Below are 144,179 nucleotides of genomic sequence, written 5' to 3'. Positions count from 1 at the left end.
GTGATCCCTGTGCTTTAAACACAAAAACAGGCATGAACTGCTTAATTTCTTGTACTTCGCCATTTGTTCTTAATGACTGTAGACAAGTAACAATATGTAGATCTAATAAAGTGTCAGTAGGAGTCCCAAGGTCAGATGTATTTCTGCCTTCATCCAGCCTCTGACGCCATAACGTCTCAGACAATACTTACCTCCTTTGAGATCAGTAGATGTTAAAAGGAGGGAATCATCATTACCCCCATTTTACAGATGAGAAAATGGAGGCACAGAAAGATGAAGTGACTTGCCAGAGTCCACTCTGCAAGCCACTGGCAGAACTGGGAATAGAATCCAAGTCTCCAGAGACCCAGTCCAGTGCTCTAGCTAGGCCACACTGCAATCCAGCTCTGTGGATTATATTTGTAAACTAGACTAATTCCATTTTAAGATGTTTGATAAAGTTGTAATTGCGGTAGTTTAAAAAATGCAGGACTATTAGAAGCAGGCTTAGCAGGGTTGTGTGGTAACATTTAAACTCCTACCCACACTACGCACTACAGGCTAAACTGTAATGCTTTGCCTACATCCATCTTGGACAACTCCCACATAGAGCCAACCATACTGTAGCTATGTCAGTCGTTTAACTAACTGAATGGCCCCATAGTAAGAAAATAGCTAGGCTTGGGTTTTTTTGGTATTAAATGTGAGCTTGGAATCAAATTGCCTTCATTTTTGGGAGTAATTCCATGTACAGCAAGAATCGGATCTGGCTCTTTCAAATTAGACACATAAGGATCGTCATTGTGGAAAGTACGACACACTAATTTCCTATTATGATGCTCTCCTGTTGTGTTAAGGGAGGAAACAGATGACCAAATAGCTCAGTTTTTCTTGCAGAGCTGAAGCCCTGCACCTAACATTGATAGGCAAGTCCAGAACAAAGACAACACCAAGCCATACTAAAAATCATTTCAAAACCTTCTGATGAGGGTAGAATCATCACTGGAGTATGGGTTGTTTGCCTACTCCATTCCTCTGGGATTATTCTGGTTTTTAGGATTGTGACACAGAACCTTAGGTATGAAAGTGGTTGACTGAGGCAAGCGTCCTAGCCTCTGGAAGAGTTAATCTCTGAAGGAAAAGAAGGGAACATTTCAGATTTAGAGCCATTGGGACTACACGGCGTTATACATAAGAAAGTCTTCTGTAGAAGGAGGGACAAGTCTGAGATATCTACTGAAATTATCTTGTGCTCCTGTTGAGTGTTTCCTTCTGCATTCCAGAGGCTGGAGAGAGAGTGTGGTGGCCTGATTAGCTGGACAGATTTTGTGTAGCAAAGGAATTGTAACTTCCAGCACACATCTTCTATACCTGAACCATTGATGTGGCCCATTAAAAAGAGTTCAGGATGCAGAGAAGCAGTAACTAAACTCAGTTCCTCCATGTACTCTAGGAAGTTGGCTAGGAAGGACATGTAAGTCAGTATAGGATACAGCAATAGAGATCAAGGATGGGGAGAAAGTGCTCAGTGGACATGATCCTAAAGGCATCCTTAGTTTTAACTCTGCCCTGTAATAATGCCATGCAGAAACCAAACAATTCTGATTGCAACATCTGTGCTTGTAGTCATAGATTCAACTGATTTTTCATTTCTCTTTGCTCTTTCCACATTCCCTCTTGGTGTCATTACAGGGGAGAGTTGTTTAAGTGCCTTAACCGTACATTTTGCTACCTTAACATGTTTAGATTTCTTAAATTTAACCTAACCCCTTAGCATTCAGAATAACTAAACATACTTCAGAAATTCCTGGTTTTTACAGTGCTTGTGTTAGAGATAATTAAGCTCTACCTGTAATGTTTTTTTATTTCAGATATGTACACAAATTTAATTCCTAGACAACAACTGAGTTAAATTAGAGTTATGTCAGAGGTATTATGATGTCAGCAGTAAGCATATTCAGTTTGGCCCTAAAAGTCAAACCTGTCTTGTGTCCATAAAAGCAACTGTGCATCTACACTAAATTTTCAGCACAATTCAAGAGTAAAGCTTGAATTTTCTTTAGTTTAAAAAAAAAAAAAAAAAAGTTTAGTTTCCAAGTTCTAGTCAGTTAAAACTTAACAAAAATTAAATCTCTGCATCATGATGTTATTCTGTAGTTTGGCTGCTCTCATTTGAGGTAAGTTAATTTGAATGTGAAGACAGCCTTTAATACATTCAGCTGACTCAGTCGCACTTCTCTCCTTCCTTCAGAGGGAAAGGAGTTTGAGAATCCCATAAGACACACTGAGATATGAAGACTGGTGTTGGAGAGACTATACAGGACACAGACAGGAGGAAGACTTGGAGGGGAGGAGTTAAATCGAGCTTTGAAGGCATAGAAGAAACTGACACAGAAGGTGAGAGGAAGCCAGTGGGATATAATGTTTTCAGAGTGGTCTGCAAAGAGTTTAGCAGCATCTTCAAATGGGGCAGAACTCGGTGAAATTATTTTGACTAATAGAATTTTTGCCAAAAAAAAACAACAAAAAACCCCACCCCACCTTGGGGGGAGTGGGAGGGGAGGAGAAGAAAGTGTGCTCTGAAGCTATTCTCAAATTTGGGAAATAGTTTAGGCTGAAAAACATTAAAAAATTTTAAGCGTCCACATTTTTTTCAAAATGTCACTTTGAGTTGACATTTGAAAGGTTTTCAAGCTTTTGTTTAGTTGAGGGGAAAAAATGAAAATTCCATTTTGGTTTAAAATGAACCATTTTTTACTCCCAAACACTGAAATAATAATTTTTAAAAAAATCAATTATTTGCTCAGTTCTGTGACAGGGACATGAAAAATGTTATGATTTAGGCTATATATTATCAATATGTGGACAAAAGTTCTAAAATTGTCATCAGCGCTGAGCTGGAGATCAAATCCAGATGTAAATCCAATGCCATTCTGATCCAAATATGCCTGTTACAAACTGACTTATTAGCACATAGTATTCCCTCCCTGCCCCAGGCACAATATAATACTTACTACTTAGTAAGTTGTCTAAGACATTCACATCCAGGTCTGTACATTTTCTTTGCTGTTGTGCTACCAACTGGCAGAAGTTCTGAGCAGCTCTCACTATGTCTGCCTTTCCATCTTCTGGGGACAGCACCTTCAGTGTAGATTGGCAATTTAAAACTGCAAGTACAAAGCACAAAGTTGTTTTAAAAGCAAGTGATCTTTTGCAAGAAAGGGTATTTGTTTACAGTTCTAGGAGGTTGATGAAAACTAGTCAGAGAACAGGGACAGGAATGCAAGTTCCTGTATCAGTAACAAAGCTTGCACATCTTGAAATCTCACATTTTAAGAAGCAATGCACTAAGCATTTCTACACAGTGTATAAACATGTATATCACAACTACATCTTTTTAAAAGTTTATGGTGTTGATAGCCTCCAGGTTTGTTACCTTAACTTTGTATTTCCTACAGTTTGACCTTAGGACATCTTACAGGGATCTTGGAAGTGCCTAAAAGCCTACCACTCATAATTTAACGGTGTCATTAGTCTCAGGCCAGTTTCCAACCTGTGACGCTGGAGGCCAAGGCCACTCCAGAAGGCTGCATTGGCTCTTGCTGCACATGACTGCTGGAAGCACTCTGCCAGAAGGCTAGGACACTGGGGAGTGGGGTAGGGGAGAAAATGGAGGGATCACCTGGGCTCCAAATGGAGTGGCAAACAAGAGTGAAAAAATGGAACGCATAACAATAAAAAACAGAAGGATAAGACAAATGAAAGAAAGAACAGACAAAAACAAGGAAGCAGCACAAAGAACAAAATAGGAGGCAGGATGTGACCATTCCAGACACAGCATAATGAGATATGGGTGAAAGGCACAGACGGGATCTTTAAGAAACTCATAATACATTTATGATTTTGAAGTATTTGGCTGCAAGTAACTGCTTTACAAGAGTCTTTGAAAAGGCTATAAACAGAGAAATTAAGAAACAGACAACAAGGATTATGAGGCTACTAGGGAAGACAGCCACTAGTTTTTAAGTCTATATCACCAGAATAAGTAAATGGAAGAAATCAAGGCAGGGTACCCACAAGCTTCTTGCTAGTTGATGTACTTGTGGCCCATTTTTGAAAGAAGATGCACATTCCACATTTCTTGTCCGAGGGTGAAGATAGATATTCAGTCACAAGTTCATCCATGAGGGGCAAACTTTGTAGTGGGCCTCAACTGGCTACCTGCATCCAGTGCATTTACCTAAAGAACCAGGAATACAGCTCGGAATCATTAAATATGCTTCGTATGGTGTGTAACAGACCATGTTTATTATTTAGGTTCTCAGACTCAGCCACGGACTACAGAGCACTTGCTGGTAGTCCATGAAGAGTTATGTGGTCAGATAGCTCTGGCTCTCTTGGTTTTCAGCTGCTTTCAAGGATGGCCAGGTTCTTCTGTGAAAAGGAGAGCCTGGAGGCTTGCAGAAGCACCCGGAAACAAGATGGGACCAGCACAGCTATCCCAATACGGGCTGCTGCAGAATATACACATTTGAACCTTAAGAGAAACAGGATTACAAACATCGCTTGGCTGGACTTGTACTCTTTAGCACAAGGCAGATTTCAATTCCCCTCACTCTCACAACCACATCTCTTGAAACATATACAGATGGTCCAAGACCATCACTGGTGCCCCAGTACCCCTTGTCCAACATCTGATTTCAATTTCTTCGTAAGAAGAAAGAGGTCCCCATAATTAAGGGGACGACACCCAGAGAATGTTTAGCAGAATGAGAGGTGTACACTCCCAAGGACCTCAAGATAGCCCTGGAATCCTTGAAAGAGCGCACGGTGTCATCTGTCTTGTAGGAGAATAAGACTCACCCATCAAAGGGCAAGTTCTCAATAGCTTGCTGGATGTCCAGAGCAATCCCAGAGTTTTGCAACCAGGGATCCCTCCACATAGTTTCCACCGAGGCCATGACTCTGGACAAGGTAAAATCAAAAGTGGACTGCAGGGAAGTTTTGGCCACCAAACAGGCTATTGCAACAAATGCCTGGAACTCCTCACATGACGCCTCGGGCAACTAGTCCTCAAATTTAGCCATGGCTGACAATTGAAAAAATCATACTTGGCCAGCAAAGCTTGTTAATTAGCGATCCTCATCTATGCAGACAATGGGGTATAGATCTTCCTGCTCAGCAGATCCAACTGCCTGGAGTCTGTCCTTGGGTGGCAGACTTGAACGTACCCTGCCAGGCCCTGTCATTTACTGGCATTATGACCAGGAAATTTGGGGCCCGATAGGAACAGAACCCTTCAAATACCTGCATGGCAACAAAGTAGTGCTCTTCCATGCATTTCACCATCAACAGTCCCAAGGCCGGTGTTCTCCACAGGGCTGTCACTGTCTCAAGGAGTGTATCGTTGACTGGGAGGGCCATTCTTCCAGGGACAGCAGGGTGTAAAATGGCTAGTTTATGCATGTTCTCTTGGAGGAACTCTGCCTGGATGCCAAGGGATATGGCTATGCAGAGTAAAAGGTCCTGGTACATCTTCAAGTTCTCCAGGATAGAAGGGGAGGACAAACCAAGCAGCACAGCATTGTCCAGCAATGAGGACAAAGGGCAAAATAAGCTTTTGCTCCTGGAAAGATATACCCAGGACGGAGGACTCCAGCAATTCCGCAGGGAGGAAGACCGCCAATGCCTGGGCCTGCGACTGATTCAAAGCCACCACTGTCAACCTGGCATGACTTTGGCTTCAATCAGGACGAAGAGCAGGATCTCTGTGAACAACAAGCATCCTACTGAGTCCAAGGACACGGATATGGGTAGGGCACTGGTGGCCAGTAGGGGCCAGGCCAGGGAACATGATCCCTGCCACAGGTCACACGCCAACCCTGGGAGTCAAACTGATCCATTGGCAGTCCCTTGAGTTCCTCAGGTGATGTGAAGTGGAAAGATAACTCCAAATTGGAATCGGAGCCCTAGAATCTCAGCAACATGGGTAGAGCGACGCACAAGGGAGCCAACAGGTGGTCCGATTCATCCGTCAGAGAACGAGGAGGGAATCTGTGATGAAGACAGTACCATCTCTACTGAGCATGCTGGTGTCATAAGCAGTGTCAGTCCTGGTGCAAACATCAGTACGGAGAGCCCAAATGTGTCAATGCCGAGGGTGGCAAGAGCCATCATGGGAGCACTTGCAGCACCAAATGTGGTGGGGCTGAAAAGGGTCCCCAGTGCTGAGGTCCTGTTTCCCAATTCCAGTATAGGTGCCATTCCAACCACAGGAAGGGGAAGGTCTGGATGCAGTGGCAACAGACATGGAGGTTCAGCAGCTTGCTTAATTGGAGGGACCATAGGTGGTGCAGCCCTGGACCAACGGTTAGATTCAGAATGAAAGGCAAGAGAAGTCTGTAGCTGACTGATAGAGACAATATGGACACAGTCGATACTGGCATCTCCCTCAGCAGTACTGGACTCCAGGGGTGCCCAGAGGCCGGAGTCAACAGTACAGGGCTTCTGCCCTTCCCGCTCAGTATTGGGGAAGGGTCAGAGGTACCTGTGCCATCCTGCACACCAGAACCAGCCCCATGCCAGTCTGTGCTTTTCCTGTGGGAGGCAGAGCAGTCACCCCATGACTTGGAGTGGTCCCATTTGGTCTTATGAGACCTCTTCCTTGGCGCCAATAATGGAGAACTTCTAGCTCTATCTCTTTGATGAGGTGTCTACACTGGAACGAGAGGCAGCAGCGCTCTCCAAGCCTGAGGGTGAGCTTTGGCCTGAGAAAGGCCTTGGTATGGGATCAGACCGCATGGCCAGTTCAAAAACTGCCTCAGGCAGCACCTAAGGTATAATGTCACCCGAGTCTCCTTTTTAGAAAGGATTTACAGATCAAAACAGTGCTCTTTTAAGGTGGGCCTCTCAAACAAAGCAAGCACTGACACCTCTTATAGCTGGGGAAGGGCCACAGCCACAAGCGCGGCCCTTCTATGAATAATGATAGGGAAAAGTCTCTAGCTCTGGCGTGCAGGGCATGCGCACACCTAAGTGAAATAGATATCTGCATCTACTTGAAGAAGAATTAGCTGATCTCTAAAGATACAACACTGACTTGGACCCATATATTTTTAAAAACAGATGCCTAAGTTAGGCTCTTAAGTAAGTGTACGCTTAGACACAAATCAGTGGCCTCATTTTCTGAAGTGCTGAACACTCAGCAGCTCCCCCGACGTCACAATTACTATTGTTTGAGAGGACAAAGGGACTGGCAGCTGGCCTAACTGAGGCTGACCTACCTTGGCCTAAAAGAGCCAAAACTCTTACAGCTAAAAGCCTGCCCTACATGAGGAAGCCGAGACTAGAGTAGGAATTCAGCCAATGACACCTACAGCAAGTCTACACTACAAAATTAAGTCTACCCTAGTTACGTTGACTTATAGCCATTGCAGTAATTAAACTGCTTTCGCATGTCCACATTGAGCTGTGTGTGTCAGCAGTGCATATCCTCACCAGGAGCGCTTGCACCAATTTAACTACCAGTGGGGGGCACTGTGGGATGGATTCTGAAAGGCAGCAACAGTTGATGTAAGCAATACAATGTCTGCACTGACTCTGTATTGACCAAACTACATCAACCTCTCGCAGAGGTGAAGTTATTATCTCAGCGTAGTGGGCGCTGAATTTTAGTGTAGACATTTAGAGTTAGGTTAACATAGGGCAGCCAAATCAACCTAACTCTGTAGTGTAGCTCAGGGCTTAGATAACATGTCTATATGTTGCCTAGTACAGCGGGGTCTCTGAATGTTACTTAATACAAATATTGCATTGAAAAGAGAGGAAACTGATGCTGTAGTCTGAAACCAAAATCCCCAGCAAGGCTTTGACATGCTATCTACCAAGAGAAGGATAGCTAAGGGAGCAGGTGGAGAAGCAGCAGCAGCATCTAGATGCATGGGGACAAGAGGAACATGACACTCATAGTTAGCATGTCTTCACTACTGGAAGAGATGGGCAACAAGACAGTCTGACACACTGAAAATCCAAGGAACCCCTGCTGAATGTACACCTTATTAATGTTGTATGGCACATAAGACATAGAAATTCATCCCAGAACTCTTGCAGTTGAGGAAATGGAAAACTTTAAAATGTCTCTTTCAGAAGAACTGCCAATAAATAGAAACTTCTGCAGCAGATGCCAGCTGGCACATTAAAAAGGAATATATCCCTTCTCTCAAGAAATCTTCTAAAGGCGTACTGCAAATCTAGTGAGAGAACCTTGTGAGTGTAGAGAACTGAATGACTCAAGCAGTAAAAGACTAATTTTAAAATTATTGAGTCTCTCACATTCACAATAATAAAACTTGATGACACTACTTTTAAAATAACAATCTCTGTCTGGCAAGGAGCATTGCTTGTAAGTACAGTATTTGTCTTTACAAATGCACTCCTTGAGTAACACAATAGCATGGTTAGTCTGGCACTATACTGGTAGAATACCAATGTTTGCAGCAGTTTACCCAGTGCCCTAAGAACACCTGCAGAAAAGTTTATACACTGAGGCCTTCAGTTACAGGCTGTCCCTCTTTCACATGGAGGTTGCTATCTTATCAAGAAAGCAAATATGTTCAGGCATGTCAGCTAGTTAGCAGAGTCAGAAGAACTGATTCCTAGTGTCTTCCTGTTAACTGTGGAACAGGAAACATTCACTAGATTTGTTTGCGTATGCTAAATTGCAAAAGTAACCTTATTGTAGACATTCCTGCCCTTCCTGCCTGGGTCCCCACACGCTTCAGGAGGAAGCTACTGCTGCAGGCAGCAGTGTAAAAGCTTCTGTTCACTCTTCCCTTCTCCCCCCCTAGGGGTACTGTGCACACTACTACTATCATGGCAATACCTCCTCCGACATCCCTCTCCTACCCAGAACTAGTTAATTTCACATAAAGAGAAGAGGCTGGCCAGCATGCAAACAAACAAAAAAACCCTCAACTACCCTCCCCACTCAAGCAAGAGTGAATATGCAGCTGCCTATGAAATAAGCTTATTCTGCATCTTCTATTGGGAAGTGTCCCCCTCATTTCTATAGCTAACTGTGAAGTGTTAGCACAATGATGGACATTTAAATTTAAGAGTATTTTCTTCCACTAATAATTCTCACACAGATTATGAGGACAATATGTCCCTTAGACCAGTGTTTCTCAACCAGAGATACGTGTATCACTGGGAGTACGCAGAGGTCTTCCAGGGGGTACATCAACTCATCTAGACTTTTGCCTAGTTTTATAACAGGTATATAAAAAGCACTAGCAAAGGCTGTATAAACTAAAATTTCATACAATGACTTGTTTATACTGTTCTATATATTATACACTGAAATGTAAGTACAATATTTATATTCCAATAGATCTATTCTATAATTATATGGTAAAAATGAGAAAGTATGCAATGGTTCAGTAATAGTATGCTGTGACACTTGACTTTTTATGTCTGATTTTGTAAGCAAGTAGTTTTTAAGTAAGGTGAAACTTGGGGGTACACAAGACAGACTACTGAAAGGGGTACAGTAGTCTGGAAAGGTTAAGAGTCACTGCCTTAGATAACAGGATCCTTTGAGCAACTACCACAAAAACAACATTAGCCCAGGAAGGTTATAAACATTCTTTGTCACCCATTTTAATGAGGGGCTAAGGAAGAAACAGGGGAAGAAAAGAGGTAGCAGTGAGAGGGAGGAATGTACATATAGGAGGATACATAACCCTCAATGAACAAACCACTTAGTTTTCTCAGGGACCTCATCATCACAATCCTACCTTGGTCTGTTTTGTCTTGATTTGCAAATTCCACTGTATATTTGGAGCAATCTAGACCCAAGAGTTCCTGCTGCTGTTTTAAAATTTCATCCATCAGCCTTGCGTTATTCCTCTTGAAGATTCCTTAAAAAACCCATAACAAAACATAAAAGTCACTTCACTTTCCACTTTTTCAGAGAGAACAAACAGGCAGTAAACACTAGCTTGAAACTAGACTTGACAAGATCAATCAATAACTGAAGCAGATGATACTACATAAATGCGGCTTCATGATGACCTTGGAAGAGAATAAAATTAACTACATATAACTTTAAATCTAGTGTATGCTGCTATTGTTCTTGCATAGCTGAACCAGTAAGCAGTGACATCCGATAGTTCTTTGGAAAGCAGAACACTGCCACTTCACTGCTAGAATGCTCTAATTCTATGACCAATTTACCATTTACATGTCAGATGCAAGTTAGAGATGAAGATGTACAAACAAGCAGAAGCAAGGAACTCCCATATTCTAATGCTAGCCTTGCACCAGCTCCGTCTGTGACCTAAGACGAATGAAACTTTGCATCAGGACTTCTCTAGGCAAATAGTAAGCGGCAAGCTGAGCCGTAAAGCTACAGTGCACAGCATAAACCTCTTACGTGTTTTTACCAGCTTTACAAGAATCAATGTTTGTAAAATACACTGAAGACTAAGTTATGTGAAGTGCAGCTAGGGCAGATGAACATTAGAGGCAACACGAACAATTATGACTTTTACAGTCAGATTTCATAGCCAATACTGACACTCAGGCCTGTATTTATTACAGCATATTCGGATCAACTCACTATTTGACACTTAGGAGAATAATATTGCTCATTTGTTACAAAAATTCACTGCTCAAAACTTCATTAGTACTTAAAGTTGACCACCGGTGCCTCATACACTTTACTCTATTTCTTGGTTTTCAGAGGTTTAAGAACACACCAACCTCAGCCCACTTTAACTCTGCTCCTAGGAGCTGGCAAGAGCCACAAGGGATATAATGAAAGTATGTTTCAGCCAGGGCTACTCTACAATAAGCACACATGACTAAGGAATGATGAAGTAAGCATGCCACTTTATGTAATGTAGTATGCTCTACTGAATTGTATTCTTTCCTTCATCTGCATGCACTCCAACTGCTCTTCAATGTGTTAGGGACTGCTGCACAAAGTCTACCCCAGCCCTTGTTGAGGACATCAGTTTTCATATGCACAGTGAGATTATGTTAAAAATGAAAAGAAGCTCAATGTTATTGGTGTATGTTGATAATCCCTTGACCAAATTACACTAAATTTGTGTAATCGCTTCGGGGTTTAGAGAGCATGGCCCCTTTAAATCTTTTCCCTAAGGCAGGAAGTGCCGATTGTTTCAGAAGGAGGAAGTATGATTGGGGGTGGGGGAGAGCAGAGAGAGAGAGAGAGAGGGGAAAGTGACAGGGTGTGTGTCTGGCACTCCAGACAGATGGCCAGCTGGCCCTCACAGAGTGAAGCAGCTGGTAACTTGCATGAAGCCTAGGAGGGACAGAACAGCCCATTGGGGACATCAATACAGGAGCCATGGCAGCACTGTGCCAAGGAGGAATCGCTTGAGAAGGACAAACCAGAGCTAGACCCAGTATCACTGTTGCCCAGAGCTGCGTGGGGCCATGAGCACTGGGGCTTGTGACTTTGCAGTGGGAATAAGGAAGGAGGCTGTTAGCTTGTTAAGTGGAGAGGTTGCTCTTCTGTGTGGCTTTGCAGAGAGCAGCAGAAGAGGACTCCAAAGGGGATTGTTGGGGAAACTTTGCTAACACCAAAGATGACCAGGAACATCCAAGACTCGCCCCTGGACTGGAACTTTGCCCAGGATTCCTGAACTTTATGTGTGGACACATTGCTGGGTGGGGCCTTGTGTTAAATGCAACCCTGTTTTACTGTTTCCCTCCCCCCCATCCATCCCCATTATTTTTCTCCTTTCATCCCTCTGTAAACAAATATTGCCCCTTTTCTATATTCATTGTAGTCTTCCCATGGGTGGATGTTTACTTAGGGGGTGTTAGAACAGGTGCCCCTGTTGTAGGAGGGACTTTCATTGCTGCATTCCTGCGCATGCTTTTTCTTGGCCAGAGCTGCCTGCAGAGTAGACTCCATTTAGGCCACGATGGTGCTAAAGTTACATTTGTACCACAAACTCTACTAGGGCTAGGGTGAGCAAATAGCAACTGTGGAAAAAATGGGACAGGGAGTGGGGGGTAATAGGTGCTTATATAAGAAAAAAATCCCAAAAAACACAACTGTCCCTTTAATAGGACATCTGGTAACCCTTACCATGGCCCTTTATGTGACACATCAATACACTGGCAGGTATTAGCACCAACACAAGGTTAAAGAAGGAGTTTCATTTCAAGAGGGGCGGAAGTGATTTTCTCCAACTCATCAGCTTTGCTAGAGCCACACTGTAGATCCAACTTTTACTCTTAATACTTTTTTGGTCATAAAATGGTCCAGTACCACTCTCTGAACAGGCATTCCTCTGTTGCAAAGGGATCCAATCACTGAATCCCACATGCTGCTAAGCTCACTGTTTCTGGGAAGTTACTGATCTCTGCTCCTAGCTCTGGATTGCTCAAGTGAGCTGTCAGGTGCGGATGCCAGGGTCTGACAACCTTCTCAAACAGTGGGACCATGCAGTCTGGCTGCTTCGGTCCTGAAGCCAGTTCCTGGCTCTCTGAAGACACTCTGTTGTTTTGACGTATTTCCCCCCAGAGTCTAGTTGACTGCAGGAGCTCTGGTTGTGTAGCTGTACCCTTCAAAAACAGTATGGAAGTAAGGAAATACAGGCTTAGCAAATGAATTCCTTAAACACGCACACACAGTTTATACTCAAAGGTGAGAGTGTTACAGATCTGTGGAAAACAAACTCCTGAATGCTTTCCCTTAGGGACTGTCCACATGAAAAACGCTATGGCAGCACAACTGCAGCCCTTCAGCATAGACACCATCTACACTGGCAGAAGGGGACCCTCCTTCAGAGTAGGTAATCCACCTCCCCAAGAGGCAAGGTCAATGAAAGAATTCTGATGACTTTGCACTGTCTACCACAGGTTAGGTCAGCTTAATTATGTTGGTGGGGGGAAGGTGGTAGATTTTTCACACTCCTGTGCAATGTAGCTGGGTTCATCTAACTATTTAGTGTAGACCAGGCTTTCGTCTGACCTCACTGCCTTTTGTGAAGGCTTGGGTTTGATCAACATGCTCAAGGAAGGTAAAGTCCCTATCTCCACTCTCTCTAGATTTGCAAAAAGAAAAGGAGTACTTGTGGCTACTCTGAAATCTCTCTAGATTGGTTCTCTGTTTCTGCTAATGAATTAGCTTCCTTCCCTTATGGAGCATTTTTCTTAAAATGCCTCTGGCACCTGTTGTCCATGCTCTTCCACAGAGAATTTCTATGCTTCAACATCCCACCAACTTCAGGGCACAAATGTCATTCAAAGTCAATGGCCCTGCCAGTAGCAACCTCATTGTTCCACCAGGGGAGAGTCATTCACTGTTGATGTTCTTTGATTGCTCTGCGACAGCTTCCCAGACAGTATCTGTACTCTGTGTCAAGTTCCTATTAGGGCTTTTCTACACAAAAAGCACTGCAGTGGTACTCCTGCAGTGCATCTGGTGAAGACACTCTGCCACCAGGAGAGAGCTTTCTGGCGGCATAATAAAGCCACCACTGAGAGCAGCAGAAGCTCTCCAGCTGACACAGTGCTGTGCACACTGGCGCTTATGTCGGTGTAACTTATGTCACTCGGGGTAGTTTATTCACACCTCAAGTGACATAAGATATGCAGACATAAGCTGCAGTGTAGACATGGCCTGAGAGAATGAGTTCTGAAAGTTACACCAGAGTTTACAATCAAATGATGTTCACAAAGTAAAAACGGAATAAGTTGACAATCATATCCCCCAAATCTTTCACACCCTTTAAAATATTGCTTCCTTTAAGGGGCAGCAGGTGTGGGACACTAGCTCAAAGTGGGTGATATATGTCTGAAGAGGATCAAGCCCGGTCTACAGCTAAACGTTATGTCAATCTAGTTCTTGAGGGCTGTGAGAATTTGATGGGTGTATGACACTTAAATCAACCTAACCCACACTGGAAATGCAGCTAGGTTGACTGAAGAATTGTTCCCTTGACCTAGCTACTGCCTCTCAAGGGGATGGATTTACTGTCATGATGGAAAAAAACCCTTTCATCGCTGTAGTAAATATGGTGCTGCAGCTCTAGCACTTGTAGTGTAGACATGCTCTCAGAGCCACAGTTTGACTGAGGTGCATGCAAAAAAACCCTAATTTTTATGTCATGTAATTTAGGGGTGGGGGGAGGGAAAGAGGAGGGCAGCTGTATCTTGGGAACCTCCTGTTCCAAATCTGGAGCTTGAAACAGATTCCAAATCAAGGTTGATAAAAATATTTTTTCTTTAAATGGATTTAAATACATTGCTTTGTAAAAAAACAAACAAGATTAATTTTGAAATTAAGACCTAAACATAGGTTGTCAAAATTTAATATAATCCGTTAAAGTAGTCTAAATTAAAACAAATATTCAAGTGCTACTCGGTTGCTGCTGAAGTTATAAAGAAAGTCAGATCATGGAACTGGTGAAGTCACTGGTTAAGCACCCAGAACTAGAGTTTGTTGGAATGCTAAACCAGTTTTTGACATCTACAGCTTCTTCCGCAGGTGCAGAGAAAATATTCTCTTCATTTCATTCTATTCAACTAGTTCAGTTCAATGACTAGTTCATTCAAAATTAAGAAGCCAACTGGGAAAGCAAGAAAACTTGTTTGTTTTTCCTTCTAATGTATGGGTTTAAAAATATAGGTGTGCGTATGAGAGGATGAGATCTACTAGTTCTGAAGTCTTGAGCTATTAAGCTAGAAACAGTTCAGTAGCTACAAATAGTACTCCCTTTGTTTATTAAACCAGTTTTAAATGCAAAAGAAAGACGTTATAAGAATTTGCCAAAATGTTTTGCATCCAGCACATTTAAGGTAGTTTTATTTAACTAAATTTGAAAATGTTTATGCATTTTTTAAATATTTCCCTTTGGACGTGTTAAGATACATCTAAGCAACGTATATTCCATGTATGGAATATCCTCCAGCTTCCTGTTTGCCATTTTCCAGAGTTATGAGTTTTAAATTATTCATTTAAAACTCATGACTTAGTGTCAGCACATTAGCTTTCTGTGGCAAAAGATCAGAAGAGTTTTAGCAACACAGGAAACCTTTAGTAAAAGGTGAAAGATTTATACGATCTGAAGAGAAACAGCTGTAGCAATCACAGCAGGTTTCGTGATAATATAGCTTCTATTCAATAGAGCCTATTTAGAAGTATATAAAATGCTGGTATTTTAGGCTTATTTCTTATGGGGAAAAAAGATACTTTGACACAACTGAAGGCAAATTTAGTCAACAACAAATCCTCTGGACCAACCAGGTTTAAAATCTTTCATTTGTTTTTCAGAATGGGCGTAGTTTATAAACAAGCAATAGTCACACTGTATACATTTCCTAAATAGAAAGTTATTTTGTGCAATTTTTGCTAGGGTAAGCACTTGTGTTATGGAAACAAGAATTATACTTGAGACATAACAGTGACTAGAAACTAGTATGGCAAGCAAACAGCAGCCGCAAGCTCAGTGATTTCTCTCTTCTGGCTTATTATTCCTGTCTGGGCTTTTCTTCAGGGGAAGGTTAGCCTGTTAAATATTTGATGAAAACTATCTGACCACCACACTAGATAGTCTTATTGAAGCTTTCTTGACTGAAATGTCTAAAATGAGAGGAAACATGGTACCATGCTTTCCCCAATTTGTTGAAAGTCCCCTTGCCAGAGGAATTCCCCAATATGGATAAGACTAAGTCACCATTTTCTACAATACACAAGTATTCATTTAAAAAAAAAACAAGATCCTAGCCTTCTATTTTAAATAGAAGATTACAAATGTAAACTGCATGTAAAGTCATGCAGATTTTTCTGCCTTAGTCTGCAGAAAGATTGCTGATCAATGAAGTCTAGTTAAATCATCAAAACTGATCAGTGTCACAGCTATTTGTAGCCCTACTGGTAGCAGTGAACACAAGATTCTCATAGCCTGCAACAGTGTGAAATTGACAATCAGCGGCAGCAGGCATTTGAGTTGTGCAGAGATGAAGACACCCCTCCACCCCCTCAGGCCACAATAAGGGAAACAAGGGATGGAGATAGAGATCTATTCCAAACCCCCACATGACAACCAGAACACTCTGGGATAAAGGAGACTTCTACCTTCCAGACAACTAGGAAGAGATGGAGCTTCAAGTGTATAAGACAGCTGCTTTGCTTGCTAGTCAACCAAATAGAAAGGCACTAAGCAGGGTTCAGGGTGGGTGGGTTTGTTTTTTTTATTTAGGCAATCTCTCACTAGTAGGTGACTAAGGTCTGGTCTATACTAGAAAAGTAGGTAAGCATAGCTACATTGCTCAGGGGTACAAAAAATCCACACCATTGAAAGATATAGTTAAGCCAACCTAAGTTCCTGTGTAGACCCTGCTAGTTTGATGGAAGAATTCTTCTGCTGACCAGCTCTCAGTGAGATGGATTACCTACTCTGACAGGAGGACCCCTCCCATCAGTGTAGGCAGTGTCTTCACAGAAGCACTACAGCAGTGCAGCTGCAGCAGCAGAGCTATGCCACTGTAGCTTTTTAAGTGTAAACAAGACCTAAGAAATTTGTCAAGCCCTGAAAAACTAGCTGCTTAAATAGAGGTTCTTATAAGTCTTCATCCCACACTGAAGACAGTGAACTTGGTAAACTTTGGTTGAGAAAACACTGACCGGCAGTGCTAGGCGCGTTTGTAAGTTGCTACATCTTGCCCTTTGGGAACCAGATAGTCAGAGAGGCGGGGAGAGCAGCTCCCATTGGCCATGAACATGGAACCACAGCCAATGGGAGCAGCACAGATACCCTCTGCCCCTCCCCCTCCCCCGGGAGCTGCTGCTAGACATGTCTGCCGCTTTTTGGAGCGGCATGGGGCCAGGGCAGGCAGGGAGCCTGCCTTAGCCCCACTGCACTGCTGCCAGCCAGGAGCTGCCCAAAATAAGGGACGCCCGACCAGAGCCAGCACCACAAACCCCCAGACCTCCCACATCCCCTCCTGCACCCCGGACCCAGCCCTGAGCCCACTCCTGCACTCCAACCCCCTGCCCCAGCCCCCTCCCAGAGCCTGCACCCCAAACTGCTGCCTGAGTCCCCTCCCCGAGCCAGCATCCCACACCGCCTCCTGGAGCCCAACCTCCTGCCCCAGCCCTGAGCTCCCTCCTGCACCCCAGCCTCCTGCCTCAGGGTCAGCCTGGAGCCTGGAGCCCCTCCAACACTCCAAACCCCCGGGCCACAGCCCAGAGCCTGCACCCCAACTCCCATCCCAGCCCAGTGAAAGTGAGTGAGGGTGCATTTAGCATTGGCCTGCTAAACCCAGGGCTGTAAGTTCAATCCTTGAGGGGGCCATTTAGGGATCGGGCAAAAAGTGGGGATTGGTCCTGCTTTGAGCAGGGGGTTGGACTAGATGACCTCCTAAGGTCCCTTCCAACCCTGATATTCTATGATTAATCAACCTCACGTGAATGACTGCTGCCCTGCCCTCCTGAATTAGCAGGCAGACAGTTATGGGGACTCCACTGCTGCCTGGCACTTTCTCAGGCAGCAGAACAGGGCCAAGGGGTCTCTGGTGATTTCACAGCTGCTCTTAGAGCAGGGGTGGACAAACTTTTTTGCCCGAGGGACACACCTGGGTAGGGAAATTGTATAGCGGGCCATGAATGCTCACAAAATTGGAAGTTGGGGTGTGGGCTCCAGGGTGGGGACAGAAATGAGGAGCTCAGGGAGTGGGAGGGGGCTCCGGGGTGGAGCAGGGTGTTGGGGGGGAGAGAAGAGCTCCAGCTAGGGGTGCAGGCTCTGGGGTGGAGCTGGGGATGAGGGGAGGGTGCTCTGGGCTGGGACCGAGAGGTTCGGAAGGGGATCAGGGCTGGGGCAAGGGGCTGGAGCATGGGAGGGGTACAGGCTCTGGGCAGCGCTTACCTCAAGCAGCTCCCAGAAGCAGCAACATGTCAGTTCCCCCTGCTTCCGGCTCCTACATGGAGAAGCAGCCAGGCAGCTCTACACGCTGCCCTGTCCGCAGGCACTTGGGGCAGGGGCAGCTTGCAAAGCCCCCTGGCTGCCCCTACATGTAGGAGCTGAAGGGGGAACATGCTGATGTTTCCAGGAGCCACACGGAGTGGGGTATGCCCCTAATCCCACTCCCCGGCTGGAGCACGAGGTCAGGGCAAGCCCCAGAGCCCACTCCCCAGCGAGAGCCTGAGGGGCTGATTAAGACATCAGGAGGGCCAGATGCAGCCCCCGTGCCGTAGTTTGCCCACCCCTGTCTCAGGGCCAGGCAGGCAGAGATGATGCTGGCAATCCCAGGACAGCGAAGATGAGGAGAGGGCATGGAGTTATTCACACAGGAAAAAAGCTCAGTGGTAACAGCTCCCCAGGGCATGCAGAGCCCCCCAGCCCGCAGGCGGCCCCTCTCCCCAGCCCGTGAAGGGGGGGGGGGGAGGTGCGTTTCTCCAACAGCAACTAGCCAGGGGAGCCCCCCTGACAGGACACAGCAGCCAGGGGCCGAGCCAACCGCCGCCGCGCTGTATCCGCCCCGGGCCCGTTACCGAGCACGGGAAGGTGGCACCCAAGGTCCCTCTCTCCCCGCCAAGCCCCCGCGCTCACCGTGGTGGTCGTAGACGCTGACGTAGGAGATGCCCACCGCCATGCACCACACCACCAGGCTGGCCATGTCCGCGTAGCTCGGCTCCTCCTCGGTCACCACCAGCCCCATGTGCAGCGGCAGCTTCTCCAGGGACCGCCCGTCCCAGCGCCACCGCCCGCGCCCGCCAGGCACCCGCCGCGCCGCGCCCGGCTTGTGGAAGGCGAAGGCCCCGGCGGCGGGCGCCAGGAGCGCGCAGGAGGCGGCGGCAGAGGCCGCGCGGCGCCACCAGCGCCAGAGCCACGAGCGGGGGCCGCTCCGCAGCCGCCCGCGGAGCCACGAGAGCAGCGCGCGCAGCAGGCAGAGCAGGGCGTGCAGCAGGCGCCACACCAGCTCGCACGCGCCGCTCATGGAGAGGAGGGAGCGCGAGGCCGGGGCACCAGCTGAGAAGGGCGGGGGCGCGGGATGGCTAGAGGGCGCGAGGGATCCTCAGCCACAGCGCGCGCCGCGCACCAACACCATCATCCCCACCCACCCACCCACGCCTGGCCTAGCCTGGCCTAGCCTGGCCTAGCCTGGCCACTGTTCTGCTCCTCAGTGAGACGGCTTCCCCAGCTCAGCCGCTGCCGCTAGCGCCGCCATCTTTGTACTTCGCCTACCCTTTGACCCCCACGCCGTGGAGCTCCTATTGGCTGAAATCCTAGCGATGGCGTCACTTCCTCGCGTAGGGCGAGAATGACGTGGCCCAGCAGGAAGGGCTTGTTCTTAACGGTCCGGGTGGGGTTGTTGCCCGCCGCGACCCGGTGCAGGAGACAGAGACCTGGGCACAGCGGCCCCTCGCGGGGTCCTGGGCAGCAAGCGGTAGCGCGGCCCGGTTTCGAGGAGCGGCGCTGCGTTTCGTGCCGGGGTCGCTGGGACCTGCGGGGCCAGGTACTTGAACTTTACGCAGAGCCTGCGCCAGGCTCGGCCCGCTGCGGAATAGCCGCCCCGAGCATCGCCTGTAGCGGGTCCAGCACCTCTCTGCAAAGCGCCAGACCCTTCTTCAAATCCCCCTCTCCCAGCTCCAGGCAAAGGCGGGGAGCTGAACCTGGGGCTCTCAGGCGAGTGCTCTGACCACTCGGTTAAAAGGCTGGATGCAGCATTTTTCTCCCCACGCTCTTTTGATGGGTATGGCAATGGTAGCTGCTTAATTCATTGTCATAAGAAACCGCTTAGGTGTCTCATTTTGACAGGTTTCAGAGTCGCAGCCGTGTTAGTCTGTATCCGCAAAAAGAAAAGGAGGACTTGTGGCACCTTAGAGACTAACCAATTTAGTCTCTAAGGTGCCCCAAGTCCTCCTTTTCTTTTTAGGTGTCTCAGCTGCTTGATGCCAGAAGTGGGGCTCCCAGTTGTGGGTCACTATCAGCCTTGAATCAGGCACCTAACTCAGTGAGAGGAGCAAAGCTTGAGGGACGCTCTTTCGTGGCTCCCAGTCTAGTATGTTCTCTCGTTCCAAGTGATTTTTAGGTGCCTAAAAGTTAGGTGTTGCAGTGCTGAGCATTGCAATGCATAAGCCCCTTTGTGGATCCAGGCTGAAAGATTTTGTTTCTTTGATGAAAATGTGGTCGCATCGTGTGTCAGTTTTTTGGAGAAACCATGTTACCCTCCCAACCCCCCAATTTATTGAAAGTAAGATTTGTAAAGTCAGCCTCTTCCACCCCTCTCTGCTGCTTCTGTTTTTTCTTCGTTTCATTCTTAAATAACATGCAGTGCCCTGTACCTCACTGGTTACATCAGGGATGGGTAAACTTTTTGGCCTGAGGGCCACATCTGGGTTGCAAAACTGTATGGAGGACCAGATAGGGAAGGCTGTGCCTCCCCAAACAGCCTGGCACCCACCCCCTATCCGCTCCCTCCCACTTCCCGCCCCCAACTGCCCCCCCTCAGAATCATGGACCCATCCAACCCCCCTGCTCGTTGTCCCCTGATCACCCCCTCCCGGGAGTCCCACCCCTAACCACCCCCTAGGACTCCACCCACTAGCTAACCTCCCCTGGTCCCTGTCTTCTGACTGCCCCGACCCCTGTCCACAACCCTGCCCCCTAACAGGCCCCCCAGGACTCCCACGTCTATCCAACCCCCCCCCATCCCCTGACTGCCCTGACCCCTATCCACACCCCTGCCCCCTGGGATCACACCTCCTATCCAACCACCCCTGTTCCCCATCCTCTGACCGCCCCCCCCCGAACCTCCACCCTGTCCAACCGCCCCCTGCTCCCTGATTGCCCCACGGGGCTCCCTGCCCCTTATCCAACCCCCTCCCACTGACCCCTTACCATGCCTCTCAGAGCATACCGCTCACAGTTCTGTTGCACAGCTGGAGCCTGCCCCACCACCGTGCTGCCCGGCAGGAGCCGCGGGCCAGAGCGCTGGCGGCATCGTGAGCTGAGGCTGCAGGGGAGGGGCCAGGTGCTAGCCTCCCCTGCCAGGAGCTCAAGGGCCAGGCAGGATGGTTCCGCGGGCCGGATGTGGCCCGCGGGCCATAGTTTGCCGCCTCTGGGTTACTTGCTATCTTCAACAATTCCATCAGGTTCTTAGCTAGTGTGGGCTAGAAGTAAGGACACTGGAGTGGTCCATAAGAGACCTGGGTTGTGTTCTTGCTGACCAGAGCCAGGGTAACCTCAGACAAGTCACATCCTCTTGTTGTGCCTCAGTTTCCCCATCTGTAAAATGGGGATAATGATAGTGACCTCCTTTGAAAAGCACTTTGAGAGCACAATGTAAAAACAAGGTATTACTATTTAAATATTTCAGTAGATGTGCCAACACATGTGCTTATGCAATTATCCCAACCCTCACTGAGGGTTAAAAAAAAATCACTTTTTAAAGAAAATGCATCAAAAGGGCTCCTTTTTAAAAATAGTAAAAACTTGTGGCTGCTGATTTATGTCCATCGTGCATGTTTTCCTCCTTCGAATCTTGTCCCAGGAAGCCTGTGTAGACTGAGGATTGACAGTAAAAGTGTCTCAACTCAGACAGTGGGGAAGAAGTGTATTAAAAAAACGAGTCATGGAAAAAATGATAAGCTGGGAAGAGCTTTTAAAATTATTTTAAAAAAAGTAATTTTATTACCTCTCCAGAGTGTGGTATTTTTAAATTGTAGGAAATTGAACATAGTAAAACAACTGGCCAACAAAACATTAATTAATATTCATATGTATTTCATCTTTAAAATGTGTTGCAATATTAGTAATTAATCTTATAACATCCTTGTAAATAGGTCAGTATCTCCATTTTACAGATGAGAAACTGAGGCAGAGTAACTTCCCCAAAACCATTGAGTCAGTGTTAGAGGTGGGATTATTAGAACTCAGAAGCTTCTCATTCTCAGGCTTGTGTTCGGTGAGGCCCTGATGCACAAAGGTACTTAGGTTCCTAACCCTAGATTTAGGCACCACTGCAATCCACAAAACTCCCACTTGACTACTGCCTAATCCTGTATGTGTCTAAACTTACTCTGTGTCTATATTTTCAGGGTAAAAGTTCCCTTGGTGCCTAAATTCCTGCCTCTAGGCATGTGCACTACTGCCTCACTCAGGGCACCACCTGGATGCTTCTCTCCCAAGTAATCATGTAAGAACAATCCACAAACCAAAGGAAGATAGGTGGAGGAGCATCTATCTTGCATGTGGGGCTTGATCCAGCAGGCATGCTCAGAAACTGTGTACCAGATCAGATCTGATTCAAAATTTGGTTGGTGGGGCTAGCAGCACCCACCTTATAACTTTAAGGCCAGATTCAATTTCCATCTCTTCCTGAGGGGTAGAAAAGATTTGAATAGCAGTCTCCTGAGAGGGCTTCAGTGGAACAGTTTCAACAGGAGACTATGGCTGACAGATTCCCCCTTCAAAATACGTGATAGCTCAGTTGTTAAGAATACTTGCCTGAAATGTGGGAGACTCCTATTCAAATCCTTTTTCCTCATCATGCAGACAGGAGTAAAACTGAACTTGGGTCTCCCACAGCCTAGCTTAGTGTGCTAACCACTTGGCTAACATTTATATGGTGGGCTGCTCCTCTTCCTCCTGTAGCTTTTTGAGTGAGGCAGGCATGTAACTCATTCTCACAAGAAACAACTTAGGCATCTAAGCCCCCAAGAGAGGGGTTCCTGATGGTGGATCGCTAACACAGATAAGCTCCTATGAGAGGGGGCAGGGGGCTTAGCTATCCCCCTGTTGTTGCCCTCTCCTATTGACTAGCTTAGGCAGGAAGTTGCCCTTTTGTGGATCACATTCTAAGGCACCTATCTCTCTCCCTTCATTGTATAGGGAGCTTAGGCACCTAACTCAAGCTTTATGGGTCACATTATTGTTCTTATAATTTTCTAGGCACTGAAAAGTCCGTTTGTGGATCCAGGCCAGATTCTGTACCTTTTTTTGTTGCACTCAGCAACAGCTAAGTGAAGAGTATCTCCCACCCAGAATCAGAGATCAGCCTAATTTTTCTGATCCAAAGGCAAAAGGTGCAACTGAATTCAGTACTCTGGCACTATACCCCAGTTTGTATGAATAATGACAGGTTTCAGAGTAACAGCCGTGTTAGTCTGTATTCGCAAAAAGAAAAGGAGTACTTGTGGCACCTTAGAGACTAACCAATTTATTTGAGCATGAGCTTTCGTGAGCTACAGCTCACTTCATTGGATGCATGCCATGGATGAAGTGAGCTGTAGCTCACGAAAGCTCATGCTCAAATAAATTGGTTAGTCTCTAAGGTGCCACAAGTACTCCTTTTCTTTTTGTATGAATAATGTTTGTCAAATGAAATCCCTGTCTACTAGATTCCTACAACCTGTGCTTGTAAAAATCTGTAGACTGCCTGTAATATATCTTCTGTCTCTCAAAAGAGAGAGCAAGCTCCATCAAGTTAGTTCTTTGCTGTCAGACTGATACCTTCTGATAGTAAGACAGGCTGGGTGCCCTGAGGTAACACTAGACGGGCACTTAAAATAAATTGTTAAAAGAATCTATCATTATAAACTATGGTTGAGAATTAGTGTAACATAAAAATAATTTTATTATGCAGAAAAAGTACTTTTGGACCTTTTTTTAATTAACACACAATCCAATATAAGCAGATAAAAGTCACCTAGTAACCACTAAGTTTGTTTGCATAAACATATTGCTGCCATAAACATCTCACTCTACCAAAAATATTTATTTCTCTGATATCTTGTTAAAAAAAAAGTTGAAAAACCCCAAATTCCTCATGTCACCATATTTAATCATGTGACCCATATAGCTCTAATTACAAATGCTATTGATACTTGCATAGGTGACATAACCAAATAACTGAGCTCTGACACCTGAAAAAACAGACTTTATGAATGTGAGTGATTATTCAGTAACTGAATGGCACCAGAAAACAGTGGATAATTGAGACTGTTTGCTTTGGAAAGTAATTTGCTGCTATCACTTCTCAGTTATCAGTTGAGATTTATGAACTGGCAGGAAAGCCCTCAGCTTGTTGTTTGTAATTCACTGGTTTTTAGTGTTTGTGTATTTCTGTTCTGTTTGGTTTTCAAGTACTTTGGGAACTATTCAATAAGGTCTGCACTCATGTATATGTCAGAGCTTGTGTTTATATCATAAAACCCTTTTGTCTCAAATATTCTGGGACGCTCCCACCCATGAAAGGCCTTTCACCTTAATATAACTGAAGTAGCAAAATAGATTTCTTCTTGAGGCAGGAAAAACAGCCATATTAATTCTGATATTTGTATTTTCTGTTCCCCCCCCAAATAACAGACATTTAAATAGTACACACCGTGTGAGAGAATATAACTTTTTCACCTAGGTGTTGAATTTAGCTATTAGAGGCCAAATAGATGTGTAAACTGGTCAAATTTACATATCATAGGACCTAAAGAAAATGTAACAAGGTGTAAGATAAAATGGGTAGAGGGCATCTCATCTTAGAATCTTATCAAAGTGTAACTTACATCACTTCTGAATTTAGCCTTATGTTATTTAACCCAGCACTTTCAATCTTCCTTATTTAAAAAAAAAAAGCCAATCTTTCTTTAAGAAATTTACACATTAATAACCCTGTGTTATCTTCTGTTAAATATTTTGATATTTCAGCTCTCTCCTATTACTAAGTTTAAATAATTTGTTGTCTCGTTTTCTTATTTTCCATTAGCATACTGGATCTCTTACACTGGGTGACAGGATGTTTTTGTTTGCACCTTTTATTGCTGTACCTCTACAGACAGGAATAATACATAACCCCAAATACTTACATACAGCAACTTGACCTGCATTGTGGTCAAATAGTTGTTTGTCTATCGCACACCAAAGTCTCCCAATAATTTTGTCTGTCAAACTTAGCCTAATTTCTGGTGGTGACTGTTCCTGTTCCCTAAGAAAGGGGTAAGCAGTGATCCTTTAAAGGGACACAGTTGAGTCACATTTGGTCCCAAACTTTTGGTTCATGGATACTGGCTCTAAGTTTGGTTTGTAAATAAATGTTACTGAACAATAAACAAGCTCCACTCACCTGTTCTCTTTGTTGTATTTGTTATAAAAATAGACAAGTGGATTACACCTGGAGATATGCCTCAACTAGTTCATCTTTAGATGAAGTGGTTTAAGTCAATTAAAGGGGACAAATAATTATTGAAAATTTAATTTCTCAAAGGCAATACTATGTGAACAGTACTGAACAACCACCTATATCAGTCTGAGAACACATAGAAAACCTTCCAACTTCAGGCCCCTTTTTCTGCAAATTACAACACTGCCATCTTAAATGGGTTGGGGAGTCTCAGATTCCCAGCTGTTGCATCTCGTGAGGTAGGTGTGGATTTTATTTACAGGATTTCCATGGAACTATTTGCGTGCTTGACTGAGCCCTATGCAGAGCTCGCAGACTCAGTTAATTGCCACCATTTTGTCTGAATGTGCCAAACTTTTCTAGCTGCTAGCACTGGTACTCTTATTTTCTACACACATGTAATGTTAAACACAAAGCAGTTTTTTAAAAAAAAGGCATCTTACAATTTTCAAAACACCTTACATCCCCACCTGCCCCAAATTACTAAGTCTTGTAGTATAAAATAAAAGATGAAATGTCAGTGGTAGCCTAGCAGGCTCTTTGTCTGCAAAGATCATTGAATTAAGAAAGATAGCTCTAAGGCTCATCATAGTTACATGATTAATCTATTTCATAATCATAATAATCATCATCCATGTTTACACCTTCACTGGAGAGATCATCAGTCTTCATTTTTTTTCTGACCTCTTTGCCTCGTTCAGCTGAGGAGAGGTGGTCTTCACACCGCTGCAGAATCTTTTTGGAAGACATCCAGCTTTCTCCTTGGCTTTCTGCTGGTGCTGCACACTGTCCTCCTCTGACATCTGTCCCTTTGGCCATCAGCGCTCTTCTGGTTCTCAAAAGGTCGCATGTGCAATTCCAAGGGTTTCCATCCAAATACAGGTACCTGAGACGAGGCAAATTTTCCAGGACTTTGCGATCCAAGGCAGATATCTTGTTGTTACGTAAATTTAAAACCTGGAGCTGTTTCAAGTCCTTTAGCTCTTGTTCTCCAACATCCTGTATGTCATTTCCTTTTAGATCCAACCTGGCTAGAGTATCTGGAAGTCTGAAAGAAGCAAAACAAGGTGAATATATTTATCTTACTGATTCTGCTGGTGTGATTATGCAGGGAGGGAAGCTGAAGATTAGTCAAAACACATAGATGATAGGCCATCAGCCTTTGTTATCCACCATTTAAAAATTAAGTAAATAATATGACCCACTGCGGAAGAGGTGTGGCCCTGGAACATTCTTATGCATAATTTTGGGCTTTTTGTCTGAACTTTTACTTTGGGGTGATTTGTTAATTTAAGCTGTGGAGCCACCATCTCTTTGTCTTTGAATTGTTTTCCCCAAAGTATTACAGTTCTAATGTATACTGAATGCATTTAATTAAAATAAACAGCTATTTTAGTCCTATTTGGAAAAAAGTATTTTATTCCAACTGGGCTTTCAATAAACTTAGAAGCAGATTCATGGTGTCCCATGTCATACACATGCATACGGCCAATTTATAGTAGTGCCAAACATAAAAAATCTAGAGAAGCCTAAGGACATGCTCCCCTAGCTCTTCTTTGGATGATTTTGGTTGAAAATGTGTGCAATATGTTGCATAGATTAGAAAATTGGGGTGGAGGGAAAAGGGTTTAGCATCAGCTTCAGAAATTGAGCACACCACGTAGGAAGAACCTGAAAAGAAATTGCCCATGTATATGACAATATATTTTATTTAAAAAAAAATAGAAATGCCCCTTACCTGTTTTGTTAAAAAACACTTGAGTAACTGAACGAAATCTGATGGAGACAAGTTAGGTGAGGTAATATCTTTTATTGGACCAATTTCTCTTGGTGGAGGTACATACTTTCGAGCTACACAGAGCTCTTTTCAGGTCTGGGGAAGAACACTTTGCTTGCTTCCCCAAACCTGAAGAAGAGCTCTGTGCAGCTCACAAGTTTGTATCTTCCACCAACAGAAGTTGGTCCAATAAACAATATTGCCTCATCTACCTTGTCTCTCTCATATCCTGTGACTAACATGGCTACAACAACACTGCAAACAACTATGTATGAAATATGATTTACTTTTCACCATATATGTTGCTTATTTACTTTTGTACTCAGTCACCTTGGACATGAAACTAGACTGGTCAGTTTCATTTCTTTTTTTATACATATATGATATGACTAAAGCGCTTATCATAGAATCATAGAATATCAGGGTTGGAACGGACCCCAGAAGGTCATCTAGTCCAACCCCCTGCTCAAAGCAGGACCAATTCCCAGTTAAATCATCCCAGCCAGGGCTTTGTCAAGCCTGACCTTAAAAACCTCTAAGGAAGGAGATTCTACCACCTCCCTAGGTAACGCATTCCAGTGTTTCACCACCCTCTTAGTGAAAAAGTTTTTCCTAATATCCAATCTAAACCTCCCCCACTGCAACTTGAGACCATTACTCCTCGTTCTGTCATCTGCTGCCATTGAGAACAGTCTAGAGCCATCCTCTTTGGAACCCCCTTTCAGGTAGTTGAAAGCAGCTATCAAATCCCCCCTCATTCTTCTCTTCTGCAGGTTAAACAAGCCCAGCTCCCTCAGCTTCTCCTCATAACTCATGTGTTCCAGTCCCCTAATCATTTTTGTTGCCCTTCGCTGGACTCTCTCCAATTTATCCACATCCTTCTTGAAGTGTGGGGCCCAAAACTGGACACAGTACTCCAGATGAGGCCTCACCAATGTCAAATAGAGGGGAACGATCACATCCCTCGATCTGCTCGCTATGCCCCTACTTATACATCCCAAAATGCCATTGGCCTTCTTGGCAACAAGGGCACACTGCTGACTCATATCCAGCTTCTCATCCACTGTCACCCCTAGGTCCTTTTCTGCAGAACTGCTGCCTAGCCATTCGGTCCCTAGTCTGTAGCTGTGCATTGGGTTTTTCCGTCCTAAGTGCAGGACCCTGCACTTATCCTTATTGAACCTCATCAGATTTCTTTTGGCCCAATCCTCCAATTTGTCTAGGTCCTTCTGTATCCTATCCCTCCCCTCCAGTGTATCTACCACTCCTCCCAGTTTAGTATCATCCGCAAATTTGCTGAGAGTGCAATCCACACCATCCTCCAGATCATTTATGAAGATATTGAACAAAACCGGCCCCAGGACCGACCCTTGGGGTACTCCACTTGATACCGGCTGCCAACTAGACATGGAGCCATTGATCACTACCCATTGAGCCCGACAATCTAGCCAGCTTTCTACCCACCTTGTAGTGCATTCATCCAGCCCATACTTCCTTAACTTGCTGACAAGAATACTGTGGGAGACCATGTCAAAAGCTTTGCTAAAGTCAAGAAACAATACATCCACTGCTTTCCCTTCATCCACAGAACCAGTAATCTCATCATAAAAGGCGATTAGATTAGTCAGGCATGACCTTCCCTTGGTGAATCCATGCTGGCTGTTCCTGATCACTTTCCTCTCATGCAAGTGCTTCAGGATTGATTCTTTGAGGACCTGCTCCATGATTTTTCCAGGGACTGAAGTGAGGCTGACTGGCCTGTAGTTCCCAGGATCCTCCTTCTTCCCTTTTTTAAAGATTGGCACTACATTAGCCTTTTTCCAGTCATCCGGGACTTCCCCGGTTCGCCACGAGTTTTCAAAGATAATGGCCAATGGCTCTGCAATCACAGCCGCCAATTCCTTCAGCACTCTCGGATGCAACTCGTCCGGCCCCATGGACTTGTGCACGTCCAGCTTTTCTAAATAGTCCCTAACCACCTCTATCTCCACAGAGGGCTGGCCATCTCTTCCCCATACTGTGCTGCCCAGTGCAGTAGTCTGGGAGCTGACCTTGTTAGTGAAAACAGAGGCAAAAAAAGCATTGAGTACATTAGCTTTTTCCACATCCTCTGTCACTAGGTTGCCTCCCTCATTCAGTAAGGGGCCCACACATTCCTTGGCTTTCTTCTTGTTGCCAACATACCTGAAGAAACCCTTCTTGTTACTCTTGACATCTCTGGCTAGCTGCAGCTCCAGGTGCGATTTGGCCCTCCTGATAACATTCCTACATGCCCGAGCAATATTTTTATACTCTTCCCTGGTCATATGTCCAACCTTCCACTTCTTGTAAGCTTCTTTTTTATGTTTAAGATCCGCTAGGATTTCACCATTAAGCCAAGCTGGTCGCCTGCCATATTTACTATTCTTTCGACTCATTGGGATGGTTTGTCCCTGTAACCTCAACAGGGATTCCTTGAAATACAGCCAGCTCTCCTGGACTCCTTTCCCCTTCAAGTTAGTCCCCCAGGGGATCCTGGCCATCCGTTCCCTGAGGGAGTTGAAGTCTGCTTTCCTGAAGTCCAGGGTCCGTATCCTGCTGCTTACCTTTCTTCCCTGCGTCAGGATCCTGAACTCAACCAACTCATGGTCACTGCCTCCCAGATTCCCATCCACTTTTGCTTCCCCCACTAATTCTACCCGATTTGTGAGCTTATATTTAAGAAGCTATACTATTCATTTTTTATCTTCTATTTTTATCCCACTCTGTTGGTGAAAACTTTTTAATAAGCAAGTTAATTTGGCATAGAAATTTTTTTAATTAAATCAATCCTAAATTAATCCAAAAGAAAATATACTATTCTGGTGCCCAACCTGCTGAGGTGAAGAGTGGCAATATGAGATTTAAAGGAAGTCTGTTACATATCATTTCTTTGGGAATTATAAAGAATTTTAACCGGAATTATTTATAACTGAGCAGCAACTCTCCACTAACACCAAATGTTGATGTGATAGTATATTGTACTGCAGTGATCTATCATTGAAAATAACTGAGGAGGTACCACTGGGATATTCAGATGTAGAAGTATTTATCTGTGAGAGGCTAAATATTATACCATGGGCCAAAGCTTGCTGTCATACTGATGCAAATCTCCCTTTGACATCTGTGAGAATTTTGCATGAATAAGGCTGTAAAATGTGGTCTTATGGTGCTAAAGGACCCAGATGAGAGAATAATGGATTATTCCATATGCTTTGTACTGGTAAGATTCCAATCTTACCTTTTGCTTGTGTTACCAGGATCAAAATATTTGGAAAAAAAGCATGATTTATGCTGGTAGTTGGTATGCATGTTGCTTTGACATACAATAAAGATAATGTGGAATGAAATCCAGGTCCCACTGAAACAGTTTTGCCATTGAGAATTTTGCCATTGACTTCAATGGGACTAGGATTTCACTCAAGGTCCCTACCCCAAAGAGATTACAGTGTAGGGTACTGATCCAGCAAAGATTTAAACACATGCTTAATTTAAGTCACATTGAAGTCAGGTTGAGTTTTTGTGGCCATATTGTTTGGTCTTAAGTAGTGTTTATTTTAAAAGAGTAACTGTGTTCAAGTATCTAGCTGATCCTACTGCTATCAGGAGATCCACACAGCATCAAAGGCTGACTGTGACAGCTATGCTGCAGCTGGAAGTGATATCTGGCTAGTTCTAGCATTCCCACCCCTTCCTGCAAGAGCTGATGGGGGGTGGGAGATGGGGGGGGGGTCTCATCCAGGGCTGTAGCACCAGCAGCAAGAGCCTTGGAGGTAGTTGTATATGTTATGGTACAACTGCTGCTTAGGGCAGTTTTATTCTTACTAACTTTTCCCCCCCGTCCATCTGCAGGGAGTCTAGGGAGAGTTGGGAGTGTTCCCTTCTGCCTCATGTAGTCAAAGTCATGTTTCCTCCTCACCCATCACACAGAGCAATGAACTGGTAGTATCCCTCCCCACTCTTGAGACTTGGTCAGGCAGGCGACAGAAACCCAGAGGCTTGCTCAATGAAAGTAACATTGCTGCTTTCAGGTGACCCATTTCAGAAAAGCATTTGTGCTTGGATCCACAAAGGGATGTAGGCATTGGAACACCTGGATTTTAGGTGGCTAGAAAATCACTGGAACAACATAGCAGTCCACAAAGCCTGAGTGAGGCACCTAGGCTCCCTATACAATGCATGGGGAGACATAGGCCCCTAAGAATGGGATCCACCTAAGCTAGCTAATGGGAGATGCTGATGAGAGGGGTGTCTGAAGCCCCACCTCTCTCACAGAGATAGGCACCTGGGTCTCTTCCTGCAGCCCAGACTTTATCTCTGCTTGCTATTGAGATCTGGGCACGCATCTCCTGGAGTCGGGTGGCTTAGATAAGAATGAGTTAGGTATCTGCCTCACTCCACACAACATAGCTATGGGGAAGTAAGAGAGACACAGTACCTCCCTTATGATCTTTAGCCCAGTAGTTAGGATACTCGTCTGGGATGTGGGAGACCCTGCTTGATAAGAAGGAATTTGAAAAGGATCTGCTACCTCTCGGGTAAATGCTCTAACCACTAGACTATGGAGTGAGTCTCACTCTCTGACCCAATTAATATTTAATTAAAATTGAACAGCGTCAATATGAGAGATGGAGGGAGACCCATATAAGACTATCCATCCCATGGTCAAGGGGTTAGGACACGTACCTGAGAGTTGATTGATCTGTGTTCAGATCCTTTCTCCTCAGGCAGCTGTGGGCCATGAGCTAGGGCGCTCTCACATTCCAGGTAAGTATCCTACTCACTGGGCTAAAGGCAGCTGTTTGTTTTCCCTTTCCTCTATTAGGCTATTTTGTGTGGAGTTAGCCCTTTGAGCACACCTACTTGATCAGCTCTGCATGTGAATTAAGTAGAGAATTGCCTATCTTCTGCTGGTTCCTGGATCTCAGTGTGACTTAGTTTTCAGAGTAGCAGCCGTGTTAGTCTGTATTCGCAAAAAGAAAAGGAGTACTTATGGCACCTTAGAGACTAACAAATTTATTTGCACATAAGCTTTTGTGAGCTACAGCTCACTTCATCGGATGCATTCAGTGGAAAAAAAAATGCATCTGATGAAGTGAGCTATAGCTCACGAAAGCTTATGCTCAGATAAATTTGTTAGTCTCTAGGATGCCAAAAGTACTCCTTTTCTTTTAGCATGACTTAAGTGGAATATTGGCCCATAGATGCTTAGATTGAGGCAGCTGAACATGTGCCCAGTGGTAGAAACATAGGCCCTACCAAACTTTTACTATAAAATCTTTGATGCCAAGTGAGTTCGGGTGCCTATGGAGTTATCTGCTTAAGTGCCACCTATCTTATTATGGATTGCAGTAGCACCTAAAAATGGGAGTTATGCACCTAAGAACCTCTGTGCAGCTGGGCCTTAAGCAATTGCTTAAATCTCATTCAGCACATTCTATAGTATTGAACTGGGGCTATGGCCAGCTCTCTGCATAGTCAGACTTCCAGGATGGCAGCTGCTGTCATCCTATCACTGTAGTACCATCACAGTCTTATTTTCGTTTTTTGTACATACGCTCAGGTACCAAGTGATGGGTGCACAAAATGAAACAATTAAAATATAATTCTGCTCATCCTCCACTCCTGTGTTTTTAAAGTGCTCCCTTAGAATTTATGCTCACTGCAGAGTTAAAAATAAAAATTCCCAATATATCTTTAAAAAGTTATACTGTTAAAAGATTATAGAGTGCTCTTTCCTCTCCCTAAATTGTCTCTACTATATGTTGTAAAAATTAGATGGATTAGACAATATTGAATGCAATTACATAACTAGAAAGCAATAAACATTCCTATGAAGCTAGACTGAAATCAAACAAATTAACATGCCACTAAATCACTAATTATAAAATTCCTACCAAATACCTTCCAGAAATCTGATGCTAAAGGAGCTCTGCTGCAAGCGAAGTTTCATTACATTGTTTACTTTGCCCTGTCCATAAAATATAAAATGAAATGTAGTAGTTTAGTGGTGTTAAAGAAACTGATATTACACAGTTACATTGGTATGGTTTATAACATTGTATTATACTGGTATTTAGAACATAGGAATTGCCATACTGGATCAGATCACGGTCCATCTAGGCCAATATCCTGTCTCTGACAATGGCTGGTACCAGATGCTTCAGAACAATGTGCAAAAACCCCAAAGTGGGACATTATGGAATATACTGCCCAGAAGGCAGTTCCTTCCTAATTCCTTCAATTAGAGGTTGGCTTATGCTTTGAAGCATGGGGGTTTATAAACCTTTGATGGTAATGGTCTCTTTCATTATTAACTGCTAGGTGACTCAAGATAATGACTGGACATTAAAGGCTCCCAAGCAATCTAGCTAGAACCAATAGTATGAGTCAGACAGTTCTCTTAAAATTTTAAATAAATGAAATGCTAGTGTTTTTTCATGCACATAACAACTACAGATGGCAATAGGAATTTTATGCAGACATCAGGGAAAGTAAGTTTCCATATCCTTCACTGTATCTTTTACTGTCCCTTTAACCACATTGATGTGTACTAGCAGGACTGAATTTTGCTGTAAATAAAAATAAAATCTTTGTGAAGGTACTCTGGTGCAAAAAGGGCCAGATCTACAAGGGGATTTATGTGCCTCAATCTGAGGTTTAGGCACCTAAGTCCCATTTTTTAGCACCACTGTGATCCACAAAATCAGCTGCCACTTAACACTGTAGGCACCTAACTTGGTGCCTATGTTTTCGGAATCAGAGTTCCTTAATTGCCTAAGTTTCTGCCCCTGGGCACATGCACTGCTGACTCAGGCAGGCTCTGGGACACCTAAACCGCAGCGCAATCTGCAAACCATAGGAAGATGGGCAGAGAAATCCCACTCAGGTGGGTATGTTCTGAGCATGCCTCATTCTACACAAAAAGACCAGGGTGGAGAAGGAAGCCTCCCTCGTAACCTTTAGCCTAGTGGTTACTCACTTAAAATGTGGGAGACCCCTTGTTCAAGGACCCTCCTCTGCTTGAAAAAGAGAAGGGATTTGAACAGGTGTATCCTACCACTCCGGTAAATGCCCTAACAACTAGACTATAGAGTCATTCTGATACTGTCATAATAAAAAGTGGACTGGCTTCAACACGAAAGATTGCGAGAGACCCACAGCAGACTGTCCCATAGTCCAGCGGCTAGAGCACTCACCTGAGAGGTGACAAATTCTTGTTCAAATTCCTTCTCCTCATCAGGCAGAGAGGGGAATTCAACCAGGATCTCCCACATCCAGGGTGAATACCCTGACTGCTGAACTAAAGGTTATGAGGGTCCACAGATCCCTGCCTAAATACCTACATAGGACCCAAGTAACTATTAACTTCAATTGATTGTTTGCTGCAGATCTTTTAGTTGTTAGGGAGAAGGGTTTCCTTCCCACACACACACATCTGTGGAGCAGGCAGGGGGAGAGTTTAAGTGAACATATGGATGTCCCAAAATCAATGAGAAATGCCATGGACTTCAGGGCAATTAAGGAGAGTCCTGGAGGGGGTGACTGATGAGAGAGATCACCCACTGGGTCAGCCTTAACTCCAACAAAGAAGCCCTAGTATCTTAGCAGGGGCATGATAGAGCAGCCTCGCATACTGATGGAGACCAAAAACTGAAAAATGAATGGTGGGGAGGCAGTAGAGCTGCTGCTCACCCAGCTTCCACATTTGCAGTCCCATTTCTGCCAAGTTAGGCAGCATGCAGAGAGAGAGAGATGATGACCTTCATTTACCAGCTGTCTTCAGATTCACTTACCTTAATGGAATAGAAATAAGCAGGTTTTGTTCCAATGCTAGGTTAGATAGCTGTGCACACGCATGAAGCGCTCCAGCCTCGAACGTGCTGACAGTGTTATTGTCGAGAAACAAATGCTTGAGGTCTCGTAGATCCTGAAAGCCCTGGGCTGTCACTCTCTGAATGAAGTTATTGCTACAGTCAAGTTTCTGTAGTCTGGCTGATAGTCTGAGTGGCATGGTTTGGAGGTGATTCCTGGACAGCTCTAGGGTGGTTAAGTTAGGAAGAAGCTGGGCACCATCAACTGATGAGAGCTGATTTTCAGAGAGGAAAAGCTCAGATAGGTTTTCCAGGTGTTTCATGTCTCGAAATCTTATCATTTTGAGTTGGTTTCTCTCTAGTTTTAATGAAAGCAGGGACTTAGGCAGGTTAAGAGGGACCTTGGTCAGAAGGTTGCCAGTTAATCTGAGAAATTGTAAATGTTGGAGTGGTGCAAAGAAGCTGCCTGAGAAAGAATGTAGTTTGTTATTCTCCATACTCAGATACTTCAGTTTGGGAAGCTTAAGTGGCCCTGACACAGATTCCATATTATTACCATCCAAAGTCAGACTCTGTAAACTGCAAAGGGAGGAAAGTGTGCTGAAAGAGACTGCCAAAATCAAGTTGTTTTGAATGTCAAGCACCCTTAATTCCTTTAAACCTTCAAAGTCTGACTCATGCAGAACACTAATTGAATTGTCACCAAGTTTTAATACTTCAAGGCTGGATGGGAGGGAAGTGGGTATGCGCCTTAGTTTATTCTTCCAGAGTTCCAGGATCTTCAAGGTGCTCAGAGCTTTGAAGGTGTTATCTTCTACTGATTCTGTTCCACTGCAAGACAGGATAAGCTCTTCCAGGCAAGATATTCTGTTGAAGTCAGAGATCTTAAAGAAAAAAGAAAAAAACAAAACAAATTAATGTGATAATATATTATCCAGTTTATGGAACCTCCTTACTAGCTTTTACTTTTCTATATGATCTGACTATTGCTAATGTTTATTCCTACAATATGATTAATGATGAACTGCAGAGAAAACAACAGACAATAAATACAGATAATATTGTAGCCATGTACATTTCAACTGCTGTTTGTCTGCGGTTCTGGAATGGTACTTTATTATTTAGATCCAGTTTGTGGCTGGCTCTGTGCAGATGCACATGTCTGGGGCAATGGGAGATAAATAGCATTCCTTGCACTCCTGGATAGGGTAGCCCAGTGCATGTTCATGACTAGCATCAGTATAGGCACAAGTCACTGTAATGGATGGTTTTAAGGTAACCCCTGTCCCTCTCCCCCATTTGCTGGCCAGCAGAGCTGCCTGGTGCAGATAGAAGTGCATACTCCATCCTTTCCTAGAGCAGTGATGCTGTCCAGAAGCCGGAGGAGGAGATAAGTCTCATCACACACCTCCCTACCATGAGCTTTGGCTCTGAACCACAATCTAGCCCTCAGTGTTTCAATTTTATAAAACTTACATTTTGAGATGGACCAAAGCAAAACCCCAGATCCAAGCTCTCTGAACTTGAGGGCAGTTTAGATTTGAAAATGAATGTTCCAGCTCGTGCTTATCTCTACTTCCACTGAATTTTCATAAGTCGGAAATAAACAGATGTTTATCAGTGGTAAATGAAGCTTAGATGCAGCTGTGAATTTCATAAGTAGGATAATGCTGATTATTTTATTATTTTTTCTTCTTTAGTGGAGATCTCTCATTTACAATGCTCTTTTTGTATGCTGAATTAACGAGACTTAAATTACTGTGGCAGTTCCCCTTAACATGGAGATATGAGAAGCAATTGAAAAAAATAATCCAGGAATTCTCAGAGAACACTGATTTCCTTAAGCAATGGTGCTGAGTAGCTTTAAAAGCTTGAGTAACACTACAATGCAACGTAAGGTGTTCGATTTTTAAGAATGAATTTAGTGGGATTAACCAAAAAACCCTTCAGACTAAGAACTACATCCTGCCCTAGTGTACAAGGGGGAAGTATGAGGATAGTTGTCTTTCTCCTCGCTCCACCCATGCACACAGCAGAGATCTCACTATAGTACTCAAGAGCACTAGAGAGAGGTGTCTGGCTAATTCTACACATGCACATCATTTTTCCAAATGACTCACTAGCTAGAGGCACACTTTGCTCCTACTCAGAGGAACAGCAAAACATGCTCCACAGCACATCCATCTGACCCTTCCCTGTCAAATCCTGCCTTGGCCAATAGAATTGTTTGCAGAGGATGTACTGGGTAGCATCTGTGCTCTCTCTTCCTTGAGCCTGCCAGGACAGGATACAGCCATACAGCTTCATTGTGAATCTTAAAGTAAAGCAGTTATCAGAAAAATGGCTGTAACCATGCACTGTTTTACTCAATATATCTGATCCCTGTGTGTCCTTGAGTCAGATCAGTTTACTTTACCTCCAAAACCCAAGTTTTACTTCTATTAACAACACCGAGTGACACTTTATACAGCTATGGAAGGTTGAGCCAGATTTTATATTGCCTCTGCATTCTCATCAAAATTGTCAACTAGCTTTTAACTGCTTAGGATTGATCTTCCAACTGTGTCTCTTGCAAAGTCATTCCTTGACTTTACAAATTTCATATGGAGTCATTGAAAAAGTATAAATACGGAACCTTTCCCATCAACCCCATTTTAATTTAGTGAGTATGTTACCACCACAAAATAGCCTGTTCCCTTAATCAAAAGAAGTACCATTGAAATAAATGGCATTACTTAGATGAGCAAGGACTACTTGTGTGTCATAAGGGTTTATGGAGGCCCTTCATACTGAGATCAAACTAAATCTGAACTTTCATAAATTTGACATATCTGGTCTGTTTGTCTGGTCCAAGTGAACTTTTTCCTGCTTTTGCTAAGTTGATTACTTTAAATCTCTAAGAAGCTTAATTTTCATCTTATTAAGTGAGAGAGTTAAGTAAATAAGTATTTTTTTATTTCTTTTCAATGCACAGACCTTCATTCTCTGATGAAAGATATTATGGTTCTTAATATAGATTATTATAATTTTCTTTTGCATCCATTTAGTATGCTTTGGTAGTATCATTCTCTGTAGTTCTATTCCTGACACTTACACATGTATCCTTTTTTGCAGTCACCAAACAAATGAAAGTCAATAAGCCAAGACATATTTGAAATAATATCAGTTTCCCCTGGTACATGGTGCTTCTTATTGTTTAGCTAGGCAGACTTTAATTTGAAGTGACACTGTCAACAAGTTTGAGGTCAAAAATTTAGATCTTGTGAAAACAAGGATTTACAAAGCTTTATATGAATAAAAACATTTTCATTATTACTTTTATGTCAGTGGAAACAAATTCTTCTTAAACAATTCTGGGCAGTATGGGCCAAGAACAACATCATGCTAGTAGATGCAAACAATATATTAATCTAATTAGAAATGGTCATAATTAAAATGAAAGCAACCAGTCTAGAGTCACTGTTCAAGCTGAGCAAAATGCAGAAGGTGGAACAAACAGCATAAACGATTAAATGTACATTCAATTTTTAAAAAAGTCTTTGTTTCAATAAAGTGAGAAAGATAAGGAATAAAAAAAGTTAGCTTTCTTTTAAAGCTGCCATAGAAAAAAAGCACGTTTATTTTAAATATGGGAATTCAGACCCATATCCTGTAAACACTTACATATGCGCCAAATGGGATTACGCACATATGTAACTTTACATATGTAAATTTAAGCACATGGGCATAAGTGCTTAGAGAATCAGGGCCTAAGTTTTAGTTTAAACAAAGTTTGTCACATGGAAAGAAAAGTGAAATATATACTGTATGTAGTAGCTCAGAGTAATCCTAATTAAAGAGCCTGGATAATTACAGCCTGATAGAATAAAGATATTTATACCATATTTATTGCAAACCTAATAGTAAATGTAAGGCATTCTGATTGTTCAGCTCAGGAAATTTATAAAAGGACAAAGGGCCTTATCAGATGGTTTCAGGTATAGTTTGCTGGCATTTATTTCATTACACTGCAACATAGTTGAGTGTCTTACATATTCACCGCAAACATTTAAATGTCTCATAAAAAATACCTGTGTTCTTGAAAGGCATAGTCCAAGTCTGCTTTGCTACTATTAACTGAATACTAGTCGACAGAAATGGGCAATTAAACTGATAAAGAGCCATCAATTTTTCTTACTTGTCTTGAAATGTAAATACTATTTTTCTTTCACATGTATTTTGTTATATTTCTTAATAAAGAGCAAACAGACATGTTTGCAGAAGGAATTAATTAACTGGGCTATATCGCTACAAAAGTATACAGGTAAGCTTTGACTCTTCTAGATATTGGATCTATGACAAAGGAATTTGGTGGATTAATAATGGCTGGGAAACAGCAAAAGTGAACTGTATGATATGGCTAAACTGCAATATTACTCTCAAAATAGAGTTTATTCAACAGTCTGAGCAACAGGAATCCCAGACATTGCTCCAAAGAAATTATTAGCCCAGTTTACTGAATCCTGAGAATAAAAGCAAAATATGAACCTCAATAAAAATGTATCTTTTAAACAGACAATTTCTTAGGAAGTTAGTCATACACAATTGGCACATACAGCATGTATAATGCAGATGGTTTTATTTCCCTATTTTCTATCCATGTAAGTTGGATTTATTATAGCAATATTTTTGCAGTGGGACTAAAGAGAAGCTACTCCAGAATGTGCCACAATAAAGCATCATGTGGTACTGACTTTTGTACAGAACTACAGGAAATCAGTAATGCCTAGTGAACCTCAGAATGAGCTGAGTCATACTCTTTTAACCTCTTACTGCTTATGACCACCACAATAATTAATAGGTAGCAACTTCATTTATAAATTGCTCTTGTTTAGTAAGATCATTCAGGGCCCAATTTTGCTTTTATTGACATCAAATGCAAAAGTCATGATTGACTTCAGAAGTGCAGGATCAGGCCCTGAGTCGTCAAACCCTCACTATGCCGTTTTTAATAGTAGATGTACTATTCACAGGAAAGTGCTGCCGTTATATTCATCACAGAAATTTCTCTTATTTTGTTAAGCCTCTTGACTTAGCTAAAGAAGGAATTAATTGCATTTAAGAGAATGCCATTCCTACTAAGTGAAGATATAAGGTAGCTCTTGAAGTCAATGGGAGTTTGACTGTTTAAAAACTGATTAAGATTTGGCTCTCTTTTATTGATTATAAAACGTATATATGTAAGATCAACATCATTAATCACATAAATTAGCCAAGCAATACAAATGGGGTCAGATACCATGGTTATGGAAACAACAACATAATAATTAGTAGTAGTAGTAGTAAAGAACAGGAAAAACAAATACAGACCTGGCACAATTGTACCTAACCATTAGCAGCTGGAATAAACCTCTCACTTTGAAGTCACCACCATGTAGAAGCATAATGGATCGTCTGATTTAAATTGAAAATGGAAGTTATTTAAACTGGGATTTATCCTACCTGGAGGTGTTTGATTTTGCTGTGGCTGATGTAAAGCCGCCTGGTGGTAGCAGGAATCTCTCTAGGTACCTGTAGGACCCTGTAGCATTGCACTGACTGTGTAGAGTCACAATTGCATCTTCTGGGGCAGGTGGTACTTATACCATTGTAAAGAGGAAACAAAATGAGTAAAACATAAGACAAATGCATCTTCCAAAACAGGAACTCTGAAACCATCCCTGTTAACAGCAACACAGTGTGAATTTAGGTACCAGAAGTCCTTTTATACCATGAAATCTGATAAAAGGATATTATGACTGTGTGCTTTGTCTATGGGAGAAGGCAGCAAAAACAATACCTTAATTTGCCTGGGTTAAAGTGTTAGCAAGCATTACAAAGAGTGAGAGGCTTAAACAATGATAAGGGACCTTTATATTTGTAGGCCTGTGAAATTAGTGTTATTTATTGCCTGATGTCTAATCTGCAAACATCCATATTATCTGCAGTTTCCTAGTTTTGTTAAATGTGACACCATAGAATTAGTGGAAAAAAGATAAAGAGCTGTTTTATAGTGGGCTATAAAACCTCTGTATCTTCTGTGACCCTGTATTTAAAACATTAAAAAAAAAACACTCCACCCAAAACAGATACTGAAGCCTTTTTTTCCTTCCTTCACATTACTTACATGAAAACAAGTAGCCTTTTTTTTAAAAAAAAAAACACACCAAATTAACTTCTGAACTTTTTGATGCAGTTCAGTGATGCTGGATGGTACAAGTTCTTTTAAAGTTTGATGAAAATAATATTTTTAATTACATTTTGGTTTGCATTAACTATAATGTGGAGAAAGTTGCCTCATTCTTTTGTGAAACATTTTAAAGCTTTTACCACATTTCCAGTGGTATAGGACCAAGAAAGTGTTCATAATTTAAGGCCCAGTTGTCTCATCGCAAGTGGATAGGAGCTAAAGAGGAAGACTCTGAGCTTCCTCGTATGGAGTTTTCTCACCAGTTGTTCCGTGCTCCCTGCAGAACAAGCTGTGAGGACAATTCAATAACTTTTGGCTCTGGGATCCATAAGGAGTTATGTTTTGAGTAGTATTGCATTCTTGCTTTGAGCTCTGTAGGCTGGTGCAAGTGAGGGGGAACAATCTGTAAGTCTTTCCCCCTGTTCTGAGAGCCAAGATCCATCCTTGGCCCATTCTCCCTCCACACAAAGGAGGGGAAAATCCGTCTGGGATTCCCCTCTGTTTGTGGATCTTGAGTGGGCATGATCAGGTCAGTGGCGTATTCCTTAATTTACCTACTGTAAATTCTTCTTGTCGACAGCAGAAACCTCATCCTCATCTGTAACAGGGTCTTTGTTTTTTCTCTTGCCTCAGCATTACCCACAAAAGTCTTTATAAACTATAAAATGATAATGTTTGCGAGTGGTAATCCATTAACAGCCACAGAGACAAGTCTACAGAAAAAGTAGCACTCACGCAGTGACAATGCAAATTTCCTCACCCTGCTCCAGCAAGCATGGCTCAACTCTGTTTTTGGAGGGACTGTGGGCCCAATCCTGCTCTCACTGAATTCAGTAGCAAAATTTCCTTTTACTTCAATGGAAGTAAGGTCTAGAAGTGAGAAAGTCAGTCTCAGTAGACAATTCAGTCCTTGGCTTCTCTCCTGAAGCTGCCAAACTGCTGTGTCAACTAAAAGTGTGTGAAGGGTTTAAAAATTTTGTGAAGAATTTCATTAATTTTTTATCCATTTTATTTCACCTGTTTTCAGCACTTCACAATATGGAGGCACACTTCACTCCAGACACACTGTCATATTATATTCCACATACTGACTGAGAAATTCCATTCAACTTTCTTATGCCCTTTTGCCTGGGGTCAGCAGGTCACTGAGAACTCACTCACTGACTAGGAAATTGCCCTATATATTTATGTGTGCCACATACATTACAGTGCCAATGGCATGTTGGGAGACAGTTGATTATTTTATATATAAAAAAACATTGCAAATATAAGTATATTTTTAAACCCTTACAGTTTGACTAAATCACAGTGGGTTTTCACCAGGTCCCCACAAGGCATGTGTCTTACCTAAGAACTATCTTCCTGCCAATTTTTCATGTTTGTACCACAAAGCAACGAGGCACTAGAACTTTATAAAAATGTCTACAAACAATTCTTATCATGAGAAAAGTGTATATATATTTACCCTTCACTTTGAAAAACAACTAGCCCATTTTTGTTCAAAATTACTGTTTTTTAAAAAGCATCCTCAGAAAGAGACCAGGCAGGACAATTTCAGCCCCAAAGTGAAAGTTTTTGGAAATTATACACAAATGAAACAGACCTGTTAGCCTGGAAACATTCAACCTTAATTAAGATGAAAGAAAAAGACGGCAATTATTGCCTTTTATGCCCTGAGATATCTATGTTACTTTAGCTCCTTAGCACAGGTGTGTTCCACAATGTTAAGAGTTCACTACTTATTCAGTTTCTCTTTTAATTTTGGGGAGAAGGCAGAGGATGTGATAATTCTTTCAAAATGTTAACAGTGCAATTAACGCTGAAGAGTCTCACCAAGGTGTTGGTGTGTATATGTCTGTATACTGTAGTGTTCTGGATCGTTTCAGCTTGTGCTTAGTCTGTTAGTCCTTCGGAGAAGGTAAACTGTTTATTTTTATCATACAGTGAGGACAGTGCACACCTACACCAATATAAAAGTAAGAATACTAATTAAGGTTTATAGAACATTATCCAATCTCTAGCAACAATGTCATTGTCCTATGAACCACTGAAATGTATAGTCGCATCCTGTTTATTTCCATGTTCAGAGCTTTCAGCAGTGATGGTAGAAATGCTATGTGTAGATTAGATCAAGGGAAAAATAAGGTAGCTGATTATATTCTCCTGTGGACATGTATGTATAAGTCCACACAGAGGGAATAAAAGGACATCCTTCGATGTATGTAAGTTATCCAGGAATCCTCTTGAAGATCAGGCAGGGAGATTAAACAATTCTTGATAAAACTAAAGGGCTGCAAACTTAAACCAATAGAAGGAAATATTTCTTTCTGCCATACATAGCCTGTGAAATTCACTGCCACCTGGAAGCTTTTAAAACAGATGCCATATCTGGAGTTTTTAAAAGCTATTGATATTTTGACCATTAACAATTTCTGATGCTAAGTAAGCTAAATGATAGCTAAAAGGTATTAAATCTCATGCTTCAAGGATAATCTGATCATCTGAAGGGCTTGGGGTGAACTACCTTTCCCTATTCACATGTATACTGATAGGCCTAATTTTTTTCCAGACAGAAAATGACATCAGATTGATTTGGCCGCTTATAACTGGGAATGTCCATTTGATGGAGCTGGTGTTACACTGAACACATACTGGCCTTCCATAATTGCTACTGGAGACCTGAGGATCTTCCTACTTTACATCATCTCCACTTGAGGTGCTGAGTTGAAGCCAAGCACACTACCTTTAGGGCATTCCCAGCATCTACTAAACCCAGGGTCGGGAGATGAAAAAAGCCTATTTCTAAAACAGCCTTGTAAAACAGGCATAAACATAAGCCAGTTTATGCAGAAAGTTTTGCCTGACTTTTGCAATAGTGATTGATCAAACGAACAGCATCTTATTTGTCCATTGAAAGCTCTCCTTGGGTGAGTAGAATTTGCAAAGAAGTTTTAAGGCAATCATTCTAGCATATTTTGGTGCAGATTCTTATTCCTTACTTTTCCTAAAAAGGTCAAAGAACCCTGGTAAAATAGTAAAACCTCTCTTTATAATGACATGTACTTCAAGCATTTTTAGCAGGTGATACCCTTTCACTTCTGGTGAGTTAGTTCAAATATTGACATAGGTCACCATTGACAAGGATGTTTATGATCTGATATGAGTATTTGTCAACCTCAAAATATCATCCCAGTCTGGCACATATAATTTAACAATGAATGGTTTCTGCTCAGGGATGCAGTGTTACTGGTGCTAATCAGAACTAAAGTAACTCCAATTAAGCTAGAGTTACACCACTGTAAAAACAGTGTGAAATATGAATAAGGTTCAAAGTTCTTGGCCTCTCACTTTCTTGTGCAGCAAATGTAATTCCTGCTACCCCAAATTAATAAAGGGAAACTTTAATGGTATATCATTAATTAATTTGATATTTATTGCAATGATTTAATCAAAAATAATTATTTTAGGTATTAATGTGAACTCTGCTTTCAGTAACTGGACTATTATTTAGATGTGCTACCTATCAAAGATGATCCAATGAAAGATCATTGTCATATCTGTTTTTCTCATGGAAGTCCAACATGTCTCCGCAAAAGCAAATACCTTTCTTTCTAAAAAACCTGTCACTTGATGTTTATCTCTCATCAGAATCAGGGATAGGAGTCAGGGGACTGTACTTATAAGCCAAGCAGGAAGATGTGAGTTAAGCTAGAGGGTAAATAAACAGCTCAGAAATTTCTAATGTGTAAGTAACTCCACTGGCTCAGTAAATTGTGCAATTTTGTGATATCACATTAAGAAAGTAAATCAGTAGGGGCCATTTAATGCCAACAATTTTTATGCAGAACTCGAGATTGCTTTCAGTGGGGAGTAAAACTGAAAGCATGATATTCCCCACACTGATGTTTCTGTTAAGAAGAATGACAGCACCCGTAAACTGTCATTATGTTCAGTCACAGGAAAATAGTACACAGTATGTGATTTAAATCAAAAACTAAAATTTTCAAATCAAAACCTGCTGACCACAGAAATCCAGTTCTGGCTCTTCATGTTAAATATTAAAAATAACTGTGTTTATAAAATATAATTGGGATGTGAAGGTTCATAGCCCTGTGCCAAATCAGGCATATCAGGGAGTTGAATGTGGCTTTCCATATCACTCTCCCTCCATCTGTTTTGGTTTGTTTATTTTTGTTTTTTATTTAAAAAAATTCAAAAGGTCTTGGTTTAATTCCTCATCTGACTGGAAAAAAATGTCAAAACCTCAAAATTTTTCATGAAACAGAATTCTTGTTCTCCAGCTAGCTCAGGGCTGAGGCATATTGGCATGTTGGCCTGGGGAGGTTGTGCAGCCACTGGCCAAGCTGTACCTGTTCTGTATTTAAAGAGAAGCCTTCTTTCTCCTAGGCTGTAAAAGCCAATGCCTTTTCCCACTACTAAATTATTTTAGAAGTTCAAATCAAAATGAGAGTCAAAGGTGGAAAAAGTAGTAAGTGAATGAAAGTAAAGGTATCTGTGTAAAGAAGTCTAGAAATGTACTGTAGGAAACATTTTTGAGAGAAAAAAGGTGGTCCTATCCTATGACTATGAAATTATGGAATTATCTCTGTGTAAAAAGAGACGCAAAAGTATTAAACATTTCTTCATAGAAGAAATAAGTGTATTGTTACATCCAAGGAACTATCCAAGGTTAGCAAGTCAATAAAAGGGACTCAAATAAAGAATTCTCATTGAGTCCATAGATTGACAAGCATTTAAAATGTGAAAATCCACTAAGTCTCACTTTTAGGCAACAGAAGTTTTTAATAGCTACACCTTAAAATATATGGCCTCATAAATGTTTGTGTGGATGGAGGCATTTTCCCCCATAAAGTGCTTCACAGAAGCACATTTTCGTCACTTAGCCTAATTACATTTTTATGGTATGAGATTCTTGTTTTATCTTCTCAAGGTTTCTCCCATGTTGATAATGCCAGCACCCAATCTTCGCTTCCCCTTGAAGCTGGAATCAAGAGTCTGTACTCCTGCAACTGTACAACTACACACAATTAGAGTAAATGAACTGTTTCAGTAAGTTAGCAGTAACCACACAGAAGGTGGCCTTGACATAGGCATATGCTACAGAGGCATCTACAGCTGGGCACTCAGCAATTACAAAAGTTTCCAGAGGAGCTGACCTCCATGTGAAAACACCATGGTCCTGATTCTATGCTGCCCTGCACCTTGGGTAGACATTTAAAGCTGAGAAAAGTGTGTGTAAACCTCTAAAAGCCTGCTATGGGCTATCTGAGCTAAGCTTTATGCAAGAATAGGGGAAGTAGGGAGGAGGAGAGAAAGTGGTTTTACATCACCTATGTACCCCTATATTATGGGGCTGTCCAGGAACCTGCTTGACCTCTGCAATACATTAAAGTAGCCACAGGGCTGCTCTAATTTATGTTTGTTTTCCCACAGACTCTTTAGTCTAGCAGAGAAAGGTGTAACACAATCCTTTTTAAGTCCTTTAAAATTGATGTGCTGAATCAGATTTCTTTGACATTTGGTGTGCCTTAGAAAGGTGCAGGGTAAGGTTAGTGACCTAATTTTTTGGATCAAATGAGCTAGGGGTTGTGGAGATATAAACTCTGAAAAAACTGTCATCTTTCAAAAAGTTTCCAGGTAATTTTTGTTTGTTTGTTTGCACAGAACTAGAGATAAAACTATTGATGTGATGTGGGTCAAAATGGTTTCAATTTGTCAAGCATTACTCAAGGGAGTGCATATAGTCCATTAAATCTTTGGGGGTCCCAAACGGAGAAGGTTTTTTAAGAACATTTTCATGTCTTTCCTTGTGTAGATGTGCAGTCTGGATTACAATGCATGTGCAACAATAAAGAAAAAAAACCATGAGAGGATTTCCAGGCAGCCTCTTTATGCTTACACGGGTAGTTTGAGAGACTGTTCAAATGCCATTGCCTTTGGCAACACCCCACTACTGATGTTTCTTTGTACACCAGTGCAATAAAGATATAATAACTCATGTTGCTTGCTACAAGTTGTCGCCATTATAATATAACATGTTTTGGGTTTATTTTGTTTGTTTGTTTTTGTGGGGAGGTTTACAATGAACACAGCAAAATAGTCAGCAGCCAACCAAAACCAGTCTAAACAAAACCTTTGTTGTATCAGGTCCGGAGGAGCCAGAGACAGAGAACTGTGGGCCAGAGGAGGATGTGGATAGGGAAGGGGGTTGCAGCTGAGGAGGGGGCAGGAAATGAGGACAGGTGGCAGGTGAGCCTTGGATTGATTGTTCAAGAAAATCTGTATTTTATTAACCCCTGGGGAGCCAGGGGTGTCAAGTGGCTACCGTTAGGGGTCTTATTCTTTCGCCCACTTACTTCCCTGGTCCTTCTCGCATGAACAGAGAGCAACAATACCCGAAGTCCAAAGGTGCAAAAAATTCCATGTTTATTGGGGTGAACTTCCAGCAAGCATGATTCCAGTTTCCTTCCTTAGTGTCCCCCTTCCCAGCTCTGACACCACAGAGCCTTACACCTGTGTCCCTGTTCCCATTCCTGCCCTTAGCCAAACATGATTCCAATTTCCCCACCCCCACTCACTTCCTGATGACTGCAGATTATATAGTAAAATTTTAGTTCTGCTTAGCTATACCTTAACCAATCATTTTCCTGAAATGTAACTAACCAATCCTAACATATTGTAACATGATTATGTAACCAATTATATCCCACCACCTTAATTAGTTTACACCCAGCAAAATTAATTATACAGTAGACAGAAACAATCACAGAACCAGACAGAGATTATACAGACAAACAATAGGGAAATGGGGACTACAATGATAGAACAACAAAGAAATGAGGATTTCACATTCCAGCTATTGATAAGTGAGTTCTTGCCAGACAGGATGCTATCAAACTAAAGGAGTACTTGTGGCACCTTAGAGACTAACTAATTTATTTGAGCATAAGCGTTCGTGAGCTACAGCTCAGTTTATGCTCAGATAAATTGGTTAGTCTCTAAGGTGCCTCAAGTACTCCTTTTCTTTTTGCGAATACAGACTAACACAGCTGTTACTCTGAAACCTATCAAACTAAGTTTCCTTTTATATCTTCTAGGCACTTCCCTTTCTCTGGAGGTGATAGGCACTATCAGGACAGGACTGTATTCCTAACAGCCCAATAGCACCTTATTTCAATGTGACTAGTTTGGAATGTGAGGATGTGACTGTTCGCTTCCCAGCTTATGGCTGCGTCTGCTGCTTAGCCAAAGATCTTAGCCTAAGCACAGGGCCTCAGATTGTCACAGTAAGAGAAGGACCTTACACCGGCAGACAGTGATTTTGATTCTTTCTTTTATACCCCTAACTAGCCAAGTGATAAGAATACACCTAAATTCTTAGTGTATAGGCCTTTACAGACAGGCCTGAATATATCCTAACAGCTACTTCCTGATCTTGTGGGAGGTTAATGTGGTGTATCCAAACACAGTGCAGAAGTTTGGAATGACAATGCAGGTACCTTGACTGCTGAGGGAAAAGAAATCCATGTGCTGCCAAGCTTGCCATGGTGTGGATGCTGGGCGATTCCTTGAAAGATTGCAGGAGAGCAAGGAGAATACCAGGATATGGGAGCTGCTGATTACAGGCTGATTTGAGTGAAGACAGGTGGCCTGCATTGGCATCATGTTTTGCCCATTCTGCAGCATCTACCTGGTGACTTAAGAGGTTTGTGATCTGCCAGACACTGTGGTGATTCACTCAGGCAGAAATTATCTGGGCCTAATTCCTGATGTACATGTCATATAATCTATGAGGTCAGAGTTGAACAGCATCAGAGATTTGTGTCCAGGAGCTGTTTTAGTTTTCTCTGATTTGGCTGAGCATCTGAATAATTACTGCAGCAAAAATATAAAAGTTATTAATATGTGTTGGAAGAACATTCTTTGGGAAACTGGAGGTTCATGGCTGACCAGAAAATGTATACTGTAGGCCATAGAAACATTATAAACTCTCGGAGATGGGGTATATCTATTGGACAGGGGGCAGAGGATCTTTCTGTCAAACACAAAATACTCAATATTTTGGAACAGAAACCCTGTCTGTGATTTCTGCTACACACTCTACCCTCCCACCTATTCTAAAACACAACCAGAAACACTGTTCCACTGTAACATAATTGGCCTTTGCTCCAGGTACTGCATGTCAGTCAGGTTATGGGGAGGGGCGATCAGGTGGAAGGGGAAGTAACAGGAATAGAAATGTTTGTATACCAGGGAGTGAAATGTTCAAGGAGATATGTTCCCTGCTTGCAGGCGGTGGTGGAGGTTGGATAAAGTAGAAGAGAGGGGGGCCAGGTGGAGGGGGAACTCAGTGAATGGGTCAAGGGCATGGCTGGGGAGGAGTGAAGAATCAGGGCTGGTGAGGCAAAGCTGGTGTATTGTGGGCATGTGAGGTAGTGTTGGCTGGCTCAGTATGCAAATTGTGGGACATGGTACGTAAAAAAAAAATCCAAATTAACATAGAGTTAAGGTTGCTTGGCAGTATGTCGCCCTCTTGCAGAATGCTGAGCTGAGTAAAACTCAAACGTCTGAAAACCAATAAATGTAGTTAAGTTTGTCCATGCAACATGAAAGGCAGGTATCACAGGCCTTAAGCCTCCCCAAACAGCCCCATGTGGCCCTGCCTATTCTCCGCCCCGAGGCCCCCTCCTGCTTACTGCTTCCCCCTTGGTCCCAGGCCAGGCAGGCTGCTCCTCTTCCTGGAAATGGGCTGGGACTAGGGCAGGCCAGCCTGCAACCAGAACTTGGGGTGGCTGGGGCTGCCCAGCACTGGGGGGAGCCCCCAGGCACTGGGAACGTGCCACCCGGCACTTCAGGGCTGGGAGCTCTGGGGCTGCCCGCCTGATGCTTAGGTCACCGAGCATTAGGGCTGCCCAGCACTCCGGGGCTGGGGCCACAGTGCCCGGTGCTCGGGGGGGACTGGGGCAGTGGGGCCAGCAGCTGCGGGTGAGGGCCCTTGGGGCTTCAGTAGGGGAGGAGGGGGGGCGGAAGGGTGGCAGGGCCTCGGGCAGAAGGGTGGGGTGGGGCTAGCCTCCCCAAACGGACGACTCACACGCTACCCATGCCATGCAACCTTAATTCTGCCCTCTTTCAGCAGTGCTGAAGTAACACACACACCTTTACGCTGCCAACCCCACAGTTGATGAAATGTACAAGTTCTTCATCTCCTTTTGATAACCCATTCTCTCTCACCCACAGGATTCCATCTAACACAAAGTACAAAAAGGAAAAAGAGAGAGAGAGAGAATGATTCTATAGTTCAGTTGTTAGGGCACCCACATGGAAGGTGGAAGACCCTGGGTCCAATCCCCCTGCTCCAATCACTCCTTCATTATTTATCCACAGTGGAACAGCTTCAACAGAGAGATTGAGGGTGATGTGATCCACATCAAACTATCCCATAGCTCAATGATTAAAGTACTCTCCTAAGAGGTGGGAGACCCCTCCTCAAATCTTTTCTCTCTCTCTACCAGAGGGAGCGGAATTAAACCTGAGTCTCCACATTCCAGGCAAGTGCTCTAACCACTGAGCTACAAGTTATAAGGTGGGCCACCACCTCTTGCAAGATTTTGAAAAGGACCCAATCCAGGGGTATGCTCAAAGGGCTCCTGTTGGATTGGACCACACACACAAGATGAGCAGCCGAACACCTATCTGCTATTTCATGATTCTCTCTGGAGTGTAGGTGGGAGATAGGTGTCCAAACATCTAGAAGGAGGCAGCAGTATGCATGCTCAGAGGCAGAAACATAGGCATCGGGAACATTTACCCTGAAAACTTGGGCACTGAGTGAGTTTAGGCACCTACATGGTTCAGTGGGAGTTTTGTGGATTGCAGTGGAGCCAAAACTGGGATTTATAAGCCTAAACTCAAGACTTAGGTGCCTAAAGCTGGGCTTTACCTTTACCAAAGTACCTTTGTAGATCCCACTCTATTCCAATTATTTTCAGTTCAGCAAAGCACATACCTATCAAAGAAAATAACAGAATGCCACTAGCTGTCACCTTCAGCCCCCAACTAAAACCCCTCCAACGCATTATTAAGGATCTACAACCTATCCTGAAGGATGACCCAACACTCTCACAAATCTTGGGAGACAGGCCAGTCTTTGCCTACAGACAGCCCCCCAACCTGAAGCAAATACTCACCAGCAACCACACACCACACAACAGAACCACTAACCCAGGAACCTATCCTTGCAACAAAGCCCGTTGCCAACTGTGCCCACATATCTATTCAGGGGACACCATCACAGGGCCTAATAATATCAGCCACACTATCAGAGGCTCGTTCCCCTGCACATCCACCAATGTGATATATGCCATCATGTGCCAGCAATGCCCCTCTGCCATGTACATTGGTCAAACCGGACAGTCTCTACGTAAAAGAATAAATGGACACAAATCAGATGTCAAGAATTATAACATTCATAAACCAGTCGGAGAACACTTCAATCCCTCTGGTCACGCGATTACAGACATGAAAGTTGCGATATTACAACAAAAAAACTTCAAATCCAGACTCAAGCGAGAAACTGTTGAATTGGAATTCATTTGCAAATTGGATACAATTAACTTAGGCTTGAATAGAGACTGGGAGTGGCTAAGTCATTATGCAAGGTGACCTATTTCCCCTTGTTTTTTCCTACCTTCCCCCCAGACGTTCTTGTTAAACCCTGGATTTGTGCTGGAAATGGCCCAACTTGATTGTCATGCACACTGTGAGGAGAGTGGTCACTTTAGATAAGCTATTACCAGCAGGAGAGTGGGTGGGGGAAGTATTTTTTCATTATTTGTGTGTATAAAAAGATCTTCTACACTTTCCACAGTATGCATCCGATGAAGTGAGCTGTAGCTCACGAAAGCTTATGCTCAAATAAATTGGTTAGTCTCTAAGGTGCCACAAGTACTCCTTTTCTTTTTGCACATACCTATGGTTTAATACCACAGTCTAATACTAATACAAACACATTTAACTTCCTAAGTGAAGGACTAATCTGTGAGAGTGCTTTGGGAGCAGGAGGAGCAAAAGGGAAATCTTGTTTGACCTGTGAAGTCTGATGACATGAGAAATAAATGTAGCACTGACAAGGGATGAAAGAAGTAAAATTAATGACTGGTAAACTCTGACACCATTGCAGATAATGCAGTTGTAAGATAAAGCCAAGCCAAACCCCCAGCAAAGGGAAAAAGATCATCCAAATTCAAGAACAGGTGATACTCTATAAAGGGACAGATAAGCTGGTAGTTATATTGAGTTGTGTGAATTTAAAGACAATGTTTACTATAGGTATTTAACACAGTAAGTATGAGAAACCTCCTTGCCAGTTGTCAAGATAAGCTGATATCTTTTAATGCAAGATGAAGGTATGTTAGAATGAAGTTCTAACGCCTGGGTAGGAGGCATTATTTTGGCCTTTTTTTCTTTAAACAGACGCAGCAGAAAGGAATGTAATTCCACATATATTTCTCCACTGTGACATTTACTGAAATCTGTTTTAAATCAAGGCTAAGAAAGAAAACTGAAACCCTAATTCAAATGGATAGACTAATGTTGTCATGTAACTGACCAAATTTAACATAATGACATTTTACTAGTTGGACACAATTAAATGCTTTGATTCTCCATCAGACTTTCCCCTGCAGAAATTGCAGCCAGCATTATATGCCTCATGCAGTTATTTGGATGGAGGTCAGACATGAGCTCATTTAGGCTCAATTCCCACAGGGCATACAGAAGCATTTCAAACCAGTTTGGCTTCAGTCAAATAGAGTTGTAGAACAGTTTGTAGCCACTCTAGTGTTGCAATTCTATTTAAATACTGTGGTAGAACCCTGCTGACAGCACCAGTGGTGGGGGCAACTCATTCAACAAAGTTTTGGTGAACATAGTAGTTGTATTGCTTTTGGGGGGGGGGGGGGGAAGGCTTGAGAGTATACTGCCAAAAATGAAGAAGTGAAAAGGAACTTTTTTGTTGGTGTCTGTGTAAGGGGACTGTTGCCCCCTTACTGACATTCAGTGGGGGTGTTTCAGTTGCTAGCTCCCAGTACTCAAAGGGAAGTGTCGATGGGGAATCAGGACCCTGAGACTGACAGTCCCCAGGAACAATGAGGAGAGGCCAATGGTCTAGGTCAGCCTGAATGACAGGGCGGGCAGGCTAATCAGGGAGTCAGGAGGCCAGGGAGGTCCTGTCCTCCCTGTAAGCTGGAATTGCCTGGGTCAGACAGGGTGGGGCCGAGCTAAGGAGAAAGCAGGGGCCTGAGTTTAGCTGGGGAGCAGAGCTGTGCCAGAAACAGAGAGAGCAGCCCTTGTTGTGGGAGCAGAGCTGCAGCCTCAAAGCCAGAGGCACAGCCCAGCCCAGCCCAGAGAGAGCAGACTTGCCCTGGGAGCAGAGCTGCAGCAACCAGAGCGGCCAGAAAAGCAGCCCACGAAGCAGGTCAGTGCTGGGAGCAGAGTCACAGAAGCAGCCTGCAGAGCAGACCTGTCCTGGGAGCAGAGCTGTAGCATCCAGAGCCAGAGGGGCCAGAGAAGCAGCCCAGGGAGCTGGAGGCAGAGCAGCAGCTGTGCTAAGGTAGAGTGGAGCTGGAGCTAAGACAGAGTGGGGCTGGGACTGGAGCAGTACAGAGCCAGGTGTCATGAGCAGCTGGGGAGAGCGAGGGGGGACCTTGGGCAGTGGGCCCAACACAGGGAGATGCCTCAGCCAGGATGCTCTGCAGGCCAGACTTGAAGAAGGATTGGTAACTCTGACAGGGCAGGGGCAAAGCTGGGAAGAAGGGCCCTGCTATCTAGAGCCTGTGGCCACCACCAGAGCGAGTGTCTGACCCGCAGCATCCCTGCAGCACAGCCAGAGCCTGAGAAGGAGGCCTGGGACTTACAAGGAACAGACTGTGAACTGCCCTGACATTCCCCTGCTTACATCTGGTTGGCAGAGTTGCTGTCTGAATGATTATTTTAATGCTGCTGGGAGGTCTTGTTGTAAAACTAATTTGTGTTAAGGCTGAGCCTTGTCTTAGAACCTTGTATAAGCGTTATAAGCTGAAACCATGCTAAAACTGTGTTGGCTCTGAGTTAAAAACAGTTGTCAAGCATAGCGTTGCTTAGAAAGTGCTTGTAGATCTCAGTTTTTGCTCCAAGTATGGACAGGTCTTAGTAGCAGGAGGTGTGCTGTGGATTGCCCTTCAACACTAAATTAAGATGCAGTCAATCTGAATAATAAACAGCAAGTTACCTGAATTATGTACCTTCCAGTGGTTTGCAGTAATAGTCTTGCAGGCCTCTTGCTAACATTGTGATATCAGAAGGGGTTGTCCAGATATTGCATAAAGCAATAGGGGGTGATTGGGTCCTTAATTTGCATGTTTGTTTCAGTACTACAAACTGTTACTGGGGGTAGGTGAGTCTTGAAAATCACAAAAAAATGTATTATGGAATTTACTGACAGCCCTGAAGATCCTTGGGGAAGGACTGTGGCACCTAGTCCTTAATGGGACGGGGTTTATTTTTCCCCAATTCTTCAGGAAGTCTTTGTCAACTGACTACCCTGACTCTGAAGCTTAATGACTTAATTGTCAACACTGCCAACTATTTCACTGCTGATCAAATCACACAAGATAGAGAGCCAATGAACAGCTGATGTCATTTGTATGCAGAGCATGCAAGAAAAGAAATGATAATGATTCTGTACAATTTGCTGAGAGTGATGACTTTGGGGCATCTTAAGTGGACAGGGCTTGGTTGAACCAACTCATAAGCACTGCCTTATTGGACCAGACCAATGGTCCATCTAGCCCATATCCTGTCTTGTGACAGTGACTGGTGTCAGTTGCTTCAGAGAGAATGAACAGAACAGGGTAATTACTGAGTGATCCATCCCATCATCCAGTCCCAGCTTCTGGCAGTTAGAGGTTTAGGGACATCCAGACAATGAGGTTGTGTTTATAAAAAGAAAAGGAGTACTTGTGGCACCTTAGAGACTAACCAATTTATTTGAGCATGAGCTTTTGTGAGCTACAGCATCCGATGAAGTGAGCTGTAGCTCACGAAAGCTCATGCTCAAATAAATTTGTTAGTCTCTAAGGTGCCACAAGTACTCCTTTTCTTTTTGCGAATACAGACTAACACGGCTGTTACTCTGAAGGTTGTGTTTATGACCATCTTGGCTAATAACCATTTATGTACCTACCCTCCATGAACATGTCCAGTTCTTTTTTTAACCCACTTTTATCCTTCACAGCATTCCCTTGCAATAAGCTCCAACGGTTGATGTGTGTTGTGTGAAGAAATATTGCCTTATGTGTGTTTTGCTGCCTATTAATTTCTTTGGGTGACCCCCTGGCTCTTTCGTTAATTGAAGGGGTAAATAAGACTTCCTTATTCACATTCACCACACCATTCATAACTTTATAGACCTCTATCATACCCCTAGCCCCTTAGTTATCTCTTTTTAAAGCTGAACAGTCTGTTTTTTTAATCTCTTCTCATACAGAAATTGTTCCATACCCTTAATGATGTCTTTTTGCTCTCTTGGTGACTTTTCCAATTCCAGTATCTTTTCTGAGATGGGGCAACCAGAACTGCACTCCATATTCAAGTTGTGTGCGTACCATGAATGCATATAGTGGCATTATGATATTTTTGTCCTAATAGCTATCCCTTTCCTAATGGTTCCTAACATTCTGTTAGCTTTTTTGACTGACATTGCACATTGAGCAGATTGTGACATATTATACCTTGGGGGAGGGTCTTGTAACCCCCATATTCCTCATTTGTATATAACTGTGATATTGAATATAAAGCGTGCCATGTGAGGTATCAGGGAAAAGGTTATGATTGGCTGAAAGTCACTGTTCTATCTAAATATGTATATCATTAGTGTATATGAAGTTATGAGAATGTGTGGTATGGTTGCCACGAAAATATGCTGTGGATTTGGGAAGTACTCAGACACTAGCTCTCCAGAGACAATGACAAGGGAGGTAACCAACACCCAGAGGGGGTGCTGAATAGTAATCACCAGCCATTGTCCAGCAAGGGAGCTACAATGCAATGATTCGCCTGCACAAGGCCACACCAGGGGAATTGCTCAGCCTTGCTTGGGGACTCAGCAATGCCCACCAGATATGCCTGGACTTGTGTTCTCAAAGCACATGGACTAAGGGTATAAAACAGAACACAGTGGCCACATGATGGGCCTTTCTCCTGTCCCCACCTATGCTGCAAGCAACAAGGACACTCAGAAGACTGAAGACTTTAACAGAGAATAAGATGGGTGAGAAACACCAATTCCCTATGCCCAGTGCAACCCCTGAACAATAACTAAAGAAAGAACTAAAGAGATAAGGTGGGTTCTGGTATTGAGAGAGACTAGCTTTCGCACTTACACAGAGCTCTTCACCGCCTGGGAGTCATATGGAAGGATAAAACCAAGTGTCCCCAACACAAGGCAAACAGAAGATACATCACAGAGCACAGATAAGAAAAGCAACTCTTTGATCAGAATAATATTCCAAATACAGTTATCAAAAAACGCCACACTTCCTCTCCCAATATACACTTCCAGGCAGGCTGGACTAGAGTCACGTTCAGAGAAACCAAAAATGATCTCATTAGCTCTTTCCTCTATCTTGTCTTTCCCTCAGTGAGGTATGAGGAGTCTCTCCTTCATGAGATTTCCAAATAGTTTGTAAACTCCAGTTAGAGTGTGTGCGGAGAGCTGGGGTGGGAGAGCACCAGCTGCAGCCAGGTAGCCTATGGGCTTTTCCTTCTCTCACATAAGACCAGCCTTTTGTTCAATTTATCAAATGGATGAGTTGTGTAAATAGCCTGACTTTTTCCTTCCTTCCTTCCTCCTACGCAGGAATTCTTAGGTTCACTGGGCCCAGTTTCATCTAAACTTAAAAGAAAAAGATCTCTGCTTTCGCAAGTGCGGCCAACTTTGTGAGGCCTGTTTACTCCCTTTTATTTTCTGTCACCCTCCAGATTATTTTTTTTAGAATAAATTCTTAAAATAAATTCTTTTAGCTAGACAGCCCTTCCTCCAGGTTTGACATTTCTGGCAGGTTTTGCAGGGTGGAGCCACGTGCAGTACCTGTCTGAAGGCCAAACCAATAAACTCTGCCTGTTCTAGCCTGGTGTGGAGTTTATACACTCTTGTGACATTTCAGAAAAATACACTTGGAGCTTTTCCCCACATTTCTTCTGTGGATTTTTCAATAAACACACATCCCCAAAACAGTGCAAGTGCTGAGCCAATATGTCATTTAACCACTCTAGTATCCTAGAATCTAGGAAGCAGAGTGGGAGGCAGGAACAACCTAGCATTCACCTGCTAGGGTTATAGACAGCAGTAAAGCATGTATTCTCTATTTAAAGATACAAGGTGGATGAGGTAATATCTTTTACTGAATGAACTTATGTTTCTGAGAGAGACAAGCTTCCAAGATATACAGAGCTCTTCTTCAGGTCTCTGTGTAGCTCGAAAGCTTCTTTCTCTCACTAACAAATAAAAGATCCCATAAAAGATATTCCCTCACCCACCTTGTCTCTCTAATATCCTGGGACTGACACGGCTACAACTACGCTTCATATTCTCTATATAGTCATCTTCTCTCTGCTGTTAGAAGAGAAAATGTCAAAATCAATTAATCTAACAATTATTCAAGTGAACATATATAACTCAGATTCTGAAGTGTAAACAGTTTAGTGGAACTAGAATAGTCTTTGGCTTACCATGGCAAGGTGCTCTTATGAATGCAATTTACAGTAGGAAAGCTTTGACTCAGAGTGGAATTTCCACTACACCATAAAGCTGACGCATTGGAGAATCTAATGATTATTTTCATCCTTGATTGTTGGAATTAAGACAGAATTGTGGTCTTAATCAAACCTGTCTGGGAAAGAAAAGAGAAGCATTCTCCCCTTTAAAACATGTTCTATTAATAAAAAACAGATCTAACTGGGCATCTCAGGCATTTCCCCTCAGATCATGTGCTCAGGTTTATTTATGGATGAAGATTCACAGTAATTACAGTACCTTTTCAAAATCAAATTTCTCACCAATACATGTCTCATTCTGGAAAAAAAAAAAAAAAGCAAGATTTGGAGGAATTCTAAAAATGAGAAGTAGCACAAGAATCAAATGCAATGATAAGTCAATTTTCTCTGCAGAGATCTGTGTTTGGCTAGAGTGCACCAGAAGTCAGTTATTTCTTTTAAATTATTGTCCAGTTGTTTACAAAAAGGTCAACAGTGGGAAGTCTCACCATTACATTAGCAAGGGGGAAAGGTATCAATTTTTGAATCAATGGAATAATTGCCCCCTTTCCCTGCGCATTGGATTTACTTTAATTACAGTTCAGAGACTGACTATATCTTAAATCTCAGTTCTGAAAATAGAAAAGGAGTACTTGTGGCACCTTAGAGACTAACCAATTTATTTGAGCATAAGCTTTCGTGAGCTACAGCTCGCTTCCCGATGAAGTGAGCTGTAGCTCACGAAAGCTTATGCTCAGATAAATTGGTTAGTCTCTAAGGTGCCACAAGTACTCCTTTTCTTTTTGCGAATACAGACTAACACGGCTGTTACTCTGAGTTCTGAAAATAGTTGCAATACATACCTTTAGTTTTGGCCACCAACAGATGGCAGCACTTGAATATCAAAGTCCTCATCTGGGACCGGATCTTCAGTCCTTCCAAAACCAAAATTCTCCCTTTAGCTCAGGAACCTGATTGTGGAGTCTGCACACAGCAAAAAAACCTCCCTATTGAAGTCAAGTTTTGCCTGAATATGGATTGCAGAATTAGGTCTTTGAATTGGCTGGTTGTTGACAATTGGTAATAACCAGACAACAATAACATTATAATACTAAGCATTTGCTGTTCTTCAGCAGCGTTTATCCAAGGATCTCAAAATACTGTACAAACATTAATTCCTCCTATGAGGTAATTATTAATCAGAATATTTTACAGATGTGGAAACTGAGGCACAGAAAAGGCATAACTGGCAAGTGGTGTGTTCCAGGTGTGACATTTTATGCAACTTACAAATATGTGGTATGGCTCATTAAGTAAATTGCACATTTACAAGTAATTTGTGTATGACCATAGCCCTGGCTTCATCTTAAAGTCAATGTACTCTCCCTCAAACAGTGGTAGGGGCAGGACGTGGAGCTGCACAAAATTTGTCAGCTGTGACAGGTGGGTGTATGCTGAAGGGCACCAGGGAAGGTGGTGGGTGCTGTGTGGGGAGGAAGATGGGTTTGTGTGGAAGGTGGGGGCGTCTGGGAACTGGCAGAGTGGAGATGGGGGGAGCAATGGGAGGAGTATCTAAGGGAAGTTGGATTTGTGGGGGTTTTTGGGGACAGCTGGATAACTTGGGGGAGAAGCTTGGGCCAGCTCGTTTTCTGGGAGACGTCGAGGAGGAAAGGCTGGGGTCATGATATGCAGAAAACTGGAGGTTTTGGCCAGGAAAGACTGTGGGGGAAGACGAGGCCGGCTGGGGCTGCCAGGGCTGGTCGGAAGAGCTGTGCGGGCTGACTGGATTCAAACGTTTGAGGGGCTCGCTCGCGGGGGGGGGGGGGGAGAGGAGCCTAGGACCCCTATTGCCCCTCCCCCGCCTCTGGGCTGCTTTCCCTGCGCGGGCCCAGCCGGGGGCACGATGAGACTGGCCACTTGGCTACTGGCCCCCAGCAGATGCTACAACAGGTGCTGGTGGCCGCAGAGCCGGGGGGGGGGGGGGTCGGAGGCGCCAGCAGCAAGCCCGGCCGCCCAGGCGCTGACGTCCCGCGAGCGCGAGGTTCCGAGAGACGCAGGCAGAGGCCGTTGGGGCGGGTCAGCCGCGGCTCCCGCGGGCCGTTGTCTAAGCGCCAAGCCGGCCTCTGACCCGACACCAACGACTCTGGGGCTGCGGAGAAGCCCCCGAGCGCCGCTGCTCTGCGGTGAGCAAGGTCTGGGGCCCCTGCAGCGCAGGCGTGGAGAAGGGTCAGGGGCGACGAGCGCTGCCCGGAACTGCAGCGACCCCCTCCCGCCGCGGCCTAAACAGCGCGCAGAGCAGGCAGCGCCTGCGCAGTGTGAGTGGTGCAACGGCGCTGAGATCGCTGAGGTGGGGCTCGGCCATGCTCCCTGAGATGCGGTGTCAGTTGTGGCAGGCAGCACAAGTCAATCGACGATCTCAGTCCACCGCCAGAGTGCCGCCTCGGAACCTGTTTCAGTATCCTAGCGCATGCGCCGTAGCGACGCGTCGCTCCTCTCACAGCCACTGTCACCAGGGAGGAGGGTACTGCCGCCGCGTCCTGCGGGCGTTGAGGGGCGGGCGGGCGCGCGCAGGTGTGTGTTGGGTACCGCGCGGGCGTTGAGGAGAGGGGCGCGCGCGCACGGGGTGCCTCGCAGGCCGCGGTGGGGGGGGGGAGTCAACATGTCCGGAATGGGGGCTGGTTCGTGCGGCTCGGGCTCCGGGGCCTGTGGCGGGGGGGTTGCCGCCGCCGCCTCCCCGGGCGGGGGGGTGTCGATGTTCCGCTGGCTGGAGGTGCTGGAGAAGGAGTTCGATAAGGCCTTCGTGGACGTGGACTTGCTGCTGGGGGAGATCGACCCCGACCAAGCGGACATCACCTACGAGGGGCGGCAGAAAATGACCAGCCTCAGCTCCTGCTTCGCCCAGCTCTGCCACAAGGCGCAGACTGTGTCCCAGATCAACCACAAGCTGGAGGTGAGGGGGGAAGGGTTAGGGACGTGAAAAGGACGGGGCATGAAGGGGGTGGAGCTGCGGGGCCGGGGGTTGAGTTGTTAGGGGAGGTGGGAAGTAAAGGGGCTTGACAGACCGAGGGGGACTTTCCCCCCAGTGCTCTGATTGCTGCACTGGCCTCCCATTGGATAGACTGGGATTCAAGGTGTCTGTTCTGCTGTTCAAAGTCCTCCCTGCTCTTGGGACACCTCTTACTCGCCTCAGCTGGAGCTTGGCTTCCCATGACAGCTATGGGCTGCTAGTCTAATTAATCCATGGACTAGTACAAAAACACACAACTTCAGCGTAGTTTTCTTAGAATATTCTTTTCACAACTCAAAAACCAAAAAGCCACCTAACCAGATGAACACATTCAAGAATCTATAACCAAAAAAGCACTGTTACCTACAGAAGGAAGTGGGGAAGAGTATATTTTAAAAACTCGAGGCACTCAGATATTATGGTGATGTGCACTGTGTAAGAACCTGGATGGGTAGTTAGATTGACCACCAACTCTAGCTCTCTCATTCCTCTGAATGATTCATAAGTAACTTAAATTGCCTTTAATGTGATCACCCCCTTACGATTAAGCTACAGCATGGCCTATTGCAGAAATAGTTGACTGTGGGAAGAAAGTACCTTGGCCTTGGTTTTAATCCCGTTTTTTCCTGGCAGCAAGACATGGGTGTGCAAAATATCCCTTGGGTATTAGTAATACAGTAGCCGAGATGGAAAATATTTCAAAGTAGAGTACAAATGAATTCAGTAGATAACTTTGCTCATTACAAACAAATGTGATGTTGTATCTCACAGGAGTGCTTTCCAGACTGATGTTTATGGTATTATTTATGTGTGTGTTGCTGTACATTCGATATGACAGGGTTCCTGCTTGACAAATTTAATGTATATAGTCATAATATGGTGGTTTACTGAGTAGTTACAATAGACTAAAATCAACATGGATAGCATGTTATGGAAGTACTATTCCATTTTATTGTACCCTGTGAAACAGGTGGGTTTTATGAGCTATTTGAAAGGGAAGGAAGATGCATGGGAAATATTGATTTGGAAAGTTGTTCCATGTATAATTACTGGGGAAAACAAGCATTAAATCTTGAATGAGGGAGAGAAAAAGGGAACATTTTGAGAGAGATGCTTCAATGGAGCATGTGGAGTGGGACTGAGACAGGCTATAAGAAGCAATGAAGACTGAAGGTGATATTGGAATTGTGGAGTGAGCAGAGACAATGCTCTTGATAGTGGGGGCACAATTTAAAGCAATGGTTTTCAAACTTTTTGAGCTGAGCCCCCCTCCCCCCAAACCAGACAAAAGGTGAGTCAAAGACTGGAGGTAGTGCTCCCTCCTGAACGTGTGAGGCTGAGCTGCCAGGCGATGCTGCTTATCCTCCCCCTCGCTCTCCCCCTGAATGTTCCTCCACGGCCCTCAGTTTGAAAACCTCTGATTTAATGGTTCTGGTGGTATATAGTGGGGTTCATGGCGGGACATATAAACCCTGACAGAAATCTGGGTGTACACCGTGACCCTGAATGCCCGCCCCCCACATACACGCACCTCATCTCTGGGAGTGAGTGCTTGAAAAGTGAGGATAAGCTTTTTCATGTTAGTGAAATAATTTTCCATTGAGCAATTACTTTTAATACATATTTGATATATACAGGGTTTTTTTTTGGTCTTTTAAAAATATCCATTTAAATGATTAACTTGTGCATTGTAGTTTTCATGATATCCGTTTTGAGAAACCTTAAGTTTTAGAGGCATATATTTGAAATGGAAACTGCTTATTTGAAGGCGCTTATGATACAGTTACAAGCTATGATGAGAATAAGTTCTTTGTCTTTATTACAGACCTTTAATCAAAAGAACTGGTGCTCAACATGAAGGATACAGTTACAAATTTTGAAACAACTCACCTGGGTCAATATTGGTACTTGGAACATGATGAGTAGACTCACTGCAGTTTAAAATTCATGTTCATAGAATCATAGAATATTAGTGTTGGAAGGGACCTCAGGAGGTCATCTAATCCAACCCCCTGCTCAAAGCAGGACCAATCCCCAATTAAATCATCCCAGCCAGGGCTTTGTCAAGCCTGACCTTAAAAACTTCTAAGGAAGGAGATTCTACCACCTCCCTAGGTAACGCATTCCAGTGTTTCACCACCCTCCTAGTGAAAAAGTTTTTCCTGATATCCAACCTAAACCTCCCCCACTGCAACTTGAGACCATTACTCCTTGTCCTGTCCTCTTCTACCACTGCGAATAGTCTAGAACCATCCTCTCTGGAACCACCTCTCAGGTAGTTGAAAGCAGCTATCAAATCCCCCCTCATTCTTCTCTTCTGCAGACTAAACAATCCCAGTTCCCTCAGCCTCTCCTCATAAGTCACGTGTTCCAGACCCCTAATCATTTTTGTTGCCCTTCGCTGGACTCTCTCCAATTTATCCACATCCTTCTTGTAGTGTGGGGCCCAAAACTGGACACAGTACTCCAGATGAGGCTTCACCAATGCCGAATAGAGGGGGACAATCACGTCCCTCGATCTGCTCGCTATGCCCCTACTTATACATCCCAAAATGCCATTGGCCTTCTTGGCAACAAGGGCACACTGCTGACTCATATCCAGCTTCTCGTCCACTGTCACTCCTAGGTCCTTTTCCGCAGAACTGCTGCCTAGCCATTCGGTCCCTCTCTTTTATATAGTAATTAAAATGACAACCATTATCTAGTAGCTGGCTACAAGGATTTAAAAGCACCTGCATATTTTAGTTTGAAGCCTTCATTAGGGTCATGAAACTGCAGCGAAACTCTGTTTGGTCAGGGTACCAACATTTACTTAGAGGGACAAGGTGGGTGAGATAATATCTTTTATTGGACCAACTTCTGTTGGTGAGAGAGACAAGCTTTTGAGCTTGTAGGCAGAGTTGTTTTGAAAGCTTGTCTCTCTCACCAACAGAAGTTGGTCCAATAAAAGATATTGTCTCATCCACTGTCTTTCTCAAATACCCTGAGACCATTAATAGCTACAACAGCACTGCCTATAACATTTACTCAGGTCACTTGTTTCAACTGTCATCTTAATTTTTACGTAAGCTGTTAGTAGTACCAGAAAACAAATAATGAATTCTGTTTTTATCTGGATGAGTAAGATACGTTGACTTTAAGACATTGAAGTACTACTGATTATCTGAAACGAAGGTCCCCCAATTCGGTAGATACTTGTATGTGAGTTGTCTTATTGGATTTGATGAGACTGTTTGTTTATATTTTTGTCTGTGCCCATCCCCATAGTATCTGTGTAATGGTATATATGTGCAAAAGTGTTGGCAGGACTGTGGGCCAACTGTATAGAAAGGGTTGCTCTGTGAAGGTAGAAGGTGCTAGTAGTGGTGCCAAAGTGCTACTTCTCTTCCTCCTCTCTATACTTTCCAAAGGGTTTTCAAAGCATTTCTGAATTTATTTATTTTTTAAAATTCTCTTGAAATGTCAGTATTTTACCATTGCATCTTAAACACAGGTCAGTAGTTTATTTACATTTTATTTACATTTTATTTACTATTTTGAAGAGTATAAGCAAATAAATAACTAATGCCTGTATCATGTTCTTTTGTTTTGTTTCTTTGTTTTTTTGTTTTAAATCAGAACTCCCCTGTAGAGCTGTAGTGGTCATGTTATTGCATTGCAGACAGGCAAATAGAGAAGTGCTGTTGAATTGAGTGTAAGATCTTGGTTTGTTCGGCAAATTAAATACACATTTTCTTGTCAAGGAAGTTACCCTTGAGGGCCGCAGTTTAGTGCCTTGTGGGCCATGGATTGGACACTCCTGCTCTAAGGAGTTTGGTACTTAAAAATGTTTGTATATTGTCAGCACTTAAATATTACTACAGTGAACGGCAGCAATGTAAAACTTTAAGATAGTCAGTAATTTAAGGATAAAAAACATTCCAGGGATGCTGTAGTAAAAATGGTATTGCAGACCCAGGAAATTCAGGTTATGATTACATTTAAAAGAAATCCAAACGGAGATGCATAGTTAAGACACCCAGACAACCTTAACTCTTCCCTGTAGTGACAACATGCAATAGGTATACAGTTACGATTAGTCCATAATAGTGTCTGTAGTCCCACATTAGTTTAATCTGATTTGTAAAGGCATAGATTTGTTTTCATTGTTTTTCTTCATGTCAGTACAGGGTAGAGTTCAGGTTAAGCAGATTAAGTAAGCCTCCTATTGCTACAATCTTTCTGGAAGTCATCTTGGCTTCACTCTTATTGGGAAAAATGGACAATGGTGGTGGTTTTGAAAGAGGGCATCTTGACTGTGAATGCGTGAGGCCTCAGGCCCATTGAGAACAATAGGAGATGACAGCCATTTTGAAATAGTTCAAGAAATTCCCTATAGTACATTATTTATCAGTCTCTTCTGAAAAAGAAATTGTTGTGAAAAATAGCGGGGGGAAATGACCGTTACTTGTTAAAAAAAAAACCAAAAAAACCCCCAATATTTTACTGTAGTCCATGTATGAAATTTCAGTGAATTTTAGCTTGTAGGATGTTTTCAAATGTGTGTTATTCCACTGTTAAGATCATTCTGGATGAAAAGTGGTCTGAGATAGGGTGTTACCTTTATTAAAGGATCTTTGTTTAATTAGGCTAATGGATTTATTTATAAATTCTTAAAATGTATTCTGTACTCAGAGTAAATGTTGCGATTTTGGAGGTTACACTCTATTCTTTGTATGTAACAGTGTTTGAATACCTGCGCTTCCAGTACAAAACTGAACTCATCCTTAACTATGAGACTGTGACTTGCACTTCCATAAACTGTCTTTAAAGAGGCCACACCAAAACCTCTAAGGTGCCCCGACAATCAATTGTACTTGAAGTAACAGAGGCTGCAATTCAGCAAAAACACGTGTGTGTTTAACTTTAAACACACGAATATTGTAGCCTCCTATGCTTTCTCGTAGGCTTAAGTACTTTGCTGAATCAGGCCCATTATGATAACTGCTCAGCATCTTAAATACTCATATACAATTAACTTGTTTACTCAGCTGGCCAGGAGCATTAAATAATCATATATAGGTAACAGTAAGGTTTCTGTCTTACCAAAAAACCCCAAAACAAACATGCAGGTGGAACCCTGTATCCATACAGAGCCCCATTGGTTTCTGTACAAGTGTGAAGTCCAGATTAAGATTAAATTACAGGTTTGGGGTCTTACTCAGCTAACAGTAAATCAAAGAACCATGTCTGTAATGTTTATTTTTGTATTTTCAGTGCAACCTAATAAAGAGATCTAAAAATGTTGCCAGCATACATTCTTTTGAAATGTCGTTCTAAGTTTTCTCATTATTTAAAGAGACCATTTTAGATAAATCAGCGCTCAGCTTTACTCCTAGCTCTCTGTGTATGATGGCATGGAAGTGTTGGTACTGAATGTGATCTGGTCTTTTGGAACATCCACTGGATCAGATTTGGTCCAGTTAACTTTATATCCAGGGATGTGACCTTATTTTTTTGTGATGTGGGAAGTGGAGGCGACGATATGCCTGTATTCTTAAATATCATTGATATAAATCCAGGTTCATAAGGGTCATCAGAAGTATGCATGTTTAAGTTTATAAGTTTCTCATCCATCTTCATGGCTTGTAGGAAGGGATTGGCTGCACTTAATCCATATTCTCGTGTTTCTGAAATCCTAGAATTTTGTCTAAGAAGTTTTGATTACCTGACTTGTGCTTCAGAAATCAGTGTGTGTAAAAGACAAGACAAAAAAAGAAAAGTTGAACTTCCAAAGAGTAAATGCTAGCGTGCTAGTGTTTTGTTTTTAAATTGTATTCACCGAATTATAAAATTTGTATAGTTAATAACACTCTTAAAATAATGACATCAATAATAAGGAGCATAACGGTTTTTAGAAGGTATGGGTATTCTTGGTATACAATTAAAACATATATGCAACTTGAAAAAATACTCCTGTGATACAGACATAATATTGAAATTGCCAGCAAGAGTTACAGTAGATTAAAAAGGAATTCTGAACTGTATTTTTATAAATAAGTACAAATAATATGATAAGTCAAGTCCAGAGTAAAACTACAATTATGTACAAAACAATGATAGCAATCAGTACATAAAACAAAATAAAAATACAACGATAATAGCTCGCAGCAGGAACAGGTATTTCCATTCTAACAGTAGAGATGGAAATTATTTATTATAAATATGAATATTAAGTGATATCTCACTTATATCCAACCAAAACAACTCCTTGTGAAGTTTATATTTATTGTTAGCTTGTTAGCTATTAGTTTACTACAAGGGAAAAAGAGTGCAAACTTGCAAAAAGTCATGTGTCCAGAATGGGCTTCAGCACAACAGACAAAGCTGATGCTGTTTGTTGCTTTAGTCCTCCAACCAATGTTTCAGCATCTTTCATCCGGACTTTCAACTTGACCTGAGGAACAAGCAAATCAGTACTAGTTGTCACATACCATTTTTTTATGGTGTATGGAAATATATTTAAATTGCGCCAAAGTGAGTCAGAAGTTAAGGGTGTGTTCACTACTATCTGCTAAATTTGTATGAAATACTTTTACTTAAATGTTATTAAAGTTAAGGGACAATTCAGTTAAGGGACAACTTTCTTTGTTTTGTTTGGATTATAGCATTAATTTAGGTCCTTAATATTTAGCTACGGTGGTCTAAAATATTTGTATTTAATACAACTGTTTGTATCAGCATAGCATGTTCTTTATGTTCTTCTCGGGGTTACAAGAATGGTGGAGCTCCTGTGTTAAACTTTAACTGAATGTTTTAACAGTTTGAAATCACTGAAACACCATAGTAAAATAAAGTTTGTCCTATTCTTTTATGTGGTTGTGATAATCAGGATACAAATGTTATTTATAAATGTCATATTGTGTAAATTGGAGCTTGAAAAAAATCCTTTCACTCATTCACGTAAGAGCACAAGAGCATAAGAATGGCCATACTGGGTCAGACCAAAGGTCCATCCAGCCCAGTATCCTGTCTACTGACAGTGACCAATGCCAGGTGCCCCAGAGGGAGTGAACCTAACAGGTAAAGATAGAGTGATCTCTCTCCTGCCATCCATCTCCACCCTCTGACAAACAGAGGCTAGGGACATCATTCCTTACCCATGCTGGCTAATAGCCATTAATGGACTTAACCTCCATGAATTTATCCAGTTCTCTTTTAAACCCTGTTATAGTCCTAGCCTTCACAACCTCCACAGGCAAGGAGTTCCACAGGTTGACTGTGCGCTGAGTGAAGAAGAACTTCCTTTTATTTGTTTTAAACCTGCTGCCCATTAATTTCATTTGGTGGCCCCTAGTTCTTATATTATGGGAACAAGTAAATAACTTTTCCTTATTCACTTTTTCCACACCACTCATAATTTTATATACCTGTGCAAAATGGAAAGCATTCTCTGGCAAGTTGGAGAGCTTAAGATTTCTTTTTAAAATATTAAAGTTCTTACTGGTTATTGTTTTAAATGTGTAGTGTTTATGTTTCTGAGGCTACAGACAGCTTTTGTATGGCTCCTGCTGCATCTATCTTTGCTAGGAACAGAGTGCAATTAACAAGACTCTGGTCAGTTTTTTAGAACACATCATGTCATTTTGATCAGGGCTTTGGAGCTGTGCTCCAGCTCCGCTTCAGCTCCAGGCAAAAACCTGCAGCTCAACCTCTCTGGAACTGCTCCAGGCTCCAATCCAAAGCCCTGATTTTGATACTGTACTGCCTGAGAAGGTAGCAAACAGAGGTAGGTATTGGAGGTATTCACCAGGAAAGAGGACTCAAATAATTGAGGCTAAGGAAGGAATAGAGTATCTTCCATTGTCCCTTTTTTGTGGTGGCCTTGGGAGAAGGGTAGAGTAGTGGAGATCCCTCTTAGATCCTCAGGGGCTCTGGAGGAAGAATATAGAGACAAAAGAGTTCTCTCTCTTCCAGCAGGTAGAGGAAGGTGACTCTCTGAAATTTATCAGGTAACTATTAGCCAGCGGCTGATCTAAAGATGAAGCCTTCAAGCAGACCAGGTACACTAAAAATTCCAGCATCTTGGGCTATGCTTCTCATGAACACATTGCCTCAAGGTGTTGTTTAGTGGAGTCTGACCACACTTATTTCTTGTATCTGCCTTTGGCAGATAAGTGTAGGCCTCAGACTAGTAGGAAGTATATTTTTTTCAAGTCAGGCTGTGCGTTGAATTTATTTTGCACTTGTGTATGTCTCCAAAGTTGAGCCCATACTAATAACCGTATTGTTTCTGAATTATAGTAGTTCCTTTGAAGAAAAAAATAGGTCAACCAGCACTCCTCCCTTCAGAAAAATCGCAACCATAACAAAATGTGTGACATAAACAAAAATGTAGAGATGTGGGGGCTATACAATTTGTATTGCTTTTTTGTTGTGCAAGCCCTGTATAATACTGAAACAGAAGGCACAGAACAGTTCCTCTATTGTAGTGTGCACTGGAATGGGGAAGGGAAGGATTCATTCCCTGGAGGAACTCTCCAGCTTACAACATTGCTGCTTGATCTGCATAATGGGGTCTGGATTTGGGACTTATGCAATTCATATCTCTTTTCAGAGTTTAAGACCAGAAGATATCACCAGATCATCTGTGCTGACCTCCTGTACATCAGAGGCCACTACACAGCACCCAGCCACCCCTATGCCATGCCCAACAACCAAAATTAGATCGAAATAGTACAGTCCTCAGGAGCCTAAATTATTGTGTGGCACAGACCGAGAACAGAAAGGACTGAGGTGCACCAGTGCCTGAGGCTCTTGCACTAGCAAGGAGTTGAGTTAGTGAGATACATCCAGATGATCCTAGCAAGTGACCAATGCCCCCTGCTACAAAGGAAGACAAAAGTTCCCCAACATCCTGCCAATCTGACCTGTGGGAAAATTCCTTTGACCTAAATATGGCAATCCATTAAACCCTGAGCATATGAGCAAGGCCCATCAGTAAAGCACCTGAGAAAATTCTCAGTACCACCTCAGAGCACTAGCCTACTCCCTCCAGTGTCTCTTCTTCAGCCCAGGGCAATTTCTGATGCTTCAGAGGAGGAAGACTACAAAAAACCCAGAATACATCGTGTATGTGGGGGGGTGGGGAGGAGGAGGGAATTCCTTCCCCGGTGTCTGTAGGTGATCAGCTGAAGCATGAGATTTTCAGAACATAAAATATGGCTTATGCTTCTGATTTTTCAGTTTTAACCTATAAACACTGACAAAACCCACCCCAGTACAAAAATTTTGAAAAGGGGTTTATCCAGTCCCGGAAACACCTTGTATCTAAGGGCTTGTCTACACAGAGCAGTAATGCAGACGACAAGGGTGTGATTTCTAAAGCGCACTAACGTGTTGTACTTTAATTGGTCTGTTTAGACTCTGCTGGTGTGTACTAAAGGTTCCCTAATGCACTTTAATGTAGTTGTGTTTGAAACAGTACTACTGTAAAAGGAGTCTGTGTGGCACCTGTCTAGCTGGGTTGAGGCTCCTTGTGATGCCCAGTTACCACCACAGGGTTGGCTCAGTCCAGGCTCCAGACTCTTAGTCAGAGGTGGGCAAACTACGGCCCTTGGGCCACATCCAGCCCACGGGACCGTCCTGCCCAATCCCTGAGCTCCTGGCCCAGGATGCTAGCCCCCGGCTCCTCCCCCATTGTTTCCCCTCTCCCGCAGCCTCAGCTCACTGCTCTGCCGGCGCAATGCTTTGGGTGGTGGAGCAGCGAGCTCCTGGGGCAGCGCAGCTGCAGAGCCCGGCCTGACCTGATGCTCTGTGCTGTGCGGCGCGACTGCCTGTCTTGGTGCAGCTGCACCACCAGCCACCAGTGCTCCAGGCAGCGCAGTAAGGAGGCAGGGAGCGGGGGGGTTGGATAGAGGGCAGGGGAGTTCGGTGGAGGGGTGGTCAGGGTCCACGGGTGTAGATAGGGGTCAGAGAGCGGAGAACAGGGGGTTGAATGGGGGCAGGGGTCCCAGGGGGTCAGTCAGGAAGGAGGGGGGGCAGCGGGGGACAGTCAGGGGCAGGAGTTCTGGGGGAAGTCAGAGGACAGGGAAAAGAGGTGGTTGGATGTGGCAGGGGATGGGGTGAGGGGGCGTCAGGAAGGAGAGGGGGGGTTGGATGGTGCAGCAGGGGGCAGTCCAGGGGCAGTCAAGAAGAAGGGGTGGTTGGATGGGGCAGCAGGGGGCAGCTAGGGGCAGGGGGTCTGTGGGCAGTCAGGGAACAGGGTGGGGGTTGGATGGGGCAGGGGTCCTGGGGGGCCTGTCAGGGGGCGAGAAGCGGGGGGGCGTCAAATAGGGGGTGGGGCCCGGGCCGTGCCTGGCTGTTTGGGGAAGCACAGCCTCCTGTAACTGCCCCTCCATACAACTTCAGAAACCCAATGCGGCCCTCAGGCCAAAAAGTTTGCCCGCCCCTGCTCTTAGTCCTTGCAGTTGGCCACACCCTGGTGGGCCTGCTTACTTTGTTTACAGGTGTGGTGGGAAGGCAAAAGTTCAGAGAACAAGTCCCTCCCTGGGTAAGCAAAAAGGTCAGTGGCAGTACCTTACTTCAGGGATGCCTAGGTAACAGCTTTACTGGACTCATAGCAAGGTAGCCAAGTCGGTCTCTCACTGTCAGGCTTGCCCCGGGGCTTCCCCTTTGCCGACTGTAGCTTCCTCCTTTTAAAGCCCTCCTCCCTACCAACCTACCTTAGCGCACGGAGCCTCCATAACCCTTTCCCTGTCTGCTCAGCATTTATACATCCCATCACAACTATGTTAAAGTGCACTAGGGAACATTATAAAGAGATTATTCATAGAAAGTCCTGAATATTACATAGAACTCAACAATTGCTAAAAATAAATTGTGATAAATGAAATAACCCCTGAAAAACAGAAGCTGTAGACATGGCTTTAAGATTTCTTTTTTCACACTCAGGAAGACAGTACTGTATATTAGTTTATACTTGGTTCATGTTTGGAGGGTGTATTTTCTAACTGCAAGACTAGAAATATTCTTAAATGAAAAATAAGTTTCTGCAGAAATTGGTGGATGAGTCCCCACCCTCCAGTTTCTGGGAAAAGTTTAATTCTTGCTGTTGAGATATGGAGTAGAGGATTTGTTAAGCCATGCTTATATTATAGAAACACTAGTTTCAACAATTTCCATCCCAACATCAACCTCAGCTTGGACCAGTCCACACAAGAGATCCACTTCCTGGACACTACGGTGCTAATAAGCGATGGTCACATAAACCCTACCCTATACCGGAAACCTACTGACTGCTATTCCTACCTACATGCCTCCAGCTTTCACCCAGACCACACCACACGATCCATCGTCTACAGTCAAGCTCTACGATACAACCGCATTTACTCCAGCCCCTCAGACAGAGACAAACACCTACAACATCTCTATCAAGCATTCTTACAACTACAATACCCACCTGCTGAAGTGAAGAAACAAATTGACAGAGACAGAAGAGTACCCAGAAGTCACCTACTACAGGACAGGCCCAACAAAGAAAATAACAGAACGCCACTAGCCATCGCCTTCAGCCCCCAACTAAAACCTCTCCAACACATCATCAAGGATCTACAACCTATCCTGAAGGACAACCCATCACTCTCACGAATCTTGGGAGACAGGCCAGTCCGCGCCTACAGACAGCCCCCCAACCTGAAGCAAATACTCACCAGCAACCACACAACAGAACCACTAACCCAGGAACCTATCCTTGCAACAAAGCCCGTTGCCAGCTGTGTCCACATATCTATTCAGGGGACACCATCATAGGGCCTAATCACATCAGCCATGCTATCAGAGGCTCGTTCACCTGCACATCTACCAATGTGATATATGCCATCATGTGCCAGCAATACCTCTCTGCCATGTACATTGGTCAAACCGGACAGTCTCTACGTAAAAGAATAAATGGACACAAATCAGATGTCAAGAATTATAACATTCATAAACCAGTCGGAGAACACTTCAGTCTCTCTGGTCACTCAATTTCAGACCTAAAAGTCGCAATATTAGAACAAAAAGACTTCAAAAACAGACTCCAGCAAGAGCCTGCTGAATTGGAATTAATTTTCAAACTGGATACAATTAACTTAGGCTTGAATAGAGACTGGGAGTGGATGTGTCATTACACAAAGTAAAACTATTTCCTCATGTTTATTTCCCCCACCCCCCACTGCTCCTCGGACGTTCCTGTTAACTGCTTGAAATGGCCACCCTGATTATCACTACAAAAGGTTTTCTCTTCTCCGCTCTCCTGCTGGTAATAGCTCATCTTAAGTGATCACTCTCCTTACAGTGTGTATGATAACACTCATTTTTTCATGTTCTGTGTGTATATAAATCTCCTCACTGTATTTTCCACTGAATGCATCCCATGAAGTGAGCTGTAGCTCATGAAAGCTTATGCTCAAATAAATTGGTTAGTCTCCAAGGTGCCACTAGTACTCCTTTTAGCTTTTAGTAAGATACAAGTAGTGTCAGCAGCCTGCAGGCCAGAAGACTAATAGCCAAAATCAGATGTGGAATTGTAAACTATGTATTAGTTAATGGAGACTTGATATAAGTTACATGAGGAGAGGCTACTGTTGTGAAAAAAAGTAACTCTCCACCCCTCCACTCACACACATAGAATCATAGAATATCAGGGTTGGAAGGGACCTCAGGATGTCATCTAGTCCAACCCCCTGCTCAAAGCAGGACCAATCCCCAATTAAATCATCCCAGCCAGGGCTTTGTCAAGCCTGACCTTAAAAACTTCTAAGGAAGGAGATTCTACCACCTCCCTAGGTAACGCATTCCAGTGTTTCACCACCCTCCTAGTGAAAAAGTTTTTCCTAATATCCAACCTAAACCTCCCCCACTGCAACTTGAGACCATTACTCCTTGTCCTGTCCTCTTCTACCACTGAGAATAGTCTAGAACCATCCTCTCTGGAACCGCCTCTCAGGTAGTTGAAAGCAGCTATCAAATCCCCCCTCATTCTTCTCTTCTGCAGGCTAAACAATCCCAGTTCCCTCAGCCTCTCCTCATAAGTCATGTGTTCCAGACCCCTAATCATTTTTGTTGCCCTCCGCTGGACTCTCTCCAATTTATCCACATCCTTCTTGTAGTGTGGGGTCCAAAACTGGACACAGTACTCCAGATGAGGCCTCACCAATGTCGAATAGAGGGGAACGATCACGTCCCTCGATCTGCTCGCTGTGCCCCTACTTATACATCCCAAAATGCCATTGGCCTTCTTGGCAACAAGGGCACACTGCTGACTCATATCCAGCTTCTCGTCCACTGCCACCCCTAGGTCCTTTTCCGCAGAACTGCTGTCTAGCCATTCAGTCCCTAGTCTGTAGCTGTGCACTGGGTTCTTCCGTCCTAAGTGCAGGACCCTGCACTTATCCTTATTGAACCTCATCAGATTTCTTTTGGTCCAATCCTCCAATTTGTCTAGGTCCCTCTGTATCCTATCCCTGCCCTCCAGCGTGTCTACCACTCCTCCCAGTTTAGTATCATCCGCAAATTTGCTGAGAGTGCAATCCATACCATCCTCCAGATCATTTATGAAGATATTGAACAAAACCGGCCCCAGGACCGACCCCTGGGGCACTCCACTTGACACCGGCTGCCAACTAGACATGGAGCCATTGATCACTACCCGTTGAGCCCGACAATCTAGCCAACTTTCTACCCACCTTATAGTGCATTCATCCAGCCCATACTTCTTTAACTTGCTGACAAGAATACTGTGGGAGACCGTGTCAAAAGCGCTGCTAAAGTCAAGAAACAATACATCCACTGCTTTCCCTTCAACCACAGAACATCTTAAGTGTTTAACTACATTCCAACAGATGTGTGTCCTGATCGTGCAAAGAAGTCCACATATATGGACCCCTGTATCTGCATGAAGCATTTTTGAAGTAATGTACAGTGCCTTTTTTTAACAGTGTCAAGCACACTATTGGTGGTTAACTAATAAACTGAAAAAAAATTGTTTTTTGTCTGATCATGGTCTCTTTTATCCAATAAAAGTTTCTCCTTTTTTAATATATGTTTGTTTTGGTCATGTTCACAGTACTTCTATAACAAATTAAATGTCTTAACGTGAGTTACCCTTACAATGATACGAGAGCTCAGTGGTTACAAACTTCATAAAAGCATTAAGAAATGCATCTTAGTCACTTTGATATAGTTCGTGGTTATGTTCAGAAGTTTGGTGTGAGAATAGGAGTTAATGTATGGCATGAATTGTCAAGGTAGAACAAAGCCAACTTCCCTGTGTCCTTGGAAGCCTTCCAGTATTCCCTTCCCAACTTTCTGTGGGGTTCCATAGAGCTGTCCTATGTTCCCTTCTCCCTCTACATCCTATCTCTGGGTAGTGTCATCTACCTGAATTCAACTACCATCTCTATGATGACGACACTCAGATCTACCTCTCTTTTCCAGACTTGTCTCCGCTTGGCCTGTGTCTGACTCTCCTCATGGATGTCTCGCCATCAACTGAAGTTTAGTGTGGTTAAAACAGAGCTCCTAATCTTCCCCAAAGCCCTCCTCATTTCCTCCTTTCTTGATCACTGTGGATAACATCACCATCCTGCCTGTCACTCAGGCCCATAACCTGCATGTCATATTTGACCTTTTTAGGTCCTCAAATCCAGGTTATATCTGAATCTTGCAGATTCTTTCTGCATAACTTCTATAAGATATGACCTTTCTTATGCATCCATACTGCTAAAACTCTTGTGCAAGCTCTCATCATCTTGTGTCTTGATTACTGCAACTTTCTTCTCTTTGGGCTTGACCAATACAATCTTGCCCTTCTCATATCCATTCAGAATGGTGCTGCAAATTCATTTCCCTAGCCTATTACTTTAATTGTGATACCCCTTTGCATCTCTCCACTGGCTTCCTCTTCTCTGTTACATTAAAAATAAGCTGTTTATAAACACTTTCAAGGCCCATCACAGTCAATCCCCACCCTATCTATTATCTCATTTGGTATTGAGCTGTTGACTCCCACCTTCAATGTACATATGATGTCACCTCCATTGCTCACTTGTTAAGTTTTCAAACAGATACCTGTGTGCTTTCTCCCATGCTGCCCCTCACACTTGTGAGGCATTCCCCATAAACATCCTTAAAGCTATCTCTTTATCTGCCTTCAAATCCCTCCTTAAAACTCATTTGCTGGGATGCCTACAAAAAACTTGACGTCAGTTAGGCTGCTTGTGTACTGAGACCACTGTGTATCATGCTGACCAATATTGTTTCATTGTTTTCTTGTACTTCCCTGTCTGCATCCATCTGTTGTCTTTTATCTAATGCTAAGGCCAGATCTACACTGACAAGTTAGGTGACCCAGCTACATTGCTTAGGGGTGTGAAGAATCTGCACCCCTGAGCTATGTAGCTAAACCAACGAAACTCCTGATATATACAGCGCTGGGTTGATGAAAGAATCCTGTCAGGGAGGTGGATTAACTACAGCAAGGGGAGAATCCCTCCTATTGCTATAGTGAGTGTTGACTCTGAAGCGCCACAGTGGCACAACTGCTTCTGTAGCAGTTTAAGTGTACACATAGTCCTAGAGCAGTGCTTTAACATGGCTTGTATAGTCATGGCAGAGTGCTGGGAGAGAGCTCTCCCAGCACTCTTTTAAAAAAACACCTCCACGAGGGGTGTAGCTGCCAGCACTGGTGCACTGTCTACACTGGTGCTTTACAACTCTGAAACTTGCTGCGCTCAGGGGCATGTTTGTTTTTTTTCACACCCCCGAGCAAGAAAGTTGTAGTGCTGTAAAGTGCCAGTGTAGACAAGACCTTAGATTGTAAGTTCTCTGTCTTGTGCTAGATGCTGTACAAAATACAATGGGGATTTGTCCGTAACTAGGGCTCCTATGTGCTATGGTAATACAAATAAGTAATAATTTTCAATCAAGCTTCATCATTTTGACACTTACCTTGCTAGGAAAAAATGAATAAGTGGACTGGGTGCTCCTAAATTGATCTTCTGGGAGGTCTAAATATGAGGAGCTGACGCAGGATATCCAATAATAAATCAAAAAAGAACTGCATTGTTGACTGAATAATGCTAGCATTTTTATAAAGTCCCACCTCCGTTCCTGGTAAAATGCTTATGGAACTGTACAAGAACTTGAAATATAATCATCACAGAAATGAAAACAATTTAATTAGAACATTGGCAGTTTGACTATTTTTCCACGTCAGAGAATGCATTTATACTAAGATGATTTGTTGATGTTATCTTATAAATGTTTGAAAGTAGGAAATAAAGAAACCCATTTAATAAAAAATAGAACAATTTCTGTCTAGAGAAGCAGGCTTTGAATTTTTCCAACAATATTTTTGAATCCTTTGCAAAATAGCTCAGAATGTATTTAAACAATAGAATTTTAACTCTGAGATTATTTTGTTCCCTGTGCACAACAGGCAAAATTGTCATGTTTAAAATTTTAAGAATATTTTCAATGGGAGAAATTTTCATTTATATCTTGTAGCTGTAAATGCCTTTTTAAGAAGTGCTACTTAATTTCTGGCAAATAGTAAAAGTATATCCCCTCTTTCTCCCCCCCCCCCCCCCAAAAAAGTAGACTTACCAGAAACTAACTAAAATTTTTCTTCTTCTGGGTCATTGCCTTATTGCAGAGTCAAGATCATTCCATTGTTGATGATGATGATGTGGACCTGCAGTTTAACTAAAAATAGGATACTTGCATTTCAGGGTTAAAAAGTAGCTTGATATAGGTCAAAGTGATGACAGTGATTAAAGCAGTAACTCATTCTGAAACAGAACGTTGCTCACAGATGCTTTAGAAAGCTGTAACCTTGCAGAGGTATAAGTTCTTTGGGATAACAGTTTTACAGTGAATATGTAAAGGATTATACTTGGGACAGTGAATCAAAGGAGATGAAGAAAAATGTGAATATATGTGGTAAAAAGTTGGAGAGCCTCACTTGATGGACCAAATGCACATTGGAAAAAGAGGCCCTTTTGTTGGTTATGTCTTCCTTTCTTCTTAGTCTATTCCATAGATAGTTATAACTTCACAATATTTTCTTTTAGAGGTCCCCATCAAACTGAAACACATACAATATTCATAGTTCAAAAATTTCCTTTTTCTGCTAATGGCAGATGTTCTTCCCTGAGCCCTTGAACTTCATTAAATCTCTGTCAACACTAATAACAGTATACTTAGCCCTTTCTACCCATGGATCTCAAAATACTTGTAGTATCATTTCCATTTTGAAGTTGGGAAAATCGAGGCACAGAGAGGTTAAAGGCCTCATGAATTGCCCACTGAAGTAAATGAGACATTTTGATTTATTTCAGTGAAGTTAGGGCCTGAGCCAAAATATCCTATCCAAGTTTACACAGTGAGTCAGTAGCAGAGCTGAGAATAGACCCCAAAAGTGATTTTTTCCCCGTCGTCTTCTTTTCTTCAAAAGAGCTCAGCATTTGGCCTTACTTGGTCCCATTGAAGGCAGTGGTAAAACTACCATTGGTTTCACTGGGAACCAAGTTAGTCCAATACTGAGTGTCCAGTGCCCAATCCAATAGACCCCACTGTCTTTCTTCCGTGCTTTCTGTAATGGTGCTAAACATTGGTTGTGTCCTGTTTACAATAGCTGTCAGACTTTTTATTGCTCCAATTCAGCATGACCCACTGCTGATAAGTGCTGGAAGAAGTGAGTCAATTTCGTAGTGTAAATAGTATTCAGAGTGGCACCTCCCATCACTTGCATGGCATGTTAGCCCTTAATAATATTGTTGCCATTTTAATTTTTATTGACTGCCTCTAGTATTGATGGATTGCAGCACTACACATATTTGTTTCTCGGCTGGATCAGCAGTATTAGACCTCTAAATATTTCTTCCAGTTGGTTTAGTTCATTGTAATTAGTTCATGGTTGGTTTTTTTAACTAACAATTGTTGCTGGGACCTATGCTGCCTGACTACCTTGATAATAGCTTGCTATGATACATATATTATGTTGTCTTTAATAAGGTTAAAATAGTGGATAGTTTTAGTGTCCTTTAAAAATGTTTGATTTTTCTGTCCTATAGGTTATATATTTTTAGGCAGTGTGTTTGTCAAGGGTGAAAATGATACCAAGTGAAAAATTGCTTAGCCATGCTTGTTTGCTTTAAGAGGTGTGCTCTCCATATTCCTGAGCTCCTATTGCTATGAAAGAGAAACTGATACCAGGCAAAATATTGCTAATAAATTGTCCTGTAATTTTTTTAAGGCTGTGATATGCCTATTTTGTGCCACAGTGTACTTCATTGGTTTCCTTTATACATTCTTCAGTTTAGTTGGGATTACACAAGTTTACTTCATAGAGAGGAAACCACAACAGTTCCTACTGTGACAAGCTAAAAGAACTTTAACAAACAGAAGACAGGTTTATTCCTGTAAATACTGCAGTTAGAAAAGCAGGATATTTGTTAATACATCAAAATACAGGTACTTAATGCCTCTCATTAACTGCATTGTGCACCCAAGGAAGTTAATGAGATTTCTGATGCACAAAAATACACTATGCTTGCAGTACATTTGCAATTTAAGGAAAATAAAGGTTTGGAAGTGGAATTGCCAATCATTTAGAGCTCTTCCCTGTGGATGAATCAGCAGATTACATAAAGGATATGATATGATTAATAAATATATAAAGTAGCCCCTTCATTGTGACTCCAGGGCCAAACCTGCTGTTTTACCATTATAGCTGTTCAAATGGCTTCTCCCAAACTGTTTTGATCTTAAAACTAAACATTCTGTTTTTCAATGCTGCTTCTCCTGATTGGTTCCTCTGAAAATTCCATGACAGTCATGGGTGCCTCTCATAACATGATATGACACTTTTCCTTTGTCTTGTAATTTCTAATACATATTTTTAAAAAACGATATTAAAAGATTGGTAAGGTTGTGCATGTAAGCTTGACTCAGCCCCTTTGTGTATATGCATTCTGATACAGCCTTTAATTACAAGATCGTTGCAATTTCAGAGTAACTGCACTTGTATTCCCCCTCTGTGGTCCACCCAAGGCACCCACTTAAAAGTTTCTGGCTCCCCTGCTGTCTTGTCTCGTTGGCGGAGACCCATGTCTCTCTCTCCCTCTTGACCAGGGTTTTTCTAGGCTGTACAGTTCCCTGCTTACACTGTGTTATTCCCAGCAAGCCAGGTGGCCTAAACAGCCAGTGTCTGCACTGGGGGGCGATAAACTGTGTTATTGCCCACCGTAGTTTACTCACAACATTTTATAAGCAAGCACATTTACTCTTAAAGTAAAAGCATTACAGAGAAAACATATTAAAAAAATAAAAGAACCTACATGAATGATAATGAGCTTATCAGAGATCACCCCCAGCTCCAAAAAGGGATCTGGTAGGGATTCAGTCCTTCAGATCCCACATGGATTTTTCTGTGGTTGCATGTTCATAACAAGAACACATGAATAAGTCAGTTTCTTCTTTATATAGCTTCAATCTTTGATATTCAGATGCTAGGAACAGGTTCCCTCCTCAGGACGTAGCTTCAAAAGGTTGGGTTTGGAGGTAGGAATTTGAAATCACCTCCCTCTAGGTATTTAATAGGAAACCCACTTAACTTTGACTCAGAAGTTCCTTCTTGTTGGGCTCATTGTTTAAAATAGTCCTTTTGAAGCTTCCCAAGGTTTGTATTGACCATGTCTCCACCCCACCCCCTGAACCTCCCCAGAAGTTACCTCCAATCCTGCAGTAACACATAAACTTTGCATTCAATGCAATAGACTTCATAAGGTTTCTCAAAGATATTGTGGGAAACTGAACTATTTATCACAGTGATCAAATGCTATTTTTCCACAGAATGCTATCCTCATCCTCACTTAATCAGTAGCTATTTAATATTTTTTTTTCTTCTCATTCAGTGTGTGGTCATGCATTATTTACTGCCCACCGTTATTTACTACCCTTTATCCAAACTCTGCCCTAGATACAGAATTATTAATTTCTTCATGGGATTTTCTGTAGTAGTCTCATAATATTGTGGGAGTTGGCAATGCTATGGATAAAGGGCACTAGCTACTAGGACTAATATATAATGCAGGGATCGGCAACCTTTGGCACGCGGCGCATCAGGGAAATCTGCCAGTGGGCCGGACGATTTGTTTACCTGCAGCATCCGCAAGTTCGGCCGATTGCAGCTTCCACAGGCCGCAGTTCACTGTTCCAGGCCAATGGGGGCTGTGGGAAGCGGCGTGGGCTGAGGGATGTGCTGGCCACCACTTTCCCGTAGCCCTCATTGGCCTGGAACAGCGAACCATAGCCAGTGGGAGCTGCGATCAGCCGAACCTGCGGACGCTGCAGGTAAACAAACCGTCCCGGCCCACCGGCAGATTTCCCTGACGGGCCACATACCAAAGGTTGCTGATCCCTGATATAATGTTTAGTGGCAAAAAAACCCCTACATTAACCCAAAGTTAAGGTTGCTGGGTGGTCTCCCTGCAGAAAGTTGAGGTGAGCAAAACCAGAAAATGCAGTTAAATTTGTCCATGTAATTAATTCTGCCCTCTTTCAGCAGTATCTCAATATGCCCCTTTACCGCACATACCTTTATTCTTCCAGCCCCACAGTTGCTGAAATGTACAAGCTCTTCATCTCTTTTTAAAATCCATTCACTCTCATCCCCAGGGTCGGGCATTGTGGGACAGTTTCTGCAGCCACAGTCAATGTCAGCAACTCAGTGTGTTACAGCGACACTGCATCGATTAACTACATCAACTTAAGCGCTACGCCTCTAGCGGAGGTGGAGTTAAGTCAGTGTAGTGGACAAGTTACATTGGTGGGAGCTACATTTCAGTGTAGATGCTTACAGAGTTAGGTCCGTGTAAGCTGTGTTACATTGTCCAAACTCTGTAGTGTAGACCAGGCCTACATATTGGAGGAAATAATTGGGCCTGCTTGGTAAAGGTGTGTTTTTGATTTGATGACATTCGTGAATTACTTTGAGCTGTGTGATAGACCTGTGATTATGATAAGATAAGATCTACGTTTTGCACCTTCTGTGTGTGAGCAAAGGAGAGAGGACACAATATGCAGCATTTTAATGCAGAATCGTGTAGGTTATGTTAGTAGCAGGGCACAGGGCTTTTATTACAAAGGCCACTGTAAGATGGAATATGAGAGGATTCTAGTGCTTTAAGTGAAAGTGTAGTTGTAGAAGGTGTCCTGGGAGTTGTGTAAAGTGTAAGAGTTGTTGTCATAAATATAAAGGGAAGGGTAAACCCCTTTGAAATCCCTCCTGGCCAGGGGAAAGCTCCTCTCATCTGTAAAGGGTTAAGAAGCTAAAGGTAACCTCGCTGGCACCTGACCAAAATGACCAATGAGGAGACAAGATACTTTCAAAAGCTGGGAGGAGGGAGAGAAACAAAGGGTCTGTGTCTGTCTGTATGCTGCTCTTGCCAGGGACACAACAGGAATGGAGTCTTAGAACTTTTAGTAAGTAATCTAGCTAGGTATGTGTTAGATTATGATTTCTTTAAATGGCTGAGAAAAGAATTGTGCTGAATAGAATAACTATTTCTGTCTGTGTATCTTTTTTGTAACTTAAGGTTTTGCCTAGAGGGGTTCTCTATGTTTTTGAATCTAATTACCCTGTAAGATATCTACCATCCTGATTTTACAGGGGGAATTTCTTTATTTCTATTTACTTCTATTTTTTATTAAAAGTCTTCTTGTAAAACACTGAATGCTTTTTCATTGTTCTCAGATCCAAGGGTTTGGGTCTGTGGTCACCTATGCAAATTGGTGAGGCTTTTTATCCAACATTTCCCAGGAAAGGCGGGGTGCAAGTGTTGGGAGGATTGTTCATTGTTCTTAAGATCCAAGGGTCTGGATCTGTAGTCACCTAGGCAAATTGGTGAGGCTTTTTACCAAACCTTGTCCAGGAAGTGGGGTGCAAGGTTTTGGGAAGTATTTTGGGGGGAAGGACGCGTCCAAACAGCTCTTCCCCAGTAACCAGTATTAGTTTGGTGGTGGTAGCGGCCAGTCCAAGGTGTAATATTTTGTACCTTGGGGAAGTTTTGACCTAAGCTGGTAAAGATAAGCTTAGGAGGTTTTTCATGCAGGTCCCCACATCTGTACCCTAGAGTTCAGAGTGGGGGAGGAACCGTGACATGGTGGCACAGCGGTGGGATTAACCTGAAATCATTTTGAGATCCAGTTGAGATTTTTTGAACTAGAAATACAGATTTTAAAAAGGAATTTTTAGGAAGTCCAGGAAGCAGCTTTGAAACTGAAAGCAGCTTGGTTTCTCTCTGCTTTGTGGCCAAGCAGAGACAAAAGGGGATTATCTTGTGAATTGCAGGTTTTCTTTGCCTGGAGGCAGGGTACTTAACTCCTGCAGGGAAATTCACAGTCTTCCAACCCAGAGGTTTTTTTTTTCTTTTCTTCCTAAAAGTAAATAGGGGGTGTGTGCTCTACCCATTTGCCTGGAGACAAAAGTGGCAGGGGTTTTTTTTTAGGATTTTGATTTTTTTTTTGTTTTACAAGGAGCACAGGTTTGAAAAGAAATTTTTTTTTCTTTGGGCTGGGTAAACAGGTTTTCAAGTAGTTGGAGGTTTTTTACTTTAATTTGGGCCCAGAGCAGAGACAAGGGAATTGTCTTTTTCTGTAGGCTGACAATCACTATCAGAGAATAGGTATTCTATTCCAGCACAGCAAAATTTTACAGCCAAGTTTTGTTTGTTTATTTCTAAACCTCGGGTGTAAAGTTAGTTAAAAACAGAGAGGTTAGAATGGCCAAATCCTCGGCTCGACTACAGCTGGAATTAGCCAAATTTCAGGCTGAGGAAAAACAAAGGGAACATGAAAGACAGATAGAACTCATGCGGCTGGAGAAGGAGGTACAGGAGGCTGCCCACAAGAGGGAAATGGAGGCAAGGAAGCATGTGGAGGAGATGGAGAGGATAAAGGCCCAGCAGAATATACCAACAAACCCTAGCAATCCTTCTCCAGGTACCACTTCCCATCCCAGAAAGTTCCCCACCTACAAGGCAGGTGATGATACTGAGGCCTTCTTAGAAAACTTCGAAAGGGCCTGCCTTGGGTACAACATCTCTACTGACCAATACATGGTAGAGCTGAGGCCGCAGCTCAGTGGACCCTTAGCTGAGGTGGCAGCTGAAATGCCTAAAGAACATATGAACAAGTATGAACTGTTTAAATCCAAGGCGAGAGTCAGAATGGGGATAACACCCGAGCAGTCTCGTCGGAGGTTCCGAGCCCTAAGGTGGAAACCAGACATGTCATTTACCCGACATGCCTACCACATTGTGAAACATTGGGATGCCTGGGTATCAGGAGCAAGTGTTGAATCTCCAGTAAATTTGCCCTTCCTAATGCAAATGGAACAATTCTTAGAGGGTGTTCCTGAGGAAATAGAAAGATACATCCTAGATGGGAAACCCAAAACTGTAATCGAGGCAGGAGAGATTGGAGCCAGATGGGTGGAGGTGGCAGAGAAGAAGAAAACTGGTCGCAGTTGGAGCGGAGACCAGAAGGGACCACCCCAGACCACACCCTATTACCGGGGGCCGCCCAAAGCCCCACCTACCTCCCAAAGAACCCTCCAGACCCCTTATCGTCCCACCACCCCGTTCTCCAGCAACCCACCTCGCCCCGGTGACCCGTCAGCTGGACGATGTTTTAAATGTAACGAGCTGGGGCATGTAAAGGCCAACTGCCCCAAGAACCCCAACAGATTACAGTTCATTGCACCGGAATCACACCAGAGGTCCACAGGCCCAGATACCTCCCAGATACCCTTGGAGCGGAGGGAAACTGTGAGTGTGGGCAGGAAGAAGGTCACCGCGTGGAGGGACACCGGAGCACAAGTGTCAGCTATCCATGCTTCCTTAGTGGACCCCAATTTAATCAACCCAGAGATCCAAGTGACGATTCAACCCTTCAAGTCCAACTCTTTCAATTTGCCTACAGCCAAGTTGCCTATCCAGTACAAGGGCTGGTCAGGAATGTGGACTTTTGCAGTCTATGATGATTATCCCATCCCCATGCTGTTGGGGGAAGACTTGGCCAATCATGTGAAGCAGGCCAAGAGGGTGGGAATGGTCACCCGCAGCCAGGCTAAACAAGCCGTGAGGCCTAGCTCTGTTCCGGAAACTTCTATCAGGGCCCGGTCAGAGGTGATGGACCCGGACCCCAGGCCAATGTCTGCAACAGCAGTAGTGGATCCAGTCCCAGAGACCCAGACGGAACCAGTCCCAGAACCGGAACCAGCCAAACAACCAACACCAGACCCCGTGCCAGCACTGAATCCAGTACTTGCAACCTCAACACCAGAGGGCCCCACCGAACCTGAACTGGCAGCAGCCGATAACCCTACACAAGAGGCTCAGCCGGAGCCTGAATCCCAACATAGTGCACCAGCGGAGAGCGGTTCACAGTCAACAGAAACAGCTCCATCCCCTATATCGCTTCCAGAGGGACCAAGCCTATGTCCCCAATCCAATGAGGAACTGATGTCTCCAGCATCAAGGGAACAGTTCCAGACCGAACAGGAAGCAGATGAAAGCCTCCAGAGAGCGTGGACGGCGGCACAGAGCAACCCACCGCCTCTCAGCTCTTCTAATCGATCCAGGTTTGTTGTAGAAAGAGGACTTTTATACAAGGAAACTCTTTCTGGGGGACACCAGGAAGACTGGCATCCTCAGAGACAGTTGGTAGTTCCAACTAAATACCGGGCCAAGCTCTTGAGCTTAGCCCATGATCACCCTAGTGGCCATGCTGGGGTGAACAGGACCAAAGACCGTTTGGGGGGGTCATTCCACTGGGAGGGAATGGGCAAGGATGTTTCTACCTATGTCCAGTCTTGTGAGGTGTGCCAAAGAGTGGGAAAACCCCAAGACCAGGTCAAAGCTCCTCTCCAGCCACTCCCCATCATTGAAGTTCCATTTCAGCGAGTAGCTGTGGATATTCTGGGTCCTTTTCCGAAAAAGACACCCAGAGGAAAGCAGTACATACTGACTTTCATGGATTTTGCCACCCGATGGCCGGAAGCAGTAGCTCTAAGCAACACCAGGGCTAAAAGTGTGTGCCAGGCACTAGCAGACATTTTTGCCAGGGTAGGTTGGCCCTCCGACATCCTCACAGATGCAGGGACTAATTTCCTGGCAGGAACTATGAAAAACCTTTGGGAAGCTCATGGGGTAAATCACTTGGTTGCCACTCCTTACCATCATCAAACAAATGGCATGGTGGAGAAGTTTAATGGAACTTTGGGGGCCATGATATGTAAATTCGTAAATGAGCACTCCAATGATTGGGACCTAGTATTGCAGCAGTTGCTCTTTGCCTACAGAGCTGTACCACATCCCAGTTTAGGGTTTTCCCCATTTGAACTTGTATATGGCCGTGAGGTTAAGGGGCCATTGCAGTTGGTGAAGCAGCAATGGGAGGGATTTACACCTTCTCCAGGAACTAACATTCTGGACTTTGTAACCAACCTACAAAACACCCTCCGAACCTCTTTAGCCCTTGCTAGAGAAAACTTACAGGATGCTCAAAAAGAGCAAAAAGCCTGGTATGATAAACATGCCAGAGAGCGTTCCTTCAAAGTAGGAGACCAGGTCATGGTCTTAAAGGCGCTCCAGGCCCATAAAATGGAAGCATCGTGGGAAGGGCCATTCACGGTCCAGGAGCGCCTGGGAGCCGTTAATTATCTCATAGCATTCCCCACCTCCAACCGAAAGCCTAAGGTGTACCATATTAATTCTCTAAAGCCCTTTTATTCCAGAGAATTAAAGGTTTGTCAGTTTACAGCCCAGGGAGGAGACGACGCTGAGTGGCCTGAAGGTGTCTACTACGAAGGGAAATGTGCTGGTGGTGTGGAAGAGGTGAACCTCTCCATGACCCTTGGGCGTATGCAGCGACAGCAGATCCAGGAGCTGTGCACTAGCTACGCGCCAACGTTCTCAGCCACCCCAGGACTGACTGAACAGGCATACCACTCCATTGACACAGGTAATGCTCACCCAATTAGGGTCCAACCTTACCGGGTGTCTCCTCAAGCTAAAACTGCTATAGAACGGGAGATCCAGGATATGTTACAGATGGGTGTAATCCGCCCCTCTGAAAGTGCATGGGCATCTCCAGTGGTTCTAGTTCCCAAACCAGATGGGGAAATACGTTTTTGCGTGGACTACCGTAAGCTAAATGCTGTAACTCGCCCAGACAACTATCCCATGCCACGCACAGATGAACTATTAGAGAAACTGGGACGGGCCCAGTTCATCTCTACCTTGGACTTAACCAAGGGGTACTGGCAGGTACCGCTAGATGAATCTGCCAAGGAAAGGTCAGCCTTCATCACACATCTCAGGCTGTATGAATTTAATGTACTCCCTTTCGGGCTGCGAAATGCACCCGCCACTTTCCAAAGACTTGTAGATGGTCTCCTAGCGGGATTAGGAGAATATGCAGTCGCCTACCTTGACGATGTGGCCATATTTTCGGATTCCTGGGCAGACCACCTGGAACATCTACAAAAAGTCCTTGAGCGCATAAGGGAGGCAGGACTAACTGTTAAGGCTAAGAAGTGTCAAATAGGCCTAAACAGAGTGACTTACCTTGGACACCAGGTGGGTCAAGGAACTATCAGCCCCCTACAGGCCAAAGTGGATGCTATCCAAAAGTGGCCTGTCCCAAAGTCAAAGAAACAGGTTCAATCCTTCTTAGGCTTGGCCGGTTATTACAGACGTTTTGTACCGCACTACAGCCAAATCGCTGCCCCACTGACAGACCTAACCAAAAAGAAACAGCCAAATGCTGTTCAGTGGACCGGAAAGTGTCAGAAGGCCTTTAACAAGCTTAAAGCGACACTCATGTCTGACCCTGTACTAAGGGCCCCAGACTTTGACAAACCGTTCCTAGTAACCACAGATGCATCCGAGCGTGGTGTGGGAGCAGTTTTAATGCAGAAAGGACCTGATCAAGAATTCCACCCTGTAGTGTTTCTCAGCAAAAAACTGTCTGAGAGGGAAAGCAACTGGTCAGTCACTGAAAAAGAATGTTATGCCATTGTCTACGCTCTGGAAAAGCTACGCCCATATGTTTGGGGACGGCGTTTCCACCTGCAAACCGACCATGCTGCACTAAAGTGGCTTCACACCGTCAAAGAAACTAACAAAAAACTTCTTCGGTGGAGTTTAGCTCTCCAAGATTTTGATTTCGACATCCAACACATCTCAGGAGCTTCTAACAAAGTGGCTGATGCACTCTCCCGTGAAAGTTTCCCAGAATCAACTGGTTAAAATCGTCCTTGAGATGTGGAAAATATTGCTGGTCTTTATGTACTTGGTAGTATATTTAGAGATGCATGTGTCTTATTAACTCTGTTTTCCTAGAGCTCCAGGAAGAAATCCCAGCCAGTGTTTCACCTTAGCTGAGATTTGGGGGGCGTGTCATAAATATAAAGGGAAGGGTAAACCCCTTTGAAATCCCTCCTGGCCAGGGGAAAGCTCCTCTCACCTGTAAAGGGTTAAGAAGCTAAAGGTAACCTCGCTGGCACCTGACCAAAATGACCAATGAGGAGACAAGATACTTTCAAAAGCTGGGAGGAGGGAGAGAAACAAAGGGTCTGTGTCTGTCTGTATGCTGCGCTTGCCAGGGACAGAACAGGAATGGAGTCTTAGAACTTTTAGTAAGTAATCTAGCTAGGTATGTGTTAGATTATGATTTCTTTAAATGGCTGAGAAAAGAATTGTGCTGAATAGAATAACTATTTCTGTCTGTGTATCTTTTTTGTAACTTAAGGTTTTGCCTAGAGGAGTTCTCTATGTTTTTGAATCTAATTACCCTGTAAGATATCTACCATCCTGATTTTACAGGGGGAATTTCTTTATTTCTATTTACTTCTATTTTTTATTAAAAGTCTTCTTGTAAAACACTGAATGCTTTTTCATTGTTCTCAGATCCAAGGGTTTGGGTCTGTGGTCACCTATGCAAATTGGTGAGGCTTTTTATCCAACATTTCCCAGGAAAGGCGGGGTGCAAGTGTTGGGAGGATTGTTCATTGTTCTTAAGATCCAAGGGTCTGGATCTGTAGTCACCTAGGCAAATTGGTGAGGCTTTTTACCAAACCTTGTCCAGGAAGTGGGGTGCAAGGTTTTGGGAAGTATTTTGGGGGGAAGGACGCGTCCAAACAGCTCTTCCCCAGTAACCAGTATTAGTTTGGTGGTGGTAGCGGCCAGTCCAAGGTGTAATATTTTGTACCTTGGGGAAGTTTTGACCTAAGCTGGTAAAGATAAGCTTAGGAGGTTTTTCATGCAGGTCCCCACATCTGTACCCTAGAGTTCAGAGTGGGGGAGGAACCGTGACAGTTGTAAATGGCTATGAAGTGGTTATTAAATTGTACACATGGTATTGTTTCTGGGGAGTTGGCTAAGTTGACCCCAAATGTGGGTCACTAACCCTATCCGGCACCCTCCTGATGCACACTAAATTTCAAAGGGATCTGACTTACCATGTTGATTTTAGCTTCGAAAGGTCAACCTTTAAATAGAAGTTGTTGACACAACTTAACTGTAGTGGTGCAGCCACTTCACTATAATAAACTGCCATCATTCCTTGTTGGAGTGGAAATATCTTACAGTATTGGAAATCAGTTTATCTATTGGATATATTATTTTGATTCTTAGAATTAAGTAGGCTGCCTGATCTGAAAAAGGTGACATATCAGTGAAATTATTTAGATGAGTTTAGAGATTTGTGGTCAGCTTTCTTAAAAGCGTATGATTGTATGACGGACTAAAGGTTTAGGATTTTTTTATTTTCAGTACAGTATTTGTGATATGCCACCAGTTATATTACCTTCTGTGTGTCACCCTTGGGTCTGAATACTTATGTTTGTGATACTGTAAAATGTGAGATGGAATTATGAATTTATCATGTGTATGTGAATAGGTTACTTCCTTCTCTCTTCACTTTATCTCATGTGTGTATTAGAGCAGCTCCATTTATTTATTTGTTTTTATACTTTAAAAAATAGATTGTGTGTTTGGCATATGTGAATGAGTTTGCTCTCAGTATGGTTCCCAAAGGACTTATGTCCACATCACAGAACCAATAGCCACAATTCTTACTGATTGGCAATCTGAACAGAGAAGCCAAGGATTTAATAGATTGTATGAACTAACCTCATGCTGTTAGAATTGTATTTTATAGATCAAGTGCAGCATTTGTGGCTGGACAGTGGTGGAGCAATATATGAAGTTTTTACTATTTATGATTTACCTGTTTTTGAATAAATAGGACTTCAGTCTTAGAGTTAAAATGCAAAAGAATATTTTAAACATACATTTTATTACGTTAGTAGTTAGGATACATTAAAAAGGAGTATGGTGTAGGCAAATGTCACTGAGGTAAAGCCCAACCCTGCTTCTCTAGGTCTATGGCAAAATTGTGAGGGTAGCTATATTGGGCTCTTTGATGTTAAGACCTTAAAAAAGAAATCTGCTTAGTAGTACATCACCTTGAGTATTGATGGTGTCTTTTAAACATCTTTTCAACTATTATTTTTTCTGTTTGAGAGTAGAGTATTTAAAACAGAGACATCAATAATGCCTTTATTAGAGAGAGTGATATGGTTTTGCAAATAAATCACAAACTTTTTATTTAGAAAAGGATTTTAAAAACCACTTGATTGTAGAAGTAGATTTCTTTTGTAGAAGCCTATTCATCCTAAAACAAGTTTTTAAAAATTACTCGGGTTTTCTTGGCATTTAGGGCAAATTCTGGCTTGCCCTGTCAACAGATATTTTCTGTTGAAGGTAGGGAGGCTATGATTCGTCCTATAATTCGAAATTTTCAGTGTCAGAAGAAATCTGTGTAGTCTTACTAAGATCTCTGTGGATATGTGCTTTTAATTCATGGGAGTCTATATAGGAATTTATGCAGAGGCTTCATTTTCTTTGTTGTTAACCTGTAATGGATTATGAAGGAAGTTCCATTCACTTTTCAGAAGAGTGGTTGTGTTTGTGTGCTGGGAGTTAGAGAAGAAAATATGTTGTAAATGAAGGAATCCTTAGAGGGGTATGAGAGACTCATGGAAAGAATCCAATTCCATCTTTATTTTACCTGTGCATCTGAAACCTTTATAGTGTAGAATGTGACTCCATTTTATAATAATGAGAAACAAAATTTTAATAATTGCACTCATTGTTGGACTCCTGATATCTTCCAGGCGCAGCTGGTGGATCTGAAATCTGAACTGACAGAAACTCAGGCTGAGAAAGTAGTATTGGAAAAAGAGGTGCATGATCAGCTTTTGCAACTCCATGCCGTTCAACTTCAGTTGCATGCCAAAACTGGCCAGAGTGTTGATTCTGGGGCAATTAAAGCAAAATTGGTGAGTATCATAGATTAAAGGAAAAAGTTCAAACTACACTTTTTTATTGACTGTGTAAGTGGTGAAATGTTAATGTTGCTGGCACAAACTTACTTGAACACCGGTTTTAAAATAAACAAGTATATGTTACCTAAATTTCTTATACTATTTCTTTTGGAGACTGCTAAAATGATGAGTTAGTAACCTACTATAGCTGGAAAAGTACAGTAGAGAGAAACAGAGGAGTCCCAAACAGATGTCTATCAACATTCAGGGTTGTAGGCTGTTTGCTTTGAAATACGTATGTAATAATTTCAAAGAAATTGTATTAAAGTTCTGTAGTGGGAAAAAATTAAGATTGTGCTTTTTTGTTTTTGTAATATAAATAAGCTCTGAGAGTTGGTGTTTTAACTTTTGAAATATTGGAAATATTAATTTTTTGTGAAGGTTTTCTGTGGAGAATGAAGAGAAGTTGATAGGCAGTTTTCTTAATTGAAGAGTTTTCCTGGGGTAGAAAAGATCTTTGAACGTCTAATGTGAAAAATAAGCATATCTTACAAAAAATAACCAGGGCTTCTTTTTGCATTGTGAAAAAGAGGAGACACCCATTCCTCTCCCTCCCTCTCCACTCCACTCTAGGGTAGTGGGATTTTTTTTTTTGTGGTGTGGGTAACTGTTAGGGGGCTTATTCCTTCACCCACTTACTTCCCTGGTCCTTCTCACATGAACAGAGAGCAACAATACCCGAAGTCCAAAGGTGCAAACAATTCGATGTTTATTGGGGTGAACTTCCAGCAAGCATGATTCCAGTTTCCTTCCTTAGTATCCTCCTTCCCAGCTCTGACACCACAGAGCCTTACACCTGTGTCCCTGTTCCCATTCCTGCCCTTAGCCAAACATGATTCCAACTTCCTTACTCCCATTCCCTATTCCCATTTCCCCCTTTAGCAAAACATGATTCCAATTTTCTTACCCCCATTCCCTGTTCCCATCTCCCCCTTTAGCAAAACATGATTCCAATTTTCTTACCCCCATTCCCTGTTCCCATCTCACACACCCCCATGCCCACCCCCACCCACACCCACACCCAGTCACTTCCTCATTGACTACAGATTATATAGTAAAACTTGAGTTCTGCTTAGCTATACCTTAACCAATCATTCTCCTGAAATTTAACTAACCAATCCTAACATATTGTAACATGATTATGTAACCAATTATATCCCACCACCTCAATTAGTTTACACCCAGCAAAATTAATTATACAGCAGACAGGAACAATCACAGAACCAGACAGAGATTATACAGACAAACAACAGCAAAGTGGGAACTATAATGACAAAACAATACAGAAGTGAGGATTTCACATCCCAGCTATTGATAAGTGAGTTCTTGCCAGACAGGATGCTATCAAACTAAGTTTCCTTTTACATTTTCTAGGCACTTCCCTTTCTCTGGAGGTGATAGGAATACAATCCTGTCCTGATAGTGCCTAACAGCCCAATAGCCTAATTTCAATGTGACTAGTTTGGAATGTGAGGATGTGACCATTCGCTTCCCAGCTTATGGCTGCCTCTGCTGCTTAGCCAAAGGCCTTAGCCTAAGAACAGGGCCTCAGACTGTCACAGTAAGAGAAGGCCCTTACACCAGCAGACAGTGATTTTGATTCTCTCTTTTATACCTCTATCACTAGCCAAGTGATAAGAATACACCTAAATTCTTAGAGTACAGGCCTTTGCAGACAGGCCTGAATATCTATATCCTAACAGTAACTACTAGAGATAAGACTGAAACTTTTTCAGTGGTCCTCCTTTTTTCGTATTTCCAAACTGGGCCACCTCCCATCTCAGTCTTATTGTTTAATTCAACAGATCATCAGGAAAGACTCAATTCACCACTGGTGATTTGTAAAACACATTTTGAGGAACTATTTGACAAATGCCACCAAACAGCCATTTTTTTTTTCTGTTAGCGTTCTCTGGTTTTTAACTGGTGATCTAAACAAGAAACATTCTTTCTCATTACTAATCACAGCTAGCATGGTTTCAGGGTACAGCATGAACAGAATTTTAATAAATAAAATAAAAATCATTCTGTATAGGCTATCTGAGTTGCAGGACTCTGACCTGGTTTCTGAACATTGTTTTCTCACTTTATAATTCTTACAGCTCTTAAGCCATGTTTGTCTATGACCATGTTGAAGATTGTTTCTCTACCAAGTTCAAGTTGTGAAGCCTCAACGTATATGGAAAGTTTTCCTGTTACCTTAATGTGTATTAAAATACAGAAATCCCGAAGACAGAGTAAAGCAAACTCAAAAGATACGCCTAGATTTTTAATGAGTACAGTTTCAACGTAGATAAATCCCTAAACAATATGGGGAAAGTTTACTCCTTAGTTTTAACTTTAAAGACAGACATTTTTGTGGCTTTAGCACAGAACTATAATATTTTTCCATTTGGTTCAGGTAGTTTTTTTTTTAAATAGACAAGCTTCAGGATTTATCTATGTTGAAATTGTACTCATTAAAAATCTAGGCTGACATTTTGTCTTTAATTCAGTATGGTGCCTTGCCTCTTCCCCTTTCTTATAAACCACAAGGCTTATCTTTTGAATTTGCTTTACTCTGTCTTCTGGGATTTCATAGAATTTTAGTGGAGAGAAACTGTCCTTTAAACTGTTTTAGATCTAGAAACTACAAAGGCTGAAGAGCTTGAGCAAGCAAAATTGGAGCTACTTAGATGACAACAAAAATTGAAAATCTGAGTTTTAGGCTAAAAAGAGCTTTAGTGGTGACCTTCTATCAGTCTGAATCTGCCATGGGGAGGTATTTTGAAGGGAGACCGTGTCAACGTGTTACTGAAAAATATAATGCTGCATATGTTAACCTCCCTCCCTCTCTGCCCAGTATACAACTTCTCTTACTAGAGCATGTGGGAAGGTTGATATGCAGTTTACTATTAATGCATATTTGACAAACTCCAAGTTATGCAAAACATTGGTGAATTAAAACATATTTAAACTTTCAAGAAAAAAGAAAAGGAGTACTTGTAGCACCTTAGAGACTAACCAATTTATTTGAGCATAAGCTTTCGTGAGCTACAGCTCACTTCATCGGATGCATACTGTGGAAACTGCAGAAGACATTATATACACAGAGACCATGAAACAATACCTCCTCCCACCCCACTCTCCTGCTGGTAACAGCTTATCTAAAGTGATCACTCTCCTTACAATGTGTATGATAATCAGGTTGGGCCATTTCCAGCACCAATCCAGGTGTATATAATCTGTGTATATAATGTCTTCTGCAGTTTCCACAGTATGCATCCGATGAAGTGAGCTGTAGCTCACGAAAGCTTATGCTCAAATAAATTGGTTAGTCTCTAAGGTGCCACAAGTACTCCTTTTCTTTTTGCGAATACAGACTAACACGGCTGTTACTCTGAAACCTAAACATTCAAGGTTGCTCAACAGTTGACTACATGCAGTTTACTCTACAAACATCTTTCAGATACGATCTCTTTTTTTTAACATCCAGTCTGTGCTGCATGGACATGAAAGCTCTTTTGGTACTTTTTGTAAGAGTTTATAAGAGTTTGACCAAAGTGACTTTGGTCAAAAATGTATCTCCTGCTCCTGTTTTGCAGCGCATTATATATATTTTTTTGCTGCTTATGTACATACGTCCCATAAGTGGCTGAATACCAGATGTGTAGTATATAGCTTGAAAAGTATTTTATGATGCTATGTAAATCTGAATTATAATTTAACTGTCAGGTAAAACCCTTAGTTTAGGTTCAAAAAGGCTTAGAAGCAAATCTGTATTTTATTGTTCTTTGAAAAGCAATGATCTCTTCCCCAACAAAATCTGGAAATCTTTATAGCAATCTTACTTATTTCAAGATTTTGTAGATCTTTGCAATACTTATGTTTCATAAGGAAATTAATGTATGTAATTTTCTAACAAAGTTAAGAATTTTAATGATTTATTCCTTACAATGCATACTTTGATGCAGAAATTGGTACAACATAGGCTTTTTTGTTTAATACCATACTTATTTTTGTGTCCTTTATTAATAAACCTAGTACATTTCATTAGTAGTGTTCTGACAGAATAAGACTGATATTTGCATTTATTTTATGGCATTTTCTAGAAGTTCACTTTGCCAGTGTTTGTCAGTTTTTCTGATTATGGAACTGTTTTCTTCTTTCTTAAGTCTATCCTTTCTGTGGATGAGTTGGTAAGTATGCTAGTTGCCTTCATCTGTATTTAAGTCAGTGCTTTTGTTTTGTGTGGCAGTATACATATTGGCCTCTGAGACTAGAAAAACAGATCTGGCTGGCTTTCTTCCCCGCTGGTTGGCCACATATCTGATATTGTTGACAATTTTTAGTTTTGGTGCCTGTTATCCCAAGCCTGTGCATGTCTGTATTTGTTTATATTTCTGGTTTCTGCAACTGTTTTGGGATGATATGGTCTGGTAACTTATGAAATTCTGAAGGTTGTCTGATCTTGCTACACAGAAACAAAATCTGAAACTGTTTAAGTATTTATTTAAAAATAACAATATTCAGCATGTTATGAGCAATAATTTTTGTACATTATCAATTTTCTCTGGTAAGATGTCAGTTTTCATACATTCCCCCCTCTCCTCAATTCCCTTTTTGTGAGTGTGTTGTTTTTAATGTAACTTTCCTATTTATTAACAGTCCTATGGTCCCTAGATATGTAAGCTTAGTAGTACTTATATGGAGGTGTTTGGTAGTGATTCAGACTTGAGACTTTCACCTCTTAAACTTTGCAAGTGATAGACTTAAAGATTTTTAAATAATGTCACTATTTTCATAGAATTATGGACCATATAGCTACTATTAAAAATTTGTTTTTATCTATTGAAAAATCATTAAGTAATAGAGATCTGTTATTCTTGAGTAAAACTTTGTATTTTAATGTTGTCTGTATTAAGCATAATTTTTCTGCTTTAAGGAATGTTAGTCATGATATAAAAACTAGAAAGCAATATCTGCTTATATAGGCATAATATAACTGATTTGGGAAAAGGCTGAGGTATTCTTACATATTAGGACACTAGCCTGTCATGCCATCTTAACTCAGTACATTTTATGTTAAGAATTAGCCATTTTCTAATGATTTGCTGTAATGTGTGGTTAGATTTTTTTTTTTTTTTTACAGCAGTAAGGAAATATCATTCACTGTTGTAATGGTAAATGTTGTTTTATGCAGTGTGTGAACTTTTAGTGCCAACAATTGTAAGCGTATATTCTTACATGCCACTTAAAGAATGGACAGTGTTAGAATGCGACTTAAAGAATGGATAGTGGATAGCACTGTGTATGTTTAAGGTTCAGTTCCAACTTTCATTTTAACCCCACCTGTTTCAATTGCGTATAACTTTGTCTCACTAACTGGTCCTGGAATGTAATTTTCCAGCCTTTGACAGAGGCCAGAGGAGAAATTTTGGGGTGGAAAATTTGAGCAAATTTTTTTGCTTATGTTTGAGTTCCATTATTCCTTGTTTCTTCTGGAAAGAAATATTTCACAAGGATATCTGAACAATGGCTCAAGTTAGAAACATCAGACTTGATTTGTTTTGTAAATTTAATTAGAATATAAGGAATAAGCCACATTTGAAGAAAATCAGTGGTATAGCTTTACACTTATGATCGTTTAAAGTGGATCACTTCACACATGAACAGTAGAATTCTGCTATTTGGTTTTTTAGTTGATCTAAAAATTCTAGATCACTTTAGAAAGTTAGCTTGTGGTAGGTGAGACACAAAAGGTTGGAATTAGGAGCTTCTTTCAAGAGCTGTCAAACCAAAATCTCTGGATCAAGGAAATTACACATTCTGGAAGCTCTTAATCTTTTCTCAGCTAAAACCAAACCAAAAAGACCCCAAGAAACTCTATGCAAAAAAATACCGTTGGTATAAGTTAGGGTTCAGAAACTAAACAAAAACGTCAGGTAATGCAGAGCTCTGTGCAGTATTGTAGCTGAGTCAGTCCCAGGATACTGGAGAGACAAGATGGGTGAGGTAATATCTTTCATTGGACCAACTTCTGTGGGTGAGAAAGAGAAGCTTTTGAAATAATGTAGAGTGAAGATTGAATGTTCAACCTTTAATCTCTTCCTTCATGCATAAGCCTTAAACTGTGGCCTCTTTCTGACATTTTATATGTACGGGATATCCTACAAATTGAGAATAAATTGTGTAATCAGTGGACATATACTAGCTCAGATCTTTGGGAGTGTTGGTGTGCCTTTGTGCCATCTTGGTAGTGCATAGGAACCCTAAAGCCAGCCTGATGGCTACATGAAGATCATGCTTGCATATTACACTCCCCTGTGGTAGAGTTGCCTGTGATGGGTTGGGTCACAGAAACCCCTTTGGGGCTGCCAACTGATGTGCCAAGACTACTTCTGCCCCTGCTTTCCCTGCCAATTTGGGACTCCAGAACCCTGCCTGGTTGTGCCAGACATGCTTTCTGGCTACAAACACAGACCCAGGTCTGAACCATGTCCCACAAACTGCAGGCTTAACTGAAAGCAGCTTAATCATAGAATATCAGTGTCGGAAGGGACCTCAGGAGGTCATCTAGTCCTACCTCCTGCTCAAAGGAGGACCAATCCCCAATTAAATCATGCCAGCCAGGGCTTTGCCATGCCTGACCTTAAAAACTTCTAAGGAAGGCGATTCCACCACCTCCCTAGGTAACGCATTCCAGTGTTTCACCACCCTCCTAGTGAAAAAGTTTTTCCTAATATCCACTCTTCCCCCACTGCAACTTGAGACCATTACTCCTTGTTCTGTCATCTGCTATCACTGAGAACAGTCTAGATCAGTCTTCTTTGGAACCCCCTTTCAGGTAGTTGAAAGCAGCTATCAAAATCCCCCCTCATTCTTCTCTTCCGCAGACTAAACAATCCCAGTTCCCTCAGCCTCTTCTCATAAGTCATGTTCCAGTCCCCTAATCATTTTTGTTGCCCTCCGCTGGACGTTTTCCAATTTTTCCACATCCTTCTTGTAGTGTGGGGCCCAAAACTGGACACAGTACTCCAGATGAGGCCTCACCAGTGTCCGAATAGAGGGGAACGATCACGTCCCTCGATCTGCTGTCAATGCCCCTACTTATACATCCCAAAATGCCATTGGCCTTCTTGGCAACAAGGGCACACTGTTGACTCATAGCTAGCTTCTCGTCCACTGTAACACCTAGGTCCTTTTCTGCAGAACTGCTGCTGAGCCATTCGGTCCCTAGTCTGTAGCGGTGCATTGGGTTCTTCCGTCCTAAGTGCAGGACTCTGCACTTGTCCTTGTTGAACCTCATCAGATTTCTTTTGGCCCAATCCTCCAATTTGTCTAGGTCCCTCTGATTCCTATCCCTACCCTCCAGCGTATCTACCTCTCCTCCCAGTTTAGTGTCATCTACAAACTTGCTGAGGGTGCAATCCACACCATCCTCCAGATCATTTATGAAGATATTGAACAAAACCGGCCCGAGGACCGACCCTTGGGGCACTCCACTTGATACCGGCTGCCAACTAGACGTGGAGCCATTGATCACTACCCGTTGAGCCCGACAATCTAGCCAGTTTTCTATCCACCTTATAGTCCATTCATCCAGCTCATACTTCTTTAACTTGCTGGCAAGAATACTGTGGGAGATGATGTCAAAAGCTTTGCTAAAGTCAAGGAACAACACGTCCACTGCTTTCCCCTCATCCACAGAGCCAGTTATCTCATCATAGAAGGCAATTAGATTAGTCAGGCATGACTTGCCCTTGGTGAATCCATGCTGGCTGTTCCTGATCACTTTCCTCTCCTCTAAGTGCTTCAGAATTGATTCCTTGAGGACCTGCTCCATGATTTTTCCAGGGACTGAGGTGAGGCTGACTGGCCTGTGGTTCCCAGGATCCTCCTCCTTCCTTTTTTTAAAGATGGGCACTGCATTAGCCTTTTTCCAGTCGTCCGGGACTTCCCCCAATCGCCATGAGTTTTCAAAGATAATGGCCAGTGGCTCTGCAATCACATCTGCCAACTCCTTTAGCAGTCTCGGATGCAACGCATCCAGCCCCATGGACTTGTGCTCGTCCAGCTTTTCTAAATAGTCCCGAAACACTTCCTTCTCCACAGAAGGCTGGTCACCTCCTCCCCATGCTGTGCTGCCCAGTGCAGTAGTCTGGGAGCTGACCTTGTTCATGTTCTTGTCTCTAACACTGAGATGCCCAGCTCCCAATGGGGTCAAAATCCCAAATAAATCCATTTTACCCTGTATAGAGCTTATGCAGGGTAAACTCATAAATTGTTCACCCTCTATAACACTGATAGAGAGATATGCACAGATTTTTGCCCGCCCCACCCCCCGGGTATTAATAAATACTTTGGCTTAATTAATCAATAAAAAGTGATTTTATTAAATACAAAAAGTAGGATTTAAGTGGTTCCAAGTAATAACAGACAGAACAAAGTGACTTATCAAGTAAAATAAAATATAGTAAGACATGCAAATCTAAACCTAATACAATAAGAAAACTGAATACAGATAAAATCTCACCCTCAGAGATGTTTCAATAAGCTTCTATCACAGACTGGACGCCTTCCTAGTCTGGGCACAATCCTTTCCCCTGGTACAGCCCTTGTTCCAGCTCAGGTGGTAGCCAGGGGATTTCTCATGATTGCCGCCCCCTTTGTTCTGTTTCACCTCCTTATATAGCTTCGCACAAGGCAGGAATTCTTTGTCTCTCTGGGTCCCCACTCCCTCCCTTCTAAATGGAAAAGCACCAGGTTTAAGATGGATTTCAGTACCAGGTGACATGGTCACATGTCCTGTGAGACCCCAAGCCTTCATTCCTCCCAGGCTGACTCACAGGAAGGCCTGCAAGCAAACAGAGCTATCCACAGTCAATTGTTCTGGTTGATGGGAGCCATCAAGATTCCAAACCACCATTAATGGCCCACACTTTGCATAATTACAATAGGCCCTCAGAGTTATATTTTATATTTTTAGTTTGATACAAGAATGATACATACATACAAATAGGATGACCACACTCAGTAGATTATAAGTTTTATAATGATACTTACAAGAGACCTTTTGCATGAAGCATATTCCAGTTACATTATATTCACACTCATTAGCATTTTTCATAAAATCATATGGAGTGCAGTGTCACATTGCCATAATACAACAAGGGCATGCCCTATAAGGGATGTGGCTAGGGCATCCCTGCACCCTGGTAATTCCTGTAATTGCCCAATGGCCATGGGGAGGAAGTGAATTAGACTAGCCTACAGGCCAATATATGACCTTTGGAATGGGAAGGCTAGCAAGTATTATGCCTCACATTTAGAGGATAGATCTGTCAATGGTTATTAGCCAGGATGGTCAGGGACACAGCCCCAGCCTCCAACTGTCAGAAGCTAGGACTGGAAACAGGAATGGATCACTTGAAATTCCCCTGTTCTGTTCGTTCCCTCTGAAGCACCTGGCACTGGCCACTGTCAGAGACAGGATACTGGGCTAGATGGACCATTGGTCTGACCCAGTATGGCCATTCTTATTCCCTAACTTATCTGTTTTAAATGCAGAACCCGTATTATACCAAAAGTACACATAGTGCATACGGTATCTTCAATTCTTTGGTGAAGCTGGGGAGGGTGTATGCTACAACTCAGGATGGGGAGACATAAAGGAAATTTTAAGCCAAAATTGTTGTCACTGTATTCTGCACCTCTTCTCCCCTCCAGTCCTTCTGACCCTGGGCTGACTGTGACTGTGTGCCAGGTTGATCTAATTTGCACCTGGGAATCAACCCAGCATATACCCAGCTGGATCAGGAAGGTCATGATACAAAGGTCACAAAGGTGACTTTAAACTACCTTTCTGCCTCCCCATCCTGAGCTGTGCCATGCATTTCTCAGTCATATTTAAGGATTGGGGCCAATATATGTACTATGCTGTACTAATGTGTAATACAGTCTCTTTATTCAACTACATAACATGCCAATTTAGGAGATGAGAAATATACTAATCTTCATCATATGGGAAGCTCACCATTCTGACAATTGTCTATGGCCATACCACTATGACAATAGCTGTGGCTGGAAGCTGGTTGGGCCAAACCCGTCTAACTTCCTAGATGAGATTAGTTTCATAGGACAATGCAGGGTTAGTAGGCAGCAGGTGTGTTACAAATTGTTATGAACTATAAAATGGGGGTGTCAGTTCAGTCCATGGTTTTTAGCGTCCAGCAGAGTTATAAAATTATTTTGTTTTCAGATATTTAAAATACAACTTGACATTAGCATCAATTACACTGGGTTGTAATTATCTGATGATACACTCTATTGGTACCAGGATGGGATAGTAGGTAACAACTAGGGTGGTGCAGTTGTTTGGATTTTTCTTCCCCATACAGGAATGCGCATGGGGTATCATCAAACATTTACAACCAATATTTGATGGGGACCACATGCTGAAAGAAATCTTCCCTGAACCCTCTTCAAACAATCTCCCAACCTCATCATCAGAAGCAAGCTCCCCACAGACTAGAACACACCAACTCAAAGCTGCACCAGATTCTGCCAAAACAATAGATGCAAAACCTGAAGATGTATTTTCAGTGCTATGATGATCAATACCTTCTACAACAGTGGTTCTCAGACTAGGGGCGCTGCTTGTTCAGGGAAGGCCCCTGGCGGGCCGGGCCGGTTTGTTTACTTGCCATGTCCGCAGGTTTGGCCGATCGCAGCTCCCACTGGTCACGGTTCACCGCTCTAGGTCAATGGGCTGCGGGAAGCGGCACGGGCTGAGGGATGTGCTGGCCGCCCTTCCCACAGCCCCCATTGGCCTGGAGCAGCGAACCATGGCCAGTGGGAGTTGCGATCGGCCGAACCTGCGGACGCTGCAGGTAAACAAACCGGCCCGGCCCACCAGGGGCTTTCCCTGAACAAGTGGCGCCCCTAGTCTGAGACCCACTGCTCTACAACACACCTTTCAAGATCCAAGGGTCCTATAAATGCGTATCACGATCTGCGTACCTCATCCAGAGCATCAAATGCCCCAGCACCGCCTCTGCAGGTAACACCAAACAAGCACTAAGCTCTCAAATGAACTCACACTGAAAAATGATAAAAGACAAAAACAACCTGTTACACATTGGCAAATACTTTTCACGAAGAGATCACTTACCTACCACTCCAATACGGGGTATGTTCAGATAATTACAACCCAGTGTAATTGATGCTAATATCAAGTTGTATTTTAAATATCTGACAACAAAATATGTACGTTTTAGTGAAATTTATATAGGTATTGCAGTAAAAAATTACCAAAGGAAATAGTAGTAAATGTAGTGGACCCTAACCTTTTACTGTTCTACTTTTCTGCTGTGATTTTTTTCATTATTTGTAAGTAATCATAAAGTGCCTTCATCTTGAAGTGATTCTCTAAAATAATAGCAATCAGAGTTGAGCAAATTACAGCCCATATCTGTGCTCTGGGTCTCGGGAAAGGTAATTATATATTTTCTCTGCATTCAGATTGAGTATTCTACAGTAATTTGAGTTTTCATAATTGTTTTAATCATGAGGAATGGAGAAATACAGGATAAGAAGATACTCTTTTAAGTTTAAAAATGGAGCAGCCTCATATTAAATAAATGTCTGTCGTACTAAATAATGTAGATCTCCTCATATCTGGAAAACTCAGTCTTTTTGCTGAATTCTGTGCATAAAGTTGCACATTTAGGCACCAATCCTGCAAGATGCTCCACAAGTGAGGACCCTTGCATGGACCTTTTTGGTTTCATTAGGGCTTTGCATGATGAGCGATCCTTTTGTGTTGAGCAGTTTTCAGGATAAGGGCCTGTGGTCTTAAAGGAACACTGTCAACTTGAAGTCTAGTCACTTTTTAAAAGTAGTTTCAGGTACAATGTTTGTCTGTGAGTCCCCCTGAAAGAAGTTGTTTTAGAATGCTATTTCTCTCTCTTGCTGGGTGAAAGATCCGTATTAACAGCAGTCGAAACTGACAACATGCCCATGCGTAGGAAATAGTGACACCAAGTATACACGGAATGCTGTCAAATGTCCAAAGTAAATAAACTGAGAAAAATATTTGTCTTTAATGTTTCAGTAAAGTTTAGGTGTCACTTATAACAATAGTGTGGGGGGGTGATTTTTATTTTTATTTTTTAATTCCATATGTTTGGTGCCCATTATATGCTTAGGTGTTTTCTAGACAGACAGACAGACATACCCTGAATCAAGAAATTCACAATCTAAGGACAGACAGAGGTTAGGGGAATGACAAACCTTTAAAGTTCTTTTTACTCAATGGACAGACAAGTTATTTTTAATTTTATGCTGTTGCTGTTTTTATTAACAGGCTTGTGTAAGCTATAGACACCCATAGGCACATTTATGATATTTTGGAAGAGCCATTGAGGAGGTTTACCCCAAATCCAATCTTAATTGACTGATTGTGAATGAAAATGGTATCACTACCAACAGTTTCTTTTGCTGTAAGAATATGTAGAACTCTGTACATAATTTTCAGCTGTTGGTAATTTTCTTTCAAGAGAAATAAGTGATCTATGTGAGGCTGGCACTTGTGGATCAGTTTGGACATGCAATCTTTCTGTCTGATTTCAAGTCCAGGCTCTCTCTCTTCCTGTTCTCCCAATTTCCCACACTTAGGGCTGGTCTACACTAACGCTGTAAGTCAATCTAAGTTACACTACTTCGGTTATGTAACTGAAGTCGACGTAACTTAGGACTTAGTGTGGTGTCTATGAACCGACTCCCATCGAGATAGCTTACACCTTTCGGGAAGGTGGAGTACAAATGTCAACAGGAGAGCATTCTCCCATCAACTTAGCGTGTCTTCATCAGTCCTGCTAAAACGACACTGCTGCATCAATTGCAGCAGTGCCAATTTAACCAGATGTAGACATAGCCTTAATCCATGTTGACTTCAACTTCCATTTTGATGATCTGTTTGACCCGTTAGCTACGTGTTTCCTTTCCTTTGAACCTTCATTTGACCTGCAGTCCTGGTTCAACTCTCCCACTCACCAAAAGAGCTGTTCGCTTGACTTAGTTTTCATTAAGCACTGCGCTCTCTCTCCCAAATTTCCCCTCTCTGACCATCACCTGGTGTCTTTAAGCATCACCCATCAGCCCTTCTCTTCACTTTCTGTCACTCAGTCTTTCCATGCTTCCAGTTCATCAGCACTGACATCTTGTTCGCTCTCCTCCATTTCTTCCACTGATATGGTTGTTGCCCCTGTCTCCCATACAAGGTTCACCCTTCTGCCCCCTTCCCTGGATCACCCTCAGTATCCGTTTCTTCCTTTCCTGCTCTTACACAGTGGAGCAACTTTGATGGAAATCCCATGACCAATCTGACTTCTTCCACTACTGATTTGTTCTTTTCTCCTTCAGTTTTGCCATCTTCCTTGCTAAACAGCTTGAGTTCTCAAACTTATTGAATCACATACCTGCAACCCCATCTGCCTTTCTGTCACCTTTGACTCACTCCTTAAACTCTTCCCTCCCCCTGCCTCCACAAGATCTTGCCTGTTTCATCCAAGAGAAAATTTGACAAAATATAATATGACACTCTCCCTCCCGTCAACTTGCCTTCCCTTCCTTCAACTCTTGCCTCCTTCCCCTCATCATAGAGACAGAATTTTCTTATCTGCTCTCTTCTTCTAACCTTTCTACTTGCCCCATCACGTCCCATCTCATGATCTCCTCTCCCTTACTCTTCAACTTAACCTCTGCTTGTCTCTGGCTCTTTCCCCTTACAATACAAATATGCTGTAGTTTCTCCCACCCTTGAGCACACTTTCTTTTCCAACTACTACCAAATTTCCCTTCTCCCTTTATCACTACGCTTATTGAGCTTATAGTCTACAATCTGTCTGGGGTCTCTCTTTGTCAATTCCATCCTAGACCCTATCCAGTCCAGCTCTGCCTCTTGCATACCACTGTATCCACACTCAACAAAATCTCTAATACTACAGCTCAAAACTAGTATTCTGTCTTCATCCTTCTTGACCTGTTAGCGGCCTCTGACACAGATGACCATGTTCTTCTTGAAATCTTGTCCTCTCTTGGCTTCTGTGGCTCTGTCCTCTTCTGGTTCTCCTCTTACCTCTCTAATTGCTCCTTCAGTATGTCCGTGGGAGAATCCTCCTTATCCACTCACTAACTTTTTGTAGGGTTTGACAAGGTTCTGTCCTTGGACCCTTCTCTTCTCCCTCTACACCTTATCTCTGGGTAATCTCATCTGCAAACACAAATTCACTACCATCTCTATGCTACTACTTAACTATGGTTTGTCTCTACCCCAGACTGTCTCCTTATGACCAAGCTAAAATTGTGGCCTGTCTCTCTGACATCTCCTCATGTATGTCTCCCCTTCAGCTCAAGCTCAACATGACTAAAACAGAGATGCTAATCTCCACCCACCCTGCTATCTCTTCTCTTGAGCACTCTGGACTACATCAACAACCTGCCTGTCGTTCAGGCCCATAACCTGGGTGTCATCTTTGAGTTGGACCTCTCTAAGACCTCACATCCAGGCTATATCTAAACCTTGCCAATTCTTTCTGCATAACACTTTAAGATCCGACCTTTTGTATCAATCAACACAGTTAAAACTCTTTCCAAAGTTCTCACCATCTCTTGTCTCAATTACTGCAAAATCCTTTTCTCTGGTCTTGACCAATACAATCTTGCCCCACTCATCCATTGCAAATATCATTTTCTTAGGCCATTGCTTTGACCGTGTTACTTTCCTCTTTGCATCCCTCCACTGGCTCTCCTTCTCTATCGCATCAAACATAAGCTGCTTGTACTCACTTTCAAAGCCCTTCACAGTCAATCCCCACCCTACCTATCATCTTTCATTAGGTATTGAGTTGTTGACATCTACCTCTGATTGGCCCATGATGCCAGCCTCCATCACCCACTTATTAAATTTTCAAACAAGCACTGTGTGCTTTCTTGCATACTGCCCCACAAGCTTGGAAAGCGCTCCCCATAAACATCCTCAAAGTTCCCTTGCCATAATGCCTACAAAAAACTGGACAACAGTTAGGCAGTGGTCTGTACGCCAGCAGTCCTGTCACCCTGACCAATATTGTCTCCTTGTTTCCTTGTATTTCCCCATCTGCCTAAATCTGTTGTCTCTTGTCTTCTACTTAGATTGTAAACTCCTTGGGGCAGGGACTGTACTTTAGTTCTGTGTTTGTCGAGTGCTAGCACAGTAGGGTCCCAATCTATGGCTATGGCTCCTGTGTACTATGGCAATATAAATAACAAATAGTAGTAAAATAATATGTAGCATATTACTGCCATTGGAAATTAAACTCCAAATAATTTCCAAAGCTAGGCAGGTCTTAACCCTAGCAAGGCATTACAACCAGTTTTTTTCAGAGATATTGTCACATAGATATCGTCACCCATGTGCATTTGGCATATATTTTAAAGGCCTTGCTTGACTGCCTCTTAAATTTACCACACATTTGATAGCATACAGATAATTTGATTATAAGACTTAATTTGTTAATGAAGTGATAACTAATTTTATTTTTAATTTTTTGTTTTAAATTGATGACTATATTACATAATGTTTTGTCTAGACGTCTTTAGTACTGGTGGTGTTTAGGGGAGAGATTTTCAAAGGCACAAATAGGAATTAGGTGCCTGGCTTCTACTTACTTTCATAGAATCATAGAATATCAGGGTTGGGAGGGACATCAGAAGGTCATCTAGTCCAACCCCCTGCTTAAATCAGGATTAATCCCCAGTTTTTGCCCCAGATCCGTAAATGGCCCCCTCAAGGATTGAACTCACGACCCTGGGTTTAGCAGGCCCATGCTCAAACCACTGAGCTATCCCTGCCCTCCTCTCCCCGCCACAGTTGAGCACATAATTGCCATTTATGCCTTTTGAAACCTTCCTCTATGTCTTTTATTTAAAGGAAAAGAATCCTATGATGTAAGGAAAGTTAATCCCGATGGAAGACAATTTTATGGCTCTTTTGTAAGAGTCTTTATAATAAAGGAACTATAGCTTCAATACCACAATACTTTCTAGAGGGAGTAATGCATTATGTAATGCTGCAGATATTGCATGTTTACTTGCAGAAATGTTAAATTAGCACTGTTCCTGAAATAACTTAAGTAAAAACAACCAATTTTTTTCTTTTTCTTTTTCTTTTTTTTAGGAGAGAGAGCTCGAAGCCAACAAGAAAGAAAAGGTGAAAGAAGCTCAACTTGAAGCCGAGGTGAAGTTACTGAGGAAGGAAAACGAGGCACTGCGTCGACACATAGCTGTGCTTCAGGCAGAGGTTTATGGGGCAAGACTGGCAGCCAAATACTTAGATAAAGAACTAGCTGGAAGGTTTGTACAAGTAATTTCAGGTCTACACCATGATAATTTTGCTATTTTGGGCAGTTACCATCTTTTTGTTCTGTTCATATGGTGCCTAGTACAATGGGATCCATGAGTTGGAATCCTAGGGCTACAATAATACAAATAATAAAAAATAATTGTATATGAGAGTCAGAATTATGGAAGGATTAGGATATGTTTAACCTTAGGTCCTCTGTTCCTCCTGCTATTGAAAATAAACCAGACTTTCACTATGTCCATTGCTAACTATAACCAGCAGCTTGGAAGCATCTTTTAGGAATATGCATACTTCTGCCTCAGCCTTGAGCTGACTATTTCAGGTCAGGTTCCTGCCCCATGTAAGAAAAGCAAATGTCTGTTCTTCAGGGAGAGATAAAAGAAACCCTTCCATCTCATAGAATAAAAATTTGTTTTCCTTAGCTCCATGAATGTCCTAAGGTGACTACCTCAATAATAGCCTAATTCTAAAGGTATGTTTAAAGAACCAATATTTATTCCAAAATAAAAAGGGAAATTAAATGTAAAATCACAGCTTATTTATATTGTGGTAAACGTAAAGGCTCCACTCAGGGACAGGACCCCATTTTGTTTACCTCTGTGTAAGCATATAGAAAGACACTGTCTCTAGTTCAAAGAGCTTAAAATCTAAAAAGACAAAAATCCAGTGAAAGGTGTGGGAAGGGGATTGAACAGATGATCAATAGTGAGAGTGATGATAGGGACACGTTGTTAGTTCCTTTTATCTTTCAAAATGTTTAAAACTATCCCTAACTGCCCCTATACAAAGCAATCGTTAGTTCTTTTTTTTGCATTTTATTTTTTACCCCTTGTCTATTTTTTATTTTCCCAGTTCTTTGATTTTAAAAGGATATTAAATTATCCTCTGGCCAGAGTACCCCTCTGGTATGATTTCACCCACTGTCCATCCACTGAGACAGTACTCTAAGGCTGCCTTCTGAAACAATTTGGGCCTCTTGGATTGCAGGGGGACACCAGGCAATTTCTTTCTCTGCCGTTACTACAGTTCCAGCTGTTGCCAGACAATGTTTTTTGCCCAATACCCACGGAAATGGTTGGAGGTTTCTATCCCAAATGGTTGCCTTCAGTGGGGGTTTGGGCCTCTGAGGCAGGGTCCAGAGTTGGAGGGGTTGAGGGAAAGAGAGGATTTCACTAGACAGGGAAAATCTTGCAGTTACAGTTAATTTAAGCAAAACCTCTCACCTTACAAGCCATATGCACCTGCTTCAAGGAGCTGTGATGTATACTGTAAGGTAGGTATGTACAGCAATCTACAGTCCTGAAACTTTCAGTGAGTGCTGTGTGTGTACATGCTCAGCACTGTTGCAGTTGTGCTGGTTCAAGCACATGGGTGCAAGTTACAACACTGCAGTTCACTAAAGCAGGTAAATTGAGAGTATTGGAATACCTCAATTTTCAGTTGTGATGTATTGTACACACTTTTTTTCTTCTTCCTCATTTTGTAGGGTCCAGCAGATTCAGTTACTAGGTCGAGATATGAAGGGTCCTGCTCATGATAAACTTTGGAACCAGCTAGAAGCAGAAATACACCTGCATCGTCACAAAACTGTTATTAGAGCATGTCGGGGTCGTAATGACCTGAAACGACCAATGCAAGCACCACCAGGGCATGTAAGATGAACTCTGATATTTCTTATCTTAATGAGCCTGCCTTCCCGTATTTTCTCCACCAGTCCTTCATATCTTTCCAGGGGGAACTAATATATATAATCCTCCCTTCTTCTTCGAGTGATTGCTCATGTGTATTCCACAGTAGGTGTGCGTGCTCGCCACGTGCAGCGGTGCCGGAAGTTTTTCCCTTAGCAGTACCTGTATGGGCGGAGCACCGCCTCTATATCGTGTTATAAGGGGAGCTGCGCACTCCCCTCACCTTCAGTTCCTTCTTGCCGCCAGTGAAGGTGCGTTTGCTCCAGCTCTGCTACAGCCTTTCCAGTTGATCTTAGTGGTACCTTTAGCTAGTGTTAGTAGCTCGTAGAAAGTAGTTTTCAGTTGTTAGAGTGGGCTCAGGGCATGCCCTGTGCCCAAGGCTTCAAGTTGTGCGACTCCTGTCGCCATTCCATGCCAGGGAGTGATCCACATGCCGAGTGTCTCCGCTGCTTGGGCGAAACTCAGGTGAGTGAATGCTGCAAGATCTGCCGGTCCTTCAAGCCACGAACTAAGAAGGAGAGGGACATCAGGCATCGCGCTCTCCTTATGGAATCAGCGCTGGCCCCAATTCTGGCACACCGAGCAGACTTGGTGCCTGGCACCGCATCATTGGTGCGCAGCAAAGCCCCCTCCAGCAGCCGGCACCGCTCCCACTCCAAGAAGCAGGGGAAGGGCTCCACCTCGCAGCGGCGCTGAGAGAAGGAAAGGGGAGAGGCTGGTCCCCTGTTGGGCAGCCCTCGGTCCTCGTCCCATCCCCTCCCTCCCCGGGCCCAAAACCTCCGACTCGTGCTGAGCGGATGCTCTACAGGCCACATGAGACATTCTGAGCTTGCCGGTACCCTGTGGGTGCTCGTCAGACCTCCCCGGCATGGCACAGCTTCCACTCCGAGGACCACTCCCTGCCTTGTTCGACACGCAGTGACCAGTCAATTTGCAGCTCGTGTCTACCACCCTCGACACCAGCCAGACTACCCGGTTTGACACCATCCAGGCAGGAGTCTTTCCACGCCGTGCGGTAGCGGGCATTGGCACCGAGACAAGTGAGTATCGGAGCAGCACTTCCAGCGGGCCCTCAACATAGACACGGCCTCTCTATCCCGCAGGAAGATTTCAGGGTGCATCAAGACCTGCTAAAGTGGGTGGCGTCCAGCCTCCAGCTGCAGGCTGAGGAGATGGAGGGCCCGTCCAACTCCCTCTTTAATGTACGGTCTTCCTCGATGCCGGGCTGCGTGGCTCTTCCCCTCCACCGAGGAGTAACCAACATCTCCAACACCTTGTGGCAAACTCCCGCCTCCTTGGCCCCAATTTCCAAGAAGGCTGAGAGGAAGTACTTCATGCCAGCCAAGAACCACGAGTACCTCTATTCTCACCCAGCACCTAACTCTCTGGTGGTGTAATCGGTGAACCACCGGGAGCGACAGGGCCAGCCCGCACCCAGCCCCCAAGAACAAAGATGCCAGGAGACTGGACGCCTTTGGTAGGAAATTTTATTCCTCGTCAAGTTTCAAGCTCAGGGTGGCCAATCATCAGGCCTTGCTGAGCCGGTATGACTTTAATCTATGGGAGTCCCTGCCAAAGTTCGAACCACTCCTCCCGGAGCGGGACAGAAAGGACTTTAAGGTTCTAGTGGACGAGGGGGCGATGGCGGCTAAAGCGGCCCTTCAGGCAACGTCAGACATGGCCGATACAGCAGCTCGCTTGATGGGTTCCGCGATCTCTATGCACATGGCTTTGTGGCTCCTCCTGTCCAGGCTACCGGCGGAAGCCCAGTCCCTCATGCAGGACCTGCCGTTCGACAAGAAAGCCCTGTTCGCAGAGCAGATGGACGTCAGGCTGCATGGGATGAAGGACTCCCGTGCCACTTCGCAGACCTTGGGCCTCTGTGTCCCTCCGGCTAAGGACAAGGCCAAACCGCAAACGTCAGCTCAACCTGCGCGGAGCAGATACGAGCCCCTGTACAAGAGGCCGAGAGACCAAAAGCGCTGGCCTCAGCAACAGTCCCACTCTGCCCCACAGCCCGGGCCCTCTAAGGGCAAGAGGCAGGGAAAGAGGCAGTTTTGACTATTTGCAGGGGGGCACCAGGGCAATTGCCAGGGAAAACCCCATATTAATAAAGTTTGTGTTCTGCAACCAATTGTCTGCCTTCCAGGTGGCATGGTCCCGTATAACATCGGACCAGTGGGTCCTCAAAACCATTTCCAAGGGCTACACGTTGCAGTTCAGTTCACCCCTGCCCTACCACCCCCCGTCCCTGGTGGGCCCAGGGGACCCGAAGCATGCCTACCTCCTAGGGCAGGAGGTGGAGCGACTACTACACCTGGGGGCGGTGGAAAGAGTAACAGTAGAATTCCGGTGCAGGGGCTTCTATGCTCGATATTTCCTGATCCCAAAGGCGAAAGGGGGTCTCAGGCCCATCCTGGACCTGCGGGATCTCAACCGGTTTGTGGTCCACTCCAAGTTCCTCATGGTGTCCCTGGCCTCTATTATCCTCTCCCTGGACCTGGGAGATTGGTAAGCGGCCCTGGACCTTCAGGACGCGTATTTCCACATCCATACTTTCGAGGGGCACAGGCGCTTCCTCCATTTCCTGGTGGGGCTAGACCACTACCAGTTTACGGTCCTCCCGTTTGGCCTATCCACAGTGCCCAGGATTTTTATGAAGTGCATGGTAGTGGTAGCGGCCCACCTGAGATGGGAGAGCATGCAGATCTTTCCATACTTCGACAGTTGGCTTCTAAAGGGCAACTCTTGGTCTCAGGTAAGGGTCCATGTGGAACTGCTCCTGTCCACATGCGCCGATCTCGGCCTAGTGGTGAACGAGACCAAATCAACGTTAGTTCCGGTGCAGCGCATAGAGTTCATAGGGGCACTACTGGACTCTGTAAGGGCCACAGCCTCTCTGCCACTGAGCAGGTTCGAGACCCTCAAAGATCTCATCGCCTCGGTCACGGCCTTTCCGGTGACAACGACAAGAGTGTGCCTTCAGATCCTGGGGCACATTGCGGCATGCACGTATGTGATCCGCTATGCCAGGCTCTGAATGAGGCCCCTCCAGCTCTGGCTAGCCTCCCAGTTCTCCCAGGCCCGGGACGGGCTGGACAAGGTTCTCACAGTACCGTCCCTGGTAGTTGCCTCCCTACAATGGTGGTCTTACCCGAGCAACATGCTGCGAGGGGTTCTTTTTCGGGAAGTGACTCCATCATAAGACCTGGTGTCCAATGCATGGGACTTGGGCTGGGAAGTTCACGCAGGGAACATGCAAATCCAAGGGATGTGGTCAACCTCAGACCTGTCCCTCCATATAAATGTCAGGGAGCTCAGGGCGATATGGTTGGCGTGTGTTGCTTTCAACATGCACCTTTGCCGCAAGGTGGTCAGACAGCACCGCTGCAATGTACTACATCAACAGGCAAGGTGGGACATGTTCCTCAGCCCTCTGCCGGGAAGCCCATAGCCTGTGGGAGTTCTGTATAGCCCACGATATCTTCTTGAGGGCTTTCCACCTACCAGGCATCCGCAGTACACAAGCTGATCGCCTCAGCAGGTTTTTCTCCCCCCCAGCACAAGTGATTGCTCCACTCAGAGGTCACTCACCGGCTCTTCCGAGAGTGGGCGGTTCCCCATGTAGACCTGTTCGCAACCCGCCAGAACCGGTGTTACCCCCGGTTCTGCTCTGGAGAGGGGGGTGCGATCTTGGATGCCTTCCTCCTGCAGTGGTTGGGTCAACTTTTCTGTGCTTTCCCACCATTTCCCCACATCGGCAAAATGCTGCAAAAAAGTAAAAAAAGACAAAGCATGTATCCTTATCGCCGCAGCATGGGCCGGCAACACTGGTATGGGACCCTCCTGGACCTGTTGGCAGCCCCTCCGAGGAGGTTGCTGCTTCGCCCGTACCTCCTCTCCCAGGATGGGGGCTGCCTCCTCCATCTCGGTCTGGCCGCTCTCCACCTGACAGCGTGGCTGCTCAGTGGCTAGACGAGGAGGAGAGGAGGTGTTCAGAGGAAGTCAGGTGGGTCCTCAGAGAGAGTAGGAAGCCGTCCACACGCTGGATGTACCTGGCAAAGTGGTCCGGATTTTCCAGGTGGGAGGAGGGGCAGGGAGTCTCCCCATCGTTGGCACCGCTCCAGCTTATCCTTGACTACCTCCTGTCCCTTAGGACCCAAGGGCTGGCACCCACCTCTGTCAGGGTACACTTGGCGACCATATCGGCCTTCCACCCGCCAGTACAAGGGCACTCAGTCTTCTCCTATACTGTGACCGCCCGCTTCCTGAGAGGCCTTGACTGCTCATTCCTGTATGCCAGATCCCCTGTACCGCAATGGGACCTAAATCTGGTGTTGTCCCGCCTCACGGGACCTCCCTTTGAACCCCTGGCCACGTGTTCCTCGTCTCACCTCTCATGGAAGGTAGCCTTCCATGTAGCAATCACATCGGCCCGACGTGTCTCAGAGCTCAGGGCCTTGACCTCGGAAGCCCCATATACCGTCTTCCATAGGGATAAAGTTCAGCTTCGCCCACTTCTGGCATTCCTCCCCCAAGGTGGTCTCCACCGTCCATATGGAACAGGACATCTTTCTTTCCATGCTCTGTCCCAAGCCCTATTCCTCCAACGAGGAACACCGCCTTCACATGCTCGATGTGTGTAGGGCACTGGCCTTCTATCTGGATCGGACCAATCATTGGGGAAATCTTTGCAACTTTTTGTTGCGTCGGCCAAGTGTGTGAAGGCGCAACCAATTTCCACCCAGCGCCTTTCTCTCTGGATCACCTCGTGCATACACGCATGCTATGATCTTGCAGGGGTTTCCCTGCCTCTGATCGTTTAGGGCACACTCAATGAGGGCATAGGCCTCGTCGGCTGCGTGTGTAGCCCATATCCCAATCCAAGACATCTGTAGGGCTGCCACTTGCCAGTTGACATGTTTACTTCGCATTATGCGATTGTCTCCCAAGCTAGGGATGACGCCAGGTTCGGCAGGGCGGTGCTGCGTCCTGGGAACTCATGAACTCCTACCCACCTCCAACAGATATAGCTTGGAATCACCTACTGTGGAATAAACATGAGCAATCACTCGAAGAAGAAAAGACAGTTACCTGTTCCGTAACTGGTGTTCTTCGAGATGTGTTGCTCATGTCTATTCCACATCCCGCCCTCCTTCCCCTCTGTTGGAGTTGTCCGGCAAGAAGGAACCGAGGGTAGGGGGAGTACGCAGCTCCCCTTATAGCGCGAAATAGAGGCGCCACTCCAGGGGTTGCAGCGGTGCTCCCCCCGTACGGGTACTGCTAAGGGAAAAACTTCCAGTACCGATGCACGTGGTGAGCACGCACACCAACTCTGGAATAGACATGATCAACAAATCTCGAAGAACACCAGTTACGGAACAGGTAACTGTCTTTTTTCATGCATGTTCTAATGTAGTTTGTATTCCCTTGTATGTGGTGATATAATCCGGAATCATTATGGTGTTACATATATTACAGTGGATAAAAGTGTGATTCTATCTTGTGCACTGCAGCTTCCATTGATTTCCCGGGCAGTGATGGGTGCTCAGCCCTTCTGAAAACCAGACTACTTCTGTTTAGGTGCCAACTTATGGATTTAGGAGCCTAACTTCAGGCACATAGGTTTCAAAATGTTGGGCTTAATCGTGTTGATTGTCAAAACATCTTTATTAGGGGCTGTGAAGCTATTAAAAATATTAATCGTGCGATTAATAACAGAATATCGTTTATTTAAATATTTTTGGTTGTTTTCTACATTTTCAAATATATTGATTTCAATTACAGCACAATACAAAGTGTACAATGCTCACTTTTTATATTCTTTTTATTACAAATATTTGCACTGTAAAAATGATAAACAAAAGAAATAGTATTTTTCAGTTCACCTCATAAAAATACTGTAGTGCAATCTCTTTATCAAGAAAGTGAAATTTACAAATGTAGAATTATGTACAAAAAATAACTGCATTCAAAAATGTAACACTGTAAAACTTTAGAGCCTACAAGTCCACTCAGTTCTACTTCAGCCAATCACTCAGGCAAACAAGTTTGTTTACATTTGCAGGAGATAACGCTGCCCAATTCTTAGCAACTGCTCCTCCAAGAGATACATCATCTCCTTCAATTGGGGGCAGTGGAAATCGTTCCCGAACAACACAGAGGGAAATGTTTCTATTCCCATTACTTCTTAACAGAAAAGAAAACCGGGGGATGGCGACCAATCCTTGACCTCAGGCGGCAAAACAAATTTATCAAAAAGCAAAAGTTCAAAATGGTTACCCTCACCATCATAATCCCAGCGCCGGAGCAGGGCGATTGGTTTTCAGCCCTCGACCTACAGGACGCCTATTTTCATGTGACTATTCACCCAGCCCACAGACGTTTTCTTCATTTTACCCTCAGTTTGACACATTTTCAATGCAGAGTGTTACCCTTTGGCCTGTCTACTGCCCTATCTAGCAGTTTTCTCCAAACTCCTAGCGGGGGTCACTGCCCACCTCAGGAAACGGGGTTATAATATTTCCTTACCTCGACGATTGTCTCCTCAAAGCCTCAACGCTCGACGAAGCTCTTCGATCCACACAACTTACCGTCGCTTGCTTCCTTTCCCTTGGCCTACAAATACACAAAAACAAGTCCACCTTATCTCCTACCCAACAACTGGAGTTCATAGGAGCACACCTCGTTTCCCAAACAGGAATAGCGTCTCTCCTGCTCAATCGTTTCAACACCATAAAACTCCTGGTTACAAAACTTTGCAACAGTCCCCAGGTCACTGCACGAGACCACGTGCAACTATTAGGCCACATGGCCTCGTGTATTTTTGTGGTCAAAATGCACGCCTATACATGAGGTGCTTCCAAGCTTGATTGCCCACGGTTTACAGACCGAACGTACACCCTCTAAACAAGCCTCTAACCATACCCTTCAGAGTCAAAGACTCCCTCTGATGGTGGACATTTCCTTCCAACCTCTGCTCAGGAGTCCCTTTTCTCCAGGATGCTCCATCACTCATAATGACTGCCGATGCATCCGTCACAGGATGGGGAGCACACATGTCCCACCACACAGCCCAGAGGCGATGGTCTTCCACCGAAGCCTCCCCACACATAAATGTCCTAGAACTGCAAACCATACGCAATGTCTGCTGTCACTTCCTCCTATTCATTTGGAACCATTTTGGATAATGACAGACAACACTGCATGCATGTTCTATCTCAACAGGCCGGGAGGGGCTCGATCTCACTCGCTTTGCACACAAGCCATGAAACTCTGGAACTGGTGCCTCGCGAACAACATCCAGATATCAGCCACCTATCCTCACGGGGCCCTGAATACCACCGCAGACGAATTAAGCAGACATTTTCACTGGGATCATGAATGGGAGCTAAACAACATGATCATATGTAATATATTCCACGTTCGGGGCTATCCAACCCTGGACCTCTTCGCGACTGTGAAGAACAAGAAATGTCCTGAATTTTGCTCCAGAGTGGGGTTGGGCAAACATTCCCTAGGAGAATGTTCCTCATCTCATGGGCTCAACACTTAATGTATGCTTTTCCCCCAATACCGGTTTTCCACAGAGTTCTGACAAAGATACGAACAGATTGTGCCACAGTAATTTTGATTGCCCTGTCGTGGCCCAGACAATCATAGTATCTGTTCCTCACCAGAATGTGATTTCATTGCCTCTCATTCCGAACCTCCTATCACAGCAACATGGCTCATTTCTTCACCCCATCCTATCCATACTTCACCTCAAAGCTTGGTTCCTCCATGGTTCTCGCAAAGAAAACTAGCATGCTCTGAACAGGTTCAAAGGGTACTCTTACGTAGCAGAACACAATCTACTTGCACCACATATCTCCAAAAGTGGAAACGATTCACACATTGGTGCGCGAACAACCAAATTCTTCCCACTTCCGCTCCTCTTCTGGCCATACTTGATTACCTATTAGACCTTAAGCAGTCTGGCCTTTTTTCAGCTCCATCGAAGTCCACTTAGCTGCTATTACAACTTTTCACGACAAGATCGACGGTACTTTTGTTTTTGCTCATCCAATCACCAAGCGCTTTCTGAAAGGGCTCCAATCCCTATACCCGGACATTAAACCTCCTATTCCTCAGTGGGACCTTCACTTTAGTATTAACATGTTTAACGCAACAACCTTTCAAATCCCTAGCCACTTGCTCCCTCTCTATGAAAACAGCATTCTTAGTGGCAATCATCTCCTACAGACAAGCAGGAGAAATAGCAGCTCTCATGGCAGACCCACCCTACGCAATATTTTTTAATTTTAAGGTTACCCTCTGATTACACCCCAAATTTCTTCCAAAGGTACATTCGTCATTCCACATCAACGAATGTACACCTACCAACCTTCTTTCCTAAACCGCATGCAAACTCCTTTGAATCCACAATGCATACATTGGATGTACACAGGGTTTTGACCTTTTATTTGGATAGAACCAGATCCTTTAGGAACACTTTCAGACTCTTTGTCTCCATTGCAGAACGATCCAAGGGGACACCTGTTTCCACCCAGAGACTTTCCAACTGGATCTCTGCTTGTATCCGTCTGTGCTATCAATTAAAGCAGTGGTTCTCAAACTAGGGGCGCTGCTCGTTCAGGGAAAGCCCCTGGTGGGCCGGGCCGGTTTGTTTACCTGCCGTGTCCACAGGTTTGGTCGATCGCAGCTCCCACTGGCCGCGGTTCGCCATTCCAGGCCAATGGGGGCTGCAGAAAGTGGTGTGGGCCGAGGGATGTGCTGGCCGCCCTTCCCGCAGCCCTCATTGGCCTGGGGCGGCGAACCGTGGCCAGTGGGAGCCGCAATCGGCTAAACCTGCGGACACGGCAGGTAAACAAACCAGCCCAGCCCACCGGGGGCTTTCCCTGAACAAGCGGCGCCCCTAATTTGAGAACCACTGAATTAAAGGAGACAATTCCTCCAGCCTGCATCAGGACTCACTCCACTAGATCTGTATCTACCTCCGTGGCTTTTCTACGCAGAGTTCCTCTGGCTGACCTCTTTAAAGCTGCCACTCGGTCCTCCGAATACACATTTGTTAAGCATTATGCCCTTACTGATACATGATTGGGCAGAGCTGTATTATCTACCGCATTCCTACCAGATCTGAAGTCCCTACCTCCTTGAGATACACTACTTTTAAGTCACCTGGAGTGGAGAACCCACAAAACCCTCGAAGAAGGGGAGGTTACTCACCTTTGCAGTAACTGACATTCTTTGAGATGAGTGTCCCTGTTGATGCTCCACTACCCACCCTCCTCCCTTCTACTTCGGAGTTGGGGTAGCCTCCGTTGTAGAGAAGGAACTGAGGAGACCGGTCGCACACATGTACTATTCAAGCACACTCACCGCGTGAGGCAGGCTCTGCGCATGTACAACTGGTACAAGTACTGCTGTCAAAATCTCCAAGCGAAGGTGCAGGGATGCACCAACACCTGGAGTGGGGCACCCACACGGACACTCATCTTGAAGAACGTCCATTACTGCACAAGTGAGAAACCTCCTCTTCTCACTTTTTGGTGACATTGTAAATAAGTGGGCAGCATTATCTCCTGTAAATGTAAACAAACTTGTTTGTCTTAGCGATTGGCTGAATGACAAGTAGGACTGAGTGGACTTGTAGGCTTTAAAGTTTAGCATTGTAACAAAAAATATCTACATTTGTAAGTTGCACTTTCACGATAAAGAGATTGCAGAATAGTACTTGTATGAGGTGAACTGAAAAATACGGTTTCTTTTGTTTATCATTTTTACAGTGCAAATAATTGTAATAAAAATAATAATATAAAATGAGTAGTGTACGCTTTGTATTCTGTGTTGTAACTGAAATCAATATATTTGAAAATGTAGAAAAAACAGCCAAAATATTTAATAAATTTCAATTGGTATTCTGTTGTTTAACAATGCGATTAAAACTGCTATTAATTGCGATAGATTTTTTAAATTGTGATTAATTTTTTGAGCTAATCACGTGAGTTAACTGTGATTAATCAACAGCCCCATCTTTATAAAAAATCTGAATAACAAACTTAGAGTTCGGGGTGAACTCAAATTCATGGTCAAAATTTTCAAAAGTGGCTAGTGATTTTGGGTGCCCCAACTGGATACACCTTAAAGAATCCTGGTTTTTATAGAAAATGCTCATTGAAATAAAGCCTCTTAAAAGCATCTCAACTAAGTCACCTAAAACACTCATTACTTCTAAAAATATTGGGCCCTGTAGATTTTCTGTGCAGTTGCTTCTTTCTTTTTTTTTTTTATAATGTGTGATAGCAACAACAAATTTTACAAAATATAACAGAAAAAGAAATGTCTTGATATATTCTGCTTTGGTGAGATTTTGAGATGGACTTTTGTTGTTGTTTCTTATATCCTGCTGGAAAAAATGATCAGAAATGCTTGGGATTGTATACTGAATGTATTAACTAGATCACTGTAATAATTAAGGGACGGTTTCATAAGTTTTTTAATTTCACCTGTTATCAAAATATAGTTTCTAATATTGAGTGGTAGACCCAACTAGCTTTCCAAATGTGACTTTTATGTGGTCTGCCTCTTCTTTCTGGGGCTGAATTTTGTCTCATCCATCTCTTGCTACTACAGGAATGCTACCTCCAATCAGGAGTGTAAGATGAGTGGTCTCTCTTGTTTCCATCATCAGTTCTTCTTCACAGTTTGTCTGGCAAAGAATATTCTACGTTTTGGTTGGCTTGTACTAATGTAACTTACCTGCTGCTGTTTATATTCTCCTTCTGCATGTGAAAAAAACAGCCATAAAAGTACCTTTTAGTTCATATGTTTATATTTATTCTTTTTTGTGTTAAACTAGGAACCAGACTCCTTAAAGAAGAGTCAAGGCGTTGGTCCAATCAGAAAAGTTCTCCTTGTTAAAGAAGACCATGAAGGACTAGGCATTTCAATCACAGTAATAAATACTTAAACCTATTTTCCACCTTTTGTTCTCATTTACAGTTAACTTTTAGTTCATTGCTATAGCTGAGGGAGAATAGTTTAGGTGATACTGTAGCATGCAGTGATGCCAATTTTTGACGTTTGGACAGATTGGAGTATTATAAGTTAAGTAGTAATCTACTGGAAAAAACACTTAGAATCATAGAATCATAGAATATCAGGGTTGGAAGGGACCCCTGAAGGTCATCTAGTCCAACCCCCTGCTCGAAGCAGGACCAATTCCCAGTTAAATCATCCCAGCCAGGGCTTTGTCAAGCCTGACCTTAAAAACCTCTAAGGAAGGAGATTCTACCACCTCCCTAGGTAACGCATTCCAGTGTTTCACCACCCTCTTAATGAAAAAGTTTTTCCTAATATCCAATCTAAACCTCCCCCACTGCAACTTGAGACCATTACTCCTCGTTCTGTCATCTGCTACCATTGAGAACAGTCTAGAGCCATCCTCTTTGGAACCCCCTTTCAGGTAGTTGAAAGCAGCTATCAAATCCCCCCTCATTCTTCTCTTCTGTAGGCTAAACAATCCCAGCTCCCTCAGCCTCTCCTCATAAGTCATGTGTTCTAGACCCCTAATCATTTTTGTTGCTCTTCGCTGGACTCTCTCCAATTTATCCACATCCTTCTTGAAGTGTGGGGCCCAAAACTGGACACAGTACTCCAGATGAGGCCTCACCAATGTCAAATAGAGGGGAACGATCACGTCCCTCGATCTGCTCGCTATGCCCCTACTTATACATCCCAAAATGCCATTGGCCTTCTTGGCAACAAGGGCACACTGCTGACTCATATCCAGCTTCTCGTCCACTGTCACCCCTAGGTGACACTTAAATAGAACTGTTTTTATGCACTTTTGTCTATGAACAACAAAAAGTAGTTTGTACTATCACCGTTCGGGTATTATTCAGTGTAAGAATTGCTGTTGGAAATGTACAGAAATATTAACTTGAAATGTGAAGATGTTAAACATAGCAGGATTATTTTTATAAAATATAAGGAACAATGAGTCTACTGCTTTTAATGCCATCATCATCTCACGTGCATTAGGCTGCATGTATAAACTAATGCAAAACATTTTGAGTTCTAGAATGTGCAAGATAGCTGAAAAACATCTGAAACTTCTAATTTTTTTTTAAACTTCTTACTTCAGAAACATGCATTTAAAAAAACCCAATAATATTGAATATCTGGGCCTAGGCTTTATATGCAGGTTAGTTAGTGGCAAATTCTGACAACCAATTAATATAATCTTGGCAAGCAAAGAGGAAAGTGAGGGTTTATAATAGAACTGCCTCACAGAATCTTGGCATAGGCCAGCTTCTTCAAATTTTGGTGTCGACTCCATACATCCAAATAATAGTGGGCTCATTTTCAAAGGCTAACTTAGTGAGTGCAGCGGGTGCCCAGTATCTTTGAAAGTCAGGTCACTTGGATTTAGATATCTAACTTTTAATCAAGTGATCTTGAAAATTCTGGCCATAGTGCCTATATTTTATTGCATCCTGCAAGTAGCTGCTAAGTAAGTGGCACGGTGTCTGATATATAAAAACATGTTTTTACTATTACAATCTTGTTTCATCAATTTGTATATCTGATTTAAATATTTTGTTTTCTGTTAATAATCAGAATTACCACCATTCACTCTTCGAGTATATAGCTTCAATTTGTTCGCTTTTCTGGGGGTGGAGAGGGGAAATGAAAGGAATCATTAAATTAATTATTTTCACCAAAGGTATACTATCTAATTTTCTATTGTAAAAACTGAAACAAAAACTTAGAAGCTATCAGGACATTGCTTTCCTGCTAACAGACATTTAAATAAACCCATCTTTTTCTTTTTTGTGGTGATAGGGTGGGAAGGAGCACGGCGTTCCAATACTAATCTCTGAAATCCACCCTGGTCAACCTGCTGACCGATGTGGAGGTCTGCATGTTGGAGATGCCATTCTGGCAGTAAATGGAGTGAATCTGAGAGATGCCAAACATAAAGAAGCAGTAACTATTCTTTCCCAGCAGGTAATTTATATTATCTATCATTATGTGCTTATGTCTTCTTTCTTCTTACCTATTCGGTTGCTTGGCATTTTAAAATTTTCTTTCAACCCCAGCACTTGTGTTTAGATAGTGTTTCCTACAGCTGTTGTTCACCTTATGTTTTGATGCTCTTAGATATTGTTTTGATGCAGTTAGATAGGCTGGGTCAGTACTTAGATTGGAGCCTTCCATCTAAATGTGTAAAGAAGCATCATTGATTATTCTTCTCTCAGTCAGTACTAAACTGTTGAAACTATATTTTGTCCAAAACCTGAAATATTTCTTTTATTGGAAATGTTGCCATGATGTCTCATGAAAATTGTTGGTTAGTCACCTCATGTCCCCGTTCTCTGTGGGCTGGACTACATCTCCCTTGATGCACCATGGCCTCCCTTGATGCACTTGCCTTTCTTCTCCAAATAATTAATAGATCTACTTAAATTCTTGGTAAACTCGTTCTTCACTAAAGCATACGTTTTGCAAACTTGGGGATCATACACTATTATTCATGCATAGCAGAAATGTTTATTCACTACTTTAGTGCAGATTTCAGTGCAATTTGAACTATAGAGCTATGCACTTTGATGAGTATGTGGTTAATTCATATATTTTCCCAAAGCATTTCAGATAGTCAACAAAATATACTTGTTAGTAGTCTAGTTTAACCCTATCCATTTTGTGAAATAAGTAACATGATCATCTTTATTGTATTCTAGAGAGGGGAGATTGAATTTGAAGTGGTGTATGTTGCGCCAGAGGTAGACTCAGATGACGAAAATGTAGAATATGAGGATGAAAGTGGACATCGCTATCGCTTATATCTTGATGAATTGGAGGAAGGTGGAAATTCAGATACTAATAGGAAAAATGCAAGTGCAGATGTCAAACCATCAGAAGGTAAAACTTCTTTTGCCTAAATGTTAAAGGTTGAAACTTCATTATACAAACCTGTTTGAGTGGAATTAAGAATTTTTAATGAATTTCGTATGCCATCATGCAGCCAACTCACCTGGCTTTGTTAGGTCCCTCTGAAGTTCCTCATTCAGTCACCTTGGCTAGCCTGGATAAATTTGTATTATCTGCAGATTTTCACTTCCTCTTAACCATGTTCCCATGAGAAAATAGACTGTTCCTACTTTTTGTTTTCTGACTCTTGGCCAGTCCTAATACATTGACAATTGGTTCTTCTTTTTCCGCTGTTTTGTAGATGTGTTCAAATATTTCTTCTAGATTAGAGAAGCATGATTTTCCTTTACAGAAGCAGTGCAGATTTTCCTATCATATTATGTTTATCTGGAAGTCTTTATAGTTCTATTTTTTAGTTATTTTAATGAGTTTTCCAGTTTCTGAAGTAAAGCTCATTGGTTTAATTCCTCGGATCACCTCAGCACCTGTTAAAAAAGAATTATTTTTAATTTGCAGTGTTTGATAAGAAACCAAGTGTTGATGGACATGAAAATGGAGACCTAGGAAATTCAGTTCAAGCTCCCTTAGAAGAGACTGCACCCAAACTAGCTGATTCTGCTGAGTCCTTGTCCTAAAGAAATCGACTGGCCTGATCACTTCTTCAGGAAAGATTGATAATCAGTATAGACTGTTCCAAATTTTATATACAATAGTAGGTTGTAAAAGGACTATTAAAAATCAAAGGAAACCTGTATTACTGTTGCCTGGAAAAAATGGCGGTTACCTCAGGGCTTCTTTGTGAGCAATTCATAATGTGTAAAACTCTGTTCCTCTGTGACACACATTAGTTAACATATTACATGTAAAATGGATTTTCCTTGAACTGTAAGCACCAAAGCATGTGGTTTCCAGAAGATAATCTTAAATGCATTCAACTTTGGATCCTATTGATGTCCTTGAAGGGTGTAGAATGAAATTGTAGCCAGCTTTATTTTGTTCCTTTGTCACTGAGTAAAAGCAAAGAATGAACAGCACTTTGATCCAAACTAACCTTTAACAGTTAAAAAGGGGAGAAGTGAATATTTACCACTGCATCCCTGAATTTTCCATTTAGGTTTTTTGAGCTGCAATTAAAAAAGGGGGTGAGGGGGAAGAGGACAAAAAATGCCATGACTCAGATTTTCACACATTATAGCAAAAAGCAAATGTTTTAGTTTAAGAAAACAAAAGTGGAAAGAACAACTGTTGAGTGTTGTAAATTCTGATCTCCCAATACGCAATCATTTTACATGAGAGGAGATTTAATTTCTTTAAACAATTTATTGTCAATCAATGCTTCACTTAAAATATTCTCCAAAAGTATTTAAGCAGACTACTGTTCTATTTGTTTTTAAATGCAAAATTAGTGTAAAACTGGCTTAATGCTTGTTCAGAATTATGTCTGCCCTTGTGCGTTGTATCTGAGCATCATACAGTCAGTATTCGTTACTGAATGGATACTGTTAGAACTGATATAAAGTAGTTTTATACATTGAGTTGTTCATCATGGGCTTGATCCTATGAGACGCTGAGTACTTTTGGATGGGTACTGAACATGCTCGATTCCCACTGAAATCATCTTTAAATCAAAGGGAGTTGAAGACACGCCATATCTTGCAGCAGGTGCTCGGGGCCATGAAGTATCTGGTCCTAAATGTGGTATAGTATGACAGTCCTGTTAACCTATTGCATTTTAATTGTTACTGTTTAAATGAAATACTGTTGCCTTCCAAGAGCAGTTATATCCTAAAATAGATAATTGATGTACATCTAAAGGCCCAAGGCATGTTTGGAAAACGGTAAAGTTAATGGTGGTTTTCTTGGCTAGTTTCTCATACTGTATCTATAGAAATTTTAGTGAAACACAATATGCTCCATACGCAAACTATAAAAAGTGTAATAGCTTTTATTAACGCAGGATAAAGCACGAAATGCTTGCTCTCCTGTTTACTGCTATGCAGACTGTTAAACTGTAATGTGAAAAGATGAGATTTTATATTTTGAGAGTGAAACTAATGTGAAATAACAGCTTTGCAAATGTTACTGTATTGATGTACATAAATAGAGAAAAAATCTCTAAGGCCTTTAGAGGAATATCAATTAATCTAATGTTTAATGTTCAAAACTTTTTATGTAGAACACAGTTACTGATCCCTCTTAGGAACACTATATATATATGTTTATAGAGATATCTTTAAAATGTATATACTTTAATTCAAAGATTTTGCTATTTATAAAACCTTTAACCGTTGCTCTTTTCATGAATTTTTGTGCATGGTTCCATTCATTCAAAAAGCTGTTTCATTTACAGACAGGTTTTTTTGTGGTAAAGCATATTAAAATACTCTATAATATTGCCTCTAAGCATATGTTGTTAATTAAAAAATAGAGCTGAATGCATAAGAAACATATCACCAGTTGCTTATGAAGGCATCTTTCTACGCATCTGAAGCTCCATGTATCATATGAATTGTTCAGGTGCATTTTAGCAAATGAATTCATTGCTGTAATGTTGCATCCAGACATTCATTGTGTCACATCTACTGTCATTCGGTGTACTCTGAATCTGAGTGTAGCGTGGAGTATTTCTCTGTCAGAGAAGGGAGTTCAGTTTTCATTTTTCTTGAATTCCCTCTCTGTTTGAAGATGTTAGACATGTCTAGGGAAGCTGTGTAGGGATATTTATCTGTGGGAAAGAGAAAGTCCCTTCACCCCCTTGAAGCACCTAGAATCTTCCATTTCAAATACTTTTGGCCACGTCCAGTTTGAGGTTGGACAGGGCTGCTGAATTCATTTTCCTTCCATCATCACTCTATTTGCCTGCTGCTTTGATCATCCTGTAGGTGAGATCAGTAATAGAAGTGGGGTACTGGCTGGGAAGATGACCAGCACTGACAAATTAATGCCAAAATTTCCCCGCACGTCAGTTTTTCTGACCTTTGTTTGGGAAGCTCTGAGTCGGACAATGTTGCTAGGACTTTCTATGAAAGGATAGTGTGGTTGTACTCCATACTTCCTGCTATAACAATGCAGATTTATTGTTGCTATAATGAAACTATTAGAAGTTCTTTTTTAAGGTGACAGTAGTTTAACAAGTTGCCATATCTAAATGCAATCTATAAATACATGTTACTCTGTTTTGCCAATAACTGGAACACTCAAACCCGCTGGTTCCCAAGGGTTGATTGAGTTTGACATGAAGAGTTTCCAAGGAAAGTAAGATTTTCATTTTTTATTTTAAAAAAAAGTATAGAACATTGTTTACTTGTATATATTTTACTTCTGCTAATAAAACAAAGCTCTTAAGAGAATAGACTGCAGCTTTGTGTGGATAATTCCTTGGCCATATTTTTAAAATCTTCAGTGGAATAGCTATCTCTTGGGTTTTTTTAAAGGTGGATGGAGTTTGAAGGGATGTGGGACCACTGCTTACTAAGAAACAAACTTGATGGCAGTAAATTAACTTGTGTCATAAATTGTTTCATATTTCCATGGTAGAATTGTATTTACTACAGTGGAGAGGGTTTGTATGTATCTCAGACTTACCACAGATGTGTTGATAATGGATATGGTGAGCAATATTAAGATGTTATTTATTGTATAATCTGCCCAAACACCCTTCCATCTTGGGTTGGTCTCATATCTGTGGAAGGTGTAACATTGTGCAACAATTGTATTATACCTAGTTAAGCTGAGTTTCATATTTTTTTATTAGCCTGTAAATAAAGATGGGATCTTATGCATTACAACGGTTTCTGTTCCTAATTTACAATTAACATTTCTGGTTTTCTTTGTTTTATAAATAAAACGTGAATAGGCAGCAAACACCATACGTGATCTGCTTCTGCTAAATTTATTGTTGTACTCTGTATTTGGATGTATCAAGCACAAAAGACACTGACAAAAATCAAACTCCTTAACTTAAACATTAAAGCTAATCCAATCTTGGTCAGTGAGATGTAACAGCAAATTAAAGAAAATAAAAAGGGAGATGGAGGTGTAGGAGACTTCTCAAAAATAATTAAATTTGGGAGCTGTTTCTTGTTGCAGTTTTTCTATATGGGGATGGGGGAACAGTCTAACAAACACAAGGTGTTTGGGTTATAATGCTTTAAACATCTCGTAGCCATCAGCCAAAAAGAGCTGCAAAGATCCAAACCATTGAAAACCAGTCAAAGGATTAAATCTTAGGGCACCATTGAAAACATAAGTATATCCTCCTCTTCTATTTGATATAGTAAAAGAATAATAGGTGTGATATGTGTGTGTTTTTGGTTTTTATACTATGGGAATACAGTAGGTGCCATCCTTTGGAACATTGGTAATTTCTAGCAATCACTTAAAATTAATTTGTATTAAAGCTTTTCAGTTCACATTTGAAGAGCCCCTAACTAATATTTGCTTTATTACAAAACAGTTCTATTATAAAAACAGTATTTTAAATTTCCTTTTACTTACCCTTGAGTTCAAGCTCTTCTGTTTCCCGTGTAAGAGCTGATATATCCACAAGAACCTGAAACAGCATCTTTCTGTGTCCTCTACACCGCTTTAAGTTTTATTACTGTAATGTCTAAGAACCAATCAAAAATGGGGCCCCATTGTACCAAGCACTGCACAAACAGAAGTAAATAGTCTCTGTTCCAGAGAGCTTACAATCTAAATAGAGCGGATAGACACAGGATGGGCAAAGGGGTAGAACACATCAGCAGAGTGAACAATGTGATGGCACAAAACATATTAGTTCCATGGGAGAAGCAGAGGAGAAGAGACCGAGGGAAGAAGAGGGTTGGATTGGCAAATAGCCAGTCAGCATATAGCAAAGAAAGTACAAACTGCAGAAAGTTGTCTGAAGGTCCCTGCTTTGGCTGCTTCTGCAGCTGCCCTCTCAGTTGGAGTCTTTGGCTGGTTCCTCCTTATAGTTGTGTCCCAAGCCCACATGGCAGGGGCAGATAGGAAGTATCACTTGGGTCCTAGTTTCTCTAGATTGGTGCAGGGGATCTCCCCTACATACTTCTGGGTCTCGGAGGTGCTGGGAGAAAGGGTGGCTCTAGCTGGACCCCATTTTACCCCGGCCCCCCACAGTGCAGGAGTCCCTGCTTTGACTTCTGCAGCTGCTTCTACTGACTGGAGTATTTGGCTTGTTCCTCTGCAATTTTTTCCTCAAGGCAGCATGGCAGTGGCGGTGAGGCACAATCTAGGTCCTAATTTCCTCTGGGAGGAGGGATGCATGGAGGATCAAGTCTTGCAGAGAAAGCTGGACTGTAAGCTTGAAAAGGTGATGTGATTTTCAAATAGTTCTAACTTTTTTCCTTAGACCCTTTATGTTCTGGACCTGTCTTTGCGCACACACAGAAATTGAAAGCTGGTAATGTAGCAGGCCTGTTTGTAGGATGGGGATGGTATATTTTGCAGACTGAAAATCTGAGTAAGGATGCTACAGTATGTGCGCTGTGGTGAATCTTTAATATTACAGGAATGCAAGTTACTGGTAAACTTATTGCTGCCTTTAACAGAAAAGCCTTAGTTCAATTTCTTTTCCCTCCCTTCCCCCTTTGGCAAGTTGTGGCCATGTCATGTGAAGTCATTATTTTCCTAGAAGGATCCATGCTAGCAGCCCTGTCATCTCTGTGCTCGGTTTGCCCCAGCCATAAAAGCAGCATTGCGTCTGTTCCTGGCCTTCCCTGCATCTGCACGTGTGGAGACCTGCGCTAGAAGCAGGCAGAGCTCCTAGCCCAGATCTCTAATAGTGCTAATAGTCTCTGGGGTAAAATTTTCAAAAACACTTAAGTCCCATTTTCAAAAGTGACAGTCACTTAGAAGCCCATTTTTGAAAATGGAACGTAAGTTCCTAAATCATTTAGGAGCTTTCAAAAATGTTACCCATGGGCTTTAGCTTTCTCAGACATCATATAGTTATTAGAGGGACAAGGTGGGTGAGGTAATATCTTTTATTGGACCAACTTCTGTTGGTGAGAGAGACAAGCTTTTGAACTTACACACAGTTCTTCTTCAGGACCTGGTAGGATCCATGCTGGCAGCCCTGTCATCTCTGAAGAAGAGGAGGAGCTCGGTGTAAGCTCAAAAGCTTCTTTCTCTCACCAACAGAAATTGGTCTAATAAAAGATATTACCTCACCACCTTGTATTTCTAATATCTTGGGACCAACATGGCTACACCAACACTGCATTCCCTATGGTTATGCCAGCCTTATTCACAGAGCACTGAGGACAAGGGTATCTGTTCTCAGTGTATTGTACTAAGGAAAAGCAGCACGGATGCCAATGTTTGGAAGACTATTTATAGGACATTCCAAAGGCATGTCTGCAGTCCCTATTGAAATATGTGAGAATAGCTGGATTTTTAATGAAATAATGCAAAAATGGTAACATTTTTTAAACCATCCTCTCAAACAGGGATGATTTGTATCAGAAACCATACCCAGGTCCTCCCCTCTCCCACCACACGGATTGTCTTCCCAGCTTCATGACCCATCTTCAACCTTCCTTCCCCCTCCCCATCAAGCACCCTAACCCAGCCCTCCACAGTTGCTTACCCTCCTCCTAGCCTAATAGCCACTTTCACTTGCCTACCTCCTCACTGCAATCACTTCCAGATCCCTGCTGGTTCACTTCATCAATCACATGGCCATGAGTGCTCAGCTGACTGCTTGCCAACTGCTGGTTCTCTGCCAATAGGTTAACAACCAGCAATGAAGAAGCAGAGCTTTTTTTTAAGTGCGTTTATAAGTGATTACAAGGCACTTCAGGTATTTCAATAGACACCTTTTGATCAATCAAAATAAGTGCCAGGGATCAGGGAGGGTCTCTTGGCAGGGAGACATCTGGTGACTTGCCTGTTTAAGGAAGATTAACAAACTTGTTACTAAATATATCTGTAAATCTTGGCAGGTCCTTGCTGGATTAAATCTTAATCTTCCTGGTAATGGCATATTAGTGAGTGCACGTAAACTAGCATATCATGGTGGGGGTGTCCTGTGAAGGTTGACATCTAAGGGTACTTCCCTTCTCACTGGCTAAGCTTTAATGTGTTTTAGGATCAGTTTGCCTAAGGGAAGGGAAACTTTAATTTTGAGGACACTGAATGTAAGTAGATTTGTCCTCAACCCTCTGTATATACGAGCATATTTGCCTTGGTAACTCCTCTCCTAACACAAGGCTTGCTTTGGTTCACTTCCTCTTGACTCCCCCACTTTGGTGAGTGTTTGCAGTGGCCTGTCCTTTCTCCCTCATAGTGGGTGGAGAGTTTTGGGTTTGTTTTTTACATGTCCTACTTTGCTTCCTGCTAGCTACTTCCCGCCTTAGTCTTTGGTGACACAGCTGCCTCCTCCCTGATACTTGTGGCATGAGGTGGAGCAGCATGAGAGGGAACAGGCCAGAGCAGAAAGATGCATCCCTAGGAGTGTAGAGATGTGGATGTTCTAGACTCAAAGACACACAGAAACCCTCTCCTCCCTGGCACAAACATCTCCTATTGGACACCAGGTGACATCCACCCAGGGATTTGCTAGCTTTGTGAAGGCCGAGACAACATACATGGTGTATTTAATTGTTCAGGCTATCAGTGGGCTGAAAAAGATATCCCTTGTTATCCCTTAGTTACACAGGGTGCTTAGGCGATCTCTTGAGGGATATAGTCTAATTACCACATTCATATTTTTGAGTTGCTAGATGCTACGATGAGTGCCATCGAAATAACTACAAATAAATAATAGGTGTGGGTGCATCTCAGATTATGATCATGGAGGCTATTCCTTCCAAACCAGGAGGTGAAGCTACAAAGCATCTAGCCACAGGATCGAAGTACCAATGCATTCAGAGTGTGGGCCCTGATCTTGCAATTGGCTCCACATAGGTGCAAGGGACTGCCTAAGTGGAACCAATTATTGGATCAGGGCCTCAGTACTTAGCACTCGCAGTTTTGGACTTGAGAGTACAGATGAGGTGGACTTTCTGGAAACTATCACCTGAACTAAAGATTTCTATGTAGGCAGGTGTGTGAAAACAGCATTGTTCATTCACATGAAGCATGTAAGTTTTACCTGAATGCTCAGCTCTTCCTTCCTCATAAAATGAATGAGGGTAGGGGAAAATTTGACAGTTTTGTTTGGTCCTAAAATTGTTTTTTCTTCCAGATAATCTTAAATCCAGGCAAAATATGTCTGAATTGATTTTAGCTTTTTTTGAGAGAGAGGCAAGCTGTGTTCTGTTAAGAAGATCCATATGCATTAAGGTAACATAATGTGGTGGTTCTAACCGCTTGAGAGAGTTGATTAAATAGGAAAAGGGCAACTTTATTTTATGCTACCTCCATGGGTTGGAGCAAAAGCAAAATTTGTTGATTTCTGTAAGCAAATAATTGGAATTTGTCATCAGAATCATAAATATATGTTAATGCTGGGCAACATAATCTCAATGCTAATATGCGAAGAACTTGGTGTTTTAATGTAGTATCACCAGGGGGCAGCAAGTTCCTTTAATATCCTTTAAGCTAACTTGGTTTAAAGGATTTTTTTAAATGCAAATAAATATACCACCAACTTTTTTTTTTTAATTTAAAAAATTTAAACAAAGCTCGTCCTTCAGAAATTGTTCCAGTAATGCAGAGTGTTTGGAAAGAACACAGGCTTAGCCCGTGGCAAGCATTTGGGGTACAAGATGTAATAACCTTATGATAAGGGCTATGTGTGTAAGTCACTGGTTTTACTCTAGCTGTAAGATCATATTAATTCTTAGAATACTTACACTGATATTTGAACATGATGCTCCAGTGACACACACACGAATTAATATGGTTTCAGGCAGGGTTCAAATTCAGCCAGCGTTGTCTGGAGTGGAGCACTGCTAAATAGTTTAGCCCCGGGAGGCTGAAGCCCTGAGCCCTGGTGCCACTCTTTCCTGTGGGGCTAGAGCCCCAAGTCCTGGCAGCCTCCCACAGAGAATGGGGGTTGAGGAGTGTGGTGAGCTCCAGGAAATACTCTGAGAATTTAAGCCCTGGTTTCAGGCATCACTGGATAATGGTGTCGGTGGAGGATCATGTTTAAACATCAAGGTAAATATTCTAATAATTCATTTGAGCATAAGCTTTCATGAGCTACAGCTCACTTCATTGGATGCTTATGCTCAAATAAATTGGTTAGTCTCTAAGGTGCCACAAGTACTCCTTTTCTTTTTGCGAATACAGACTAACACGGCTGTTACTCTGAAACCATTCTAATAATTGTTAATGCAATTTTACACTTGTAGTGGAAACAGTGACTTTTGCTATTACATCTTTGTGAGTGAACTTAGTGTTCCTCAAAACGAGGGACCAATGGCACTAGTAAACCGCAGTCAGGGGTACTGGAACAATTTGTATAGTGGGGGTGCTGAGAGCCATTGAACCAACCTATAAAACCTGTATATGATGGAAACCATTTCAAGACAGGGGGTGCGACAGCACCCCTAGTTCCAGCACCAGTCCTGGGGGCTCTCTGGAAGCAGAGACAGCCAATTGTGCCAGACTGTATGGTGGTTTTGTGAGGAGGACAAATGAAAACAAGGCAGGGACCGGACCACCATTGCGTTAGTTTCACTGCACCCTAATTCGGGATTTGAAGCTAGCTCTGGGGAGGAGAGAAGTTAATTCAGTCACCTTTGAGATCATTGTGTGCTAAATCCCCAAAAAGACATTATTTCATCTCTTTGATTCTCCATTTCTACCTCTGGGAAAGAGTGAATAATGTACCAGTTGCCAAAGAATTGGAATGGTTATTAATCAGTTTACATACACTTGGTTATAAGTAAAACTCAGGTCCTTGGATGTCCATTGTTGCTTATGGTTTTATACCAATAAGGAAAGCAGGCTGAGAACCATGCGGGCTGGAGTGTGATAAAAATTACCCGTCAGAATTATACCAATCAAAATGAATTCGAGCTTATAAATGGGCATCTTAATAAATGCCATATGCTAGTGTGTGTAAACACCTAAGGCAGTAGGATAGTTAGTTCAGCAGCTCTACCAAAATTCCCACTTATTGTCTAAGTTGGATGGAAAGCCCCCAAAAGGTCCTGGTCATGTCACAGTGCTATGTCTGCCTGAGTCTCTCTAGAAGACAAATAATATGAGTAGTTCATATTCTTTTCCCAGCTTCGTATGACTTTCACATTTCCACAATGCAGGATCCACACATTTCCAGGTCGCCCTATTCAAATTTTATAAAACTGTCTATCAGAGCAGATGGTGTTACTTAAGGATAAAAAGCTTAGGCATACATGGGAAGACAAGCTGCCTCTTTAAGTAAGATCAGCTCCTTGTTTTAGGCATCTTGGTCTTATCACCTAGATTTCCATTGCCTGCAGGACACAGGATTTTTGCATGGATTTTTTTTTAAAATCCTTTACATCTTGTGTGAGGAACTGGATATTTTTTCTTGACTGACACCCCACCCTCTGGGTGCCCGTGGACAAGTGGTTGTGTGCCTCTTTGCCTCAGTTTATCCATCTGTAAAATGAGACAGCTGCCTGGCAGAAGTTTAGTTAATATTTGGACAGTGCTTTGGGCTCTTGGAAGAAAAGGGTCTGGTTTATAGTATCTGTATGAAGTATTAATGAACCTGATCAATGTGTTAGCTTAATGTGGCTATAAATGAACTCATGATCTTTCCTCCCCTTCTCTGACGATGAATGGTTACCATACCACCATCCTTTCTGCCATCTTTCCCTCCTGGATTAGTCTCTTGGCTCCACATCCTCAAAGGTATTTAGGTGCCCAATTTCTATTGATTTCAGTGGGAGTTGCTGTCCCCTAAGGTCCAGATCTTCAATGGGAAATCCATGGGAGCTGAGCACACAAATACCATTGAAGAGCTGGGCCTTAGTGTTCATCAAGGTCTGCCAGCTCCTGCTTCAAGCAACTTCTAGTAATCTACCTATCCCGTGAAGCAATCAGCCTAGATGTCCCACTCTCTGTATATTTGTCTTCTTTTGTACTTAATTATTTTTAATGGGTCCTTTAAACTTTAGGCTTTTGGCATAGATCACCTGCCCTACAGTAGTATATACACTTTTAAGATTAATTACTGCCTGTTGTGATATGGTATGATTGACTAAAGAAATCCCATGATATCTGAATAATTTGTGACAGACTATATCCTTTCTCATTCTATTTACTAGCACAAAGTTGTGATGATGAACGTCAGATGTTCAAACCCATAGTTCCTTTTAAACTGAAGGATCACTACAGATCATAAAAAGAGCTTTTCCAGTAAGGCCTGCTGAAGTTTGGGGTGACTAGCTATGATGTTTCAGGGTTTCCAAATTCTGTTCAGAATGTTTTCAGGAAGCGAAAGCATTGTCAGTGATATTGTGGTCAGTTCTGATGTCACTGTGCTGATGAATGAAATCATAGCTTAACTGCAAAAAGTCTCAAAAAAGCAGTGATAACCCCTACTAGGACAAAATAGTTGTATCTTTCATGGACTTCTTCTTACAATGATTGTTTATAAATAAACAGGATGAGAAACTCTGGGAAATACCACACCAGTGAATTATCTGTGGTGGTGGTAGATAGATATATGTATGTTTCACATTGCTCAAGAGACGCTACTGAAAACATGACGCTGAACAGCCTCTGCACATATCATACAGTACATTTGTTTGTACGTTTGGAAAGACAAACTTGGGTGGAAGTCTCCACAACTACAATAAAATGTAGGTGAAGAAACCCAAATTATTTTGTCCAGACAATACAATAAGATAACACTGAAGAAGCCAGACATTTGGCTTCCTTCCTTATCACAAATGGTGTAACTTTCTCACAATGAAAGATGTCTTTTACCCCCATCCTTGTCTGGTTTTAAAAGCAGCTTATCCACCCACTTTCTGCATGGCTTGTGGTGCTGTATTAGGGAATTTTAGTAAAAACAAAACACCAGTAGATTTTGTTTGTTTGTTTTAAGAGCAGAAAAGTGACTTGTGGAAATGGCACCTTCTCCCGAAAGATATATGTGTCATGGGATTATTCAGAGTCAATCGTTGTCGTTAGGAACGAAAATAAATTGCTGTCTTTTAACCTTACTAGTCCTGCATAAAGAAAGTGAGCTGCATTCTGTTGTTGCACTTGCATCGATAGCAATGGTTATTGTTTCAAGTGCAAGGACAAAATTCTGCCCTCATGTATGACCTGTATGACCCCATTAAAGATGGTGTAAGAAGGCAGAATTTGAAGACAATAGAGTTGCATAATCATTGTGTGAAAAATTCAGCCGTTAGAATCTTTCTCATGAGTGCTGATGTACAAGAAGGAAAAATCCAGCGTGGCTCCTAGATTCTAGGCCGAGTTTGCAGGGTGGGCAGTTAGAAGAACTATCATTGAGCAAATTTTACCTGGACTCAGTGAGACACTATAAATAAGGAGCCCCATGATGCCATTTTTACAGGGGCACTTTTCAGACTAGAACTGCACTTTGATTATGTGAACATCTATCCCTTGAGCCCACACAGGTCACCACACTGCTACCAGAGCTAATTACTTTGGTCACTGCTGCCCTAGACCACATTTGAACCAATTTCCTGGTGGTGAAAGGCTAGGTTTTCAATTACATTGCCAATCCCTTGTGCCTTCCACTTGCCTCCACAAAACCCAGTTATTTAAAGACAAAAGGTTGGACCCAAACATCAGTGATCTCTCTGGTAACTTTGTCTGTGCACTTCTGAAGGCATGTCACCAGAACACAACTCTGTTGGTTTAGCCCGTCGAAAGGCAGTGGTATGAGTTTCTCTGGGGTGATGCAAGTGTGTTAACTGAGTCATTCTTATTGCTGTCGCACTCCACCTTGTGGCTCTCCAGACTCTGCTGAAAGCAATGCCTGCAGCCTCACACCAGCCACTGGCAGGAAACTATTACCTCTATTTTACTGGTTAGAAACTGAGGCACAATAGGTTAATGGCCTGCTTTTCAGAGATGCTGAGCACCCTCAATGCTCACTGGGAACTCTTCACTGCAGATGTAGCTCAGGCCCCTAGTCAGGTGTTGTCCCATAACCTCCATCCTGTCCATACCTAAAACCCTCTTTCCTCAATTTAGTGGTGCTTTCAACTGGGGTTACCTGGCATGGCAAGGGGGAGTGAGTTAGAGCTTGAGTTTCACTTTCACTTGAGCTGATAACCCACCCAGTCTACAGTGAAATCACATGAGTGCTGCTAGACTGCTCCTCCAATGGTTTCCCATAATTCCCACACATTCTCCTCTAATTCGCTGGTAAAGAATCGTACAGAGTATCAACATCCTCCAGCCCAAAGACCTGTGGGATTTGTCCCTAGACTGAGGCTCACAGCACCAGTGAGGACACAGTTACAGGTGGTATGGTGTTGTAGCATCACTGTTCACACCCAGGCTAGGCTAATCCACTGCAGCCCATGCAGGATGAAAGTACTCAGTGCCTATATTAATCAGGCCATGAAGTGTCCTTGTGGCTTGCCCAGCATCTTATTTCCTGCTGGCTCAGTTAGGCCAGTGTGCCATCTCTACCTGAAATCTGTTCCCCTCCCCATACAGCTGCCCACTGTAGAGATTTCCTTATTGGAGGGATGGAAACAGGAGTGGCAAAGTTCACTGATCAAAACTACAGCAGTTGTACAAAACAAAACCCCTTCAGAATAACCTCTTAAGTCAGCCTTTTGAAATCGCACTTGACCACAGCAATTCATTCTTTTTGTGACAAGCAAGTTGGGTGTGTGGAAAGAGGAGCTTGCAGTTTGAGAAGGCTCATTTCACTTCCATGTCTCAAACAACTGGGGTGGAGACAAATGTCTTGGGTTTTGTTTTGTTCTTTGTTTAAACATCTCACACTGGGAAGGGGAAGGGTGCCTTTAAACTCAGGAGGGTCTAGCCAGAGAGCCATTTTGCGGCTGTCATTTTTTACAGTTGTAGGTAAGGTGGAAGCAGCTTTTCTTTCTGGCGCTTTGATCTCAAGAGAGATTCTTTAATGCATTTAGTTGCAAACTCATATGAGCAGTTTCAAGCCCAGACCCTGCACCTTAGTGGAGGCAAAGTTTTGCCACCGGCTTCGTCTGGAGCACAATTGGGCCCTGGGGGCTCTGGCTCAGTTAGGGTGACCAGATGTCCTGATTTTATAGGGACACTCCTGATAGTCAGGGCTTTTTCTTATATAGGCTTCTATTACCTCCCACTCCCTGTCCCAATCTTTCACACTTGCTGACTGGTCACCCTAGGGTCAGTTATGTTGAATTTACTGTTCCCGCCTCATGGAAGCGACTGCTGCATGCAAGAGGCTCACTGTTGAAATTCTGTTGCAGCAGCTCGAATTCCAGGATAGGAGTAACATTATCTTGGGGGCTGGGAAGCCTTGTGGTTAGCATGAAAAAAAACCCTGCAAGCCCAAGTGCCTAAGGATACAGACATTTCATGTATTAAGGCTATTTTTTCACTTGCCGTTGTCTCTGCCAATCTATTTTCTCCATGCCCTTTGTTACTGCTACACTAAAATGAGACACCCTAAGACCCAGCAAGTTACATTCAACCCTAGTGAAACTCTCTGGAAGTCACTGTAGTAAGACCAGGGATAAATTTCACCCTAAGCATGTAAGTGGCTCAGACCAGGGTATAATAAACTGGTCAAAGCGAGATTAATAGCCAGTGACACTGCATCTCAGGAGAAATTCTTAAATGTATCCAGTTCAAAGTGATGTTAACCACACTCTAGCCACAAATAGCCCTGTCTGTCAAGTGCAACTCTACGGTGCATGGATATGTCTGCTGTAAATCAAATTAACTAGATGCAGATTACGCTCTTATGAAGAGTGACATGTCAGAACTGGTTAGCACAACCACAGTCAGGATATGGAGACCACCCAGGATATGGTCTGCATTGATTTCACCACACGGAAGAAGGCCAGGACAAGCGGTATGGGTTTTAGCCAGGCTGCAACTTTATTAATCAAATTACATCCAAAGTTCCCGGTGAGAAAACGACAGCCCAGCACAGTCACTCTCACCCCATAGATCCTTTGCCAATTAAGGGGCTCCCAGGCTCCCACCACAGGGGGAGCCTATTGTCACATTAGCAGGGTCTCTGGGTGTCTCCACTTGCCTGCTAGCATCCCTCCCCATTAAGGGTGTTGAGGCAAGAGGGGACCTTGATCCTAGCCAGCACTGCCATCAAGCACACTGGTGGGGCAGTCCTCCCAGGTAGTGCCCAGGCCCCTGGTTCCCATTTGCTGCCAGGGGGCTAGACACGATACCCCCATCTCAGAAGGGGTTGCCCCCAGGATATCCACTATGTTACCTTTCTGATCTGGAGCCTAAATCAGCAAGTTCCTACCATTTGATCAGTTTTGATATGTGGACCTTGAGCAGTACAGAGTCACCTTCCCACTGCACACCCTGTAGTTTGAGAGCCCACCTTGAAGAGTCTCCCTTGGCTGAAGTGAGCAACTCAAGGCCCCAGAAGGCCCTGAAGAAAACCCACAGAAAGGCTGCCCGAAGAGTATAGCTTCACTCCCTGTCCAGTAGCCCCGAGGAAGACCTTCAACTAATAGCCTAAGGACTGTGAGGTCACTGGCTTCCTGACATTGCTCTACATCCTGGAAGCCCAGGCTCCTTCCTACTGCATCCTGTGGAACATGAATCCCTGACCCACAGACCTGCAGTAAAAGGTCACCCTGGAGAACCGCTTAGCTATAGCAAGACCATGAACAACCAGATTTGGTGTTCTGGGGTGAGTCAGGCCCTGGGTGGACTGTCAGCCTCCCTGAAACTCCTCAAACGCCATCATGTGTCAGCTAAAAAGGTGCGTGTGCACGTACTCCCTTGGCTGAGGATCCTGTTTCTAGCAACCAGGAGTCCATAGGGCCGCCACCAGCATCCTGTTCTGGCACTTCCCTGGCCTAGGGGGTCTAGTGCTCTGAATCAGTTGACCGGCAAGCGAGCGAGCATTGGCTATGCCAATGTTAGGCCCGGGAACATGCGTAGGTTTGCCAACCCTCCTGCTTTGGCTGGGAGTCTCCCAGAATGGGCCTTGATCTTCTGGACTATTGAAGCCAATCTGGAAGATTTTAGGCCCTTTAAAGTCCAGTTGGCAGCGCAGTGGGGCTAAGGAAGGCTACCTATCTGCCCTGGCACTGCGCCATTCCCAGAAGTGGTCGGCAAGTCCCTCTAGCTCCTAGGCACAGGGGCAGCCAGGGGGTCTTTGCGTGCTGCCCCTGCCCCAAGAACCAACGCTGCAGCTCCCATTGGCCGGGAACTGTGGCCAATGGGAGCTACGGGTGCGGCACCTGCGAGCGCTGGCAGTGCGCAGAGCCACCTGGCCCCTCCACCTAGGAGCCAGACATGCTGGCTCCTTCCGGGAGCCTGAGGTCAGCCCCTCCTGGCCAAAGCCTGCACCCCGAACTCCCTCCTACACCCTGCCCCAGCCCTGAGCTCCCCCCACACCCAAACTCCCTTCCAAAGCCTGCACCCTGCATCCCAACCGCCTGCCCCAGCCCTGAGCCCACTTCCACACTCCAAACCCCTCAGCCCCACCTCCCAGCCCAGAGCCCACAACCCCTCCTGCCCCGCAAACCCCTGCCTCAGCCTAGTGAAAATGAGTGAGGGTAGGGGAGAGCGAGCAATGGAGAAAGGGAGGAATGTAGCAGGGGGTGGGGGCCTCTGAGAAGGAGCAGGGCAGGGGTGTGGCCTCAGGGCAGGGGCAAGGCAAGGATGTTTGGGTCTGTGTGATTAGGCAGCTGGCCACCCTACACATGTGTGGCAGTGAAATGAATGTTGCATGCACATTTCTGTTTGGTAACGTTAATTGTTAAACATCTCTAGCAAGAAGCGAGTGCTTAGAAAGCTTTAGTCCTATTCAGGATTCCAGGAGGTGGAGTCACTCCTTCCCCTCCCTGTGAAGGGCTGCTGTGCCCCATGCTAGGAAGGGAAATCTCTCTTCCACAGGGCAGTGGGCGAGACATGAGCTAGAATAAGCCCTGGTGTCCTGCCCTGAAATCACACCAGCAGGAGTGTGCGGTCCAGTTCCTGCCAGGGAGGCCAGAGGTTCAGAGCACAATGTGCATATTTCACAAGCATGGACCATTTGGGGTGAGGAGGACTCCATTCCAGGGGTGGCTCTGCTCACCTCACCACCTGAGCTGCATGCCCCAGGCTTACCTGAGGGCACCCAAGAAGTGCGACACGGAAGAAATTCTACAGTTGAGCCATGTTCTCTATTCAGGAATCTGATGAGGCATGTGCAGTTCCTGGTGCACTCACTCTGTGGCCAGGCTGTGGGGCCACAAAACCCCGCCCTGACTGGAAGAATTCTACAGTGAGTGCTGTGCTTGGCCCGGACTGATCTGCGAAGGCAGAGATGGACACTCTGAAAGCTATGTAAGGCATAGTCTAATAATCCAGACATTGGCCAGGAAAGGGGGTTAAGCTCCCACCTACATTAATGACTTGTCTTGAGGACCCCGTTCAGATTTAGAGCTCACAGGAGCTGCCTTTGGAGTCTCCCAGTTAACAGCCAGATTGCAACCCTGAAAAGGCAAAGGCTGCATCATGCTTTGGGGAGGTGGCTCAATCTCATGGGGCTACCATGTTTAGCCGTAGCCCCAGTGTGACAGAGATACTAGCAGACAGGTGGCGCCTTACTCAACAAGTAGTCATGATAAAGAAGGGTTCGGTGGAGGGGAAAGCGTGGGAATGTTTCTGCTGAGACATTACACCAGCCCAATTAGGCTAATCACCACCTCAGTTCTGCACAACCTGCCTTGCAAGTCTCTTCCTGCAGCTCATACCAGTGTTTGCTCACTGCATGGTTCATAGCAGGGCTTTTCAAACACCTTTCACCAGTTGCTCTATTCCTACCCTCAGTGCTTGGGTTTCCCCTGGAAGGGGTGGGGCGCAGCAAGGTGTGGGAACAGTATTTGCCTTCCAAGCGCAGATGATTGTCCTCAGCCAGCTTGTTAGAATTTAAAAGGCAGAGCAGAGATAAAATGGAGACAAACCCAGCCACTATTTGGGGGTGGAGGGGAAGCAGCTTTTATAACCTTCGCCTGTTTTAGGAACTGTATCAGCACTGTTTATAACCTTCGCCTGTTGTAGGAACTGTTTATCGGCACCGACAGCCACCAGAACTTGGTGGAAAGTTATGAACGCAGTATGCTTAGAAGTAGAAGTTCCCCATTGTTGGGGTAGGACAGACATGATGCAGGCTCTGCAGGCTAAGGGCCTAACTAAAGTAAGGAAGTTTGCCCTAAGTGTGCAAAACCCTGAGTGCGTCAGCCTGAAGCAGGGCTGTAACCTCTTAAATTGCAGTAGAAAGGGCCCTGGAGTGGAAATGGACACTCCTCAATACGTCTTCTGACCACATCTCAGAGGGACAAAGTCACCAGCAGCAGCATGAACCCCAGACACACTAGCTACTGCCAGGAAGCGGAGCGTTCCGTTTTCACTTCCAAAAGTGCCAGTTTCTATATTGTGCCTGGTTTAGGCTGCAAGCATGGCCAGTGCCCCACAGGAGGTATGGGGAGACCACACACATAGGGAATGATCAGATAGAAAGGGGCTGTGTACTAGGAGCAAGAACCACACCAGGGAGCGTCTGCCCCAAGCCCAGATCAGTCCAATCAACTCAGCTCCTCCGCTGCCCTGCGGGAGCGGTGATCGGCCCAGGGTAGGAACCAACTAGACTAGCACAGCAAGGCAGAGGCACTAAATAAATTCCACCCCACATGTTTGGGGGGGCACACCTGAGTTTGCCCCTGGGGCGCATTTGGTTGAGGTGAGGCCAGCCAAGCTCACATCCAACAGCTGGTGCTGCAACCAATTCAAGTCCCACAGGGCAGCAAACAGTCCCGAATGGGCATGGTCCACAGCCCGAGGCAGTCAGGCTCTGCCTGGGCCATGGAGCTCAGCTCTGTCCTCCCTAGGAATTCCTAATCCCCACCGCCCTAGCACCCCGAGCCCCACAGGGTAGGCTGAGGCAGCCCTTACCTTGACTCAGGACCTGGCCTGAGCAGCTTCGCATGGGGCACCATGAAAGCGAATCACTCCAAGGGAAAGCAATGTGGACATGGTCCTGCCGGCTTGCAGAGCTGCTGGCCCACCTGCAGCAGCAGTAGGCAGAGCCCAGGAGGCTGCCCTGCTGCAGTCCCATCTGGGCAGGCAGGAGAGGGATGGTGGGTGGCCAGCTGGAAGCCAGCAAACAGGAAGTGATCCTGAGGACGCATCTTATCATGGCTCCAAATCTCGTGCCAAGTTCCATGAGATCTTATGGCTCCAAGTCCTGTGAGATCTCAAGCCTACCCCAGAAGTCCAGTGGGGGCTAGAAATCCTGTAGGACCTGGCCTGTGTGGTCTTTTTTGCCTTCTCCCATAGCGAGCCACCAAATACCACACCCCCTCATTAGGCTCGGGGCTCCTTGGCAGGGCCCTTAACACAGAATTCCATGATGTAGAAAGAGCAATGGGCTTTGTGTAGCAAATGCATAGCATATGTGTGGCTTTATAGTCTGTCTGTGCTCAGTGCCCAGAACTGTATCAAGGAAGTAGTGACTGACTGAGAAGCTGCAGTGGAGATTGAGCAGCATATGGCCCATTTAAAAAAAAAAAAAGGGGGGTGGGGGGTTGGTGACCAAAAGCCTGGGAGCCTGGCCTTATCCCACCACATGGCACTCACTCCTTCAAGGTCAGTTCACTAAAATCTGGGGGAAGGAGACTGAAAATATTTGGGGAGTTTTTTAAAGCACTTTCCTGTGACTATTAAAAACACAAAACATTGTATTGGGATTAACCAGGCTGGGTGTTGAGGCACGTTTGGCTGCTAGCAAGATGATAAATAAGCAGGCGCTAACATGAACTGCACAGTGATAGTCATACAGAAGGACTTTGCAGATGGAGGAATCAACTGGCTGAGGCGTGCCAGATGATTATTATTATAGTACAAGCCATGTCATCGGTCGCTGAATAGCTTGACATTGATACGCCATCTCAGTGCCTCTTCCCAACAGCCTGGGCATAGCTTTGATGACTTAGGGCTAGTCCACACTAGAAACTGCAGCGCGTCTATGCCAGTGGGTAGGGCCCTACCAAATTCAGGGTTCACTGTGGTCAATTTCATGGCCACAGGGTCTTAAAATTGGTCAATTTCATGATTGCAGATGTTTACATCTGAAATTTCACAGTGTTGTAACTGTGGGGGTCTGGATCCAAAAGGGGATGGGGGTCCCAAAGTTGTTGCAGGATTGGCATGATGGCAGCAGCTGCGGAGTTTCCTGCAGCTGGAGGAGGCTCCTGGAGATGGAGGTAGGTACAATCTCTCCCGTGCTGCTGGGAGCAGCCCAGCCGGGGGTTCCAAGCTGCTAGTCAAGGTCAAGGGTGGCTTAACGCATGGGCCCATGGGGCCCTGGACAACTTGAAAAATGAAGCCCCAAGCCCAGGCAGGAGCCAGAATTGGGGGCAGAAGCCCTAAGCCTGGGTGGCCCAGAACCCGGGCAGGAGCCACAGTGGGTGGAAGCCCTGAGTCCTGGCTGGAGCCGCAGGAGGTTGCAGCCCCCAACCCAGGTCCCCGAGCCCAGGCAGGAGCCATGAGGGGGTGGGTGCGGGAAGTGGACAGGCAGCCCCGAACTGGGCAGGAGTTGCGGGGGCTGGAAGCCCCGAGCCCTGGTGGCCCCCAGCCCCAGCAGGAGACGTTGTGTGTGCTGGGGGAGGAGCAGCAGCCCGGAGCTGTGGCAGGAGTTAGTGTCCTGAGCTCTGGGAAGACCCACGGGGGTGGAAGCCCAGAGCCTAGCCCTGGGGCTGCTGCAGCACAGAAGCGCGGATGGTACACCTTCACTTCCACGCTGCCTGTGGATCTCCCTCTGATAACAGCCATGTCCGGGA

The 144,179-nt window shown here is 43.5% G+C and overlaps 3 protein-coding genes and 1 long non-coding RNA gene across 9 annotated transcripts in view; 2 read left to right on the top strand and 2 right to left on the bottom strand.

Moving 5' to 3' along the window:
* NUS1 (NUS1 dehydrodolichyl diphosphate synthase subunit) overlaps positions 1 to 19,228 on the bottom strand; it is a 21,513-nt gene extending 2,285 nt beyond the window's left edge. Inside the window, exons 1-3 of one of the 2 annotated variants that reach the window (XM_073337148.2) lie at positions 18,570 to 19,228; positions 9,774 to 9,896; positions 2,994 to 3,146 (exon numbers count right to left, since the gene is read on the bottom strand). In XM_073337148.2, the coding sequence (XP_073193249.1) occupies positions 2,994 to 3,146; positions 9,774 to 9,896; positions 18,570 to 18,957 (664 nt within the window). In that variant the 5' untranslated portion in view covers positions 18,958 to 19,228. The remainder of the gene's footprint in view (positions 1 to 2,993; positions 3,147 to 9,773; positions 9,897 to 18,569) is intronic. The other variant, XM_073337149.2, reaches the window with a different exon arrangement.
* Positions 19,229 to 19,404: 176 nt separating this feature from the next.
* On the top strand, positions 19,405 to 46,973 carry LOC140908968 (uncharacterized). Its single transcript, XR_012158032.2, has 3 exons — positions 19,405 to 19,476; positions 43,524 to 43,881; positions 45,906 to 46,973. It is a non-coding gene; the product is annotated as an uncharacterized LOC140908968 (long non-coding RNA).
* LOC140908203 (nephrocan) lies at positions 24,586 to 40,416 on the bottom strand. The gene is made up of 3 exons (XM_073335158.2): positions 40,228 to 40,416; positions 34,729 to 35,630; positions 24,586 to 26,185 (listed from the first exon to the last, which is right to left on the bottom strand). The coding sequence occupies exons 1-3, from the start codon at positions 40,414 to 40,416 to the stop codon at positions 25,738 to 25,740; spliced, it is 1,539 nt and encodes a 512-aa protein (XP_073191259.1). The 3' UTR covers positions 24,586 to 25,737.
* A 13,446-nt stretch (positions 46,974 to 60,419) lies between the features above and the next one.
* On the top strand, positions 60,420 to 127,052 carry GOPC (golgi associated PDZ and coiled-coil motif containing). 5 transcript variants are annotated; one of them, XM_073337143.1, is made up of 9 exons: positions 60,420 to 60,716; positions 91,042 to 91,206; positions 95,406 to 95,429; positions 107,450 to 107,625; positions 109,122 to 109,287; positions 120,188 to 120,283; positions 122,176 to 122,340; positions 123,075 to 123,255; positions 123,781 to 127,052. In XM_073337143.1, exons 1-9 carry the CDS (start codon positions 60,426 to 60,428, stop codon positions 123,897 to 123,899), a joined length of 1,383 nt encoding a protein of 460 aa, XP_073193244.1. In that variant the 5' UTR covers positions 60,420 to 60,425; the 3' UTR covers positions 123,900 to 127,052. The 5 variants fall into 5 exon arrangements, with proteins under 5 accessions (XP_073193244.1, XP_073193245.1, XP_073193248.1 ...); XM_073337147.2 differs by lacking the exon at positions 60,420 to 60,716 and adding an exon at positions 71,100 to 73,053; XM_073337144.1 differs by lacking the exon at positions 95,406 to 95,429.
* Positions 127,053 to 144,179: the final 17,127 nt, after the last annotated feature.

This window comes from Lepidochelys kempii, chromosome 3 (genome assembly GCF_965140285.1).
Source record: "Lepidochelys kempii isolate rLepKem1 chromosome 3, rLepKem1.hap1, whole genome shotgun sequence".
Lineage (NCBI taxonomy): Eukaryota > Metazoa > Chordata > Testudines > Cheloniidae > Lepidochelys > Lepidochelys kempii.
Note: the sequence above shows the minus strand (reverse complement) of the source record. Positions and strands in the feature narration are given on the sequence as shown.

What these genes read in the sequence shown, in the direction of transcription:
- LOC140908203 (XM_073335158.2), bottom strand. Translation starts at nt 40,416, where the DNA reads ATGCATTTGTCTTATGTTTTACTCATTTTGTTTCCTCTTTACAATGGT. An exon ending in GCAAAATCAAACACCTCCAG is followed by an intron (nt 35,631 to 40,227) that starts GTAGGATAAATC and finishes TTTTTCTTTAAG; the next exon opens with ATCTCTGACTTCAACAGAAT. An exon ending in CTTATTTCTATTCCATTAAG is followed by an intron (nt 26,186 to 34,728) that starts GTAAGTGAATCT and finishes TGCTTCTTTCAG; the next exon opens with ACTTCCAGATACTCTAGCCA.
- GOPC (XM_073337142.2), top strand. Translation starts at nt 83,984, where the DNA reads ATGAACAAGTATGAACTGTTTAAATCCAAGGCGAGAGTCAGAATGGGG. An exon ending in ATACCACTCCATTGACACAG is followed by an intron (nt 86,823 to 91,041) that starts GTAATGCTCACC and finishes GATATCTTCCAG; the next exon opens with GCGCAGCTGGTGGATCTGAA.